The 144,179-nt window shown below is 48.1% G+C and overlaps 2 protein-coding genes across 2 annotated transcripts; both read right to left on the bottom strand.

Annotated features, from left to right (window-relative positions):
• Positions 1-50,403: 50,403 nt before the first annotated feature.
• WNT7A (Wnt family member 7A) lies at positions 50,404-96,195 on the bottom strand. Its single transcript, XM_084765245.1, has 4 exons — positions 95,885-96,195; positions 93,532-93,758; positions 77,783-78,054; positions 50,404-52,794 (listed from the first exon to the last, which is right to left on the bottom strand). Exons 1-4 carry the CDS (start codon positions 95,953-95,955, stop codon positions 52,315-52,317), a joined length of 1,050 nt encoding a protein of 349 aa, XP_084621371.1. The 5' UTR covers positions 95,956-96,195; the 3' UTR covers positions 50,404-52,314.
• Positions 96,196-126,007: 29,812 nt separating this feature from the next.
• Positions 126,008-129,891, bottom strand: LOC311588152 (vomeronasal type-1 receptor 54-like; the record flags this gene model as incomplete). The annotated part of the gene is made up of 2 exons (XM_084765635.1): positions 129,039-129,891; positions 126,008-126,012 (listed from the first exon to the last, which is right to left on the bottom strand). The coding sequence occupies exons 1-2, from the start codon at positions 129,826-129,828 to the stop codon at positions 126,008-126,010; spliced, it is 795 nt and encodes a 264-aa protein (XP_084621761.1). The 5' UTR covers positions 129,829-129,891.
• Positions 129,892-144,179: the final 14,288 nt, after the last annotated feature.

Raw genomic sequence — 144,179 nt, 5'->3', positions numbered from 1 at the left:
AGTGATAGCACCCAGGATAGAGTGTGGCTGCTGCTGCCAGCCTGCCCTGGTGTCTCTTGGGCCTGAGATCAAGTCTTGCTCTTCCTCATTTAGGGATCTTCCTTCTTTAGGAGGAGCTAAGCACCCCAGGAAGCAGTGCTGGGGAAAAGACCATGGGGGCTAAGAAGATTTGGGGAGGGGACAACCATCTCTCCTCACAGCCCCACTGCCAGCACGGCTGCTCGTCACATCACTACACCCAAATCTCACCCCGTCTGACGACGTTTAACCTGCCCAGAAGTTTTGGGGCATTGCATACTCTGATTTCCTCTCATTCTTAGCATGGTAAAAAGTGTTGTGACTTTCTAAAGTTTCTATCTTGCTTTAAGGCACTTGCGGAACACCCCACTGTCTCTCTCTGTTCAAGGCCTCGTGGCTCGCCACGCACAGACTTTCATAGACTGTTCTCTGTGCATTCCACCACCGGGTGGGGCTCCCTAGAGTTATGGGGTCTACTTGATTTACAGTCCTCCCCACCCCATTGATTTCCTTTTGATCTTCTGCCTGGTTGCTGTAGACATTACCGAAAGCAGGAAGTTGTGATTTACAGTTGTTTTGGTTCGGTTGCCTACTCTCACCTTCAAGTCAGCCAGGTTTTCTGTCATGTAGTTGGGGTTCAGTTAGGTGTACACGCACTTATAGTTTTTGGGTCATTCTGATGAACTGACCCTCCCCCACCTTTTATTTATAACCTCTACGTATATATTTTTGTTTTTACGTTTTGTATCTTATATTTTTTTAAAACTGTGTATATCCATAGTGTCTGTGTCTGTGTCTGTGTGTGTGTGTGTGTGTGTGTGTGTGTGTGTGTGTGTGTGTGTGTGTGTACACATGAATCTGGTGCCTATGGAGGCCAAAGGTGTGGGTGAGATTCCACTGTGGAGCCACAGGCAGTGGTATTCTAGAGAACAGGCTTCTAGGTTCTAGCCTTGCCTGGCTTCTGGCTCAAGTCTTGCTCTCTGTTTCCTGATTTGCCACAGGTAATTTGTTTGGTCCCTCAGTTTGTAAGCCTTGTCTTTTTCGCCTTGCCTCACTGCCCTGGGTAGACTTGCAGTATTGTATGGAAGAGCAAGGTAAGCCCACTCCGCTCTTGTTCCTGCTGTGGGAGGAAACACTTGCAGGTTTGCCTCACGATGACAGTTGTGGGTTCATCTTGCTTTCCCCTTGCTATGCTGAGCCTGGATCCACCTACATCCACTCTGCTCAGGGCCTTTATACCACAGAGGGATGCCAAATGCGCCAAACGCTCTTCCTATGGTTGTTGAGATGATCAAATGATTTTTGTCATTCCCTCCCGTTAGGATGACACGTTATGTTGAAACCTTTTTATTTCTCCCTGTGAAGAAACCTGTGGTGATCCTCTGGATGATCACCAAGTTTGATCCATTAGGATTCAGTTGGGAATTTCTGTGTCTTTGCTCACCAGGGATACTGATCTATTTTTTTTTTTATTGTACCCTCTGGTTTGGGTAGGAGAGTTAATTGTCTTTACACAATGGGTCTTGAAAAGGTTTCCTCCCTTTCCATTCTGTAGAATATGCTGAGAAGCATCACATTAGGTCTTTAAAGCTTTGTTGTGGGACTTAATGGTTCTGTCAGCAAAGCACTCACTCTGCGAGTACAAGGACCTCAGTTTGAACTCCTAGCACCCACACAAGAAACACCTGTAATCCCAGTGTGAGGAAGCAGAGACAACAGTTCCCTGGAGCTCACTGGCTGGATGGATTAGCCAAGTGGTGAGTTCTAGGCTCAGTGAGGGACTCTGTCTCCAAAAGTAAGATGGTGAGTGACTAATGAGGACCTCTGGCCTCTCCTAACCCTACACACGAGTTTGCTAAAATCCACTAGAGAAGCCATCCAGCTCTTGGCTTCTTTGAGTTGGGGAGACCTTCTTATTGTTCAATTTTATTGTTATTCATCTTTTCAGCTTAAGAAAAAACTTATTTCAGTTTTAGGAGATCATTTGTGTTCATAAATTTGTGCCTTTATTTTAGGTAATCCAACATTTTAGAATATAGTTTTTATAACAAATCTTTAATCACTCCTTTAATTCTTTGGTGTCTGTTGTAATGTCTCCTTTTTCATCTGCATTTTTATCTGAACTTTCTCTCTTCTTCCAGGTTAGTCTAGGTTAAACTTGTTAATTTTATCTTTTCAAAGAACTGTTTTTGTTTTATTATCCTGTTTGGTTGTTAGTCTTTCACTTAATTCTGCCCCATGTTACCTATGGGTTTAACTTGTTCCTGATTTTCTAAGGGCTTGAGCTGTAACTTTGAGTTATTTATTTGATTTTTAAAATCCGAGCACCATTGCTATACGCCTTTTAGCACCTCTTGTGCTGTATCCCACAGGTTTTGGCATATTCCCATTTTCATTCCCATTAGGAAAACCTGAATGTCCTCAGTGGTCCCCAGTGCTCTTCCAGTGCATGCTGGTGATCTCCATGCAGCTGTGGGGTTTTAAAGTTCATTTTTGTTACTGATTCCTGTTCTCCTTTCACTGGGATCGACAAGACACAGGATATGATATCTCCTTCCCCCCTTTTTTCCTTCAATGCTGGCATTGAAACCAGGACCCTCACAGTTGGTAGGCAAGTGCTCTACCACTGAGCTACACTCCTGGGTCCCAATGCTAATTTTTTGAGTTAGATAATGTGTCCATGTGCTGACGAAAAGAAGACGTGTTCCGTAGTTGTAGGGTGAGAAACTCCGCAAACATTTGTTGAGTTCATGATGCTGCTCTGTTGAGTTTCTATCTGCATGGTGGGACTGGGTGCTGACAGTAATGAGGATACTATTATACTGATGCCTGTGTCTTCCATCAGGTCTATTGGTATTCATACTGTGCATTGTTTATATAATGTTATGCATTCCAGCATGGAGTACTGACGCATGCAGGTTACGTTCTCTTGATGAGTTAATCCCATGCTCATAGAAAGTCCTTCTTTGACTCAGAATAGTTTTGATAAAATAAGTATATTTTATCATATATAAGCATGGTTCTTCCTGCTTGCTTTTGGACTCCATTTCCCCAGTGTCTTTTGTATTCTTTTAGTTTCAGTCTCTATTGGTGATGTAGGCAACATGAATACTTGTATACACACACACACACACACACACACACACACACACACACACACACACACACACACACTATATGGATGCATTTAGCCAGTCTGCCTTTGAACTAGAGAGTTCATTTACATCCAAGGTTACTATTTAAAGGTTTAGGGCATGCCACCTCAGGTGTGTTCTTGTTCTTCTAGCTTTGAGTTCTCGCTGGTCTTTCATTTCTTGTTAATCTTTGTGGCCTGATGACTTACTGTGCTGTTAACACAGTAACCATCTGCCTCTGTTTCAGTATCTGTTCTTCTAGTGAGACTAACTGATGATGTTTATGTATCTTTCACTTCTGGGTGGGTTTTTAAAATTTCTTTTTAATTTCTGAAGACTATTATGCTGGGTTATATTGGGTTTGTTGCAAAAGGAATTAAAGTTTTTGATAGTGAATTTTCAATCATTATAACTGGTGACGGTTATAACATGGTGCAGCATTTGATGTTTCTCATGGATTTGCAGAGCACATGTTCCAAATCTAATGGCTCTGGATTGAGAAAGATGCCTCAGGACCAGACTAGCAAGAGAGTCTTTGACATGGGCATCATCAGAAGTAGTGAGGGGCATAAAGGATCTAATTACTTCATGAGGAGAGGAGATGGCAAGACCCAGAGTACCCTACTGGGACACACTCAGGCTTGTCTACAGTGTGGGGTAGGACAAGTGAATGGGCCTGGGGAACTGCCTTTGGCACAGTGTTGTTAGGGTATTTTCTCTGCTTTACTGTGGTCATGACTACCCATAAGTGGAAACTGAGGCCCCAGCCTTGGGTACTTGCAACCCACTTCGAATTTAGTAGTATTACTATTATGAATTATTATTTTAGTGTGTGAGGGGCCCAAGGTTGATGCAGGAGTCTTGTTCAACATCTCCCTCTTATTCTCTGAGGTATGTTCTCTCAACTTAACCCAGAGCTGGCTGATGCAAAGAGTCTAGCTTGCCAGCTTGCTCTGAGGCTCTCCTGCCTCTGCCTTCTGAACTCTGATGTTACAGGTGGGTTCACATGTCCACCTTGTACTTATGTTAACTCTGTGTATTTGAACTCCAGTCTTCATGCTATGGGCAAGAGTTTATCAGCTGAGTATCAGGTCTCAGGCTTGTGCAGTGAGCTCTTCACTGATTGGTCCATTCATCGACTCTTGAGTTGATTATTATAATCATGTTTGTGGTTGTGGAATTGAACCCAGGGCCTTATAGTAGTCAGGAACTTTACTGTTAAGCTATACCCGGGGCCTACTTTGTGTTGAATTTTGTGTAAGATGTGCAATTAGGGATATTTGTTGGGAGGGCTATGTATCTGCATTTTCCTCAAAGATCAGTTGCCCACAAGAAGACCAAAAGAGCCAACTATCCAGAGCCCAGAGGGGCCTGTGGATTCTGAAGCACCAACCAAGGACCATGCTTGGACTGGACCTAGGTCCTCTACATAGAAATAGCAGATGGGCAGCTCAGGCTTCACGTGGGTCCACTAGGAAAGGGAGCAGGTGCTGTCTCTGAAATGGACTCTGTTGCCTGCTATTTTGATCACTTCCTCCTGATGGGACTGTCTTGCCAGGCCTCAGGGGAAGAGGATAAACTCTGTCCTGATGTGACTGGATGAGCTGGGGTGGGTGGGTCGGGCACCTCCCCTTTTCTGAGGAATAGGGGAGGGGCATGACGAGGAGGGTGGGACTAGGAGGAGAGGAGGGAAGGGATTATGGCCGGCATGTAAATTGAATAAATAAATAAATACATTTTAAAAAATGATCACTTTCCCACAATCAGGGATATTTTGGAGTTTTCTATTCTGTTTCTTTGTTCTGAATGCTTGTGTGTCACCTGTGCACCATAGTCTTGGTTAGGATAGTGTTGCAGTTAAGTAGTTTACTTGATACTTTCTTTCCATTAATGTTTGTGTGCTGGACATTCCTCATTCTCATTAAGCCAACCTGTACTGTTACTGTTCTGTTGTGTTTGCAACCACTGTGCGAATCTATCTTTTAATTTACATCTAATCTGATTTGGTGGAGCATGTCTTTAATTTCAGAGCTCAGGGAGGCATAGGCAGGCTGATTGGTGTGAGTTCGAGGCCAGCCTGGCATACAACGTAAGTTCAGGACAGCCAAGGCTGCACAGAGAAACCCTGTTTCAAAAACCCAAAAAAATGTTTACCATTTTTGCTGGTTTTTTTATTTTTATTGCTTCTTGGGGGGTCTTAGTAACTCATAGAGTCATTTCCTTTTAGCCCGAAAGACTCTGCACAGAACTTTTAAGACAAAGCAGTCAGCAATGAGCTGAGTTTTTGTCTACCTGGAAATGTTTCTGTTTGACTTAGAATTTGGAGGATAGTTTTTCTGGTTATAGAAGTGTTGGCTATGGCATTTCGTTTTCATCATTTGGATGTGGCTCCTCTCACTCTTGGCCTCCTGTTTCTGGGGAGAAGCCAAGCATACTATGGAACAGGACTTTTCTCCTCCCCTCGTCTTGCATTAGATTTTCTTTTTCCTTTAGGTCACAAGAGTTTGATGATGTTTCTCTGCACGAGTCTTTTTGGATGTTTCCAGTGGGATGTTGAGTTCTTTGACTATATGGTATATTTGTATTTGGGATGTTTTGGCCATTTGGCCCCCATTTTCTGTACTGCCTCTTCTGTCTGTACTGTTTGGAACTCGTTATATACCCACTGGCCTTTGAGGTGCTGTTCATTTCTCTTCAGTCTTTACGTGTTCAGTTCTTCAACTTGGGTGCTTTTTTTTGTCCTCTCTCCATGATTGCTGATTCTTTTATTTGTGGTCTCAAATCAGCTGTCAAACTAATGCAGTAATTTTTGTCTCATTTCAGTAACTGGATTCTCCAACTTAAGAACATCATTTTAGTTCTTTTAAAAAGTAATTCGTATCTCTAATCAATATCTATGTCTATTTATTCACTATTGACATACCTTTCTTTAATTCTTTAAATATACTTTATATGAATATATTTTTAATATTCACTTTGAAGTTTTATATTTTTTCCAGCTAAGCTAATATGAGGGACACCCATCAATTTCTATTGAGTTGCTTTTTCCTGAATGTGGGTCATACTTTATCATGTCTTTCATGCCCTATTTGCTGAATATTTTAGATAATATCATCACTCTGTGTAGCTATTCATCTTGGATCACCATAGCAGATACCTGAGCACATCACCTTACAATGAAGGAAGTTATTTGGCTCACAGATTTGGAAGCTTTACAAGTTGCAGCCTTGGCCACCAGCCCCTTATTTTCAGTAGCACATCACAGTGGGGCCCATGGTTGGAAAAGCTGCTCACTTCATGCCATGGTAGCATCATCCTTGTGTCTGATTGGCTTAAAAAAATCATCCAGTGGGCTGGAGAGATGGCTCAGCAGTTAAGAGCACTGACTGCTCTTCCAGAGGTCATGAGTTCAATTCCCAGCAACCACATGGTGGCTCACAACCATCCACGATGAGATTTGGTGCCCTCTTCTGGCATGCAGTACACACAGGCAGAATACTATATACATAATAAATAAATAAATATTAAAAAAAAAATCATCCAGCAAAGCTAAGCATGGTGGTTCAGGCCTATTATCGCAGCATGTGGGAGGATGAGACAGGAGAGTAATGAGCATGAGGCCAACCAATGCTAGAAAGCAAGACTCTGTCTCAAAAATAAATGAGTAAGTAGAAAATAAAGCCTTGTGCCCAGTTATCGGGTAGGTTTTCCTGGAGCACTGGGCATTGTATTCTGCTATCGCTGTTGGTGGCTTCAGAGAGTGCACTTGGGTCAGGAAGCTTCAGGTTGGCCTCAGCATTTACTTCCTTCTAATATTCATTTTCTTGTCTCTTACACATTGCACTTAGACTTGAGGAGTTGGTCAAGATGCATGGCTGTCTCAGGCCATCACCCTTCTCTTTTCCAAAGACACAGCTAAGGCAGTGGTGTTCTAGGAGCAGAGGCGGTGTTGTGTGACACCAGGAAGTCAGAGGTAGCGCTGTGTGACACTCTTAGGGCAGGGGCAGGGCTGTGTGGCATTCAGCGGACAGTGCTATCACCCTGGAAGAAAGCCAAGGCTCAGGAGGCATGGTGGGTGAATCCTAAGGGGCAGTTTTCAGTTTTATGTGACAAAAGGCTAATTCTTCTGGGACTGCCCAGGGGAGAAATCTGCAGGAGGAGACATAAGGCAAGGAAGGGAGTCTTTGAACAGAAGGCACAACATAAGGAGCTTGACTTGGCTCCCATCAGCCCCTGCCACTTCCATGCTCAGCTCTTCACATGTTGGTCTCGCTTGGCGCCTTACATCTGTTCAGCCTCAGAGCTTTGGTATGTGGTCCTTTCCCCTGGGATGCTTTTCTACTGGTCCTTCACAGTCCTGCATCAGTTAGCTTTCCGTTAGTATAAAAAAAACCTGAATCAATCAATTAAAAAAGATAAAAGGCTTCTTTTGGCTGGAAATTTTAGAGTTTCCAGTTTCTGGTCAGTTGGTCCAGTTGCTTTGGGGCCTGTGGTCTAACAGTGTGATGACAGGGCATAGTGGGGAAAGCCTACTTTTCTAATGGTGAGGACGTAGAACAAGGAGAAGAAAATACCAGGGTCTGACAGCTCCCCTCAAAGCCACATCCTATGACCTCATCTTCTCTGACTAGGCTCCACCTCTCACAGGACTCACCACCTTCCAATGGTGCCATGCTGGGGATGAAGCCTTCAACAGTAGGGCCTCTGTGGACACTGTAGATGCAAACAAACCGCAGCCGGTCCTGCCCCAACTGCTGCCTGCTAGGGGTATCTTCTCCACCACCTCCACCACCCCATCAAAGAGGGGGTTTGCCCTGGCTCTGTATCATAGCTACCTTTGGGTTTTGTTGCTGTTGTTTTACTCTCTGTGAAAGGAAAGCTGCCAGTGTAGGAACAGCATGTTCTTCCTGTCACATGGGACATGCAGGGCAGGTACCATGATGCCAGGCACAGCATAGATGGAGCCATGAGTGAGTGAACGTGAATGCCTGCCACCTTCATATAATGCCTTTATGGAAGCCAAAGGACCAGGATGTGACAGATAGGGACATCATATGGACAGACTCAGATCCATCTAACTCCCTATTCTGTGTTTTTGTTTTTTGTTTTTTTGTTTTTGTTTTTTTTTTAGCCAGGAGTGAGCAAAAATGACTGAATTCCTTGCTGTTTTGGATAATCACAGATATACTATGGAATATCATAGAATATTCTATACAACCCAAAAGGTCCTTTCAGGGAGGGACAGCACAGGGGCAGGCCGAAAGCTCTGGAGAGGCAGGGTGAGAGGTAGGAGCAGCAGCTGCTACATAATGGTGTGTCTTCTGAGGCAATTATGTACAAATACAGCAAGAATATAACATGCTGCGCATCATATTCATTTGATCTAATAATATAGAAATAGCATCATGCTTCATTTTTTTAAAGATTTGTTTTATTTAATAATTTAAAAGGTTTTTAAAAATGTGTATGAGTGCTTTGTTTGCATGTGTGTAACTCCACTATGTGCACGCCTGCTCTCTGCAGAGGTCAGGAGACGGGGTTAGAGCCCTGGATCTGGGGTTACAGACAGGTGAGAGCCACCTGTAGGTGTTGAGAATTGAATCTGGGTCCTCTGTAAGAACAGCAAATGCTCTCAACTGCTGAGCCATCTCTCCATTCCTTACTTTTAGTTTTTATTTATGTGCATGTATCTCTCTGTCTCTTCTTGTGTCTCTGTCTCTGTGTATGTGTGTGTGTGTGTGTGTGTGTGTGTGTGTGTGTGTGTGTTACCCAGTGAGGACTCGAACTCAGGTCCTCTGGAAGAGCAACAGTGCTCTTAGCTGCTGAGCACCCTCTCCGCTTCCCTACTACATTTTTACTACATAGTCATTCCTCACCGTCTGTGAAATGTTGGCTTCTGTATCCTCTGTGGATTCCAAACCCCACAGCTGCTAAAGTCCCTTATATAATGTAAGGCATTTGCATAGGAGCTCCAAATGTCATCCCACAGGCTCATAGATAGAGGGCTTGGAACATGCATTGTGAGACAAAGGACTTGCAGATTGGGGCTCTGCTGTATTGTTCAGGAAATGCTGACGAGAAGTCCAGACACGCTCAGTGCAGATACCAGCTTTTAAAACACTATTTCATCTGCAGTAACGTGAGTTGCAGATGCAGATCCTGGGCTGCAGGGCATTATGTAGCTTAGCATGCATGTAGCGTGCATGATGTGCCACTGGGTGACAACCTATGAGTATAGCCTGTGATTACAGGCGTGAAGGGGTATAGCAGCTACCTGCAGCAAGCTGTGACATATACCCAACGCACCTCACTCGTATGATCTTCCAACCTCCTGCAGCTAGCTGAGCGCCAGCTTCCTGTGCGATGAGAGGCGTCTTTGACCCCTGAGACTAAGATCAAGCTTATTGGTGGCTTCAGTCCTGAGACCATCATTGTGTCCCTAGGACTCAGCTCTTCATCTGCCCAAAAGAAAGGCAACTTGTGGGTGACTTCACGCAAACAACTGAGGAAGTGACAGTTGATGAATACCTTTTGGGCACCACTGGCTTTTTTACCACCACACCATGAGGCCCACTTACTACCTTACAATTTCTGAGAAACAGGGTACTTCTTTGCTTGTGACTCATGCAACCCTTTGTTGTACACGTACACGCTAGACTTCTTACAATGCCACTGCGGTAGACACACTAGGGGGAAATGCTGCTCCCTGTATTGTGTAGTGATAATGACATGGAGAAACGCTGCTAAATAGCTGTTCCGCTGCATTGTGTTGATAATGACAAGGAGAAAGGTCTGCGCGTGCTCGGTGCAGGTGCAGTCTCTCGCAGGCTTATTTTCCATCCATGGCTGCTCAGGGAGCCCTGGGGTATGTGGGGTAACCTATGCTCAAAGTTCCAGAGTTGGTGCAGCCACTCCAATCCAGCCCCACACCTCTCTCCTAGCAGTAGCTCTGTCTGTCACTCATGCTTTGGGGGGGGGTGTGGAGCTGGGGGGAGGGAGGCTGGAATCTCGCCAGGGTATTTCTGGACTTCGTAGAGGAGGCTATTCAAAATGGAACAGAGATGCCACTGGTCTCTACAGGGAGAGGCACTACTTCTGGTCCTTGTTCCACACTGTGTTCTGGTGCATCTGTGCAGCAAGGGGTGGCTCACGCTGAGGTCAGCTGCTGTCTGCATCCAGGTGTGGAGCCAGCACTTACTCTTTCTCTAACACACCCTCCTCCAGTCTTGTTTGTATGCTGTGGTTTTTCCTGAACAAACAGGTTCATTTGTTTTTAGAAATCGGTGTATCCTCAAGGAATGAAAAAGTGGAGTGCGTGGGATGGCTCGTATGTGGTCATTCTGAGAGTGTGAGTACAGCAAGTCAGAGACGGCTGTAGGCTCAGCCCCACTGGTGTGAATATACTTCGGGCTTGTTTTCGGAAATCATTACTTCCTGCAGCTCATCTCAGGCTGACCTCTGTCAGGAAATGTCGAAATGGCGCCTTGAGCGTGTCCTGTGAGCATCTGCACCTCCCTGGCCCAGTGGGACCTCTCAGGGAAGGCTGCCATTATTTATGGAGCAGTCCCTGTGACAGGGGAGCGTCTGCCCAGGAAGCATTGGTGGTGTCACATCCCTAACCCGACTGACATCGCAATGCCTCAGGGAGCTTTTCTTCAGGAGAGGATGGGGTCAGGAGCCCCCATGGAGACATCTCAAAGCCATAATAAAGATATCAGGAGGGCGATCTGTCAGGTGGACGTGGCTAGGCCATTGAGGGGGCGGGCAGATGGTGCCGAGAAGGCCGGGCCAAGAACCAGATGTTGCGTTTCCTGAGAATAGACATGTCAGGTCTTCAGGGCTGTCAGGTGCCCCCTTATTAGTCCATCAGCCTTATGGAGCCACAGCACACTGACATCTCACTCAGCATGACACCTGGCAGGGACCCAGGCCCACAACCCTCCAGTGTGGCCAGTTCTTCCCTCTTTGTAGAGGAGGGGACCTACAGGGGACATGACAAGCCTCAGTGGCAGAGACCGGAGCAAGTGCCAGCCCAGGGAATATCACGAAGCTTCAAGCTGTGGAGATCACCTGGGTGTCACCACCCATGAGTCCCTGGCCTGCGCTGCCCTTCCTTACTTTGGAATCAACTTTTTTTCTAAGCACATCTGCTTCTTAGCACACGGACACACACAGGCAGGCATGCAGATGTCCATCAACCTGTACAGTGAGCGAGAGGTGGCACTAACACATCTCAGGGTATTTAGGCTGTGATATTTGCTAGCCGGGCCTCACCTCTGTCTTCTTGGTGAGTAGACAGCAGGGCCAATATGGAGAACACTAGAGATAGACAAATGCCAAAGGGGAATTTTCTTTGTAGTGCTCAGGACAGAAGAAAGGATTATCTGTTGTGTCAAAAATATTTAAATCCAAGCCTTGTCCCATGAGTACCTGGGCACAAAGACACCACCTGCTCAACACTCACACACACACACACACACACACACACACACACACACACACACACACAGTGGTGGTGGTGACTCTTGGATAAGCAGCGTTTCTCTTTTCCATGTGGGTTATAAGAGTCTCACGTCTATCATGAGTGGAAGGCTCAGTGGACACTCAGCACGTGGGCCCACCTACATTTCTAAAGAGGGTCTCTGTGCTGTAAAAAGAGCCATGCACTAATGTTTTTTCAGCACCAGCTCACAGTGGGTGGATAGATGTTTCATTGTGCCTGCCTCCAGAATACCCATTTAGCCCAGAGAAATTGAGGCTAAACACGTACGTCATCCACTCAAGCACCAAGATATGCTTGGGACAGCCAATAAGGTGGTGGCTTTTCGCTGGCACTAGGTGCCACTTGGACCAGACTTGCCTTGGAACCTGGGAACAGAAGCCTGGCAAGGACAACCCACACCCAGAGTCACTCAACTTTCCCTCCATATCAGATGCAGGGAGCCGAATCCAGTCCTGGAGAAAGCAAAGCCTGCCCTTCGACCCCTGGGAGAGACTGAGTAAGGCTCCCAGGCCCCGCTGGACGCCTCTGTGGAAGAGCAGGAGGGAGGCGGACATGAGCGCTCACTACACAGGCCGAGGTTGTTCCTCTTGCAGGGTGCTCCTCAGCCTAGACGCTGTAATTATGCTGGGTAATAACAGGTCCTGTATCTCCTGCGCTTGTCAGGGGAAGAATCCATCTTATCACTAATTGCAGGGTTGGCGGGCTCTGAATGTCTCTTTCCGCTAGCCTGGGCCTTTCCTGGGGTGAGGTGGGGGGAGCAGTGGCAGTGCTTTCTGAGTTAACACTGCCTGGGCCTGGGTGCAGAGAAGGCTAGGGAAGACTGAGGCAAGCCCATAGGAGTATCCTAAGAGGTGAGGCAAGAGCCTCCCTTGTCCTGGTGGGAGCCTGCAGCTCTGCCTGAGCTTCTGACACACCAACCTCATCCATCTTTCCTGCTTTATCCCTTCTTATAGTCGGAAAGCATGCACCTGAACTGGAAGCATGCTCCCTCCTTTGTTTTGGATCCCCACTGCTCCCACCGTCCTGAGAGACAAGACAAAGCACTCCTACAGGCCAGCATCATCAGCTTTGAACTGTAAGCCTCCCCGCTGTCTCTGGAGTACCCAAGGCCAGCTACATTCTCACCCAAGGCCTTTCTGTGAGCGCTGTTCCCCCTGGCTGTGTCTCCAGATGGATCCCCTCCACATCCTGGCATCCTGAGTCCTGATGTGGACGCTCCCTTCTTGGGAATGCACTCCAAAGCCCTCAGCATTCGCTGCCCACCTGCCCTGCTTTGTCTTGTTTTGCTTGTTAGTGCATCATTTCTAAACCACCATATATTTTGCTAATTACTGTCTCCCCCACCCCACAAGGCTGTTTGTTGGCGGGGGGGGGGGGGTTTCACGGCTGCACCCCTAGTGCCTCAAACAGTGCCCTTCACGCAGAGGATGCGCACTGGTGTCTCGGCTGGCTCGCCTCACGGCTTGCTGGTTCCCTGTTTCCACTGAAGTTGTTGTTGTCAAGGAGGCTCTTGCAGAGGCCCTCCCCTGCAGGAAGGCTGTCTGGACTCCACTGCAACTGCCAGGCTCTGTTGGAGACAGTTTCTTTCTCTGGTCACTTTCCCGTGTCTGAATCTATCGCCAGGGATTCCTCTGGGTCTCTAAGGACTGCCTGAGGCTTGATGACGTGGTAGGAATGAGAAGTGAACGGCTAGGTGTGTTGAGGAACAATACAGGAAGACAATAAATAATAGGATCTGCGTTTAATCCAGAGCACTTTGTGACCGGGCCACGTGCTGAGCTCCCACCTGTACCCAGCAGCCTCATCTGCAACGACCCACAAGGCAGCCCAGGAGGCAGTGTTTTCACCTTTCCCACCGTACCCGCATGCAGTAGTTCCTTTAACCAGTGATGTCCAAAATTTGGTAGCAGAGCATGATTTGAATATAATCTGTCTCTTTGAAGTCATGTGTAAGAGGGTTGAGAGGTGGCGGGGCCCTGAAAGGTGGTGGATTAGGAGGGATTTATGATGTTCTCACGGGACTATGCTAGTGACTGCAGTAGTGGATTGTTTTCAAAGGAGGCTACCCATTGGGCTTTGTCCCTTTCGGTTTGTTCCCTTGTTTTTTTGTTTGTTTGTTTGGTTTTTGTTTTGTTTTGTTTTGTTTTTCTTCTTTTTGCTTCACCACCAGGTGCAGCCACATACTCTCGGACTTGCAGCTTCGGCAGCTGTGAGCTCCTTTACGAACACAGTTTCCAGTGTTCTGTCATTGTAACAGAAGATGGGCTAAGCCTTTATACGTCCTTAGGCGGGGAAAAGTTCTAAAACCTACTTCTCGTAATCTCTTTATTGATAAAGCATCTACTAGTTTTAGTTCATGTTTGTGGAATGTGCTTGTATTTACATTTTAAGTAGTAAATACTGACCACTTCTCGTTGGAGGGCGTATGGAATGTACAGAGAAGAGGACAGAGACGTCCATACATGATGTTCTTTCACGCAGTGGCTCCTCCTCAGCCTCTAGGACGGTGGCCGTCCTGAGGCCAGTGCCCAGAGAGCTCGTGTTCCAGACGCTGAGAGAGCAGCAGGAGCTGTGGATCTCAGCACCCAGGCTGCTCGGGTGTCATCTTCACTGTGTGCCCTTGGGGAAGTTGCTCATCTCTCTGAGCTGCAGCTTTCTCAGCTGTGAAGTGTGGGTGAAGGCATTAGCCCTTCGCTGGAAGGAATGTGTATTCACAGGGCTGAGTGTGCAGACAGGAGATCCGGTCTCAGAACCCGCCTGAGGGTTTGGAGATATACATGTCTCTGGCACAGGAAAAGCAGACTGGCAGTTAAGAAGGCATCAGGGGTCGGCCTGTAATCAAATGTCACGGCTGTGATGGTGGCAGTCTACATTACTGAGGTGTTATCAGCACCTCTAAAGTGTGTGAAGGAACTTTTCTTTTTCCCTTTCCCTTTTCTCTCCTTTCTTGGGGTGCTGGGGACTGATCAGAGGTCCTCATGCATGCCAGGCACATGTTTCCCCACCGGGCTGTACCCTGAGTGTTCAGGTCACTGCAGAAGGACCAATGAGAGCGCAGCCTGGTGCCTTCATTGTTGCTTCTTCCCCAAAGTAAGGCTGAAGTGGCCAGTAAGAGAGTTAGGCCAGCAAGCTTGTCCCCAGGCAGGCTCCTGTGCCACCTGCTAAGAGCTGAGGCCCCACTGGGTGACAGTATGAGGAAAGTGATCAGACTGATTCCTGTACCCAAAGTCCTCCCCACAGCGCGCGCGCGCGTGTATGTGTGTGTGTGTGTGTGTGTGTGTGTGTGTGTGGTGAGGGTGGTGGGATGTCAAGGTCTGCAAGCTGAGATCTAGCCCTAGCCGAGGTCTGTCTGGCAGCATGGTTGTCCTCCGTCTTCAGCACCATTCTGGGTGCTGGTGGTTCAAGTCAGAAAGGGAAGATTTGCCTCACCAGATCAGAGAAAAGTGACACCGAGTGGCTTGCTAAATATGTGTCAAAGGGTCTTGAAGTGAAGCGGAGTGGCTTCTGCCTTCACATGGCTCTGGTGTCAGAGCCTAGAGCCACCTGGATGGCTGGGCATTGAAAAAAAAATGAGTCCACAAACAGCCAAAGGCCACGAAGCTGTACAGCAGAGCCCCTCGGCCACAAGGCTCTTCACACATTCAGCTTATCGGCCTCGACCATTGGATATCTGTAGGTCACTGGCCGGAGCAAAACCGGGTTTTAAACATTCTGGGAGGTCCATTGGGCCGTCAGAGTGAATGTGACTGGGGAAAAGTGCAAACCTTGTGTTCTCTCACAGATGCCTCCATCACAGTGAGCACTGTGCAAAGCTCCCTGGAAATCAATGCTAGATCCTGCATCCCAGGGCCCCAAGATGACAGACAGAATCTGATGATTCAAGAGCCTCCTGTGATGTCATCAGAGCCCATCAAAATTTGGCCAGGTGTGTCTGAGAAGTAGATATGAATTCAAACACCATGCCCCTCACTTCCTCATGGGGGCAAAGGTTGCACCCTTAAGGGCAAGTCCTTAACTCCGGCAGAACCCCAATGCCCCTTTTATCTGGGTGCCTGTCCCATGGCTGTTGGTACCTACTGGATCTCCTTTAATAATTCTGATAGTTCGTTAATGTTGTGGATTTAGCATGTTAGAGAAATGCAGATTCCCAGCTCCGCATCTTAAAGATATCCAGGTGCTCCCCTCTTCTTGAACGGTCCCCCAGAAAAGACACTGTCCAGGTGTCTGTGAGAACCTTTGAAGCAATACTTCTCTGCAGAAACTCATATGGGGAATCCAAGACACAGGGGGCTCAGTGAGCATCTCCCTGAAAGCCCTCTGCAGAGAGCCTAAGGACCACACTCTGAGAGACAGCTCTGGGACCAGCTAGCTCCGGCCTATTTCCTGGCATGTTGGGTGTCCTTAGACTGTTAAATGTCTGGAGGGAAGGGCTTTAATATCACTGAGCCTCTGACAGAATGATTTATCACCCTGTAGGTCAGGGGATGGAGAGACCTGCAAACATCTAAGGAATGTCACCGGTGGTGTTTTCAAGGGGGCCCCTCACTAACTGAGTAGATAGACACCGTAGCATTGGTAGCAGCATCAAGCTGCAAGGAGCCAGGTGGTGCCCCATTTTGGGACTAGATTGAGAGAGGCATGTTGGCAGCTGGCAAGTCAAACCTGGCTTCTCTTCTGGCATGTCTTGCCTCTTGGCTTTCATTCATTCATAGATAGTTTGTATCCTTTTCCCTGTGTGTTTTTTTAAAATTATGATTCATTCCACATTCCAGCCAACTTACTTTAAATTGTACAGTTCCGTTTTTTGTTGCGATCACTGCCGTAGCCAGAGAACTTTCTCTCTGGAAGTAACCCTGCTATTAGCAGCATCCCTCGTTGCCACTAGCAACCACTGATACATTGTGTGGGTTGATAAATATGTCTGTTGCCAACATTTCATGCACATGAAAACATATACACACATATATACAGACACGTGGCCTTCGTGCCAGGCTTTGGCATAGCTTAGTGTTTTCGAGGTTCTTTGTTTCGGCATGTGCCATCCTTAATGCCTTTTTATGTCTGCGTTATATTTCATTGCATGACTCAACCATTAATCAGCGGATGGATAGTTGACTTGTTCATACATTTTGGGTCCTGAGGACAGTGATGTGCCAAATGCATATGTATAGGCTTTTGTGTGAACCTGGGTCTTCAATTCTCTTGAATGAGCAGCAAGAAATGGAATTGCTGGGTCCTGTGGAAACTTTAACTTCTAAGTTTTGAGGACCTGCCTGACTTTTCATGGGGGGCTGCACCACTTCATGTTGCTACAAGGAGCATGTGGGGTTCTAGCTCCTGTATTCTTACCAGCACGTGCTGCTGTTTGTCTGGTGATGACAGTCATCCCTGTGCTGTGTCCCATTGTGTCCCATAATGGTTCTCTTATGGTTGTACATTTTGTGTTTATTGTTGGTGGGTTTATCTTTTTTTGGAGAAGTTTCTATTTAAATTGTTCTTACATTTTATTTTTGGTTGTTTTTATTTTTATTTTTTCCTCCCTGTGGACTTGTGAGAGTTCTCTGATTTTTTTTTTTATCTCCACAGGTAAATGCTCGAGTTATGGCTCAAATCTCCTTTGAGGCTCAAGTCTGTAATTTTGATTAAGTCTAATTCATCGGCATTTTCCTTAGGTAACCTGTGCTGAAGGATCTATTGCCTAAGCCAAGATTACAACCCTTTTCTTGAATGTTCTTCTTAGCACTCTTGTTTAACTTGCACATTCATGGCCTTGACCCATTCTGAGTTAATTTTCATATGTGATGTGACGCTGGATCCACATCCATCCATTTGCAGTGTGGATGGCAGTTGCTCTAAAAAACATCTGCTGGTACGCACGCTCCTTTGTCATCAGACTGTGTTGGTGTCCCTGACGGTGACTGATACAGGGCCTTGCTATTCTGCCCTGCAATGCTGAGCCGGCTTCACTTGTGCCTATCTCTGAGAACACGTCTTCAAGCTTCCCAGAATGGTTCCTTTTCAGGACCATGCTAGGCATTCTGGGTTCCCTGCATTCCCCAATGAATTGTAGAATCAGCTTGTCAATTGGCGCAATATATTTTTTTATCTGGATTGCATTGAATAGATGGAGAGAGCCGCTGGCTTAGTTGCCATGGTGACAGTACCATTTTTCCCCCCCTCTCTTTTAGTATTATGGCCACGGGCTGTCTTTCCTAGTCCTGTTTGATAGTGGTTTGATAGCGTGTAAGCTTCAACACCTACTGCTTGTGGCATCCCAGTGTGGCTTATTCTTTTCATGGCTTACTCCTTGTGAATCTTTTTGTGAGTAGAATTGTCTCTGGAGTTGTTGTATTTTGGAAGGGGAGTGGAAAGTTTGGGGCCAGAACCCGGCCCTGGCGTGTCCTCGGGAAGTGCGGTGTTCTGTGCTGGAGCCCCAGTGCCTCCTCTTCCACCTTGCTGCTCGCTGCTGTGTAAGAAGAGCACAGCTGGGCTCTGCATGCTGATCTTGCTTTCTTTCTTTTTTTCTTTTTCCCTTATTAACTATTTTCTTAATTATATTAGCTCCAATTTTCTTTTCTTTTTTTTAACCAAATACAATTAATCTGTCAGAATCACCAGGTACATTTTGGGGGGATTTTGTTTCGAATTGTATTTAGGGTTGAATGTACACCTCTGCAACATTAAATATCCCTCCCCATGACCATGAACCATTTCCACGTCAGGCCACTGTTAACTTTTCTGGTATCTTGCAGTGCACTTAGCTCTCTGACATCTTCTGTGAATTCCTAGGTAATCTATATTTGCGTATTTTCTTGATATTATGAAGATCTTAGAAGATAATTTTTCGGCATGTTTTTGTTCACATATAACATGTAATGCTATTGTCTATACTGGGCGTATTGTCAGTAACTTATCTCTTGTGCTGAGTTTAGTGTTGTATCTGTAGATTACTTATTTTATTTGTATCCCCCTTCCCCCCCAGCCCCCCACCCAGTAGATACAACCAAGGGTTAAAGTTAAAATTCTTCTGATTCTGTGCAGCTGAAAGCAAGAGAAGGAAGAGGCCAAAGGAAATAGCAGTTAAGTAAGATGCATGCTTGCTTGTAGGATCACCCTAGACCCTGGTCACTGGGGGCTCTGCTGTGACCTGCAGTACCCTCTTCTGTGTCGGCTGTCCTCCACCAACAGGATGGAGTTTAGTGGCTACCAAAACGTGTCTTTGCTGGAGTGAGGCGGGGCTGTGGCGTGATGCAGCAGGAGTCATGCTCCAAGACCCTAATTTCTCCAAGTAACAGTTATGGGGGACAGTTACTGGGGTGGGCCGGCACCATGCACTGTGTGTGTACGTATGTGGGGGACTTTATGTTTGCATGTGAGCTAGAGACTCGTCCTTGAAGATTTTGAACCCCTCTGCCTCGATGCAGAGATTTCAGGGGCTGCAGACCTACTGGCATGGTGACTGAGTGGGAGACATAACCTTCTAGCCTTCTAGACAAGAGCCTGAACTCCCAATCAGGAGCTAGGGCCTGGCAAGAGGAAGGTGGGGCTATGCCTTGCAGAATTTCTGGTCCTCCACTCAACTCCACTGCTATCAATTTTTTTTTTCAGACAAGGTTTCTCTGTGTAGCTTTGACTATGCTGGACTAGCTTTGTAGACCAGGCTGGCCTCGAACTCACAGTGATCTGCCTGCCTCTGCCTCCCGAGTGCTGGGATTAAAGGCGTGCGCCACCACCGCCTGCCTAACCCTATCATTCTTATACCACCCCAGGGCTCATTCCATCCTATCTACCGTGGTCTTTATGTTCTCACTGTAGTCCCGTTGGGTGCTTAGGAGTCTGAAGCTCCAAGAGACGAATGAGCCATTCTGTCACCCAGCAGCCGGTGGCAGAACAGGGGCAGATCCCAGAATCCAAGCCCAACTAAGTGGCTCTGCTCCATGCAACTTTCCAGAAACAGAGGAAGTCCCAAGAGAGAGAAAGAAAGAGGAGAAGTATTCTGCTTGCATCCCCTCTAAATTTCCAGGTCCTGGCTTCTTCTAGCTTCTCAGCCCTTCTCGATTCTTTCAATAAATCACTTTCAATTATATTCGTTTGACCCAGTCTCAGGCCAAGGAGTTGCTAATACCTAGACAGAGGTGTGATCTGTATCTGCTTAAAGGCAGAGGGAGCTTTCTCTCTGCCCTCATAGCCGTGGCACAGGACTTAGTGCATGGATGAGGCTGAGAACCTTTAGTAGAAGCAAAATCCACCTGATGCCTACTATCCTGCACGAAAGAGTGCCTGTGTTTAAAACGCCACAAACAGACAGCCTCACCATGATCCTTTGTGCAGCGTGCTTCTGGGGCTCTCATCCCAGAGACCAGGTGCTGAGGGGTAAAGACTCTGTCTCCTTGTTTCAGGTCACAGCACAGGCAGTGGGCAGCTCAGCCAGAACTGAACTGGATTGTATACTCCAAGGCCTGGCCTCTCTACCTCTGTGTGTGGGCACGTGTGTGTCGTGGGCTCTCTTGCTTCCCTCTTCATCTTCATCTTCATCTCAGATGGTCCTCAGCTTGGGAATCTGCACTGGGGAGGAGCCTAGCACAGCACTGGCTGCCTCGAGGTGGCTCACTCTGAGGCTACCAGGGCTCATTCTCTGTTTCTGAGACCTGCTGCTCTTTGTATAGAACATTCTCCACTGTCCAGCCTTCTCCACTATGCTGTCTGAAGCAGGGTCTGGCCTCTCCGAGGGCCACTGCTGCAAGTTACCTTCCAAGGCAACTTTCTCTTCCCTAGCTCTCTCTCTTAACCTTGCTGGGTCCTTAGGATGACTTCTGCCTCCTGGTGGGACTCTTGCCCTTGGTGATTTAGAGTTGCCAACTGTGGGTTCAAGGTGCCAGTCCCCACCCACCCCATCCTGGGGTCACCTGCCAGGTGCCCCAGCTGTGCAGGCACGGCCCATTGAGTTATGCCTAGGCAGCATGGCTGGGCTCCATGGAGCTAATTCTCTTGAAAACGAGCTGACTGCTGAAGTTCAGAGCTGATAAGAAAAATGCCTCAAGGTCAGTGACACAATGTGAGGAAGGGGGGGGTTCTTTTTTTCTTTTAAATGCATTTAGAATGTTAACAGTAGATAGATTCTATTTTGTCTTTCCTATTTAAAGAATTCAGACTCATCAGTGTGACAGTGTGGTGTTTAATTCAGGAGATAGGTTCAGATTGGGCTTGGCTAATCTGAGTAGCCTCGCTCCCTTTGACCAGGCCTGACTATGAGAAGGATGTGTGACTTTTTTTTTCCAACAGGATTTAAAGGAAAGACTGCTTGGGGTGGGGGAGGGTGCCTGGGAACAGTTCTCTCCAGAAAGGGATATGGGTAGAGCAAGGCCTTCCTACTCTCCTTGCTTTACTGTTAGTTACCATGGCTGAGTGTGATATTAGAGTGAGGGCAGCTGTCTGTGACCATGGCAGGAGAGGTTATGACATATAAAGAGTGACATCTTTGAGCCCTTGAACCAGCTTGAAGTACCTCCCCCATGACCTTGGAACTCCTTGTTCTGTTACAAGTTAGCTTTGGTTGCCAATGTGACACAAGCTAGAGTCATTGGAGAGGGGAGACTCAATTGAGGGTTTGCCTCAATCAGATTGGCCTGTGGGCATGTCTGTTGCAAATTTGTTTGATTGGTGTTAATGGGTGTGTGAGAGGCCAGTCCACTGTGGGTGGCACCATTCCCTAGGCAGATATAAAAAATCTAGCTAAGTATGAGTCTGGAGTGGTCCAACATCAACATTCCTCCATGATTTCTGCTTCAAGCTCCTGTGTGGTCTCCTGACCTTACACTGAAATAAACCCTCTCCTCTCCCAGTTCATGTTAGAGTGCTTTATCGTGGCAACGGAGGTGAAACTAGAGCAGGCAGCCACCCTAATGTTTTAGGTGAAACCTCCTATCTGCCACTGAAATCCAGGTCCCAGGTCCTGAGCGTGGCTCAGGCAGCTGGAAGGGTCGGAAGGGTCAGGTGGCTGCCTCCCTGGTACTTAACCTCTGCTTCCCTCAGCACCTTCTGTTTCCCACAGGATCCAACTCCACTCTCATCTCTGTACACCATGGAGGGGCGAGTAAAGGCCAGGGTGTTGCCTGAGACCCTGCAAGCCCGTGCCTTCCTGTGGACAGTCTTCTGTCTTCAGTGGTCTACCTTCCACAGGCGTCAGCATTTCCCCGGACTCCTCTGCCTGCTTGCTCTGTGTGTGTCAGCCTCTGTGTCTAAATGTCCTGTCTGCTAGCTCATTCCTTTCTGGCAAACACCTTCTCACCATGAAGCCACAGTGTGAGACCAAATATCTCTGCAGTGAACTGGCAGCAGACCTCTGTGCATTTCTGCTCCTGCCCACGTCTCATCCTGTTGTCTAGCTGTTTGTCTTGCCATCCATGAGATTCTTTAACCAGGGCCTGTGGTCTCATTTCTATGTGTGACCCCTGTTCCTAATTCTGGAGCAGAAGAAGCTGAAAGCAAGATAGTGAAACGAGATAGGGCAGTGAGTGAGTGAGTGGATGAAAAGATGCTCTCACATGCCGGACCCAGGGCAGAGGCAGGAGGGCTCTCTCTGTGTAGAGTATGGTCCTGCTGGTGCTGGTACGGTGGCTGCTGCAGGGACAGGACTGACTGCAGGGTTGGGCTTCAGCTTGCTCCTGGAAGGGCAGGTGGAGGCCTGCCCACTGGCCTCCTGCCTCCTCTAATCTCCTCTCCCTGCATCTGGGCTGCTGCAGGCCGGCCCGCCCTCCCTTCTTCTCCTCTGCCTCTGCCAGCTGAGTTATCCCTTCTGCCATCTCCTTCTCCAGATGCTTGGGGGCTGGGGCGGGACTCACGAGGGAGACAGGTGATGGCCCCACCGCTTTGGGAAATTAATTAGCTTGGTTCTGCAAATCACTTTGAAGATTAAAAAAAAAAAGCAGTGGTTGTGAGAGGGGAAGTAAGAAAAAAAATGTTCACTTGTCCTTTATTGGGAAGGTCACTACCCGAGGCTTCATTTCTCTCAGTATCAGGGCTTGATCTATACCCATTCTGCCTCATGTTTGTTCTCTAAAAAAAAAACCCAACTTCTGGAAGCCAGGCCCTCCTATGCTCTGTTCGGGAAAAGGGTATTTGTGTCCTCTCTGTTGGCCTCCTGCTGACAAGAGACTCCTCTTGTGCTGGCCTTGGGCCTCCGACCTACCTGAGGATCTGACTAGAAACCCTTAGTTATGGCCTACTCACTCAGCATGCATCTCAGCAGTGTGTATGAATTAGCATGGGAGAGGTTCTCTGCAGGCGAAGCTCACAGCCTATCCTCCCACCGTGGACAGGGTAGACAGAGTCCTCACAGCTCAGGTGGAGGCAGGCCTGCAGTCTGGGCCTGGGAATCCAGCTGCCTCCTTAGGGACCACCCAATCAGGCTGCCTGCTGCTTCAGGGCAAACTCCTGCTCAGAGCCAAAAAACAGCTGAGAGCCCTGGGTGGGGTGCATGCCAACTTCCTGAAACCTAGGAAAATCCTTGTGCTTAACACCAGGTCCCAGGGAGGCCACATGGTAGCCCAGAGGCGTCTCCTCAGACTCCTGGGCTATCCTTTGAGATGCCCCGGTTTGTCTCCCTGCCTTTGCTTAAGGTAGAAACTGAGGCTGCAGAGGCTAGCTTTGGCTTAGACTTAGCTGAGTTTTCTGCTTCAGGCCCAGCTGGGCAGGAGGAGGGCGGCTGACTGGCATGCAGGTGAGGTTTGGCAGAGCAATGGTCTGGAAGCTTTCATAGGGCTTCAAAAGTTTGGCATAGGCACATCAGGAGGGATGATGCTTCCTTTTTGGGGACCCCACCCCCACAGGTCTTGGCATACATGCTAGGCAACAGGTGGGGCTCAGAACCATCTTGTTTATGGCTCCAGGTGAGCACTCATGGGCCCCCCACTGAGGGGGCAGGGGGAGGAGGCTGGGCTTCAGCCAGGATGCTCCATCTCTACTGCTCCTCAGCTGCAGCATCCTAGGAAACCAGAGCTCTCTTTTATTCTATTTTGGGCCCTGTACTCTCCACTTGGGTCTCTTTTGCATAGGAAGATGAATTCCAAGTGTCTAGCAGTGCCAGGCCTTGAGGGACCCTGTAGGGTCCTTTGACAGAATGGCCGTGCTAGAGCTTGGTTCAAGCAAGGTTCTTGCCTCTGGGAAATAGAAGCAGTCACCAGGATTGCTGAGGAGGTAAGAGGACAGGCAGAAGCAGCCATGGTGTGGCTCTGTCATGGGGTCTCTCATGACCCTGTGCAAGCCCCTGGAGCAAGGTGGCGAGGGGCTATGAATCTGTCCTCTACAGGGAGCCTAAATGGTTGCCTGCTTACTCCTTTGGTCCACAGACTGGAGGCATCTGTTTGGCAGGCATGATCCAAGCTGTCTATACTCTTGAGGAGGTGTGAAGTTAATAAGGGACATTAAAACACGCTGGCAGGGGCTGGGGGGTGGGGGGTGGGGGAAGCTCCCATGTGCTGAGCACTTGCTGTATTTCAGACACTTGACAGTTAACCCAGATGATGCTTTTAACCGCCCGAAGCAATCTTTTATGACCAAGTTCAGTTTTAGGATGGGCCTGAGCATACATGTACAGCTGGCATGATTCAGAGCTGGGTCTGTACCTGGGCTGGTGGGCTCCGGAGCCCTTGTTCACAGCTACTGAACCACGCTACCTTTCAGAGAAGGCTGAGGGTTCCCAGGCAGCAAAGACATGTCCTCCTGTCATAAAGGGAAGCGAGGGAGGACTGCAGATACCCCAGTGTCATTCCCGGACCACACCCCACTGCTCTCACCAGCAGTGGTGCCTCCGTGCCTGAGGACAGCTGAGGCTCTGGGCTCCTAGCCTTGCCCCCTTTGCAGAAGCTCCTATGTCACACAGCTCTCTCTGCCCACAAACCCAACTCCCTCCTCTGGTCACCATCCCAGCTCTCGGGCAGCCTCCACTCACCAGGGAGTTCCAAGAGGTGCCAGGTTTGAAAATGGGGGATGTGGAATCTCTTTTTGACTTCTCCTCTTTAAAGTTTTAGGTGTGTGGTACATACATGCATACACGTATGGGCTGGACAGCCAAAGGACATTGCATGGTTCCACCCCTCCCCACTATGTAGACCTGTTCATAAATGAGGGTGCCCATAATATCAATAATCCCTCCCCCATTTCCTCCCTTCTTTTTCTTAGTAGCATGGAGTTTTCAAAGTATTTGTTTATGTTTCTGCAAGCAAATGAGGACTCCAGTTTCTAGTTTCAGGGTTTATCCCTTACAAGAGCTCAGTAAGTTCTCCCTGCGTCTATCATAAATCCCTATTTTGTTTTGGGGTTCACCACAGGCCATGCCCTTCAAAGTCACAGATCTCTTGAGCAACTGCCTCCCTGGGGTAGAGAACAGGTTCTTTCCTGGCATCTTCTCAGAAGACTGGGCTCTGGATGCCTCATAAAATAAGGGCTAGGGGATGCTAAGCTCCCCCTTCACTGAATTGGAAATGCCTGCTAGTAGGGAAAGGTGGCTTTGTCTGGTCCACTGCTTCCTATCCATAGCCCCAGTAGTGCGGGTGCAAACAGGTGCTCTGTACATGTTTGTTGAGTGACCGAGTGAGTATGTTAAGTGGGAGAAAGGAGGGGCTAGGCTGTGTATAGGATGAAGGTAGGGAGTAGGGGGGGCTCAGATTGGGGCAGGGTGCGTGGAAGAGGAGTTCCTAGTGGGGTCAGAAGGCTCCTCCCTGCAGCCTTACTTGCATGGCCAAGGGAAGTGGAAGGTGCCCAATAAGACGCCCGAGCGCAGGATTTCTATGGAGCTATCCATCACCTGCAGCTATCTGAGCAACGTGGAGAGAGAGGCTCAAGCCAGAGGGTGATAAGGAAGCACAGGCGGCAGAAGGCAGCAAGCCCTTCTCTGTAGTAGAGAATCCAGAGCTTGGCACTGGGCTGTGACCTGTGAGTCCCCTCCTTCCTTCCCTCCCTCCCTCCATTGCTTCCCGCTCATCTCTTGCTGGCCTGGAATTCCCTGTGCAGCCTAGATTGACCTTCGACTACTGTGATCCTTCTGTCTTGGCGTCTTAGGTGCTGGGATTCCTGGCATGTGCCACCATGTCCAGTGTCCATTGGTTGACTTTCAGTTTGAGGGCACCACCATGTGCCCTGTGGCAGATGGGCTATGGCTGGATGCACTACTGTTGTCCCCAAAGTCACAACCCAGGTGAATAGCAAAAATGAGGCCATATACCCAACAGTCTAGAATAAAGGTCTACACAGTGACAATACATACTTTCCTTAAAACCTAAGCCAGGGTGTCAGCACCTTCTAAAAGGAAGAGGCAGAGTTTCTCCAATGGCCGCAGAGCTGACTGGCCAGTGTGTCTCTGGCCTCCTGCCCTCTTGGTCATGGTGCCTCAGCTGCTGACTCAGGCTGTTCCCTCTGTCTGGGTTACTCACCCCTAGTTGGCTGTTTGAGTTTCTTCCTTGTCTTTAGACCCTACTCAGAAGTCACCTACTCTGGGGCCTTTCCCTGACTGACCCCTCTCATATGAGAAACACCCACTTCTCATTGCTCCCAACCTGCTCTGCTCTAAGGTAGTCACCAGTCACGTGTGCCTCCTGAACACTTGATGGTGGCTCAACAGGATCCAGACCTGCTGTGAGTGGGAAACAGGCATGGCTTTGAAGATCCGGATGCCAGCCAGAGTGTGACAGCTCAGGGGCCATCTTGTCTGTGGAGTGAGGTCAACACAGTGGCATTTGACGTGACATGATACCTCATGCTTTCATCTGTCCCACTTTGCTTCTGTCTCACTGAACCATCGTCCCTGTGGTCCTGACTTTCAGTCATGGCCACATCCAGATGTCCCTGTTTATCTGTTTTGATGTCTGTCCTCCCAGAGATGCTGGCTCCCCAGAATGGGTTTGTGACTCATCAGCTCTCTGCTGTAGCCCGAGAAAACCTACCCCAGAGGGGCTTTAAGATGGCACAAAAGTGCCATGTGGTCTGCAGAAACGGTATTTGGAATTCTGAATTTGGGTCATTTCCAGGCTGTCAGTGCTGGGCAGGCAGTGGGTGCAGCTTGCATCCAAGGGCTGGGGACCCGATCCTTTGGCATGCGCAACTGCTCATCCAGACCTGGAATGCTCTGCCCTTAGACAGAGCCCCTCTGAAATCCCGGAGAGCCACAGCTGTAACTCCAACGCCATAAGAGCCATCCTGGTCTACAGATGGAGTTCCAGGATAGCCAGGACCACACAGAGAAACCCTGTCTCAAAAAAGCGAAATAATAAGTAAGTAGATAAATAAATAAATAAGAGAAAGGGCTTTGGATTCCAATGAAATGAGAGGAATGGTGAAGGAAAAGGTGGAGGAGGGGTCTGACAGCTGTGGGGGTTCAGAGGAAGGCTTGGCTATGCAGGTTATCAAAGACCAATTTCCAGAGAAAGGGCCCAGAAGTGGCCAGTTGCCTTTAGGAAAGGGAATGCTTGTGGGAGAGAGTTGGCACAGGTGCAGAGGAGTCCAAAGTGGCTGAGAAGGCACTAGGCTGTAGCACTGGTGCCTGGGCAGTGGTGGCAGCTGGCACAAGCCTTGTTGGGAATCTGGGTATGTCCAGAAGGACTTGGCGTGCTGTGTCTGGGATAGAGGAGGGGGCCATTGCTGGAGATCTGTCCAGAAGGGACCAACTATCTAGCAGATTATGAGGCATGGAGGATTCAAGTGTCTCTGCTGACAGGGCACAGCTAGCCATAACTCGCCTGGTGCCCTGAGAGTGGCTGGCCTGCTGCAGTTGACAGGAGGCTCAGCATGAGGACAGATGTACATCCCAGCCTTCCTCTAAGGAGCCTGGGCTTATGTGAATGCTGAAGGTGGTTTCCTGTGACCTCCCTGACTGCTCCAGGCCTCTGCTCTGCCTTCAGGGACTCAGTTAAGAATGATTGTCGCCTACAATTCTGAAAAATTACTATTAACAAGACAACATGTAAAAGTTCTAGACTATATCACAAGTCTAATGGGGGAACTATTTAAGCACTGGGAACTATTCAAAGTTTTTATGCAGCATCAAGATGAAAATGTTGAATCATTGGTTCTCCAGGACTGTAGTTTAGAAAGAGGCAGATGTGACTAATGCTATTTTTTTTTTTAAAAAGAAAGGTCATTTTTAACTAGGTGGCACCTAGATCAAATACAGGTAAGCCCAGAATGGGGTCAGGAAACATTTTGCCACAATGGGTGAAAGCAAAGTTCCAACGAAGACCTTGTGTGTGCATTTACCATTTTATTTGTTATCACATCTCATTCAGACAGTCAAAGCAAAGATTTCAGTTTGTCTTCATCTACTCAGTATAAACCTCTGTAAACCCTGTCCTATGAGAGATTGATACTGAATAATAAAAATGTCACAGCTTTTAAAAAATCCCTATTTCCTTGAACAAGATCCCATGAATTTTCCTTGAACAAGATCCCATGAATTAAGCCACCTGGTTGCTCCCCACAGCCCGACTCTGTCCTGGTTGCCTCCTCTGTTGATCCCTGCCTATCTCTGTCCTTCACATCAGGAAATGCAGAGAGGGACAAAGGCTTGCCCTGAAGACCAGAGGGAGGAGTGACCTTGGACCATCTCTGGGCATGTGACACCCTTGTATTCAGCCTCAGTGTCCTGCTCCAGGAAGAAGTTTGAATCACTTAGGCATTTCCTTCTATGGGCCATGAGGACTGCCCTGCCCATGATGCCTGAGTGTCCAGCTGCCCTTGGCTTGTTGGATGTGTGTCCTTCTGTCTGGGGAGCAGAATCTGAGTGTAGGCCGATCAGAGAGGCAGAAGGATGGGCATGTCTGGATTGTTATGAAGATCAGGGGCAACTAGTCTAGAATGATCCTCCCATCTGTCTCTCTGCCTTTGTTTCTCTCTGTATGTCTCTGTGTATCTCTGTCTATCTGTCCATCTGTCTGTCTGTCTGTCTCTGTCTCTCTGTTTCTGTTTCTCTCTGTGTATCTCTGTTTCTGTCTGTCTGTCTCTATCTCTGTTTTTGTCTCTGTCTCACTATGTCTCTGTTTCTGTCTGTCTCTGTCCCTCTGTCTCTCTCTGTTTCTATCTCTCTGTCTCTGTCTCTCCCTGTCTCTCTGTATCTGTCTCTCTCTGTCTATGTTTCTCTGTCTCTGTCTCTGTTAAGATTGGGGCAGGAGTAAGCCAGGGGCCATTAGCACCTGCATGTAATTAGTGATCACTTCCTGGGAGTTATTTTTATCTTAGTCTTTTATTGGGTTCCAAATACATGGAGCCAGACCAGGAAGGCCTGGAAATGTGGGGAGTTGGGGGCTCTGGCTCTTACTGCCACCCTGTCAGGGCACCTGGCATCAGAGTTTCCCCAATCCAGCTGCTCAATAGGTCTCACAGATCCCTGGGAAGGCAATGGCAACCTGGATATCCCCAGGAGGAAGGGAGGGAGAGAGGGAGGGAGGGAGGAAGGGGGTGGGGAGAGTGATTTTGAAAGTTGCAGATCTGCAGAGTGCTTAGGGCCTTGGCCAGGCAGCCAGGTGGTCTGTGAGTGGAGTTCAGCAGGGCAGATAGGCACTGATTGGGTCTTGGAGGAGGTTTGCTCAGCCTCTGGGCAGTATGTTCTGGGAGGGGCTGGTCTACTGGTGTAGTGTGTGAGGTGCTGGATTGTGAAGTCTGTCTGCACGAGGCAGGTATCGGGGAGGTGAAAGAGGTTGCTGCTGGGGCAAAGAGGTTGAGTAAGGGTGTGTGTGTCCCATGGGGGCTTAGGAATGCAGTAAGGTGCTGAGTCAGCAGGCATAGGAGTGGGCAGCTGTGTGCCTGCAGGGCCATAGGGTGTGGGCTGTCTATGCATGACTGAGTGTGAGAACATGTGTGTCTGATGTGAGCTGGGAGTATGTCTGCATGTGTGACATGCGGGTGATGTCTTGATGGCTGTGTGAGTCTGTGGAGTTTTACAAGAGGCTGGGCAGGTAGCTTAGTGAATTAAATACAAAACTGAGTGCCTAACAAGGGCAGATTGGGAATCTAACCTGAGCCAGTATGTGAGCTCAGAACCCCTTGAGTGGAGATGACAACACCTGGTAAGACACACCACACCCACACCTGCTATCCCTGACTCCTGATATCCTAACTTGAGGTTGGCATGAAAGGCATTCAAGTCTGCCGGAAGCCATACATTGATGTGACCTTGTTCTGTGTGTCCCACTCTGTCACTTTCAGGATGTATTTCATGCATTGTATGAGGTATTCCCCACCTGACAGTATGAGTGCTTTGTCTTAGGCACATCTGATCTGGGATAGGCTATAAACTCAAGGCCCGCTCCTCCCAGAGACCCAGTGTTTCAGCATGTCCCCATCCGCCAATGGCTGTACAATCTCTCAAGCTGCTCCATCCCCCCAGAACCTGTGAGACATCTCTTACCCAAACCATAATATTCTGCCCTGTCCCCCATAGGCTCATGATCATCCCAATGGAAAATTCATCCTAACTTCAAAAGTCCCTGTGACTTTATACTATTCCAGCACTACTGAAGAACCCACAGTCTCTTCTGAGACTCAAGGCAATCCAAGCTCTTCATTGTGAGCCCATGTAGACTTCGTGTTTTAAGTTACACACTTCTGAAATGAAATGCATGGAGTAGACATTTTCATTTCAATATGGAGGAGTGAGGCCACAAAGGAAAGATCAGACCATGGCAGGACTGAAACCCAGCAGGGAGGACACCAAACTCTGAAGTTTTACATCTGACATCTGGGACAGAAACATCTGAGCCCTGGTGGACTTGGATAGCTTTTCCCCTACAGCCGTTTTGCCTGTGGCACATGTGACTTCTCTTTCTTGTCAAATGTTCCTGGAATATTCAATGTCCTGAGGCCTGGGCTGTAGTTTGGGCTTTACCTTCACAACCTCACTCATAGTCCATGCCGGGGCTCCATGTAGAGAACCCAGCCCTGGTGCACATTGCCTGGCCTCGTCAGCTTTCCGAAACCTCAGTGTCAACCCCATTAACTCTTGTGTCCTGAAAGACCAGCACCTCTCAGATGACACTTCTATGACCAGCTCAAACTGAAGTCCACACCTTTTGGACCATAGCCACATGGCCTTTGTATGCCTTCATAGCGAAGCCTAGAAAATAGTTCCCTACGAGGCTTTGCTTGAACAGGGTGCCCCAGAGCCTCTTCACTCTCAGGTGCTTACCTGCCTTTCAGTTGAATTTGCACAGTTACAGGCCGGAGCCCTTGATGGGTGCAGGTCTTTCCCTTGAGGCACGTTTCCCGTTGTCCCAGTGTTCCTATGTAATGGTGCTCATCTCTGTCAGGAGTACTTTCTGTGTTTGCCTTGCCTGCCACTCTAAATTCACTTATATTTCCTTTTTGTGCCTCCTGGAGAAGGCTGGTCACTGGGAGCAGAGCTGGCAGACCCTGGCTCAGTCTGTGTAAAAGTATTGTTCTGCCCACTGTGGGGCCTCATGGCCATGCCTTTCTGCACTGTGATGGCGTGTATTCCTTTAAACCCCGAACCTCCATAAAATCTTTCCTTCCTAATGTTGCTTCTGTCAGCTACAAAGATGGAGAACACAGCTGTATTGGGAACCAGGCAAATGGCGATCTGGGTTACATCCTACCAAAGCATCTGTCTGTATTCTACATGCCTAAAACGTAGAAGGAGGCTGGAGTTTAAAGTGAGAGACATGCCAAGACACCACAGTGTCAGGCTGTGACTTGGTTGGTGCGCATCTCTGCTAGGCAGCTTTACAGCGAGAAAGAGAGTCATCAGGTGGACCACAAAGTTTTGAAAAACCTGTAACCCCAGCTAGACATCCAAGCATACAGGCCTATGGGTCATAGGGCAAATAGCATCACATGGCTGACTGTAGAAGCAGCTGCAGGATTAATGCAACATTTTCTTACAGGGGAATCCTTGCATGCAAACAGTTCCTAGCCTAATGATGTCCCAACTTACCATTTCCCCAACTTTACAACTGTGCCCAAATCAGTATATATTCCATAGAAATTGTACCTCTAATTTGGACTTTCTGTTTTTCTTTTCCAGCGTGGCAATGTACAGTATGACAGTCTTCTGAACACTGGGCGGAGCAGCAGGTGTCAGTCAAGTGGTCACTTGGGTGGACGGCTGATGAGCTGTGAGGAAGGGTGGGTTGTATGCATTTAATTTGCCTCCACCTTAGGGTATTTTCAAGTTGTGGGGTGTCAGGGCGGGGGGTTGGCTCAATGCTCATTTTAAGTAGAGAAGCAATTGTCCGTTATTCCATTACCTTTTATTGTCCCTTTTGTTTCCAGCCTACCAAATCTGACAGGAGAAGCGAACACCTTGCTATTCATACTGCAGACACTAAGGGGGCATGTGACACAGGGGAGATGAGCTGGCATGGGACAGGTCTCATTCCCTGAGGGGCGTGTGCTTGGTGTGGCCTCCGTGTCGAGGAGCAATCACATTAGGTTGGGTGCAATCCGGTGTCCTGGCTATTCAGAAGTGTGGCTGAAGCAGATGGGTGGGATGAGGCTGGGCAAAGTATGGCTGAGCCGGTTGTCTGCTCGCCTAGGCATGGCAGCAAGGTGGCAGCTAGGTGTCCCAGGATTTTCTTTCTCCTGTTGGTCTCTTGATTGGGTTTCCAGGAAGCAGTGCTCATGTAAGAAACAGAAGCAAGGTGTGCACGAGAGCTTGTGTGGCAGGACCAGGTACCATAATAGCTCGAGTGGGCAGGAACACCTCTGCTGAGCTCTGCTGGGGTTCTCATGTCCTCACGGTCTTTGCTCCTGTCCCGGGTGGTCTTGGGCACACCCTTCTGTTTCACTTTGCCAGCTGCTCCCCTAAATGATCATAGCTGGAAGACGTCCCAAGATCTGCATGGGTCATGATTTACTTAGTAGCACATCTTCCAATTTATAGACGTTTGGGCTGGTTCTGAGGCTTTGCTACTGGGAGTCGCAGCCCACGATAGCAGAGACCATCATCCAGAACGCAACAGATCCTCAAGCTAGAGGCAGCCAGGGTGCTGATAAGCGGCCCACAGGGCCTCTGTCTGCATGAGGGTGGGCTGAGAAAGGGCATCAGAGTCAGGGGGAGGAGCAGATCTTATAGCTTTGTCATTAATACCTTAGAACCCAATTCATAAAAGCATCTAATTACAGGGAGCCGGCATTTCATTGTCGTTTTGGTAATGACCTGCAACTTCATACAAATTACAGGCTATGCCCCTCGGTGGTGCTCATTTTCCTACAATGTGCAACTTTCCAGCTAGCGTCTGAGGCTCGGGTGAGGCCGGGGCAGAGTACACTCCTCTCTAGGCCGCTCATAAGTCTATATAACAAGACAAATGGCATGAAGCTGGGGCACACGCACTGCCTCCTGACCCCCATGAAGTACGGTGTTCCCAAGCCTCCAGGCTGGACTGCATCAAGAAGGACCTAGGGAACGCAGGCTGAGCCTGTCCAGCTGGGGTCAAAGATCCCAGAGGCAGGGTCATGGATAATCTGACTGCTTCTCGTGTCCTTGCGGGGGTGTTTTGTCAGTGTCTGTCCCTTCACCAAGCTCTTAAAAAAACCACAATGGAAGCCCTAGGGCAGGCTGTATACTTTCTCCCCTCTCTGCTTCGTTGTCTTATGCCACCTTGTTCTGTTTCACCTCATCACTGCCTGCCTGTGGTCTGATTTACCAGCATGGTCTAGAGGCAGAGTTTCTGGTTAGAGGGCAGGGCAGGGCTGTGGAGCGGGACAGCCCTGTGGATGTCTACAGTCTGACTTCGCCCTGATGTGAGCAAGGAATCCCTCCTATGCCCATCTCCTGTGGGTGCATGAGAGAAGATGCCCAGGTTGGGGTACCCAGGCAAGAGGCCTGTAGTGCAGACTGCAAGTCTCAGTCGAGCAGCCTCCTGGGGTATCCTGCCTTTGTATCTGCTGGGATATCTTCTTACATAGTAATGGAGTGCTCCCCCTCAGAGGACTGGGCAAGGAGCCTGTGGAGGGATATTAAATATGAAAAATAAGATGCCAGACAATAGATATGGTATGGAGTTTATTGTAGAAACATGGGGAGAGAAGGAAGGGGGCACCTAGGGGGACAGAGAAAGAAAAGGGAGGCGGGGGGAGAAGGGAGGGAGAGAGAGCGAGAGCAGGAGAGAGAGAGAGAGAGAGGGAGTGCAAGAGAAAGGGTGTGAGTTTGCCAGGTTTTTGTATCCTGGGCAGGGACACAACTAGTGGCAGCGGGCAGATGAAGCAGTCATAGGTTGCTAGGTGACTGGGGGGCAGGTATGCTAATGAGGCAGGTCACAGGAGTGCCTACAGGAGGTACTCAGTGCCAGAGGTGAGCCATGGGCACAGAGTTTCAGAATGGAAGTCAGGGAAAAGTCATTTGGAGCTGACTGCGGCCCCTAAAGAGCCTTGCCTAGAACTGCCAGAGGCTCAGGCCCCATCCTTAGCACTGTGCAGACATGCACCTTCCAAGTGCAGCTTTTTACTGAACGGGCGTGACTTCGCATGACTGCAAAGTCAAGAATCAAATTGAGCCATCACAAGCTGGGGACATACAGCGGTAATAAGCACATAGGGCACAAAGCCAGGCTTTTCTCCTCAGCCCCTTGAGTTACCCAGAAGCAGCCGCCTTCGTTCCTTGTCTTTCACTGTGGCTTTTCTGTGGGTTCACACGCAGCATGCCATCCTCTGTGAATGACCCCCTGATACGCCTATCCACAGCTGTCCTGCTAATTTGCTGGTAGCCTTGGACACCCTGACACTTCTAATGTCACACTAGGCCTTCATTTGGGGCTGTGTGGGTTCTGAGGTGTGGATGGTGTGTTTAGCTCCCCACCCCCATCTGGGGACATGTGGGGTGGTTCTAAATTCTTGAATATGAGCTCCCTTGTTCCCGTGTGCCTGCGTATATGTGTGTCTAGGGTGTCTTGAGGAGCCCCTGATAAAGCATGCATTTATGGCAGCACACCATCACTGGGAAACCTGGTTCTCAGCCGATTTCAGACTTTGGCTCCTCCCTGTGGACCAGGATCTCCAGGCAGAGCCAAAGTGTGGGTGCTGGCTGTACCCCAACATTCATGACTTGGTTCCCCAGTGATACTATGGTGAGATATGTTGAGGTCACTGGGGCGTGTACTTGAAGGGCGTATGGCATTCTGACCTCTTCTCACTGTTTTCTCTGCTCTCCAGTGGGAGTGGAGCAGTTGTTCTTTGACGTCTGTCACTTCCATGGTAAGCTGCCCAACACCAGTCTTGCCCTGTGTATCACCCCCCTGCCCCCCCTCCCCACCACTTCCAAAAAACGCTGACCCAAAGAAAACTTTTCTCATTATAAGTAGGCTCCTCCCAGGTATTTTGCTTTTGTGCCTGAGAGCAAACAGAGGTGCCTCTGGGATGGGCATTTATCCCCGTTCACCCACCACAAAGCAACAGTGCACTGTCCTGCTCTACATAATTTTTTCCTATAAATGTGACATTTCTGCTTTTCAGAACGAAACCCAAAGCACGTGTGTCCCTAACCCCACCGCGTAGTGGACGGACGGCACTGAGATGCAGGGGGTGGGGGCTGTATACCCTCACTTGAGGGCTATGGGGAACTGGCTCAGGCCAGAGGGCAGTGGCCTACACTGGCCTTCTGAGGCTGCCCCCACCAGGGGCCTTCAGCCGCCCTTGGCCTAATCCCGTTTTCTGCCCAGCTGAGCAGTGGGAAGGCTTAGTTCTCACCCATTTTAATGCAAAGGAGGCTGCCTAGCCAGCTTGTTCTGAGCATGGTGACAGTGGCCATGAATGGGGACCCCAGTAACGGTGACAAAAATGTGACAGGGCCCTCCATCATGGTATTGTACGACAATTGGGACATTATAGTTGGTCCTGGAACCCACTCAGGAGGGGGCGGGGCCTTCAGCTCATATGCTAAGCAGGGCCAAGCCCGCCTCAACCACCTTTTTCGGCCTGGCCAGTGACCCCATTGTGTGAGGCTCCTTCCCTTCCCTCCACCACTGTTTGGACTCAGTCTGGGCAAAGGTGCTGGTCCTACTGCCCTGCTGTGTGTCCTGGACTGGTGCTTTCCTCTTGGGACCTTGACTGGCAGCAATAAGAGTGAATCCGTGACCACATGGGTGGAGGGTTCCTGGGTGTTTGCCTTCAGCTGTATTTTTTTTTTTTGTGCAGCCCCTGGGGAAGGGAATTGCTTGCTCAGGCTTTCAGATAAGGTCACTAGCTCTGGCAGCTGAGAAGCCACGCACGTGGTGTGTAGGTGTGCACGTATACATGCAGGAAGCCACTTCAGTCAAATCCCTTGCCTCTGTATCCTAGTGTGTACACAGCATGACCATGATCCTCGAAGCAAAGCAGGCGTCCTCTCTGGACAGGGGTGAAGGGGACAGGCAGGGAGGGGCTCCTTCCTCTCTTCTGCTATGCTGTCCTGCCCAGACCAGACCAGACTCCATTGATCAAAGAAGTCTCCTTGCCCCTAAACCATAGCCAACGTGCTCTGCCAACCCTCAGCTCCTTTCCATTTACAGCTGGACAGCTTCCAGGGCCGGAGTTGGGACAGGCAGTAATGGACCACAGACTGAGTTACGGAGTCATGGAGACAACCACAGAGGCAGTGGACACTGGGCCCCAGTGCACCTGAGCTGTGGGACACCCGTCTTCCTGCTCCCTGGGCTCATCTTCTCTCTCTCTCTCTCTCTCTCTCTCTCTCTCTCTCTCTCTCTCTCTCTCTTTAGCTGAGCAGTTCATTGGCTTTCTAAACTTTGCAGAGTTAGTGACTGATGCTCAAAGGACAAAGATGCAGTCACATAAGTGAACTCTGGAGACTCAGGCCTTATTTCCCAAAACCAATCTTGGGAGCCCTCTCAGCAGCCCGAGGCTTGGCTTCATCCATGGGTTCCCTACTGTGCCCTTTCTCTGACCCAGGACCAAGTCTGGTGTATTAGGAGGCTAGCACTGTGTGTGTGTGTGTGTGTGTGTGTGTGTGTGTGTGTGTGTGTGTGTGTTTGTGTATGTGTGTCTTTGAACCTGTGGCTTTTTAGGTCAGAAGTTCCTTCTCTGCCTCTTACTAAAAGCCCATGAGATAGATGTTCAGAGGACAGGACAGTAGAGAGGGGGTGGAGTGATCTAAGGCTCAGGTCTCATTAAGTGAGGTCTGTGCCTACAACGAGGGCGGTAGTTTTATGGCTTGTACTGTCCAGATGATTCCTGAATCTTGTCCCTGGGGCTGGTGGAGAGGAGCCCACTAGAGCTGGGAGGAGTTTGCAGCTGTCACCTGGTAAATGGGGGATAATGTCCTCCCCATCCGTAGAGCAATGGCTCATGGCAGTTTCTGAAGGCTTCCTTGGGGCAGGAGGAGGTGGGGTTGTGGCCCAGAAGATAGGACTGGGCCCCAGTGTGCAGTGCCCAGAGAAGCAGGCTCCAGAATGGTGAAAGGATGCTGTCTTCCCAGCATGCACCTCAGGACCAAGCAGGCTGAATGGTGAGGCAGAGCTCAGGCACAGCTATAGAAGCTGGGGGTGGGACCCTGGAGAAGGGATGCAAAGGGCCTCAGGCTTGAGTGGGAGCTCAGTTCTGGGACCCACAGGGCCCTTCCCTCCCAGCATGCTCTAGCAGGAGCCCCCCCTCCCTCCTGCTGATTACAAATTGCTCTGTGATTTTCTCCCATTACCATGGTGACGGCAGGCCTAGCATCTTAAGCAGCAGTAGGATGCAGCTGGATCATTTAAGTCCCGGGCTCTTCAGGCTCCCTCTCCTCCTTTGTCTTCCCTGTCTTCTTTCCTCCACTTATTCTCCACTCATTCATTACTTCTTCCAACCCATTCATTCATTCATTCATTCCCTCACTCATTTCATTTTTTCTTCACACATCCTCTGTTCATTCATTCATTTGTTCATCAACCCCCCTTTCTCTATCATCCTCTCACTTCACAGCTCCTGGCAGCCCTCAGACTGCTAATGATGGCCAGTGACTCACCAAAGATTCAGAATGTCCGATGTGTCCCTTGGTGTGACAACCAAGCTTTTCCCCCTCAGCCACATGGCCTCAAAATTCCAACTTTGCTTCATCCTTGGTGGCTGTAAGAAGCAGGTCTCCCAACCCCCCCCCCCTCACCCCCCCCTCCTCCCTGCTGTTCTACTGTGATTGCCCAGAGGCAACTAGGTCCTCCATACCCAGCTTCCTGGTAGCCGAGTGCTATGTAGACCCTGGCCTTTGATGGCTACTGTCCCAACATCTCAAAAGCCACAAGTTCCCGGGAGGGAGCCTCATAGCCTCAGCCCACTCTAGTGTGGAGCTGCCTTGATGTAAATGGCTTTTCAGAGCTGTTCACTTGTGCCCTGGCACAGCTGGTTTTCACAGCCTCTCCCTCCCACCCTGCCCTCTGTCCCTTGCTCTGTACCCAGGAGACTGCCACTCATGAGCACTGGGGCTTCTCCCTAGGTAGAGGCAGCAGGGAGAGGAGCGGACTCCTTTTTCACCTCCCTATTCTATCTGGAGTCACTGCCTTTGCCCCAAGTCCCTTTGCCTGCCTCCAGATTTGAGCTCTGTGACCCCTCTCTGTTCTGTCCCTGTTGCCCAGTGTGGCAATGGCTGTACTCAGCTGTTTCTCAGTTCTGTGGGCTCCCTGCTCTCACACCTTTCCCTGCTTCTTAGTCCAGGCTTCGTTAGTCTCCTGCCCGCCCCAGGCCTGAGCCTGGTCTTGTTCTGGTGAGGCGGAAGTCGGCTTTGTTTATTTGTTTGTTTGTTTTACCAGTTTTCCCAGTGGATCCCAGAGGTAGGAATTCTGCAGCTAGATGACTGGGCTCTCTTCCCCCCTCCAGCAGACCCCAGTCCTCCCTCTCTAAGCTACGTCGCCTTGGGAAATTGTTTTGCCTCTCTGTGGCCCACATGTGGTAACTATAACGCCAGCCACAGGGGCTGCTGTGAGGACTCAGTCCCTTAGCACCACTGAGCACACGAAACCAGCTAGTACTCATAGGCAGTAAGTGTCAAATAGGTACTCATTGCTTCACCCTGCTGCCCTTGCCACGTTCTCATGAGGCGTTCTCACCGTGGAGACCGGCAAGCCTTTCATCTGAGAGCTCTGGTTGCTAACACAAGGCTGAAGGTCCCTCCATCCTTTGCTTTCTCACTGCCTCATCCTCCTCCCTCATCTCATCACCCTCTTTCTGGGCAGGGAGGCACAGGCAACTTTTGACACGGTGTGACTTCACGCACAGGACCCTGTGACTTGCACACTGCTCACTTCTCCACTCCCTGCTGCCTGCCATGGCTGTGCTAGAAGGCTGCAGGCTCCCTTGCCCATCCGGCCTGTAACCGGAGCTGTGGCGGTGTGGCCGATTCCTGGTGGCCAGATCGCACAGGTATCAGTGACTGCCAGTGCCCCGTTTTCCTTCACACAGGGACACAGTTAACAATGGCTGACAGTCCTCACAAGGGCCGGGCTCCCCCAGGGAGAGGCCCTCCGGCATGCTATCAGGCCTCACAATCTCACCCTTTAAAAGGCCTACCCTCCCTGCTGACATATCACACAAATGGGGCCTTCAGCCATTGCCAGGGACCGTCTGCTGCTCTGGGAATGTGGGCCGGAACCTGGGCCCCCGTGCCAGCTAGTCCTGCGCAGCTCGCCCTTTCCCTCCGTGTGAACCTGCCTCTCAGAACACCTGACCATTTTCCCCCTCTCAGCCTGGATTACACCCCGTGAAAGCCCTTTGTTCCCAGGATGCCCAGCTTCTGCCAAAGTAGCCATTTGCCCATGGGTAATTGCTCAGACTCTGGGCCACTCTCAGAGACACTCTCAGTGCTGGTCCAGGAGTTAGGGGACATAGTGGCTGAAGGGATGGGCATGCCATTGTCATGCTGGTAATCCTGACAGTTGCCTTTTGTCTCTGAATGCTGGGCCGTCTTGTTCTAGAAATTTCTCTGAAAAGGCTTTGTTAGCATATGGCTGGAGACGGGGACATTTTCCCTTGCTGATGCTCTTCCTCATCTGTAGGATGATGGCAACACCAGCCTCAGCCACATAGTAGCCCCCATGAATGCTGATCATAGTGGCGGAAGGCCTGGCAGAGCTGGATAGTGAGGCAGGGATGGGACAGAGGTTCGAAACTTGGCGTTGAGACCATTACACATACGTCTAAGGAAAGGGACAGATGGGAGAGGCCAACAAGGTCCCACTTCAGGTGGGGAATCTGGGAGGCTAGAGAGATGATTCTGGGCTAAACACTTATTTTAGTTAGGGGTTCAATGTGATGAAACATCATGACCAAAAAGCAAGTTGGAGAGGAAAGAGTTTATTTGGCTTACGCTTCCATATTTCTGTTTATCACTGAAGGAAGTCCAGGCAGGAACTCAAACAGGCTAGAAACCTGGAGGCAGGAAGTGATGCAGAGGACATGGAGGAATGCTGCTTATTGGCTTGCTTATGGGTTCAGAGGTTTAGTCTGTTATCAGCATTCCCCATGACTGGAAGCATGGCAACACGCAGGTAGACATGGCGCTGGAGAAGCGGCTGAGAGGTCTACAGCCGAGTCAGCAGCAGCAGCAGGTAGAGAGAGTGACACCGGGCCTGGCTCGAGCTTCTGAAATCTAAGAGGCCACTCCCTGTGACACACTTCTCCCAACAAGGTCACAGCTACTCCAACAAGGCCACTCCCTGTGAGCCTACACATGTGCCATTTTCACTCAAGCCACCACACTGCTGAGACAAGGCCTCCATCTGTGAGATCTTGGATATTAACTGTGTTTTATTTAACTTAATATTATTTTTTTAAAGGTTTTTTTTTTTTTTTTTTTTTGGTTTTTTGAGACAGGGTTTCTCTGTGTAGCCTTGCCTGTCCTGGACTCGCTTTGTAGACCAGGCTGGCCTCGAACTCACAGCCATCCGGCTGCCTCTGCCTCCCGAGTGCTGGGATTAAAGGCGTGAGCCACCACGCCCGGCTTTAAAGGTTTTTTTTGAGACAGGGTTTCTTTGTGTAACAGTCTTGGCTGTCCTGGACTTGCTTTTGTAGACCAGGCTGGCCTTGACCTCACAGTGATCCACCTGCTTCTGCCTCCTAAGTGCTGAGATTAAAGATGTGTGCCACCACACCCGGATTTAATTTTATTTTTAAAAAAAGAAGTTAAAAGAGACTCTCTCTCAGTTTGCACAAGCCACCTTTCATTTTTAGCTTCTTAATTTTTTTTAAAGGAACATCTAGGTTGCTTCTAGTTTCTAGAATATTATTATGAATAGAGAAGCAATGAACGTGGTTGAACAAGTGTCCTTGTGGTAGGATGGAGCCGCCTTTGTGTATATGCCTAGCAGAGGAATAGCTGATTCTTGAGATAGATCAATTCCCAATTTTCTGAGGAAATGCTACATTGATTTCCATAGTGGCTATCCAAGTTTGCACTCCTACCAGTACTGGAGGAGTGTTCCCCTTGCTCCACATCCTCACAAGCCGGAGTTGTCACTTGTGTTGTTGACCTTAGCCATTGTAACATGTGTAAGATGGAACATCAGAGTCGTTTTGTTTAGCGTTTTCCTGATGACTAAGGGCATTGAGCAGTTCAAGTGCTTCTCCGCTATTTGAGTTTCCTCTTTTAAGAATTCCGTTTAGCTCTGTATCCCATTTAAAAATTGGGTTATTTTGTTTTTTGATATCTGATTTCTTGAGTTTTTTAAAATATATTTTGTATGTTAGTCCTCTATTTGATGTAGCTTTGGTAAAAAAAATTTTCCCATTTTGTAGGCTGCCACTTTATCCAAATGATGCTGTCTTTTGCCTCATGAGAACTTTTCATTTTCATGAGGTCCCATTTGTTAATTGCCAATCTTAGTGCTTACAATATTGGTTTTCTGTTCAACCTGACACAAGCTACAGTCATCTGCAAGGAAGGACCCTTTCAGTTGAGAAAACACCTCCATCAGATCTGGTTGTAGAGCGTTTTCTTAATTAGTGATCAATAGGGTGGGCTGGTGGCCCTGGGTTCTATAAGAAAGCAGGCTGAACAAGTCACGGGGAGCAAGCCAGTAAGAAGCATTCCTCCATGGCCTCTGACTCAAGGTTCCTGCCTGCTTGAGTTCCTGTGCTGACTTCCTTCAATAATGAACAGTGATTTGGGGGTGTAAGCTGAATAAATTTTTTTTCCTCAAGTTCCTGAGTCATGGCGTTTCAGCACAGTAAGAATAACCCTAACTAGGAGAGAGAAAGAAAAAGAGGAGGGAAGGAGAAAGAAAACAGGCTAATTGTTTTTATAGTTTTAGAGGCTAGACAACCAAGACCAGAGAGCTCTGTCAGCTCAGCCTCTGCTCTGGGCATCTGGTGGATACCCACAGAATGGTGAGAGATTGTACTTCAACAGAGAAGGCCAAAGGGACTTGAGGCCAGATGTGCCTTTTTGTCATAACACCCTGGGGAGTTAACTAAAACTCCAGGAAAACTACCTTAAGCTCTTCCAAGGGCAATTCCCGGGTGACCTATCTACTTCCCTCCAGAGGCTTCCCGGCCACCGCCACCCGAGTGACTTAACCACCTCTCCCCAGAGACCTAACCACTTCCCTCAACATTCCGTCCCTCTACTCACCACAGAGAGGACCAAGCCTCCAGTACATGAACCTTAGAGGGGTATCACTCAGCCCTCCCACAAACGATAACAGCAGCTTAGCTGTGCAGTGCCACTTCAGAAAGTTCCTGAGAGCCTGGTGGGGATTAGCTGTGTGGCATCTGCAGTGTGCCCTGGCTGCAGTGTTCAAGGACATGGCAGCCACACTCTGATTCTGCCACTTGCTCTTCGCAAGCACCTGTATGAGCTATGACTATGAGTCAGTGCTGGAGGGATGTGGGGCTTTCCCCTCAGCTCAAGACAACAGCAAAGCATTGTACACAGCACAGCACAACAATCATGGGTCTTTGAAGGCTTAGTGAAGAAAACAAACCCCTGTCGGGACATGGAGGCTCACATCTCTTCACCTGGAAATGTGCAAGGTAGGACAGGAAAAAATTCCAGGTCTTCAAGGTGTGATCTCAGAGTGGTGAACCAGGGTTTTCGGTGGGTGGACATGGACTCACATGCTGGGTGAGTAGCCCACCCAGTGTGTCCATGTCCTGGCTGCTGGCCAATGGATTAATAGCCTGCCTGGTATGTCCATGCCCTGACCACTGCCACCTGCAATTATGCTGCTTTAAGAGACAAAAGGGTCTTTAGCTATGTGAATAGGGAACCTACAACAGTGGCAGTTAACAACAAATGCTCATGAAGTTATGGGAAAAAGGGAGGGCTATTCACTGCTGATTGGAATGTGAACCAGCCCAGACAGTATAAAAGTCAGTATGTTCTACCCTATGTCCCAGGTGTGCCACCATGAGTATTCATCTGAAGGACAGACTCCTAGTCAGTACCTCAGAGCTGCTGTATTAAAGTTATTTTTATAAAATTGTGTTTGTTTCTAAGTTTCTCTCTTAACCCAGCTATTGCACAAATAATTGAGACTCCTCTATATTTGTTTAATTATAGTTTCATGACACAATAACTGAGCAGTTATTACTCTATTCTTAACCTTCTAAGCTAATCTGGTTTCCTCCCAGCACACATCCTAGAGATACTTGCACTTTGTAGCTTTTCTTGTTTCAGCTCTCTCTCCTGATGTCTCTTGGACCTTTCCCATGGCTGGGCATCCCCTCATTCCTCCTCTAACTCCTCCTTCCCTGGGCTGGCAGGAAGTCCAGCCCTATTGTCTCCCCTGCCCAGTGACTGGCTGTAAGCTGCTTTCTTGGCATATCAGAGGACAATGGGGGGAGCAGTGTTTACACAGAATTAAGACCAGAGATTCTTAAAACAAGGATTGCAGATATGGGGGAGGGGAGGCACAGAAATCAGCATTTAAATTGCACAATAACTTTATGCCTACAACACAGAGCAGTCGTGCTCATTACATGGGTCACAGCCTGCAGCAGAGGTACAGATAGGGAAAATGTGGGCATATGCCCACAACACAGTTCCTTCTTAGCCTAGTGAAGAATGGAATTACGTCATTTGCAGGAACATAGACGCAAATGGGGCTAACCACAGCGTGTGAACTAAGCCAGTCTCAGGAAAACAGACAGCATGTTTTCTTTCATTTGCAGTTCCTGAATGTATAGACACATAAAAAACATGAAAACAAGCCAGCTGACCTGGGTTGTTCATGTGAACCAACGCATCATGGCGGCCCTTGCTGAGGGACCCAAGAGGCCAGCCAGAGTCAGAAGCTGGAGTAATGTACTCAGCAGCTGGAGCGAAGGACCACCAGCCTAGGGGTGCAGGTGGCTTCTGGGAGCCAAAGAGAAAGGGTTTCCTCTCTCAGAGGCTCTGGAAGGAGTCAGCCCTGCCCTCAACCACATTTCAGTGTAGGGGGTCTGATTATAGACTTCTGACCACCAGGCAAGCAGCTGTGTGCTGTGCCAAGCCACCGAGTTGGTCAATTTGTTTCTGCAGCAAGAGGAAACTTATACATTAGCAAAGATGCTAAAATAATGGTTTGGGCACTGGATAGTAGTATCTTTTCCCAACTATTCAACTTTGGACAAGCGGCCTCATTTCTCTTCGCTTCCTTTGACTTATCTGAACATTGAGGCTAATGGAGCTGGAGTGCAGTTTAGGTGGAAGAGGGCTAGCATAAGCCTCATCTGTTTGTGACCCTAGGTTTCATCTCTAGCACTAAAAGAAAACACTCTACCTTCCAGGGTCACAAAGAGACTCAGGGGGAACTGCTGGGCTTAGGTATTCTGCAGATGGCACGAAGAATTGTGCTGGGCCTCCTGGGAGCACTTTGCCAACTCTGGCTATGACTAAGTTTTATTTCTGCGGCCCTTTCCTAATACCACACACAGACAACAAGGCCTGCAGCTCAGTGCGGGCGGGCCATCGGCCATGGGTGGGGGTAGGGGAGTGGTTCCCAGCAGTGCCCTCAGAAGCAGCTGGGAGGCTAGGGCACAAGATGAGGTCTCAGCAGGCACAGGCCTGGATCTACCTCTCCCATTTCTCCACCCACACTCTCCAACAAGCTGTCCAAACACAGGCCAGGCGCCTGAGGAGGTCTCTCAAGAATGGGCCCTGGGAAAGGTTGGCGACAGCAGCATGCAGCAGGAGGAAGCAGCATGTTTGCTTTCTTGCAGCCCGGGAGCTTCCTGCCCTTGGTGTGTTTGCTTTGCTTTCGAGCTGCTGCCTGCTGCGGAGGGTTGGCCACCTGGTGGCCCTGTGCCCTGGAGCCCTGGGTGGTTCTGGATCCCGACCTGAAGAAGCGTCTGGGACATCTCAATGCCAAAATCTGCTCTTGGACACACCAGTGCTGAAGGCAAGGGCAGAGCCACCAAAACCACCATGCATGGTGGCTCATGGCATGCCAGGCCCCTTCTGAGAGTCCATGCAGCTCTGTTCCTTGAATCACATCACTCAAGACCACGGTGCTAGCCCCATATGCCACTCTGGAAATGGAGGCATAGAACATGCTGTCCCTGGTCCATTTTTTCCCCAAGGGAACAGTCTGATTCTACAACAGCCCAAACTGGCAGCGTCCCTGATGAACATCTCAAAGCAGAGATGTGAGGGCCAGCAGCAGATGATTGAGTCTAACTTGCATTATAGGTGATTGCAAACAAACCCTGCCTCTCTGGTCTAACTCTCATCTCAAGTCTGTATCAGAAGAGACTCATGGTTTACAGACCCCTTCACCTGTGCTCCCATTTCTCCATGGCCTTCAGCTCTAGGCTTGTCACCTTGATGCCCCAGTGTGATGGTGCTGCTGTATCCTGGTTGGAACTATCCCCTGCAGCTGGTTCTGGTGGCCCTTCATTTTTTGATCTCTCATGTGTCTCTGCCTTCCTGCTAGCTTGTACACATTAGCACCTTGGCCTCTGATTTTTAGTGCCAAACGGGTGGCACTGATTCTCAAAAGGCACACTTGGGGGAATGTTACTGCAGTCCCTGGGCAGGATAGGGCCATCTGTCTGGTTACTGATTATTTGGAGAATTCAGTGAAGAGCTGTGAAGGCAACTCATGAAGATCGGAGCCGGGCTGCCCTGCCTGAAGGCTTGTATTGAAGCAAGATCTGCTAGTGGGGACAGGCTAAAGAGGTGACAGGACAACCCAGAACTGGAAAAGGGAACCTATCGTGGTACCCTGGTGGATGACATCTGCAACTTCCTCCAGAGACAAGCTCACTCTCCAAGGGTCCTGCAGGGCTATGCATCCCCCGTCTGGCCTCCTATTAGGCCGAGGGTTAGTGTGGGAATTAGCCAAAAATGTCTAGCAACACTTAGCTACAAATCCTCACTTCCGAGACCCAGTCATAGCGCTGTGCTGAACTTCATGCTTGCACAGAAAGACAACACTTAGGGTGTCTTCAGGAGGTGAACGTACAGATGACTCTCACCAGCAGTCACTTAGAGCCCACCGAACCCCATTGGTTGTCTTCACAGCATGAACCACTGTGTGCAACAGGAGATTGAGGTGCCATGCTTGCCAAGGAGAGCAGGACACAGCCTACCTGGGCCACATTCATGTCATCTGCAACATGGTTTCCATTTCCACTGTCAAGTCTGGCAACAGTAGCCATCTCTGGGCATAAGAGTCACAGAGGAATTGTATGTATTTTCTGGGCATGTGCCACTAACAAGTATTAAAGATGCGTACTCCTCCATGTCCCTGAGAGCACAGGGAGGGGAAGCTGCTGTAACCTGCCCTCTGTCCCTTCCTTCCCTGAGATGCTGGCTTAACATTAGCTGCCTCTGGACCCTCCTTCTTCTGTTAGTGAGATGGCTGTGTCTCTGTTTTAGTTGATCATCTCAGTTGCTTGGCTAGCTAAAGCTTGGTTCTTGGTGGCTTGGTACCATCGGCTCCTTGCACTTCAGCACTCAGTGAGGAGCTGAGTGAGGGACCCCCAGGGCCCTGCAGACCCAGGCTTCTGCCACCTGGTATCTCTCTCTCTAAGTGGCTGCTGGAGAGATATAGGTGTTTGCTTCTCATCTGGGCAGGGCATAGATATGACAGGTTTCTGCTCCTACCCAGAATTCCTTGTGGGAGAAGCTCCTGTTGAATCATCTCCATAGGGAAAGGGTGCTAGGGCCCATAGAAAATGGCTTTTGTCTTAAAAAAAAAAAGCATAGTTTCTTTGCCCTCTGCCTGTACAACTCATTTTATATCTTCTCTCGTGCTTGTGAGCAGCCAGTAGGGCTCTGGAAAGAAGTGAGGTGAACTTTAAGAAATGCTAGGGTGCACCAGAGTTAACCACCTTGGAATTTCTTCTAGGAAGGGTTGGGAAGGCGACACATGGTCTCTGCTCTCTCTTCTGGCATCCCATCTGGGTGTTTGGCAATGATCAGCTTCCCCACCTCTAAAAGCTAGTCAACAAGCAGGAACAATCTGCCAATCAGCTTGGTAAGGGCCAGGGAGACAGATGGAACTGGACAGGAAGTGGGGTAGTATGTGGGGGTGGGTAGTGAGCTGGCATTTCAAGTAGTGATGCTGGTGGATGCCTGCTTGGAAAAGCGGAAGGGAAGGTGAGACCGAGTCAAGTTGAATCAAGAAGCTCATATAACCTAAGTAAGGTCCTACTTATGCTAAGCATGGCCACGCCCCCTGAGAGCCTCTGGTCCCTGGAAGAGTCAGAAAACAGTTAAATCCCGTCATGTAAACCAGTGCAGTGGGCAGCTTTGTTCCACCTTTTGCTCTAGCATATGTGTGCTCCTGCCACTTGGTCCATGACGTACTCCATCACGTGCTCTCCTATGTGCTCCCGTCCACATCCTCCCACCATGTGCCCCTACATATGCTCCACCACAGGTTTCACCATACGATCCACCACCTGCTCCCATCACATGCTCCCATGGCGAGGCATTGCCTCACCAAAGGCCCAAAGCAGAGAGGCCACCACCAAATGGCACCTGCCTCCTTTCAAGTCGTGATCTTGGCTGTTGTGTCACAGAGGTGGAGAGAGAGCTGACTCACACCCCAACCTTTCCAGGCCAAGCCCAGCTGTGAGCGCGGGATCTGGGGAAGACAGATGCCAAGCTTCAGAAAGCACTCTTGGCCCTGCCTATCACCTGGGTGTGGCCTCCCGAGGCAGGGAGCTCTGGCTCTCTCTAACTTCACATGAGGACCCTCACATAACCATGTGCACACAATTGAACACTGAGTCTAAGCAGGTACCAGAGACCACAGGGTAGAGGAGAGTCGAAGGCATGGCTCCCAAGGACAGGCGTGCAGTGTTCATCATGTCATGTTTGTGGCCTGTGTCTGGGTGTGCGCATCTGGTTCCCTTGTGAATATGAGTATGGCCTCCTCTGCTTTTAGAGAGAGGAGCTCGTCACCTTCCTGCTGTGGCTTCCCAAATGCTGGGTTTCTGAGCCTCTGCCACCTTGGCAGGCACCCAAGCCTGGCTGAGTTGGTCAGTGTGTGTGTGTGTGTGTGTGTGTGTGTGTGTGTGTGTGTGTGTGTATGTGTGTCTTGTAGCTGCTTGTGAAGGTCTGCCTGGAGCCACACAGTTCTTGAGTGTCTGTCCTCTCCCTTGGCTGTGGGGGCTCTCTGGATCTCTAATTCAGTGAGTGTCTTTGTGTGATTGTACGTGCGCATATGTTGCAGATTCTTTCTCTGATGTCTCCGGGGCGCTGAGCTGGGGTGGCTGCTGAGCTTTCCTGTTGTCTTCAGTTCATTCTTCTGGGTCTAGGAGTGTTGCTGTGGTAACCAGTGCTGCCTGTCAGTCGAGAAGCTGTGGCTGTGGCTGTATCCATTGGCACCAGCCAGCTCCAGTATGCTGCAACCTTCAAACAAGCCATCTTCTCTTCCAGGTCCTCACCTCTGGTGGCCTCCTGAGCCCTCTAGGTCTGACCAGGCATTCATCCTTAGTCACTAAATACTTAGCATCCTAACTATGTGCTGGGCACTGCAGACCAAACAGCATCCTCTCATATCCCTGCTCCATAAGCTTCCTTTCCAGCCTCACAGTAGCCTGAATGTGTTAGTTCTCTGGGTCCCTGTCATCCTGTTGCAGCTTCTGCTTGACCAATAGAGAAAGAAGGGCACAGAGACGTTAAGTGGGCTGCTTTAGAACACACAGCCAGTTTTGCACTTAGGAAAATCAGCTCCATGGTCTATGCTCTCATTTTATTTCCTTATTTCCTTCCTTCCTTATATCTTTCCTTCCTTCTTTATTTCCTGATTCCCTTCATCTATCATCTATCTATCTATCTATATATCTATCTATCTATCTATCATCTCTCTATTTTTTAAGACAAGGTCTCATGTCTCTTAGGCTGGTTTTGAACTCACAGTGAAGCCAAGGATAACCTTAAACCCTTAATCCTCCTGTCTCCACCTCCCAAGTGCTGTGTGTGCTACCACCCCTGGTGACTATTTTTTTTAACAGCACCTAAGATGTAGGAATTATCATTTTAGCTTGTGGTAACTGTCACAAAGGAACAAAAAATAACCAATGAAGGGCATGGGAAATCAGGGCAGAGACATTGCAGTGTTGGTGTGTGAGTTGATTCAAGTTAGGAGGGAGCCGCCTGAAGACTGGAGGAACGGTATACTTGGAAGCCTGGGGCAGGGTGGAGGTGAGCTTACCAAAGGCTAGAAGAGGGCAGGCCGTGGTGGGTGATGCCTAGTGGACCTTGCCAATTCTATGGGAGTTGCAGGTTTCTTCCTGTGTGCTTTTCTAGGTGGCCATTTAGGGACTCTGCAAACTGTGGACTCGTTGGCCTTGGGTAGGAAGCAGTTGGGCTAGCCTACTGCAAGGCGAGTCTGAGAGGAGCTGCTTACCTGATGTGTTCCCACTGTCCTTGGCCATCTGGCTGATGTTTTTGATGGAATTATGACTTAAACTCCAGTCTTTTCAAGTATTAGTTTTGCTGGAAAGCCACTTTGGGGTACAACAGATGGGACAGGGTGTTGCTTTGCCAGCACAGAACCTTAAGCTGGCCTAGAAGACTCCATAATCAACGGACATCCTGATTGTGAGTGACAGGAACATCCTCTGGCCTTCATGTGTTGGTTTGCCACTCTGAATGCCACTTGGTCACTCCTGGGGGGATCCTCCAGTAGTCAGAGAGGACGATGTTAGTTGCCTGATTTTACAGATGGAGAAACTGAGGCCCAGAGCACAGTCACGCTGGGCTTCCTCCAAAGAGAAGATAGGCTCCAAGGTTGGATGCCTGCAGTGCATTCTGGGATCAGCTGTTGTTCTGACAGGGCCAGCTGCCCTCACGCAGGCCCTCCGCTCATTTGGATAATGGAGCAGGGCTTCATCTGTGTCATGTATATGTTCCTAATGTTAAATAGTCACCTGAGGAGGCTAGTTGGAAGCTTCCCCATTTCTAGGTATGAGAGAGACTGGCCGCTGGGAAAGACCATGTTCAGTGGAGATCCTGTACATGTGTGGAGAGAGAGGATGTGACATAGGAATTTGAGAAATGATGGTAAGTTTTCTCATTACTAAATACATACTTATCTACTCATAATTACGTAGGTGTCCATCCATCCATCCATCATTCATCTATCCATCCATCCATCCATTCATCATCCATCCATCCATCCATCCATCTATCCATCCATTTATCCATCCATCCATCCTACTCACCATTCACTTTCACATCTGTCAAAGCTCACTTACTATCTGTCATCTGTCTGTCTGTCCATCTGTCGCCTGCCTATCCACGCCCCCATCCACAGCCACTCTTCTAGTAGCCCACACATCCGTTCATCCCCTCCCTCCTTCCAGTTACATGCCCATACACTCAAACACCTAAGTAAAAGAAAGAAAGATACATTCAAGGGAAGAAATCAGCCATCCAGCCATGTTTATTTGTCATGCTGTAGCCCAGATGGGGAACTGGACATGACCTAGGCACTGCTGGGCTCCCAGCACACAGGCCAGGGCGCTCAGGGCTGTGGTCGCACAGGCATTTGAGTTTCAGCAGCAGCTGTGGAGACACAGTTGAGTTGCAGTCTCTTTGTGGCTCGACACAATCAAAATGGTTCCCTGCTGTCTACCCAGAACCCTGCCCACAAATACAGATACCTGGTAATTGCCCCCTGCTCCCCCCGGGACAAATGCTCAGGCATACAGCTCCATACACATGATCTGATCTCCCAGGCACATAGAGATACATGCAAGCACATGTACATGTGAGCACACTGGAGGTACTTCAAAGTGCCGGCACAGGAGTGTGTGCATGTGCTTACATGTGCTTACATGCACACAGGTGGAAATGCATGTGGACACACATTAAAAAAAAACCCTTCTGGAAGGGTTCCCTGGTTCTGAGACACAGGTGTAGCTGGCTCTACTGCAGAGGGGCCACACCCACCACTTTCACTGTGGTTGGCCAACAATTCTTGGCTTGCCCCTTCTCCCTCCTCTCAGACTCCCTTCTCTTAGGACTACACCTCACCTGCAGGCACACAGGCAGTGGCTGGTCTGTTCTGCTGAGATATCAGCATCCCTGAGCTGGCCTCTGCCTGATGGTGAATGTCAGGTCGCACTGATGACGATAAAATGTGCAGGACACTGGACTCATCCACCGCTGCAGCTCATCCTGAGGCCGCCTCCCAAGATTACCAGCCAGTGACCTCATCCTAAGACCTGAGCTCATCAGGCTAATGCTGGGGAATGATTCCTTCTCCTTTAACACAGAGGATAGCCCAGCCCAGGCATCTGGGAACTGCTGTGGCCCTCTTGGCAAACGGAACTCCAGAACCCAACTGTGTGAGGGTCCCTAGGGGACCTGCCTACACACACCTGGCCTTGTCCTCCTGCCCCTGAGTGAGTACCAGTGTTAAGAAAAAGCAATGGGCCATGGGGCAACACAGGTGGACTCCACATAAATAAAGTATTCATAGAAAAATAGTCTCTTAGAAACCCTCTTATCCAGTGGTTCACTTTCCAGGAGATGGAAACTTCTGGGAATTTATGATTCATGTCCCCTCACACACGCTATTCCCAGTGGAACTTTTCTAATGGTGAGCTTTGAACTGTGGAGGGCAAAAAAAAAAAAAAAAAAAAAAAAAAAGAGGGTGTGTCCTGCAGACAAAGAACTCCAGATCTGGACCAGCTTAGATTCTGGATAGGTAGCAGCAAACAGCAAAAACAAAACGAAAAAGTACAAATGTGTGTGCATATATATCTATATGTGTATAAAGACCATTTTCTCTTTGTACTTAACACCTAGCACTGCAGAAGGGTACTTGAAAAATCAACTAGTAGAAACAGCTGCATAAAGAATGACTATGTACAGTTGTTCTCCGCTCCCGGTCCTCGCGGCAGTCTTCCCACCAGGACCTCAGGCAGTCCACTTTGATTGCAGAAAACGGATCCCGACGAAGTGGAAGAATTCTCTTTAATTAAATAAATTAATATTATTTCTTATCAGAATAAATTGTTAAATATTGCTATGACGAGGCCCGAGGATCCAGGGCTCCTGCTGAAGAAAACTTTGTTCCAGCCGTGGAACAGCTCGGGCAGTATCTGGGGGAGGGAGGCCCAGCAGCATCCGTGTGAGATAGGAGGGGCGAAGCCTCTGAGAGATGCTTCCCACAGGAGTCTGCAGGAAAGCCAGAATGCCCATCCCCCTCAGCAGAAAAGACAAGGACAGTGCTTCTGTGGTTCCCCGTGTGAGTACCCAGGCAGTGGCCTACAGGGAGGTTGTGTCCTGCCTGTGGTCTGACTTGTGACCTCTGTTCACTTGCATGTGTACATCTCCGTGCGCTCGCTGCACGTGTTGCACTTGACATAGCAGCACCAATGGAATTTGCAGTTGCACTGCCATACTCGGGCATACTGGTGCGTGTTGTAGCCACGGCCGCAGCACATGAGGTCACAGCCACTAGCCTGAGGGGCTGTTTTATTGCAAGCACGGCCCTGCGTACCCACGCTGCCTGTCACTGGGTCCTCTTCACAGTAGTTGGGTGACTTCTCGATGTACACCAGGTCAGTGTCCATGGGCTTACGGTAGGACAGGGGCTTCTTGATCTTCAGGAAGGTGGGCCGCTTGTTTCGGCTGGCTCGCACAGGTTCCACGTGGACGGCCTCATTGTATTTGTCCTTGAGCACGTAGCCTAGCTCTCGGAATTGTGGCAGTGTGGTCCAGCACGTCTTAGTGGTACAGGAGCCGGACACACCATGGCACTTACACTCTAGTTTCATGTTCTCCTCCAGGATCTGCAGGGAAGCAGGAAAAAAGAAAAAGAAAAAGAAAAAAAAGAAGAAGAAGAAGAAGAAGAAGAAGAAGAAGAAGAGGAAGAAGAAGAAGAAGAAGAAAGAAAGAAAGAAAGAAAGAAAAGAAAAGAAAAGAAAAAGCACAGAACCCGTCACTGTGGCTCATGGCTAAGTGCAGACCCAGCCCAACCATCCAGGCCCTCTTGACCCATTATGGTTTTCATTCTCTTCTTTGGTACAGGCAGCGTGGCCCTGGACTCCAGTCTCTCTGCCTCCACAGCCTTGATGTAGTGCCCTGCCTGCATGTGTGTGCCCTCTTGACTCTCAGCTCTCCCCATTTGGTGAGAGCAGCCCCGCTGGGTCCAAATACACATTGGTTCTCCTAGGTTTGGTTGGAGTGGGTCTAAGATCAGTTTTAACCCATGCTTACAACACAGGAGGGCTCAGTTTAGAAGATGGGCTTTTTGGATTCCTTGCCAAACCTATGGCATCCGTCAACACTTGGATGAGGACCAAAGACCCGCTGGGCTGGTGTAGAAGCTGGCCCAATGTTGACAAAGCTCTCTATGGTGTCCTGGAGCAACTGTGACTTAGACACTGCCCAGAGTCCTGTGGCAGCGGGTCCCTGAGCTGAAGGCTGGGTCCCAAAGCTCTAGGAGTATAGTGGCCACCCGCCGCCTCATGCAACCTGCCTCTCCCATCAGGGCCTCTCCCCTTCCTCTGCAGTCACTGTTGGGCTGGGGCTGTGGTGACCTTGAATGGGCCCTTTATCAGGTGACAGCCAGCCTAGCTCTGCTAACTGTGCACTCTGCAAGTCTCAGAGATCTCACTGTATTCAGCATAGTCACAACTGTCCTGGCCAGGGCTGGCCACCCATCGGGCAGCCAGCAGCACCGCCCCCCCCCCCCGCCCCACCTCAGGCACAGACAGCAGCAGAGGAAACACAGTCTTTTATCCTAGCTCCCATCCCTCAAGGCCAGACTAGATCCTGGCTTCTGAGCTGCCAGGATTCCTAGGCTTCATGCTTCAGGTCAGACAGTGGAGGTTTTGAAGCCCCTGTGGTGACAGCCACCAGCACCTTTCAAGGTCTAGTCCCCAGCAGGTACTTGGACAATGCCCAGAGGGAGTTCACCAGAGGGACATCTGAACTACTCCCTACCAGGTCACACCTCTGGGTCCCAGGTAAAGGAGGGTTGTACGGGTACACTTGGGTCTGCCACTCTTCCCACCAACCCTTCACAAGGCCAAAGGGAAACCCAGGAGGGAAGAAAGACACATCTGAGTCTGGCCTCAGCAGGCTGGCCCCTGGAAAACGCTAAAGAGTTTTTGTTCCTGCCAGATTCCCACTGGACCCCATGGGAGGTTGTGTCCCCACCATCAAAAGTCGCAGTTCCTGATGGACCCCCTGTCTAGATTCCAGCAGGCCTCCAGTCCCAGGCAAGTGGGCCACCTTTTAGACCCACTAATTTTATTGTATGGATTAAGAAACCTCTTTGAGTGGTTCCACTCTGATACAGCTCATATGCCAAGATATAAAGTAAAATAATGTTGCTTGTTCTAGGAAGTTTCCCCTGATTAACAAAGTAGGGTCCTTCTACCTGTTACTCTCCTGGGCAGTGTGTTGAGCCATCCATATATCAGCGTTCTCCATTAAGGCAGAATTCTTTGGGACATAGGGGAGCTCGGCCCTAGTGGCCTGTCTCAGGGAACTTAGAGACATCCTGGCCACTCCAACTGAGGCAGTGACACACACACACACACACACACACACACACACACACACACACACACACACACGCACGCACCTCAGGGCTTAGTTTCCATCTGTTTCCTGCAGAGCTCAGATCTGAACCTTGCCCAGCCTCCTTTCCCCAAGAACCCCGACTGGGGCAGTCATCAATCCATGACAACTGGCCTGGTGTAGCAACAGTGTTCACTTCTGTTGCTAAGGAGAACGGAGGGCTGTTTGGCCCCAGTGCATTCCATCATTCACTTGTTCATTTTGCAAAGGATATTTGCTCTGTGCTGCTGGTATCACCTGTGCTACGGGCAGGGGCAGGGGTAGGGGCAGGGGCAGGGGCAGGGGCAGGGGCAGGGGCAGGGGGCTTCTTCTGGGAGGCCTGGCAACAGCAGGCCTTTGCCTGCTCTGAGGTGCACCCTCTTCTGTATCTGAGCTTATGGTTCAAGACCCAAGGTGTCCATGGAACTCACAGAAACTGGTGGGCACTGTGGATTGAAGGAGTAGTGGAGGACACTTGGGAAAGGGTTGGGGGTGGGCTCCAGGAAGGCAAGAGCTGTGCAGGATCCAGGGAATAAGGAGGGCTGACTAGAATAGCATTTCCCGTGCCTGTGTGGGTGGGATGCAGGTCCTGGGAGGAAGTCGAAGTAGGCCCTGTGGATGGATGGGTAGACGCTCAGGGTGGCAGAGCCGAGGAGCCAGCAGGAGGGCAGAGAAGCATCTGGGCAGCCACGAGCTCATTCTGGATAAAGTAGAGATGAGGAAGGAGGAGAGAGTGGCAGAAGAGAAGCCTGAGGGACACTGTCCTCGGTGTCCAGGCCAGAGATGACGTAGCTCTAATGCAGGCAGCAGCCATGAGAGGAGAGAAGAAGTGAGATGCAGTGACTGTGAGTGAGGCAGCCATGGGGGCTGGGGGGAAGGGCAGGAATCTGCACCAAGTCAAGAGGCTGGAAGTTGGGTTTGAGGAAAAGTACGTGTACAGAACACAGGGGGCACATTGAGGATGAGGCACTGGCCAGGATGCAGGGCATCTGCAGAGCAGGAGGTCGTTTGGTACAGCTTCCACCACCTGGCATGCCTCGTGTGGGTCGTGTGGAGTCCCAGGAAGAATTCAGCCCCTTCTGCAGACTAACACACCTGTGAGTGCAGCCAGAAGAGAGGCAAACACTCAAGAATTTTTATGTTAAAATCGGCTGCAAACGTACAGAATGGGAGAGACTGAGAAAGACTGAATGCTTTGATGACCACAAACCCAGGATTTGCTATAAAACTGCTAGAAAACCAGCAGTCTGAGGTCACTCTGATGGATGCCTAATGTACACACACACACACACACACACACACACACACACACGAGAGAGAGAGAGAGAGAGAGAGAGAGAGAGAGAGAGAGAGAGAGAGAGAGAGAGAGAGAGAGAGAGACAGACACAGAGACACAGACACAGACCGAGACAGAAAGCAAAGTCTTGTACTGCATTTGGGGAGCTGGGCTAAGAGAACTGCAACATAGTGAGGTCCTATCTGCCAAAGGAAAGGTGAATCAGATGTGACAGAACTAGAAGAGAGGCCAGCATAGCTCAGCCTAGCGAAAGCAACATCCATGGTCCTTGAGCCTGGATCCACGGGCTCTGCATTCTTGTTTGGGATGGGGTACGCAGGAAGGACAGTGTGACTAGATTGGATCCTGGTAGGAGGGGGTCTTCCTTGGCAGCAGAGCCCCGCTCCTTGAGAGGCTAGCCTTCTCTACCAAGCTCACTCTTGCTGGGAGGGGGCTCTTGTGAAGGGGTAAGCTCTCTGTCTTGGAGTATATACAATCAGCAACTGACTCTTTGGAGAGGCTTCCTGCACCCAGTGGGTGTGGTTGCAGCTGAGATGCTTTTGGGTCTCCCAGCAGTGCCCCAAACCTGTCTAAAGCAGCAGGAAGGATTTTCCGCACCGCCGGGAGGGAGGGACATCAATCTCTTTCTGACAAGTCCTCCAGGAAGTGCCGACAATGTACCAGGTGCTGCCCAGAGCCCAGAACTCCTCAGGGTGGGGTGCTCAGGTCTGAGAAGGCCTGGGGAGAAACTTGGCTCCAGAAAATACCTTGACTCATACATAATGCCAAGAAGATACTATCAGAGCCTGCCCGCTGAGGATCTGGAAGACAGGAGGAGTTTTGAGAGGAGAGAGGTTGGACGTCACCTCTTGCTCCCGCTCAGTCTGTGCTCAGGGCACTGGTCACCAAAGCGTGGGCCACGCAATACAGCGTCCAAAGCATCCAAAGGGCCATCCCACCCTACATGCTATTTCCCTGTGTGGAACATCATTGTTTCTGTCCACGACCCCCAGCCTGGAGCTACACTGAAACTATCTGAGCTTCTCAACACAGTCGGGGGACTTCCTGATTCCTGAGAGAGATCACCTCTGCTGAGCCCTCCTCAGGAATGTGCCTCAGTCTAGGAATGTGCCCCCCTCCAGGATCTTGGGTCCCTATTCATCTCCTGCACAGGTCTGGCCTACCCCAGCGGGACGCTCTTTTTTTTTTTTTTTTTTTTTAAATCAAGGCTGATATGGCTGACACTGGGTCCTCAATGAGACTTTCCCTAGTTACCATAATGGAAGTCACCCCACTGGTCACTGATTCCAGCTGCCAACAACCATCTCTCCAGTTCCCCATCAGCCACTTCCCTTTTCCAGTTCCCACCTGTCATTGCATCTGGTTCCCATAGTCACCTCTTGAGTTCTCACTGGTTATCTCCCCAGTTCCCACCAGTCACCTCCCCAGCTCCCACAGTCACCTTCCCACTTCACACCAGTTAGTATTCCCAGTTCCACCCATCACTTCTCCAAGTTCACACTAATCATTGGTAAGGGCTCATGGCTTGACCCAGTCACAGCCAATCAGAGAAAGTCTTGGGAATTAGGTGTGAACTGAAGACATGTTGCTTATTTCTCACCTAAGATGAACAAATGGGACAGCGAAGCCCATAGCTATGGACAAACATCTTGTCAGTTTGGGAAACTGAGTCCAATACCGACTAAGAAAGCGAGCTGGGAAGTAGGGATGTGAGCAGCTGGTTCCTGGGAATATTGTTTATCCCCGGGGTCAAGCTAGGCCTCAATTCACTGCCACGGGACCCTTCAGTTTCAGGAACCAGTGAGTTCTCTGTCCTTGAGCCAGCCTAAGTCATATTAATACATTGTAAAGTATCTAGACTGCTGCAGAAATCCATCCATCTGTGCTGGAGGGGGTTTTGTTGTTGTTGTTGTTGTTGTTGTTGTTGTTGGTGGTAGTGGTGTGTGTGTGTGTGTGTGTCTGTGTGTGTGTGTGTCTGTGTGTGTGTGTCTGTGTGTAAAATAGCCCCCAGCACCATGGTGGCCTGGGTTGCTGAGGACTGGTTTGCATATTAAAAAGGACTTAGGGACAGGTGGGGGAGATGCCAGTGGGTAAAGCCCTTGCTGTAGGATTGGAGGACAAGTTTGGATTCCCAGAATCCACTGGGCACAATCACATGTGCATCTGACTCTGGGTGCTCTTTAGCAAGGTAGGAGGTGGAGACAGGAGGCCCCCCAGCAGCTAGAAGGCCAGATATCCTGGTGTATGTCACAATGAAGAACAAAGAGATCCTGTCTCAAAGACGGTGGAAGGTGAGGAGTGACATCTGAGGTTGTCCTCCACACAAATGCCCCATGGCACATGTGCACCTATAAACACACATACATCAAGCACACATATACACAACACACGCACCACCATCACCGCCACTGCCGCTGCCATTGCCACTGCCACCGCCACCACCACCACCACCACCACCCTAACCTATAAATTCAAAGGGCAAGGGGAGGCCAGGACCTGGGAGCTGATAGCTGAGAATCTGAGTCAGCTGACATTGCTGCTTCCTTCCCTGGTCCCCTCTGAGGCATCAATCCTGGGTCATTTGTACCTCAGGTGGTGAGCAGAGATCCAGGTGTTCAGAGTCTCTGTGATAGCATGCTGTAACAAAACATCCAAAGGCAGGGAGCATTTGCTCCTCCCCACTGCTCCTCTTCCTGCTGCTCCTCCTCCAGCTGCTCCTCCTCCAGCTGCTCCTCCTTCTCCTGCTGCTCCTCTACTTGTTGCTCCTCCCCATTGCTCCTCCTTCCACTGCTCCTCCTCCTCCCACTGCTCCTCCTCTCCTCCTGCTCCTCCTCCCCCCACTGCTCCTCCTGCTGCTCCTCCCCCACTGCTCCTCCTCCTCCCACTGCTCCTCCCCCACTGCTCCTCCTCCTGCTGCTCCTCCACTTGTTGCTCCACCTCCACTGCTCCTCCTGATCCCCATCCTTCACTGATCCTTTTCACCTAACTCCTCCCCTTCTGCTCCCCTCCCCTATCTCTGGACCCATCCATCATGAGCCAAAAGCTTCCTTGCACTTAACTGCAGCTGTATTCCTCTGGGCAACTCAGACAAAAGAGGGAAATAAGTTTTTCTGTAAATACTTGGTGTATTTTCTCTTTGGTTGCATTCTTTAAGCCATATTGAGTGCACTCACTTCAAGCCAGTGTCCCTATCTGGCGCAGGTGGGTGCAGGCACAGCTGCATTCCACAGGCTGGGGCCACTGCAGCCCTTGTGCTGCAGACCCAAGCACAGAAGACATGCCCTGGAAAAGGGGCTTTGGGCACAGTCAGAGAGGCTTTTTTGTATAGACTAGAGGCCTCTGGAAATCATTGTCTATTGGGTCAGAGAGGCTCGGCCTCTATTTGTGACTCTCTGCTGTCCTTGAGTTATGGACTTGTCTGGAACCTGTCCTCTAACACTGGGGTCTTCTAGGAACTTGCACTTCATAAGTGGTCCATCTTGTCTCCTTGGGTACACCAGCACGCCTGGCACTGTTCTGTTGTGGTCAAACAGCAGAAGTAATGCCTTCCCTCCAGTGGAGGAACCCACACAGCTCCACAGGTACACACCCTTGCACTCATTACCACGCAAGCGGTGCCAAGTCTCATCTGCATACACATTGGAACCCTCCCTCAAAATCACACATGCTCACACACCTCCACACAGCACACACAAGACACACTTATGTATCTCTTGGTTTTTTGAGACAGGGTTACTCATGGAGATCTGGCTGTCCTGGAACTTGCTCTGTAGGTCAGGTTGGCCTCAAACTCACAGAGATCCTCCTGTCTCTGGAATTAAAGGCATGCACCCCACCCCCTGCCATACTTGTATACTTTTACATTTATATAATGACATACCTACACTATATCCCCCACTCACACCACACACACACACACACACACATACACACACACACACACACACACACACACACACACACACACACACACACACACACCCCAATCTAGAAGAATGAGGTGGTAGCAGCCTTAGGCCATGGCTCACCTCACTCAGGCTGGGGTTGGGTTCTCAAAAGTCTTTTACTATCACAAAGGGATTATGGGTAGAACAACTGATTTCTCCTCAGCTCTTCAATTGAGGGAGGTGGGGACAAATGCAAAAAAAAAAAAAAAAAAAGATAGCTAGTGTTCATGCCACCCACCAACCTGATGCTCTGACCAGCCCTTGGAGATCTAGGATATGGCTGGCCTATGCAGCCCACTCTAAGACCTGACGTCTGTCAGTCCCTCCTCCTCTTTTGGTCCTAGACTTATGCACTTTTGGAGACAGCTCCAAGGTGGCAGTGCCTAGGCAAATGGACAGCACAGAGGTCAGACCAGAAGGACAAGGTGACATGTGCTCTTTGCAGCAACAACCGTGGTAGTTCAAATGCAACAACTCCCAAAGCCCTCACCAGACAAATAGGGTTTGATAAGTTCCTGCAAATAGAGGCATCTTGTCATATTCCACTAACACACAGTCAAAGGGCCATAAGAAATGAGGTGGGGGGTGACTCCACCAGTCCTTAGGGCCATTTTTACTCAGCAACTAACCACAGAATAGCCACTGTTGACCTGAAAACTAGCTTTACATAGGTAATGCTACCGAGCAACAGTCACAGCTTCTACCAGCGCTCAGGGTGCCATCAGACCTCACCTCAAAACAAGCTATGTAGATCTCTCTCTCCTAAAGTTCCCAACTTCCCTTTGTTTTTCCCCAAACCAGAGTTCTCTAAGGGATGTCTGTATGTGTTTCACATTGCATTCCTATTCTTGGTTAATTTCCCCTAATACAACCTGAACTGGAGATTTAACTCTGCATTTTGTTAGGGTGGTTTTTTTTTCTTTCTTTCCCCATATTACGGAATAGTCTTCTTCCATGAAAAGGAAAGAAATGCTGTTATTCAGATTTATGTCACTGTAACAAAATTCCTGAGATCACTGATGCACAGGGGGGAAAGGCTTAATTTAACCTGTGTTTTTCAGGATCTCTTTCCATACTTGCTTGGCCCTGCTGCTTTGGAGCTGTGATGTCACAGTGCATCATGGTGAGGCACTCAGAGGCAAGCTGCCCTGCAGAGTCAGTGGGGGCTGGATATCCAGAAGCCTGGCCCAGGGTCTCATAGGTTCTGACTTGGTCTCAGCTGTGGACAGGCATGGAAGAGCATTCAAAGCTCTTCTAATGCTGTTAATCAGGGGACATAACCCTTGTCTGTCCTTCTGGTTGAGTGTCTGGTCTTGATCTCATGGAAGTTTCCAGTTGAGTACAATGGACCTCCTCCACCCAGGCACAGAATGGGCATGGCTGAGAGGACTCTGGCTTCCTGGTGCTGCTCTAAGCTCCAGGGTCTGTTTCAGGAGCTGGGACCCAGGGCTTCCCAGGACTTGTGCTGTCTCAACCCTACCAACCAAAGGGCCTTCCTCGTCACAACAGATGTTCCTTTGGCTTCATGGTCCACGTAACCCTGGCATATCTGTAGAAATAATGGGCAGAAGTTCCCCCTGAAGCCCTGTCACGCTAAAAGACATACTCTCTTACTGCAGTGGAGAAAGAGTTTCAATATTTTTGCTTCAAGTCCCAGCTCTGTCACCTCCGGGCTGGGCCACTCTGAGGACACTGCTTAGACTCTCTGAAACTAGTTCTTTGACCACAAAATTGGGGACTGGTAAGAGAAGCCCCCTCAGGGTTATAATGATCCAAATGAGGTAGAGAACAGACCTGCTAGCCCACCAGGGAGGGGAAGGGGCTGCAGGGACCTAGTGCAGCCTCCTTGTTTCTCCAGGAATTGGCCTTGGCAGAAATCTACAGCTGCCTCAGGGACCCAGGGAATGAAGCTGCATTTCTTCAGGCAGTCCTAAGTCAGATTCGGAGCTTATAGGGGGTACAGTGGGCATCCTGGAAGCATGTGACAGTTCTGGATTTAAATGTACCACGAGTATAACACTAGATCGAAGACAATTATTATGGAAAAGTAGCACCCAAGGCCTTAGTATTCATATACTGGTTACATATTGAATGGTAACAGTACATTAGATTAAATAAAATACATTATTCCATTAACAGCATCTTTTTTTTTCTCCTTCAGTGCTGGGGATCAAACCCAGGGCATTATACATGCTAGAGAAATGCTCTCTACCCAAGCCACATCCCCAGGCCTCTAAGACTTCTATTGGATGCTATGGGACCAGATGCCTGCTGCCAAGCTGTAGTCTCAAAGCCAATGTCCCAGCCTGTTTTCTGTGCCTATAATGGAATAATAGAGAGTAGGGAACTTCTAAAGAATACAGAATTATTCAGCTTATATCTGGAGGCTGAAATCCTAAACGCATTGATGCCACTCATATCTGGGAGGACCTTGTGCTGTGACACAACATGGCAGAGGGTGTCACACACGGGAGACAGAACAGTGTTGGGGCTCAGGCCTCTCCTCATCTTCTTATGAAGCCACTGATGCCACCGTGAGGGCTGGCCTCAACGTTATCAATCTATCTATCCCTAAGCACCACCCAAAGGCCTTAACTGCAGATCTCTATTTGGTTGGGAGGGTTAAGTTTCCAGCACCCAAACTTTGGGGACACACAATCCAGCCACAGCACTCAGCAGCAGGGGTACCTGGCGAGGCTGCTGGAGATGCAGAGCCTGAGGCCCTGCCCATACCTGCCATGGAGTCAGAGGGCATTTCCACTCTCCAGGCGGTTTACAGGCAGCAGGCGAAGTCTGGGAGCCTACAGGGTTCTGGGACCTTGGGTCAGCGGAGGCAGAGCCTCAGACAGACTGGGAGCCCACGCCTGTAGATACACTTGATTCGTGGTGGCCTCTGACAGAAAGCACACATCCTATCAGAGCAGAGAAGCAGGGCACTGGATAGCTATGACCCCATGTCCGTGGACAACAGTGATTTCGGGATGGCTGGGGAATCTTGTCTCAGAGGATGACTTTTACAAAAAATGGTTCAATGCACTTAAAATCTCATACTTAACCCCACCCTCACATTCGGCTTTCTTTTTTCTTTCTGAAAACTTGGCCAACAGCACCCAGGGGCACTAAATATAGAAATGGTGAGGGAGTAAATCTCTGAAGTGCCACATGTTGCCCAGGGCCTGTTTCATGGTTGGGCTGCAAACCATTGAGGACTGGGAGCTGTAATTAAAATGCTGATGGCCTCCCAGCTGGGATGCCTTCCAAAGGAGCAGGGAGGGGAACCTCTAAAGCAAACTAGCGCGGGTTCCCTGGTCTCCACTGGCTTCCAGGGCAGCCAGACACAACTGCCCTTGAAAGCCTTCATAGCCAAGAGGCAAGTTGCTCCTCTCTCAGATGTGCCTGCTCCAAGCAGATGCCCTCACCACCCCCTAGTGCAACCCTGCGCCCCACACTGCTATCTGTGACCTTGTTACCCCCTTTCTCACTGCTCACTTGGTGGGGCCACACTGGCCTCTGGGCTATCCAATCCTCTGACTCGCCATCTGTTGGCACCTCACCCCCTCAGGAAGGTCTCTTCCACCTACCCCCAGTAACGTCCCCTTCCTGTCATCTCTACTCTCTCCCTCCGCTTTATTTTTCTGCCATAGCATTCATTACTCTTTGACAATGGGTCTCTCTCCATCTGACTATTTGTTGTCTGACTTCCCCCTGGAATGCCAGCTCTAGAAAGGCAAGTGCCACACCTAATCCCACAGCATAACACAGCACCGGACACACAAATAGGTGCTTTACTGGCATTTGATGAGTGAATGAATGTGTGGATTTGCAACCCTTTCTTTCAGCTGGTCTGGTGATCTCACTGGGAAAGTGTCCAACTTCCCAGCAATGAGCTCAGCTTTTTACTCATTCATTCAGTCAACTAACTATCCTTCCAAATAACTCTCCATCCATCCACCCATCCATGCATCCAGCCATCCTTTCAAATCTTACTTGTCCACATTTCAAATATTCATATATACACATAGCCACATACCTATACATCTATCCACGTAATGTCATACCCATTCATTTGCCCAACTTCCCACTCATTCATTTACATATTTATTCATCCATTCACCCTTCCATCCATCCTCCCATCTACCCACCCTCCCTCCTATCCCTCCCTCCCTCCCTCCCTCCATCCATCCATCCTTTCCAAAATCCTTCTTTTCTATCCACAGTAAATTATCCCTATATCTACCCATTCACCCATCTTTTTATCCACCCACTCACTGATCCATCCACCCATTCCTCTATCTACTCAGCCACCGTCACTCACATACCCATCTTTCCACCCTTCTGTTCCCTTACCCAATCATCTACCCACATACCCTAGCAGTCACACTACCACTTAGCCATCTGCTCCTTTCAACCAACCCCCAAGCAGGGACCTCCTCTTCTGGGTTCCCACAATGCCCTATGGTTCCTCTGTGTCAGACTCAGTTTCTGCTGTCAGGTCTCCAATAATTCACTTTCCCCCTATATTGTCACGGTGGGTGTGCTGTCCTCAAAACCAGCAGCCATGCTTCATCTCTGATGTCCAGGGCTGACACATTGCAGGTGTCAGCACATGTTTACCAAACGGGAACATTTCCCTGTCTGTGTCTTGACTCATTCAATATTTCCTGCTGGACTGTGAGCTCCTTGATGAAGGGCACCATTTTTTTTTTGGTCATCTATTTTTATGTCCATCTCCAAAATTTGTAGTTAACATGAAGTGGACACATATTTAACAAATGAAGGTGTGGGCAGGTATAAAAGACGTGAGCATAGCGAACATAGGCCCTGTGGTCCCTGGATACATGCCCTAGCTCTTTATTTATTAGCTGTGGGATCTTGGGCAAGCCCCTGAACTTGCACCTCACTTTCTCTGTTTATAAAAGAAAATCGTAAGAGTGGTTGCCTCACGGGTTCTTATGAGACGACATGTACAAAGAACTTAGGAGAACGCCTGCCATATGATGCCACTGAACCCTTTTCACTGGTTCAGTGGGACAAGGCGTGGAGGGCACAGACTCTTGTATGTGGTGGGGGGGAAGCTCCAGGCTCGAGCCCTCCCCCAGGAGGCCTTCCACAGCAAGTGCTCTGACTTTTCCCAGTCACGTTGGGATCTCTGGCAAACTCCCAATATTATGTCAGGTGGTCAGAAGTGCTATGTGGGAAAACAAAACATGGGCGGGAACAGGAAGTGGCGAGACAGATGGGAGCAGTTTCCAGCGGGTGGTCAGGAAAACCCTCCTTAGGTGATATTTGAGCAAAGACTTGAGGATGGGAGGTGGGGTGAGTGTTGGGGGTGCAGCAGTCTAGAGAAATTGGCAAGAAATTGGCAAGTGCAAAGGGCCTGCGGCAGGGGACTACCCAGCATATTTGAGACCAGTGAGGAAAGTGGCAGAGGAGGAAGGGAAGAGGCAAGAGGGAAGCAGGGAGTAGGGTCAGAAAAGATGAGGGCCGAGGTCATGGCAAGTCTTGGTGGATATTTTGAAGACTTTGCAAGTCACATTTGGAAAGACTGCAGCCTCAAGCCTAGGGCTGGGCAGGGCCAGATCCTGTTTGCAGAAGATTTAAACTCAGGGTCTGGTGAGTGCCGGGTAGCTGTAGTAGGGCAGAAGTGGGGCGGTAGGTGAAGTCCCACCTGTGGGGTGTGAAAGGAAGCGCCTAGCCAGAGGCAAGGCCAAGGCTCTGTCCTTGGGTGGCACTGAATCCTGAAGCAGGGCAGAGAAGTGAAGCAGGAGGGGACGTTGCAGGCCACCAGCCAGCCTGCAGCCAGGAGGACAGCTGCTGGATGCGGTAGGCAGAGGCATGGACAGGAGGAGGTCTGGGTGTAGACAGGGCTTTGTGGACAAGTTAGCAGGCCCCGGAACATGAGGTGTATGGGAACAGGGCCAGCGGGAGAGGACAAGGGTTCGCCACTCAGATGCTGCTCAAGTATTGACCTAGAGACCCATCCAGGACCTTCACGATGTCACATGATGGCTTGGTCCCCCTATGGCTCTCCCTGTTCAGAAGTGACAAATCTCAATGGCTTCCAGACAGCTTCTTCTCCCCAGATCTTTCCAATATGCTGTATGCACAGGGCTTCAAAGAAGGTGGCTCTCAGAGCTAGCAAGAGGCTCAGACGTAGAACATAGAGTCTTGCCAAGTGTAGGAGTACTTGAGACCTTCACTGCCAGCCCTCGGGGGATACCGCAGGTGGATCTGTATGAGTCCCAGGTCAGCCAGTGAGACCCTTGACTCACTTAGCACCTAGAAAACACTCTGGCTTTCGTGTTGCTTCTGTAGCCCCTGCTGCTAAGTCCCAGGAAGTCCCGGAGCAGCTACTCAGGGCTCCCAGGGTTCCACAGTGGTAGGTTGGCCATCCAGGGCTTTGCAGGCATTCAACTTGCACAGTGGACCCAAGAAGTCTTTTATTGGTGCCTTCCCTGCTTGGGGTGGGGGTGGGGGTGGGGGGACATGGAGGCTCAGAGACAGGCTGTACGTCACAACTACATAGCAAATAAGCAGCATAGTCAGGTCTGGGAGGAAGCTCTTCCCACACCCAGGCTATTTCTACTGCCAGAGCCGAACAAAAGCCCAACTGGAAGTCTTAGGAGTTAGACCAGGGTGTGGCCAGCAACTCTACCTGCCCCAGCCCCCAGCAACGCAACCCTCGTGGTGCACAGAGACCCACCAGTGCCTCAGTAGCCATGCTTACCACAGGGGCCCAGTGACACTGTTCACTCACACAGAGTTACAAGGCTTGGTGGGGGAAATGGTGGTGTAAACAGTGAAGGCCTTGCAGGAATGAGGTAGGTGCAACTTGTTAGTCATTGTGACTTCAACGTTATCAGACCCGCCATCTAAACACCATACATACACACACACAGATGAGGGCTAAGAAGCAGGTATACAGCGGATGGGTGGGCAAGAGGGTAGCTTGCCAATGTGGGTGACTGGGCTACCTCAAGTTTGCTACTCAGCCATTCAGTGCCTCAGTTTCCTCCTGTGGCAGGAGTAACAGCAGGCCCTCTCTTGTGATGTGAGAATAACTGTGAGGCACATGTGGATTGGGACAAGCACACATGCAGTATTTGTAGTCTTGAGAGGGACATTTGGTACCATGTAGCCAGTAACTGAGGTTGGCATTGCCCACAACTAGTGCCCGGGTCATACTGTCCTGGAGGCACTGGTATCGGGAGAACACCCCCTCCCCCGCCCCAGGGGCCTGCTATGCTCCTTTAGCTGCTGCCTGGACCTCGCTGACCATCCATGCAGTGGGCAGGTGACATATCATCCCATGGGGAACAGGGAAAGCCTTCCGACACCATGGCAGACCCTCCCACCCTGAGCTACCTCCCTTGGTTCAGATGCAAACTGAAGGCAGAAAGTCCTCTTTACCGACATGACCACACCTGAATTTTTCTGCAAAGGACACGTGTCCAGGATCAGGGAGAGGTGACAGCTGGGCTCCTAGGAGCCAGGGCCACTTTCCCTCCTGGACCATGCCATGCCTCTCAGGCCCTCGAATCCCCTTCTGCTGCCCACCTTCACTTATTTGACAACACCCTGAGTACCAGTCCCCTTCCTGAGGACACAGAAGGCCATTGTGTGCCCAGTGAGCACATTTTGACTTGGTCTCACTGTGGCGTAACTGAGCCCTGCCTTTGCCTCACCTTGCTGCCCTTCCCCTCTTCTGGTTACTTTCCAGTAAGCTCCTGCCAGGACCAAGGCACATAGGGGATTCTTTACGGAGGAAATCACATGGCTCGTCATGGAGGTCAGGAAGGTGGGCCGCTACCAAGGCCTTCCCAAGTTTCCCTAACAGTGTTAAGTTCTGAGTGCCCTGTGCCCATCAGCTGTATAGGGGACTTCCTGTACCATGGAAGTCATATGTCAACCATGCGCCACATGCAGCCACCAAGCACTAGAAACTGAATTTTCATCACACTTAGTAGCAGTTTGTTCACATAGCCACGTGTGGCTTCTGGAGACTGTTCAACGGTACGACCATAAACACTTCCGGTTCACTTGATCATTTCATTAGCGTTACTCTGTGAGGCAAGCCCTGGCTTCACAGATGGAAAGAGTCCGGCAGAGAGAAGCAGGAGGAGAACCTCAAGGGTACCCAGGATACCCAGGCCAGAAACAAGCAAGGCCAGGTACAGCTGAGTGTGCCGCAGCACACTGTGGACAGCGGTGAGACTGGCACTCCCAACCCCACAGCCCGCACTAGTCCTTGGATTGGGCCACCCCACGACATCGAGAATATGCCAGGCTGGGCTGTGGGAGATGTTGAGTTGAAGTTCATGCTTGCTTAGATGAGCAAGAAGGACTCTGCAGGTTGGGGTTCAGGGCTCCCAGCCTGCCCTCTGCCCAGCACAAGCCCTGGGCTGTGAAGCAACAGAACTCTTCTCCCCAAGTGGCCTGTTCCAGGTGGAAGACCATATCCAGGACCCCATGACTGGATCAAGACAGGACACAGTGTCTGAATGACTCTCGGTGCCCAGGTGAGTAGAGAGTGGGGTTTCGGGGGCTGAGGACCAAGGCTTCTAAGATGCTTCAGAAGGTTCCAGAACTCTTGGATAAGATCGTGGAACCACTTGTGGCATGTCAGGGTTGAGCAAGGACATCCCCAGACACTGCTCAGCCTGGAGCCAGCTTGAGTTCGCGGTCTAGGGCAACCTGTGAGCTGTGTGGCCTCGGGCCACTACACCTCCATTCTCCCATGTGTAAAGTGGGAAAGGCAGACTCATGACCAGGCGGGAGGTTAGCAGCTGTGGGGATTAAACTGGGGTTGTACAGTAGATGCTGGTATTAGACTTGCCTGTGTGCCATCGCCCCCTCCGCCGCAGAGAACAGCATCTGCCTGTATCAACCCTGACAAAGGCCTTGTGACTTCTTCACCTGAACTTCAACCTGTGGGCCTGAGGGACAGTGACAGCTCACTAACGTCACCTTCTTCCTAGAGGAGTGGCCCAAGTTCCTCTGAGCCACTGATGTCCAACCATCCTCTGGGCCAAGCCTAGGCTGTTATGTCTGCCTAGGATTAAAGTGGGAAGTGATCTTGGCAGCCCAGAGCAAAGTGATAGCTGGGGACCCACAGGCCTTGCCAATCGCTTCAGGAAGAGCTGCCGTGTCCTTTCACCGCTTTCCACTCCTCTCTTATCTTATTCCTCTTTCCCTGGACACTGGTCATGGTTATCATTATGGCATCAATGACAGGAGCTGGCTGGGCCCAGTTCCAGCTGTGTCACTGAATGAAGGGGAAACACCCTAGCTCTCATGGGTACCCTCCACCCTGACCTGGCCAGTTCCCTTCTGACCTGGTCTCTCAGTGGCTTCTTTAGACCATTTCTATCTCCCTCAGTATCACCAGCCTGGTTCTGTTCCTGGATGCTCAACTCCATCAGGGTACCAGCCTCTTGCCCCAGTTTCTCATATAGCCTGTTTTACCACAGGGCAGGGGCGGGGTCTAAGCTGGGCCTGGGTGCCAATCCTGCCCTGCTTCTCCACTCATGGGCCCTCAGAAGAAGAGTCCCTAGATCCAGAATAGCCTACAATTCCTTCTCCTGGTCCAACACAGAGGCTGTGCTCCTTGCCTGAGCACCAGGGCTGGGCAGAGGAACCAACTGAGTCACTGTGAAAACCAGGCTGAAATAGGGATGTTGACACACAAGTCACACCTACAGCACGACGGCCTGTAAGACACGAGGCCAGTTCAAGCAAGACACAGAAGAAAAAACACCTCAATCCAGCTTATGCGAAGTCACCAGAATGGTCAAACTTATAGAAGCAGAGAGGAAAATTATGTCACTTGGTTGGGAGAGGAAGTGGGGAGTCTATGTTGTGGTTTGTAGCTTCAGTGGGAGGGAGGGAGGGGATGACTGAAGGCTTGGGCTGTGGTGTTGGGGCAGAGGCCCTGGCACAGGGGTAGGGATGGAGGCCCTGGCACAGGGGTAGTGATGGAGGCCCTGGCACAGGGGTAGTGATGGAGGCCCTGGCACAGGGGTAGAGATGGAGGCCCTGACACAGGGGTAGGGATGGAGGCCCTGGCACAGGGGTAGGGATGGAGGCCCTGGCACAGGGGTAGTGATGGAGGCCCTGGCACAGGGGTAGTGATGGAGGCCCTGACACAGGGGTAGGGATGGAGGCCCTGACACAGGGGTAGTGATGGAGGCCCTGACACAGGGGTAGTGATGGAGGCTCTGACACAGGGGTAGGGATGGAGGCCCTGGCATAGGGGTAGTGATGGAGGCCCTGGCATAGGGGTAGAGATGGAGGCCCTGGCACAGGGGTAGGGATGGAGGCCCTGGCACAGGGGTAGTGATGGAGGCCCTGGCATAGGGGTAGTGACGGAGGCCCTGGCATAGGGGTAGGGATGGAGGCCCTGGCACAGGGGTAGTGATGGAGGCCCTGGCACAGGGGTAGAGATGGAGGCCCTGACACAGGGGTAGTGATAGAGGCCCTGGCATGGGAGTAGTGACGGAGGCCCTGGCACAGGGGTAGTGATGGAGGCCCTGGCACAAGTGTGATGATGTCTCCTGTACAGGTGTGATGGAAGTGGGGAAAAATACGATGGAGACTGTGCACAGATGTGGTCATGTTTCAAGGTGCTAATGGACCTTAAGCCACTTAATCATCAACATGAGCACAGTTCAAGTGGAAAGCTTTATATCTTGTGCTTTTAAGATAAATTAAAACTTTAATCAATTATAAAAACAACTTGTTGCCTTAAAACAACTAGTTATAAAATGAATCATGGGTTTAAATGTCTAATTTTCTTTTTCTTTGAGTCAGGGCTTCCCTGTATACGTCAGGCTGACCTCAAGCTCACAACCTCCCTACCTAGCCCTCTGAAGCCAGGGCTTACGAGCACAAGCCATCACACCAGGGATTTAAACGTGAAACTTTTAGAAATAAAGCACCCGAGGACCCAGGGTAGCAAAGCGTTCTTAGCTAACCCTGAAAGCACTTTCCTCCCACAGGTTCAAGGCCAGCTGAGCTATAGTGACACCATAACAGCAGCAATAAATAGGCCCGCCTTTGCTAGGCGAAAGCCCCTGATGAGGATAACAGACCAGCTGTAGAGTAGAGAAAGACTCATAAGCCTGACAAAAGCACCTGAATAGAAGAATAAAAAACGTCCAACTCCAACAGCAGAAAAGTAAGCAGTCCAAAATGTGAGCCAGAGGATGGACAGGCACATTCCCACTGTACCCACTGGGGTATACAGATGGCAGAGACACAGAGAGATGCTCGCCTTATTAGCCACTAGAGGTGTGGCTAGAACCCCAGTGAGACACGGCACACTCCCATCACAAGGGCAGAAATAAGAACCTGTGTTATCAGCGAGTGTGGCCATGGATATGGAGAAGCCAGGTCACTCACAGATTGCTTATGGGAGTGGAAAAAGGTGACGCCAATGCTGTAGTTCAACCTGGGATGTCCCCAGAAGACCCACGTAGTGAAGGGATGGTTCCCAAGTGACAGTGGAATCGTTAGGAAGTGAGGCTGAAGGGGACGGCGGGGGGGGGGGGTTCAAGTCATTGAAGGTGCCCTCAAAGGGGAAGGTGGGAAATGCTCCATCCCATCCCTGCCTGTCATCGTCCAGACATGCTTTGCTCCGTCATCCATCCTGTTGTGGGACCAACCCACTGTGCGATGAACCCCCGAAACCATGAGCCAAAGCAGCCCTTTCCCCTTACGGTCCAGTGGGCTCAGCAGGTGCCATCTAGCGATGCGAAGCTGACATCCCCTCTGTAGGATGGTTTGGTGCCTTATCATAAAGCTAAAATATCAGCAACAGTAGGCTGGCACTCCTGGTACTTAATGTGGAGAAGTAGACATTTGCATTCATAGAAAAATCTATACACACACATTCGCTGTAGCTTTATTTACGACGGCCCAAACCTGCCAACAACCCAGACGTCCTTCAGCAGGAGAATAGCTAAACCAAGGGTGCTGCCTCTGAGCCGTGGACGATCAGGTGGCCGCCAAGGGGGAAAGAATCATTGTGGCACACAGCGACTTGAATGAGTCTAAGAGATTATATCCAGCAAGAGGAGACTCTATAGGCTGCACATTTTACCACTCCGTTTATACGCACGACACAATTATAAACATAGGGAGTGGATTAGTGGTGTGTGGCCGCTGGACATCCTGAGGAAGGGAAGGCGGCACGTGGTCCTCATGCTCTGAATCTCTATGGTGTCGGTGTCAGTGTCCTGGGGCGACAGCATCCTACAGTTCTACCGGCTGTCACTATGAGGGAGCTAGACAACAGGTCCTCAGAGTCTCTCTGTTCTTTCAACTGCGTGCGAGCCCATAGCACAGCATAGGCTTTATTCAGAATACAAGAAAGAGTTAAATTTGAATTTGATACAGAGAGAGAAAGCGTTTAAGTGTGTGTCTCATAAGACATTTGGGACACACATAAATAGAATTGATTTCTTAGTTATCGCGAAGCCAAACATAAGTGGGAATCTTAAATTACATCTGGCACCCTACTCCCAAGACACTCCCAGGACAGAGTACCACTTGCCATTCACTCATGCTCTCTACAAACCTTCCTTGAACGCTACTGTGTGCCAGGTGCCATTATAGGGATAGGGGATTCAGCAGTCCTGAACCTCCTGATGCTGACTTTGTGCTGGGAGGTCAGGGCAGTAGACAGGAAGGGCTGTGCAAAGACAGTAAGTTCAAATGGTGGGGGTTGCCCTGAAAAAATACAAGCAGAGCAGTGTGCTGAGACTAGGTGGACACGGGAGAGACGTCTTCCTGAGAATGGATCGAGATGAGCAGCATGTGCAAAAGCGCAGGGTGGGAGCAATATGATTGGCCCAGAAGTTCAGAACTAGAGGGTAGCAAGCAGGAGAAGAAATGGTCCTTGGGAGATTTGTGTCTCCTCCTATCCTCACATGTCAGACCTAGAAAAGCCTGTGAGGCCCAGGTCCTGCCCCCCTGCTCCCCCCCACCCCGCTGATCCAGATCCTTTGAGCCCAGATGCAAGCCTTTCCTGCAGTTTGAAGGTGAGATCCTACATCCACTGTAATTGTGGGGCAGGACTTGCCAGCACAGTAGCCTGAGGACTGCCAGCTGGCTTCCGGGGAGGTGGGGCCTGGCCTCTCGGGGGCCCTTGACATGCCACACTGTCCACTCTCTCTAGTCAAGTATGCAAGTGGCTCCCAGAAGCAACAAAGTGGAGCAAGTCTTATCTGGGCCTCGCCCTCGCTGCCAGGGGCTGGGTCTCTGTTGTTCCCCATACCCTGGCCTCCCTGAAGCCATGCCCAGAGTAGAAAAGCCAGCCCCCTGGGGGAGCACCCAGACCAGACAGGGCAGGGCAGGAAGGGACAAGAGCAACACCCCTTGTGAGCAAGAGGTGACTCCACGCTCAGGTGGAATTCCATCCCTCTTAGCTCACCTCCCTGGAGCAAAGGCACATTCCAGTAGGGCTGGCATGCCCCGGTGGGGGGGCCCTGCCCTCCAGCTGCCTGTCCAGTCTGGTCTCACTCCTCACTGTAGACAGGGGCTGCTGACAGCACGTCCTTCCCCGGGACCCTCCAGAGTGCCCCAGCCCACTTCATCCTAAGGGTACAGCAAGGCCTCCACGGCCAGCAGGAAGGTACAATGTCATCGTGGGTACTTGGTTGAGGGATAGCAGAAGCCACTGTAACATTCAGACCAGGGGAATGTTTCCTGTGCAGTCCAGCGTGGGGGGGTGGTGGATGGGGGTGGGTCACAGATTGTCCCTGTTCTTTCTGGTCACCTCCTTGCCAGTCCCTCCCTCCCCAGAGCCCTCCTGCCCTCTGTTTAACTCCGCCTTCCCTGCACCTCTCAGAGGCCTGGTGTCCTTAGCAGTTCCTGTTGCTCCGTGCCTCAGTGGTTCCCGGGCCTGCTGCACACAGGCATCTCCAGAGGCAGTCAGGTGCCACAGTCCTAGTTGTCACCACCCCTACATCTAGGAGCACCCTGCTGTGCTCCCTAAGACCTGTCTCCTCTGTATAACCCAGGCAGGGGCACACCCCCAAACAGCTCAAAGGCTGTTCCCCCAAACTCCCGGATGTCCACATCCACTACCTCTGGGGTCTCTCATTCCTTTCCACTCTGTGCCAGGGAAGGGCGGGGACCTACACGAAGCTCGCCCTGTCAAGCTCCTCCTGGCCATTTCTGACACCGCGGAAGGCCTGTATTTGTCTCTAGCCCCCTCAGCAACCTCACCACCTGTTACCCAGCCTCAGACCAAGGAGCCCCTACTGCTGTTTTAAGATTTAATAAAAGGCACATGCTCATTTTTTTTAATGCTGGATGCTGAGTGCAGGGCATGGTGAATGCGGACACTCCACCACTAAGCCATGCCTGCTCCTGCTAACTGCCCTCCTCCTTGAAAGCTTCTGCTTATTCCCTCTTCCTGCCCCCACCCCCGATCCCATCCCATGGCCCCCCAACCCTATCCTCTGCCCCCCACCCCCCCATCCCTGACCCCCATGCTGAGGCCTGGCTAAAGATTCCTTTTTTCTCTCAGCCACCTCCTGTAGGAAACTGCACTGGCGCTGTGTCTGAGCTCTGCTTTCTCCTACACTGTCAAAAGTTTGGCTCCTCCATCTGACTGACACTAACTGGAGTATCTTGAGGACATGAACCACGGGGCAGTTAGTTCTCCCGTGGCCACCCAAGGGACAGGAAAGAGATCAGTCAGAGACACTAAGATTGGTGTGAGGATTTCAGGACCACACTGCAGCCGTGTCTCCTTCTGCAGTGTCCTGTCATTGGAGCCACCAACAAGAACAAGCGAGTCTAGCACCCTACTAGCCTCCTCGATGGCCTGTGACATCAGTCTAGGGATAATGTAGCCCCAAAAGGCCAACGAGAGAGACTTCAGTTCCCAGCCACCTTCTCCAGAGGCATCTGCAGTCTCCGACCTGCTGTTTTTTTGTGTCCACCCCCATCACGGCAGAGACTAGAAAGCACATCAGCCTGCCATGCCCTGGCCACCATAGCCTGGTCCTGGAGTCTGCTGAGGACAGAAGTCTCACACTTGTCCTTCTCCTTTGTGGGGTACATAGTGGGTACACCTGTAGCAGTGGCCTCTCAGGGGGTACAGAAGGCATGTGTGGCCTTTCTCCTGGCTCTTCTGCCCCTCTTTTCTCTCACAGCAGCTGCTGACAAGCTTGTAGCCTGGCTGAATCTTGTCTCCATAAAGCAGTGAGTGATCAACGAGACGTAATGATCAATAATGCTCCTTCCCAAGCCCCTCTGCCATCTCTGCCCAACTGCTCTGGGCCTTTCCCTGCCAGCCACATGGAGTCCACTGTAGCCTGATACATGCTGGGGAGACCTGGGTGTGGGGGTGTGTGTGCTTTACAATCAGCAATATCCTCTGGGATCCAGACATAAGCCAGGATCCCCAACTAACCTTTGTATTCGGGATAGTAACTGCTTTTGTGGGACAAGGGTCCTGTGGTGGTTTGAGTGGAGCCCCACAGGTTCACATAATTGAATGCTTAATCACTAGGAAGTAGCACTCTTTGAAAGGATTAGAAGGATTGGGAGGGGTGGCCTTGTTGGAGTCATTAGGGGTGGACACTGAAGTTTCAAAAGCCCATGCCAGGCCCTCTCTCTGTCTCTGTCTCTCTCTGTCTCCCTTTCTTTTCTTCTTCTCCTTCTTCTTCTCCTCCTTTCCCCACTCTCTGCCTACAGATCTCAGCTACTGGTCCAGTGTCATGCTTGCCGCCATGCTCTCTGCCATGATGATAGTGGACTAATCCTCTGAAACTGTAAGCAGCTCTCTATTAAATGCTTTCTTTCATAAGAGTTGCCTTGGTCCTGGTGTCTCTTCCCAGCAATAGAACAATGGCTAAGGCAGTGGGGAAAAAATCCCTCCCTCCTGTGCTCCATCCATACCCAAAGGTCTAGCTGGACTTTGCTGTCTCCACAGCTTGTTTCCAGAGCATCTGCCCCTCTCACGTGCCTCCACCTAGCTTCCAAAGGGCCCAGTCAGTGCGTCCGTGCCTCCGTACGTCCGTGCACAGTATGCCCATCTTCAGATGTAAGAGATACCCTTACAGTGAGCTCCATAGTGAGAAAGCTATGGAACAAAGCCACACCCAAGAAGAGGTGAGGAAGGAAGAAGAAGAAAGTTTCTTTGAGAGGGGAGATCACAACTAAGACTTGGACAAGGAGAAGCCACATCAGGACATCCTGTCAGATTTGGGGACTCCCCCTAGGAACCCACAGACCAGCCAGACTGCACTGTGCAACAGCTGCAGGTCTCATCCTTCTGGGCCTTCATGTTGACTAGAACAGTGGAGAGGAAGGAACAGCTGGGATGCCCACGGATGACCTGTCTGGAAGCACGGTCCCCGAGGCCACCCGATTTGCCTGAATGTCATTCTGGCGCAGATCAGGGCTCTTCCACTCACCAGGGCTCCTCAGAGGCTATGACAGACAGCATATAGCCAGGGGCCTATGGTGGGGGAGGGACACGAGAAAGGCGATACCCCGCCTCCTCCTTCTGGAAACAAGCCTGTCTATGCTCTCACAGTATGTAAGCCCCCAGACGCAGTCCTGACTGGCTCCCACTGGGTGCTGCAAATGTGTGCAACACGGACTCATGCCTACCCTGGCTGAACACCGAGGATGGCGGGTCAGGTCCTAGGTGGGCTGCCTTCCTTCCTCACCTTAGCCCTGGCAGTTCAGGAATGAGTGACCGAGCCAGGCTGAGCTCAGGTGATCCTGCTAACCATCTCAGCCACCATGGCAGCCATGTACACATCTGTGCAGAGAACGTGAACACTGGGGCTCCAGACATGCCTGGCTCCACCTGCCTGTGCCTCAGTTTCTTCCCCTATAAAGGCAGGTTCCAATGGCACCACCTCATGGAGATACTGTGAGCTGAACCATCCAGGCCAGAAGACACGTGACCCGGGGCAGGGCCTGCTCCACCAGAACAACACATTGCTTTGCCACTGTCACCAGGCCAAACCGTAGACTCTCGTATCTGAGCCCTTCTGGAAACTGTCTTTTAGTCTTTGCTTCTCCCATGTCAAGAGCAGTTCTACAGATGAAATGATGGCACAGAAAACCAGAGACTTACACTTAGGGTCTGGCTATCTTGCTCCCAGCGTCCACCCAGCTGTCAGGCCTGAGGATGGGCCCCGATCCTCACTTCACCACAGCTCTGTCCGTGTCGTCCCTATCCACCCTCACTGATACCTCACAGAGAAGAGCGCAAACTCGCTCCTATTTCTAATCCTTCACAGACCTTCTGGGACCCATCCCAGCCTCAGGCGTCAACCAGTGACTCAGCTAGCATTGACCTAGGTGTCCCTCGGTGCCCGGTCGGGCTGCCGACGCATGACTACTTCTAGACGGGGTTCCCAGCCTGTACTGGTGCCTTTGTGCATTTCAACAACCATGGCTGGTCCTTACACTGACAGGATCTGCCTCCCTATGCAGCCTCCAGCTCCTGGTTCTTGGTTTGTCTTATGGACTGTCACTCTCTTCAGCTTCTCCTCAGGAACTGGATTGGACCGTCCAATCCAGTTCCCTACCCTTCCCAGTCAGGCTGCTGCACACAGGAGAACTCCTGCCCTACTCTTCTAAGGTACACTTAGATCTTGGTTGAGGAGACAGGAAACGGTAGCTTCTCTTAGAGCTGGTCCATGCAGATGCCTCCGGCAACTGGCAACTGCCTCAGTCCTTCCTTCCTCAGAGTCGGTTTACACAGCTGATGCTGGAGCCCTAAAGAATGCCTCCCAAGCCGCCCGCTTCCCTCCTTGAATGATAAACGCCCGTTTTGTGTTGGTGACGATTCAGCATTCAGCCAAGTAAGCGTCATATCGTACACCCCGTGACACCAGAGTGGAGCAGAAGGGAAACTAAGTGCAGAGCTGGGCTTTCCCAGACCCCGTCCCTGTCACCAAAGAACCTCACTGCAGCGTCCTCCCTGCTGCCTACCTTCCGGCCCGCCTCGTTATTGTGCAAGTTCATTAGGGTCCGGGCATTCTGCTTGATCTCCCGGGCATCCACGAAGACCTTGGCGAAGCCGATGCCGTAGCGGATGTCGGCAGAGCAGCCACCCCACTTCCAGCCCTCGTCCCGGTGGTACTGGCCTTGCTTCTCCTTGTCGCAGCCGCAGTCGCTCAGGTTGCCCTGGGTGCAGGCAGCTGTGATGGCATGGGCCACACCCGCAGCAATAATTGCGTAGGTGAAGGCAGCCTCCCGGCTCCCTGGGGGGCAGAAGAGCGGAGAGAGCTTTGTAAGAGCTGATCTGGGGACACCCTCCTGGTAAGGGCAGCTAGGGACGAGGTGGGGTCTGGCTCAGGTGAGAGGCTGTGCCACAGTGCGGAGGCTTCTCCAAATATCAACCAGTGCAGAGAGCTCCTTAGGGTGATGACAATGCCTGGGACCCCAGTCAAGTACACTCTCGCTCTCTTGCAATCCCTGACCCTCAGGGAAGCTGGATTGGGGTTCGGGGTGGGCTCCTATCCCATTTCTGCCTACCGCCTCTCTCCCAGCACATTTGACAGGGTCATGGCACTTGTACTTGTTTGCATTACGGAAAAGCAACATTTATGAAACACATGTGGGCCGCCTGTCTGAAAGCTGAAGCTGCGGCCGGTAATCCCTGTCCCTGTGACTTGACCAGAGGCAGCCCCTGTCCCGGGCCTTGGTCTCCTCAGCTGTGGCAGTGACTAGAAGGGTTAAGAGTTTGCCTTCAAAGCTCTAGCCAGTGGCCAGGAAGTAGTAGTACCTATGGAAACAGTATCAGTGGCTCTCATGGTCACTGTTGATAGATACTACTGTGTGCCACACTGTTCTTATACATCTGTCCTCTGCGCTCTCCATAGGCTGCTTGTTCCACTGCAAGGAGTAGAGAGGTCTGAGCACCAGGATGCACTCAATAGAATTGCTGAGTAGGTGCAAGTGTCATGTTACTGCTTAGCTTCTCTGGGCCTCAGTCTCCCCTCTGACAGCTAGGTTAAAGAGATGTGTGTGCCAGCCAGACACTGGGCGGAGCACAGGGAGCCTTGTGGAAGAGTGAAAGGAAGCATAGAAAGACCTGGAAGGAACGGGGACACCCCAACAGAGACAACTAACCTGGGTGCACGGGGGCTTGCAGAGACTGAAGCTTCAACCAAGGGCCGTGCATGGACTGGACCTAGGCCCCCTGCACACATGTACCTGATGGGCAGCTTGGTCTTCATGTGGGTCCCCTAGTAAGGGGAACAAGGGCTATCTCTGACAAGGACTCTGTTGCATGCTTTTCTATCACTCTCCCTTGGCAGGACCGCCTTGCCAGGCCACTGAGGGAGAGGGAGAGAGTGTGTCCTGATATGACTTGATGTGCTGGGGTGGGCTGATGAGGGAGGGCTCCTCTACTCTGAAAGGTAGGTGAAGGGGGATGAGGGAAGAAGGAGGGAGAGTGGGACCATGAGGAGAGGAGGGAGGGAGCTACTATTGAGATGCGAAGTGAATAAATAAATAAATAAATAAATAAATTTAAAGAAAAGATGCGTGTGCACTGCAGGTCAAGGAGAACAGGACTTGCCTGTGATGATCACCAAATGAGCACCGGGCTCACAGCTCTTACAGCCTGGGGCACTGAAGAAGAAGCTGGAGCAGATGTATGGGTGGGGACACATACCTCAGAGGGGCGTGTTCTGGGAGCTGAGACAGAGATGGCAAGGGGCTGCTGGGGAGACTGAGGAAGCAGTGAGAAACCTGCAAGCAACCCAGACCTTTTGCCCAAGCATCTTGGCCTCCACCTGGGTCTCCCTCCAGCCTGCTTCGAATACCACCTGTCCTGCCCTCAACTGCGGTCTGGTGCTCATCTTGGCTGGACAGAGCCAGTATCACTCCGGTTTGCATGAAGCCCACCCCTCAGCATCCCTATTAAGACATGCTTATGTCTGGTTTCACGTCTGCCACTTGCTGACTGTTGTGGGATAGTCCTTCTTCTCCAAGACTCTGCTGGTCTCTTTAGCTGTGAGCCTGGGACAATCCCACTGCCTACCTAGGAGGGAATGGAAGGGCCATGCAGACCCAGAGCCTGGTCTAACAAATGTCCAAAATTTGGGTCTTCAGAGTGGAGCCCCTGTCCTTCCTCAAAAGTGTATCTCTACACTGTGGCTTGCTCAAGATGCTTTAAGTACTTATTGAGTTCCCCAGGACCATAGAGAAGCAAGAGGAAAGCCTTGCTACCTAGGCTCACTCCAGAAAAACCAAACACACAAGAAACAAATCCCTAGGAGAGATATTGACATCAATGTCAAGCCCTCAAGGGCTTTGGAGAAAGAGGCAATCAGAGGCAGCTGTGTTCCACTGCTTTCCAGCTGTGTGACCCCTGGTGAGGCAGCTGTCTCTCTGTGCCCAACTTCCCCACTGTTAATGGGGTTGTCACAGCACCTGCTTCCCTATGGAGGCTATGAGGAAGAGAAAAAACTGCCAGCATTGAAGCAGGAGAAAGCATCCCAAACATTAACCATTACAGCATTTCTGCAGACAGTGCTAGCTGGAACTCACAGAACTGAAGGGGAGGGGGTGGCTTTTCCTTTACTTTCACTTACATTTAATGAGGCTGGCAGAACAGTGTGGCACACCAGGGCACCCAGAGTGGAGCTTCCACACTTTCCCTGGGTTGCCGCATATGAAAGAGAGCTGTCCTGGGACTAAATCACTTCAGAACATAGTGATGGCCATTGCTGTCAGACTCCATTACAATATGCAAACTGAGGGTAGACCAGGAGCCCCAGCCCTTCAGCCTCACTCTCCTCAAGCCTTCTCTTTGTGCAGTGGGGGCTCTGTGAGCCCTGGGTATCCTGTGGTGACTTGGCGTGACTTCCTGCCGCCCTGCATGTGATCCTTTCTATTTCTCTTTAGTCTCCTGAGCCACAGAGTGATGTAGGTGATGAGTGACAGTCAGCTACCAGACAGTGGGTATGCCGATGGCCATGCTTCTGCTCACACAGTCCCTGGGACGAGGGAAGGAAGGGCAGCCATGTTTCTAGTTCGAGATGTGCCTTGCCATGGTGGAGTCTGATCCTGGGCCATGCATGGCCTTGACCTCCCTGGCAAGTCAGCTTTTAGCACCCACTGCTCTGAGAAGCAAGGAGGAACAGCTACCCTTGCTTAGCACTGGAGCGCTCAGGGCTGAGTGCTCTGTACCCAGGCCCAGCCGGCTGGGGTTGCTGGGAGCTACTGTTGACAGAATGAGACAGATCCAAGGGCTCCCTCAGCCTCCCTCAAGAAAGTCACTTAAGCCTTGCTGCGGCTTGTCCAGTCCCTTCTCTGTAAATACCTCAAACCGAACCCCAAAAGGGAATGAGGAGTAAGCATCATGTAGGCTATAGCACGCACATCAATAAAGGATCAAGAGCAGCTCAAGATTGTAATTGATGAAATCACAGGCTCTTAGGAAGGTGCCAACACCCTCTCCCCAGCTCTCACCCTAATTTCCTCATAGCCCTTCTCTCATCCCCACTGTCCCTAGAGAATATAATTCCCTTCAGTGTAACACTCTATCACAAATGTCTGCCTGGTGACAGAGGAATGGAGACCAGCTACAACAGCTGCAGCAGCCTCGGGGTGTACAGGATGCTCCTCAGTCACAGAACTTGGGAAGAGGATACCTGCCCGTCCTCAAAACCAGGCTCATCTGGAGAGCTGGGAGTGCTTGTTAAGAAGAGTCAAGAGTGCTTGCTGCTCTTGCAGAGGACCTGGGTCCTGGGTTCAGTTCCCAACACTTGCAACCACTTGTACCTCCAATTCTAGGGGATCTGATGACCTCCACAGGCTAGTGACAGTGCCCCCAGTCTGCAGATGAAGAGACTGAGGTGGAAATGTCTGACCAGGGGTGGATGGAGCCTGTGGTGAACAGGTTGCCTGCTTCTCATCCCAGTCTGTCTACCACAACCAGGGAGCCAGCAGTCAGCCCCAGGCTCTGCACACTCAGAGGGACGAAGGTGGACAAGCAGTAACATTTGTTGTGTACCTAACTGGGTGCCAGACTCACACTTGGGACCCTAGGCCATACTGTTCAACAGCCCCCGATGTAAGACAACGTCCAATTTTACTGACCAAGGTCTCCCACCTAGATAGACTAGGGCCAGAGCTGGGAGTCAAGGCCTTTGTTGGGTAGCATTGTTCCGTAACCGTGCCTCGACATCTGCCTATCACCGCGTCTAAAACTTGTGGTTAGAGAGGGAGGTATCAGCTCTTCACAGAATGCGTTATTTCTGTCAAGAGATGACATCTAGCCATCAGTAAAATAGTTGTCCATGAGTATTTGGTCTGGCCCTGGTGCCCTGAGAAGGAAGTAGGATGACAGCACATCCAGTACAGAAGGGCCCTGGATCCCTACGTCCCACTCTCAAGAATCCACCCAATGCTCTACCCACCCTCGGCCTCTTCTCCTTCCCTAGACTGAGCGTGGGAGACAGAAAAAATACAAATGTCACAGGCACAGGCAGAAGCCAATTGAGAAGTCACATGGTGTCCCCATCTGTGACCTGGGCCATTCCTGAATCCTGATGGTCCACACTCTTCCCAGCACGGTCAGGAGAAGCCGTCGCTGGGACACTCACTGAGAGCATCTCCTTGTGTCTGCAGGATATATCTGCAGAGAAGTTCTGAGTGGTTCTTCAGCTTCCAAAACAAGGGTAGACGGGGCCGGATGGCAGCACATTCATACAGATTGTGCCAAGTCTTCAGAAATGAGCTGCTGGCTAGGTGGGGTCCTGAACACCTTGCTGTGATTGACAAATCGGTCAACCAATCTGTCAGGGGCAGGCTGACCTTGGTCACCCCTGCACAGAGGCAGATTACAAGACCCAAACACAAGACCTCACAGCTGGGCTCCAGAGTATGACCCAGTCTCCTGTAGCTCATGGCTCCTTACTCCAGGCCATCAGTGGATGCCAGCTCGGTTGAAGCTGGCTTTGCCCCTATGATGATGAGACATCTACCCTGAACTACAAGGGGCAGAAGAAGGAGCCTCATCCAAATCTTGGCCCCTGTCACCTGGGCTGAGAATGTGGCCAGTCCTGACCCTTAGTGGACATTTCCTGAGAACCTACTGTGTGGTAGGCACTGTGCAGTAGGCTGGACGAACTAAGATATGGGATTCAGGTGTGGCCCTGAATTGTAGGGAGACAGACAGAAGATTACGTCACTGTGTTAGCTGAGGACCCCAAAGAAACAAAACAGCACAGTGATGGGAGCTGGGGGTGTCAGAGTTTGAAAGATCTGTGGGAAAAGGAGTCTCTAGGACAGGGGCACCCAGATCAATGTCCCTGGCTGGTGTGGGGCAGGTAAGACAGGGATGAGAAGTGGGGACTTAGTAGGGGGACACAGGGGCCTGCTGAGAATCTATCTTGGGCATAGCCTTCTGTCCCTAGAGTCAGAGATGAGATCTCCAGGACCACAGACAGAAGGAAGGCCTGTCTGAGGTCACCAGTGACTCCAGAAACTAGACTTGAACAGTCCCCAGACCCCCAGGGAGGAATCTCCTCCCTCCCCTCCACCTTCCCCTCAAATCTCACTAGCCACATATCAGGGGTTTTGACACAGAAGACTGGGGAACCAACCCCAGGTGTCTTCAGCTCAGGCAGAGTGGCAGGGCACTTGCCACCCATTCCTACTCTGCCTCACTCAGCTGGGTGACAGCCCACACTCCGAGTCCCTGAGCCCTCAGTATTCCCATCTGCAAACAGGAGGCCACCCCAGGCTGCCCTGAAGACTAGTGTGGCTTCTCAGGAGCCTCTAGGGGAATGTCAATAACGGGGTGGGGGTAAGTTAGTGCTGAGGTGAAGCCAGAGCCTGGTTGACGCCCTCTGTGTTCGGCTCCATAGCAGTCCCATGGGGACAGAGGAAATGAGCCCTTGTCCAAGCTGGCCCCAAAGATTCCATCCTCCGCCCTTTGCGAACGCTGCCCGTGGTTTGCACCGGAATATTATCTGGGTGTATTTACGGTATCTGACTGGAAACCACAGAGTGCATTGTAGTTTTTTTTTCTCTTTTGCTATTTAAAGCCAATGGGTCAGAGAATGAGCGGTCTACAGTGACACCAGCAGAACTATCTGATGATTTGGAAAACAGACAGATGGAAAAAGGTTGCTCTCGCCAGGCTGGCGTGGTAGCTCTTCACAGCCCAGTACTCTGCCACACAGGAGGGAGTAAGGAGATGCTCTGTGCATAGCCAGGGGATTTAAGGGTTAGGAATCATGTGGGTGGGGGGCAGGGGCAGGGGTTGAGCCAGCTGAGGAGATAGGACACAGAAATGGGGAAAGACATGTGCCATTCACCCGACTGTAACCTGCTGCTCCAATCCCCAATCTAGGGAAGAGGTCTCAACTCTGTCTGTGGGTCCCTAGTGCCACAGATCCAGGCAAAAGCACACCGCTAAAAGTCCTCCAATAGCCACCATCCATTCATTTTGACTCTTCCCTAAACTTAGGGATGCCCTTTCAAAGCAGAACCCAGAGGCTGGGTAACCTGCGGGTCACAGCCTGGCTCTGCTTCCCAGCATGACAAGATCCCGGGCAAGTTAACATGCCTCTTGGGCTACAAAATCTTCATTTCTAAACTAGGAATCATGAACAATCTTCCTGGAAGGGTTTCCTTTCTGGAAAGGAGGCCTGACCCACACCTGGCAGAGATCAGCAAATAGCCCCTCTAAGCAGAGGCATTGGTGGTTAGCCTGGTATCTACCACGATGTGGCTGCCATGTCCCTACTTCTGAGGCCCTTCATGATATTCCTCTCCCTCCATCTGTGGCCAGCACCTTATACATTTGTTTGTTTGTTTGTTTGTTTGTTTTTCTTTCTTTCTTTCTTTCTTTTTTTTTTTTTTTACTGACTTGAGTTTTCTTTCTCTCCCTTTGAGGTTGTGGGAACCTAGAATATTGACCTATAAGTCTCTGGGTTGAATGAATGACTGTGTGGAAATGATTGCATGTGCACGTGTGTGTGTGTGTGCGCGTGTGTGTGCGCGTGTGTGTGTGTGTGTGTGTGTGTATGTTTGTGCATGCACGCATTGGAGTGTCTACCATGGGTAAGCTGGAAAGACCATGTAACAAAAAGCTCATCTCAAAGAATAGTGTCAGGAGAGCGAAAATCCAGGATGAACTGAGGCTTGCAAAAAAAAAAAAATGCAAACGAGACAAAAAGCCCTTTGTTGGCTGTATTCTAAGCGAGAATGGGGAAAGAAAAGGGCTTTTGCTTGGGCAAGATGGCTTATTGTTAAGAAAGGCAAAGAGAAAGTGGAGCTGGCCGCCCCTCGCTCTATCTCCCTCCCTGGAAAGGACTTCCCATCCATCCTGCCAAGCAGCCAAACACTGCCCCACTTTCACAGGCTGTGGGTAAAAAGACAGGGCATTTTGGGGAGCTGTAGGAGTTCTCAGGCAAGGGATGTGGACCCAGATAGTCCCCTCGAGTAAAGGACGACACGCCTCAAACCACTGCCCTGGGGAGAAAGGATGACACACTTGGTAGCAATGCATCTGAGTTTCCCAGGCGCTGGACAGAGGCGGGTGGACCTAAAGCTGAATCCTAGGTCATGTGTGCCCATCCCTGGAAAAATTCTGCAGGAGGATACTAAACCGGAGGCCGTGAGCATTTGGAAAGGAATGTGGCAACCCCTGAGCACATGATGGGAAATCACCATTTCTTTGTTGATAATGCTGGCGACGTAGCAAATTTCTGTGTGCGCAAAGAAGGTGATTACCACCCAGCATGGTGATCGAATCTCTCGGGCGGCTCCCTGACTGAGCAAAACCTCTGGATGTGATATGCAAAACCTTTCCATAGGAAGTCTGGGAATGACGGAGCATGCCTGTAACCCTAGCCCCGGGGAGCGGGGAGAAGTTTAATGCCATCCTCGGCTACATAGTGTGTTTGAGAACCACTTGGGATTGCTCGTTCTCCCTTTCTTTCTGAAGTCTCCCCGCCATCCCTGTCCATCACCCCAGCATCCTGCTGGCCCATACTCTCTAGAGTCCGGGATCCTGTACAAGTCACAATACCACTGCTGAGCCATCCCTGCTACCTCTTTACATCCTGTCCGTCCTATGGACTAGCCCCTCCTTCAGGTGGTCCTGCACGCAGCCTTGTGTTACAGTCCACGTGGCCCTCCACTTACAGTGCACTTCAACCCCGGCTTTATCTGTTCCCATCAGATGGTGAGAGTGCTGGGGCAGAGTCTGTGGCTGACTAGTGTGTTGCTCACCAGCTCTTATTGCACAGAGATCCTGTCTGTGGGACAGGTGAGTGAGTATGGGGGCAAGCAAATAGGTATGAGGGGATCTTAGCCATAAATTTACCCAAACACTTCTCAGAAGCTGTAAAATGTCCTGGACTTAGGCTTTGGGTCTGAGCTCTTCATCCTGTATGTCATTCTTGCCTGTATGTCAGACATGTCTCTGTGTTTTCACTGCCCTGGTGTGGAAAGTCTGGCATCTGAGTTTCCTGGGTGCCTTCCGGGAATTGCTGGGGAACGCTGGCTGAAACAGATGTCATCAGTCCCGACCACATCAGATGCTAGGAAGTCCCCTGTTCTGGACCCACAGAAAGGATTGTGGGCTCGAGACCGTGTGACATGACAGTGGCCCCAAACCGTGTTCTGAGCTCACTTGCTTATAGCCAATTGCAGAGTAGCCATCCCCACTCTGTGAGTCTCTGCAGCTCTGTATCATGGATACAGCTGAGACATCTATGTGGAGGCTGCTGAAGTTGTTTCTAGTGCTTTTAGTATACTAGTGGACACACTGGCCCTCTCAGAGCAGAGTATTGCATGTTGAGTCTCTGCCCCCACCTGCCACCCATCACCAACCATGAAACCAAACCCCTACTCCAGGGTAGCTGACAGAGAGGGGCCAGGACCAGGCAGTGTCGGTTGGGGACAAGTCTGCTGAACAGAACTGGGGCACAGCTGCTCTTGAATGAGGCTAGAATGGTCTTTTTTGGCTCTCCACCTAGTCAACAGTCACCCCACTGGAAGGCAATGCAAAGGGAAGGGAGAGATCACAAAAGAGTGAGTGCATCGGACAGCTAGTCAAAAGAGCTTGCCTAGGGGCCACAAGGCCCTGGGTCCTCTACTTGACACTGTAAAAACAGAACGGCTGCCATGAGTAGTGCCATGGCTTCTAGGGACCCAGGTAGATAGATATATGTGGCAAGCAATGTTCAGTCTTATTTGGGCTGGAAATGAAATGTGTTACCTTCCCAACAAAGAAAATAGGGCACTTACAAACTATGTGTGGGGCTCCCGGACATGGTGTCAAGAGGATTAAAGGGGCTAGCCTGCCCTCCAGGGCTCTAAGACACTGGGAGCGCAGGGTGGAAAAAAGTGGTCTTCGGGTACTCCATAAAAATCTACTGTATGCCAGGCCTGGAGGTCCTGGGAGAAGAAGACTGTTTGGGAGACCCAAGTTCCATCGAACCTGGGGCTGGACAGGAAGTCTAACTGGAGATGCATTCTTACAAAAGTGAGGAAAGACACATTGACAAGTTGGTCAGTGCCAGAAATATAACAGTGCACAGTGGGTAAGGGTCAATTGTCTCAGAAAGGAGAGCTTCCCGGAGGAGGTGCCTCTTGAGCAGAAATATGCATAATACCAGCAGGGCAGGTTACAACAGCTCAGCTGTTTCTCCCTGTGTGTGCTCTAGGCACATTCCCTGCTCCAGTAGTCTGGGGTGCCCCTATGCCTACTGAGCTCATAGTGGTCACTGGGCCTTCCATGTGCTGGGCCTAAGGCCTCTGCTCCCTACAGAGATCTGGCTGGAGAGGTAGAAATGATCTCAGCAAAAAAGCGGGGGAGGACACTCACAGGCCTCATCCATCCTCTAGCCACCTGGGAGACAGGCACCCTTATCACTGTGGTCAGGGTCCACAGCTAGGATGGAGCAGGCAGCCTTGGGCCTAAGGCAAATCACCTGAGCTGTCTTGAGTAGCGATGATGTCAAGGAAGATGCGGGAAGGGAAAATGTGGATAGGGATGCAGTCTGCACTGCAGTGGGGGTGATGAGGCGTCTCCAAGGGAGTGGAGGAGTGGGGATAAGACAAGCAGATATCTGAGGAGTGGCATGTGGCCAGATGGGGCAGCAGACTGTGGGGACACAGGACTTGGGCAAAAGCAGGGGCCATGTCTTCTGAGAGAAACAGGAAGCACAATAGGGTCTTACATGGGGGCATCCTTCTTAGAGTGACACTGATGGCTACATGGACTGAAGATCCAACCAGGGTGGGAGGTCTCAGGAAAGTGACGCCCAGGCAGTGCCTGTGTGAAGACGGCTTGAACCAGGAGGTGAAATCAATATAAAGAACTCAGATCAGTAACCTGACCAACAAATTCTGCCACGCAAAGAATAGGACTTGGGATATGAGCCACTGACTCCCTCTTAGAATGGCACACAGGCTCCTTGAAGATGGAGAGGAGATTCTCTGAGATCTAAGTCACCAGGTGCCAGGGTCTTACATCCTGTATCATGTACTACTGCTGCCACCTGGCATGGTGGGCCACGCCAGATGGGCACAGAGAGAGGGGAAAGGTCACATGCCCTCCCAAAGCCATCGGCAATGTAAGGGCAGGGCAGAATGGAAACCCGGATGCGTGATTCCATTCCACCGGCACATCCAGCTGCCCGCGCAGCGGAGCAACAAAAAGTTTTAAAATACACAGCTTGACACCGAGATTCTCAAGTCTGACTCATGTGCACAGGCAAATCCCTCCAGTGACGAAAAACCCACGACTGACTCTCAGCCCTGCCACAAAAGCAGCCGCAGGATGCAGGTGACCCTTGCCTCGCTGTGACTGGAAGGGCAGGGCAAGAGAAAGGGCTGTCTCAGTTCCGGGCCATGCTTGAGCCTCGGTGAAGATAGCAGAGAGTGAAGCTTCCCACCTGGGTCCTGCTAAGGCAACCCTTATGTCAGTACGACCAAGCCATCCCAGCCCAATGGGAGAGCCTATAAGACCACAGGGAAAATGGGCAAAATACATAACAGGCAGCTCACAGATGGGTAAAAACAACCTCCTCTCTTTGGTGGGAAACACATATCACAACGGCAGGAGGTGGCAGGGAGCTTATATGTGGCGCCCACTCAACCTGGAAGGAACGTCCAGGACTTGGGAAGTCCTGTTGGGGAGGCAGTGAGTGGCACTATAGATTGACAGAGGTAGAATCTGTCGCAGTCGCTATTAAGCACAACTGAAATGAAATCATTTCATGGGGGAGGTCCATCTGGTTTGATGGATAAAATATTAGCCAGCAGGGACATGGAAACCTCCCCACCCTCTGCTGCATTCACAACAGAGAAAGCTTGGTATGGGAGGGGGAGGGGGCAGGTCGGGAAGGAAGCTCCCATGATGAAGGAAGGGCCATCACTCTTCTATTGGATTTGAGGAAGGGACACAATGTAAGAAAACTAGGGAGCTGGGTGTGGTGGCACACACCTGCAATCCCAATCCCAGCACTCAGAGAGACAGAGGCAGACAGATCTCTGTGAGTTCGAGGCCAGCCTGGTCTACGAAGCAAGTCCAGGACAGCCAAGGATATACAGAGAAACCCTGTCTCTGGGGGGCTGGAAAGAAGAAAGAAAATTGGGGGCATGGGTGGAGGTGCAGCTTAGTGGCAGAACACTTGCCTAGAGTGGTTAAAGCTCTGAGTTCAACCCCTAGCACAGAAGAAAGAGGTGGGGATGGGGTGAGCTGAAGGCCTTCTTAGACCTACAGAGGGTCTTCCTGGGCCGGGTCTCAGCTAACTAAACATATCACGTCATATACCACATAGAAAGAGTCTGCGGCCCTGTCAGGAGAGACTCACTAGCTGGAGCCCAGTTTTACTTGAGCCCTCTCCCTGTCTCCTAGGACTTTATTCTCAGTTCCCTGGGTTTTCTCAATGTCTATGATCCCAGCAAGTGACCAGTGAGTCCCATCCCTTGCTCTTAGACTCAGACCACTCTTCCCATCTTGGGTATACCACCTCTGAGACCTTTCCATCCCTCCAGCACCTCTATCCAGTCATGGACCACGCCACTGCTTGCTGCTATAGGCTCAGTCATGTCCCCCATGACTCACACAGAAGATCTGACCCTAACACGCACCCCCAGAATGTGACCGCAATTAGAGATAAGATCTTTAAAGAGGTGGTTAGGTTAAGACAAGGTCACTGGTGGGCTAAATCCCAGGAGACTGGTATCATTTTAAAAGAACCACAAGGGTTTGCATGAGGAAAAGGAATGACGAAGTGAGGACACATCAACAAAGCAGCTTTAGAGCCAGTGGTAGGTGATCCCTAGAAAGTGCAAAGCCCTGAGTTGGATCCCCAGCATGGGTAGTGGGGGTAGGGAAGCTTGTGGGAGTCCAGGTGAGAGGTCTCAGGAGAGACAACCCTGCCAGAGCTTGATCTTGAACCCCAGCCTCTCATCGGAATAAATGCCAGCTGTTTAAGCCCCCATCCTTGGCATTTTGCTTCTTTTCCATGAGGGATGGATAGAGTGGAGCTCTCATGCTGGCCAGCAAAGCATCTTGCTCTTGAAACGGACACATGACCAGAAGTCCAGCCTCATTAAACTGTAATCAGAGGAGGCAGTGGGGCTTTTACAGTTTGGCTGGAGATAGGCCAAGGCTCTTTCCCCGAAATCTTGAACCTGTTGTGGTCCTGAGGCTACAGTGGCCATCTGTCTCTCCCCCTAGTGTTGCTGGAAAACAATGCAACCTCTGGTCCAGCTGTTCTGAAGCCAGCACCGTCCCTAGCTTTCCAGTTCCTTAGGCATTTCAACAGTCCCCCTTTCACCTGGGTGTGTTGGACTTAGTTTCAATTTCAACTCCAAGAGGCCCTTGTCTGGACATGCTCACAGCTTTCTCAGACACTCAGAAGGAAAGGCAGGGAGAGGAAACTCAGGCAGAGCAGACGACCACAGCTGAGATGAGTGGGATCAGGTGGAGAAAGGAAGTCTTCGGCCTTCAGCGTAGGGAAGTAGAAACTAGCTACCCTACCTCACAATCTACGTGCGCATTTGTAACATCCTGTGCTGATGGCATGACTGCTCTCCATGCATGTCTGCTGATTTTTTTGGAGCTTCACTTGCAGCTAGGTGAAGCCATGTGGCTAAGTTCTAGCCAGTGAGATCTATGAAGATGTGCAGGATGGAGCTTCTGAGAAGTCCCTACAAAGGCAACACCTGTGCCCTGCGGCTCAGAGTACCAGAGAAGCTCCATACGTCAGAGACTTCACCCCTGATCCTCACCCCACGAGCTGGCTCCTCTAATCAGCTGAGGCAATCCTGGAGGTGGGGCTTAGTTGAGGAGCCCACCCCCCAAAATCCTAAACTTAAGAGATAACAGGATACTTGTTAATGTAAGAGAAAGGCTTGACTCATATAAAGTTGCCATGCTTTGTGGGTCAATAACCATTGAATAGTGACAATGTTTAAGACTCAGCCCACACTTTGGTATTCATGGCTATGGTCAGAATCTTCCAACAGATACCAAGCCCTAGAAATTCAACCTCCTTAGACTGGGTTACTTTATCTCCCTGCTCTGCCTCCCTACTTCCTCCCAGGGTACCCCAGCATCACCATGTCATGTGTTCCCTCATAGTTACCTTTACCTGTCTCAACTGGCATGCCTCTAACCCAATCCTTTGTTGCTTCCCAGGATACTGGTGGCATCCCTCCTCTTTAGACTGTTAGGGCTACTCCCACAGTATGTAGCCAGGTGTGTGTGTGTGTGTGTGTGTGTGTGTGTGTGTGTGTGTGTGTGTGTGTGTGTGCTGTGATCTAGGAGTTCCTCCATCCTTGTCCCTTCAGCCACAACCCAATGGGTATCATCACAGTGTGACCATAGGCTGGCTAAACCAATTCTGAAACAGCAAGCTGTACGAGATGAACTTTGTCCTGGGAGACCCTGTTACTCACTTTTGCCAAATCCCTTCTGAGCCACAGTTTACTCATCTGTAGCAAGTTTACTCATCATGTCCCAGGAAGGCCATTAGGTTTAAAACAATGTCAGAGCCCCATCCTGGGTATCAGGAATTGAAAGGGGGATAGGACATTTGAGAAGGACAAAGCTGAAAGGAGGCAAGCAGAAGGCTCGGGAGACTGGGATGTCAGAGGCCTCACCTACAGTCTTGAAGCTGACACCATCCTCTCTCACACACAAGAAAACCAACTCTGAAGTTGAGAAGAAGGAGATGTCGGGAGAGGAGGACTCCGTGTAGCTGAGATCCAGACAGGGAGTGCTGGGAAAGGGCTGTACAGGAGGGGACCTGCCTGTTTCTGTCATACTGACCACAGGGCCCAGCTCTGTAGTCAGTACGGTCTGGTAACCAAAGTAGCCCTTCAGCAAGACTGCCTGGAGGTAGGCAGGGAAGGGTGCAGTCACTGTGATCTGGCCGGGAGCCCCTGCCATCCTGGACTGGGCAGAACCGCACTGAGATGGTGTCAGATGTTGGCTGATGCAGAGTCAAAGGAGCAGGTAATTGGGGGAGGGGCGGTCTCAAGAGACTTGAGAGGGAGCAGAGGATTCTTACTGTGGTACTGATCTCTAGAGAAGCACCAAGGCCTTTAAGAGGAGCCAATAAGGTGTGTTTAGAAAAGAAGATGAGGCTAGGTGGTCATGAAGAGGCCAAGGTCTCAACATCAGGTGAAAAATGATTTCTTGCTGGCTGGAATGAGTGGCCCTTTAAGGGGCCTTTCACAGAATAACACGCGCTCTGGTTTCTACCTTAAAATTGTTCTTGTTCCTTCCTGCTGGGCACAGCAGGGAGGTATGGCAGCCTGGGAGCCCAGAAGGCAGCAGGGAGGCTGGGGAAGCAACCAGAATGTGGAGGATGCTGGACTGGACTGGGGATTTTGAGCATCCCTCTGGAGAGCTAGTGCTAGGGCTAAGGAGAGCATTCAAAGAGGCCTTTGAAGCTGAGCTGTGTGGGTGAACCCAGCCCAGAGAGCCATGTTATTGCCCTGTGCCTTGGGGAAGGTCACGGTGCAGACATGAGTCTGTTACCATCTTGGACCCCGCCCCCTCCAAGTCTGGACACACACAAGAAGGCATCTCCACGCCCTCCCCAAAAGTCCGGCACCTCCTGAAGGTCAGTGACAGTCTCTACTCCCTTCCCTTCACAAGCTTATCATGATTGCTTTGCAAGTGGAATACATGTGTGCACGTGCTCAGGCATACACACATGTCCACACATGCCACTCCCCTGTCCCAAAGCACTGCTGTAGGAATAAGGCGGATTCTGTCACAGGACTGCACATGCTGGACCACAGCGGGGAGTGGTGTGGATTGTGGCAGAGAATGGGTCACCCATACCCTACCCTCAGGAGGTTGTATTCTGAGCTCTATCATAGTGATGCCAGCGTACACTAAGTGACCAATAGATCTGCCCATTTCCCAAGAGGCTGCAGCTCCCTACTGTGGGCAAAACACCCCGCATTTAAGTTTGGGCCTCATACTGAAAACATGTTAGATCTGCCGGAGAGCCTTTGGACCATCAGTTGGTGCGTAGCTCTCCCTGTAACCAGCAAAGGTGGCATGGCTTCCAACTGTGGTCCTGGACTTCAGTGGGAGATCCTAATCCAAGCCATACATGCACAAGATAGTCAGCAAGGGTGTTAGAGCATAGTGCAGGTAAAGGCATCACAGAGGGCTCCTGACTCTCTTCATAGCCCAGAAGGTCCTGCTCAGGGTGTCTCTGACGATTACATACCCACTTTGAGCTCCTTTCCGAAGACAGTGCGCTCTCCCAGCGCGGAGCAGTTCCAGCGGCCATTGCGGAACTGAAACTGACACTCGTCCAGGCCCATTTGGGAGCCTTCTCCTATGACGATGATGGCGTCCGGCCGGCTCTGGCAGATTGCCCGCTGTCTGGGAGCCAGGCCTGGGATCTTGTTACAGATGATGCTCGCACCCAGAGCTACCACCGAGGAGAAGCCACTGGAGGGGACACAGAGACAGAGGGTGAGATCTGGAGGAAGGCTCTGGATGGCAGGTGCTGAAGGGGGCGCCTCTCAGCTACTACAGAGGACCTCCCACAGAGCCACAGTGGGCGGGGCGGGGGTCTGAGGTGGAGCAGGGCAGAAGGATTTTGACTACAAGTCTTCTAAACACCTAGCTGACCACTAGGAAATGTCTGTTTCTGCAGAATAATGACACCATGGGTCCTAATTTCAGAGAGGCAATTTTCTAGTGCCCCAAGGGGGCGGGGCCCTTTTCCATCAACGCCTTCCTGGAGAAAGTTCACGCCCACTCTGTGTAGCTCAGCGCTTGCCTTGCTTAAACAAGAGCTTCTGATAGTCAGTTTACGCCCTGGAAAACCTCTAAGAAGCACATATTGAGCTGCCATTTCCAATATTTTTTGCAACTAATGGCTCCCAGGACTAGGAGTTATTTGAACAACCCAGGTAAAATCAAAATGCCACAACTGTGCCATACACAGTGGGTGACACAGGAACCGGTCTTACCTACCACACTGGGAAACCTCCAGGGACTTGGGGGCCCTTACCCTCAGACCCAGGAGCCAGCAGAGCGGTTCAAAGTCACTGCAACTCATAACTGGGACCTCCCTCCAACTATCCCAGAGAGAAGGCCACGCCCTCATGACCTCCACCTACCCCCACCTGATAGCTGGGTCCCTAGGAGCCTGGAGAGACCAGAGAGGTTTATTCTCTGCTGTTTTTCTGTTCTCCATTCTTGAGTGTCTCCGCTCCCCCTCAGCCCCCCCCCCCCGCGCCGCCTCCGTTTCTAATTAAAAAAGAAGACAATACCTAACGCGGCCAGAGCCAATAAGCTCGACCTCGGCTTCCTGGATGCTGGATGAGTGAGTGGATGAGCGCAGGGCGGTAGTGCGCGGGCCAACACGAAGATTAAAGCAAGTGCGGAAAAAAAAGAAAAGCCATCCAGACGCGGGCGAATCAATAACACTTAAAACACACCCGCAGGCAGGCAGCGCGCGAGCCCAGAAGCCGCCTCTAGATCCGCGGTCGGGCTGGAAGCCGCCTAGTCCACTCAGCGCACACTTGGTTTCGAAATCCCGGTCCAGAGAGGTGGGGTTGGGGAAGTGAGAGGCCTGAGAGTGGCAGTGGAGAAACACAAAGGGTCTGCCACACACTCTCCCCTCTGGCCTTGGGTCCAGTTCTCCTCAAAGCAGCGACAGGAGGTTCACAGGTAGTGGGAGGTGTTTAGAGAGGCAGGTATAAAGCCTAACAAAGGTGGCCCTTTGGCACCAGCACCTCCGTCCGTGACTAAAGCTCCCCCACCGAACCCCACCCCGTCCCCCAACCGCGCTACACACAAGTCACTTCCTAAGTACAAAGGGAGACTGTGTAAGGCAGCACAAGCAGTATATAGAGCCACCTGCTTCCACTTTCCCGTAGAGTGTCGCGTGCCCCACCTCCTGACACGCCTGACCTCCTTGGCGCCCACCCCAGGGACCCCAGCATCAGGCTGTCTGGATTCCCTTTGGTGGTGGCTAGAGAGCATCTCTCTCTGGTGTCTCCGACCATCCATTGACTGTTTCTGGTCTTACTGTTTGGTTCTGACTGCTGAAGGTGCTGTTTTCTTAGCTTGGGAAGGGGGTCTGAGGGTTGCAGGAAATGATGCAGTGCCAGGGCTCTGAGAGGTGGCTTATGCTTTGCCAGGGACCGTGCCCGCTCCTGGGTCCTAGTTTGCTATCTCAGGAGCCTTGCCTGCAACAGGGCTGCTGCCGGGAATTCTGAGATCTCTTAGGGGTGGCTGTGGTCCTGACCGACCTGCTGTGCTTGTGGCTTGTAAGGGGGTGGGTGTCCTTGAGGACCCAATGGAGCAGCTATTCTCCTCCAGAGTCAACGAGATTTCTGTTTCTGGGGGTTCCCGGACTCTGTGATTCTTGAGATGGCCAATCCCCTGCTCTGGTTTGTGGAACCCGGGGTGGGGGGTGGGGGTAATCGGCTCGCGGGGAGCCTTTGTGCCCTCAGGGCTCCAGCACAGCCTCTCTGAGCTAAGTTGGGCAGCACACCTCTTTCCCGGGGCCCAGCCAACTTTGCCTCAGCGGCACCCGCAGAGACGACGCACGCGTCGCTTACCCGATCCGGAGGTAGACTATGCCCAGGCTGAGAAAGAGGTGGCCGAGGCAGCGCCGCGCTTTCCGGGTCATAGTCCCCGCTGGTGGCGGGTGCCGCGGACCGGGCTGTGCTGATCCCGCCGGCCGGGCCCGGCGGGGCAATCCACATAGCCTGCGCAGGGGGCGCGGGCCGAGGCTCCCTAGGCAGTCCGTCGGTGCGTCGGTCCGCGCTGGGCGCTGGAGACTGTCCCAGAGCGCGGGAGCTTCAGAGCAGAAGGAGGGAGGGACCAGCGCTCAATGCTGGGCGACGCTGCGCGCCAGCGATCGCGGCAAGTGTTTGAGGCGCGGGGACTGCGGGGCGCTGTTGCCGCCCGCCCCCGCCCCTCCCTCTCTGCCCTTCCCCCGCCCGCCTCCCGGAGCGCCCGCCCCGCGCCCGAGCGCCCGCGGGTCGAGGACGTCTGCCCCGAGCGCGCTCCCGAGGCACTCCTCCGAGCTCGCGGCGATGGGAGGCGGGGGCTAGGAGCGGAGCGGAGTTGGGGTAGGGGGTGGGGGTGGGGGCGGAGGAATCCCGCTCGCCTGGCATCCTTAGCAAACTCGCAGGTTGAGACCAGCAGGTGCCCAAGGGCCATGCTCTGGGTGAGAGGATTTAGGCTCATTCCAGAACCCTCGCGCCTCGTTAAAGCTCTGTCACAGCGGCCAGAACTTGGGAGGCGACTTCCGCAGAACTACTACCCCTCAAATTCTTTCTTCACCCTCCTCAATGCGGGGGGCTGACTGTACCGAGAGAGAGACTAGGCAGGATACTCCGGAATCTCACTGTCAGTGGATACTTGGAATTGGACTCAAGCCCAAAGACTGGTAGCAGAACCTGAGAGCGAGCACAGGTGAAAAGCTCAGGGCGCTCTCGCGGCGACACCTGCTGGGTGCGGCAGGCGGTGCATTCTGACCCTGGGTCTTTCGGATCAGAGAGGTACTGATCCTTCCTTTGATAAAACATCCCGATCCAGAGAGTTGGGGGCGCGGGGGCTGGGGGTGGGGTGGGGTGGGGCTGGCGGGATAAGACACAAGAAGTTTCCGCTGGAGAATCTGAGCCTCGTGGAGGTGACGCCAAAGTTAGACTCAGCGTCACCAGCTGGTGAATAGTCAAATTGGAACAAGGTAGCCCCGACTCTGGTGAACTCTCTCTCCACTCTACTTTTCTCCACTCCAGGCCTGCGTACCCTCAGAACTGCAGTTTTTCATGCCCACACTCATGTACAGGCTTCTTCCGTGGAAGACCCCTTTATGTATGCATCCATGGCGTACAGACTCCAGCCAGGCACCTTGGTGAGCACGATGGATTCAAGGAACACGGAAGACCTTAGTGAGCATGTGCAGAGCTTCAGATGGCACAGGCTGGTGGGAAGGTCCACAAGACAGGGTTCTAGGTGCTGTAACGTTCATTTTTAGCGCTGAGGAGATCCCTAGCAGGTCATGGGATTTGAGCACCCATTACAGTAGAAGCAGGGAGGTGGGTCAGGGTGGAGTTGGGATTAAGAGAAAGAAAGACGGTGATGTGGGAGAGAGAGAGGGCGCTGCAGACCTGGAAGGCTTAGAGTCCAGGGGTAGACGCTGGAGAATAAAGCAGGTGGCTCCTTTGGTGTGTGTATTCCAAAGTGTTCCCTGGGTGTCCCATGGAGACACTGATGGGATCAGCACTTTCCCAACTGAGCGATAATCCTCAGCCTGTGGGGGAGGTTTCAGAACATGGCCACTACATTGTTCAACCATTGTGCTATTGCAAGGGGTTCTCTGTGTCCTCCTGGCTTGGCTCTGGGCAGGCCTGTGATGGCTTCAATGAGAGGGAAAAGGTAACGGTGCAGGTGGTGGTAAAAGGATGCGTGCAGGAGCCCTGAACCACCCTGCCGGCTGTTGTGCTGAGAGGAAGTCAGGGATATGTAGAGCAGCCCACAGTACCAATTGTGTGCCTGGCTGGAGTCATCCGTCCTGATGGCTATACAGGTAATTGAATGCCCTCCAGATGCCAGCAGCCATCTACTCGGTCTTCCTGGCTCCAGGTTTGCCCTGTTGAGGCATTATGGATAGTGACCCATGTGTCACACTGTGTGCCCTACTACACCCATAGCACATGTGTTTGTATTTCTCCTCTGTCTAGTCATCTTCAGACAAAGCATCAGACCCTTTGTGGTCTCTCTTCCAGAACATCTCTCTGGCGTGTCATTTCCAATATGCACCATTGTCATCTTAGAGCAAAGAGTCATTCATGTCACAGATGTTGGGACACTCATGACCTGGAAGAGTGTGGTAGCTGTAGTGACAGAGCAGGTCAGGCAAATGCCGAGGGCACCTGCTAGGAAAAGGGGGGAAGAGAAGGAAGAGGAAGACTAGATTGGAGAGCATGCCAAGACAGGGGAGTGGGTGGAAAGAACCCAGTCTCTGCCCTTCTGCAGCAAGTAGCCTGGGAATGCAGTGATCAAGCCCAGAGGCAGCACTGCCCAGTGCCTGCACTGCCCTTGGAGCTGCAGCATGTTAACTCAGAGCCCACTGACAGTGCTGTGAGCCCCTGCTCTGATCATCGCACCACTGTGTGTATAAGGGGTGTAATTATGGAGGATTAAATATCCCCATAGTCTCACAGGCAATAGCACATGGGAGAGCTAAGATCTGAACTTGGAGCACTGGCTCCAGCCATAGCTCCTATGCTACCCCTTTATTCTCGTGTGTGTGTGTGTGTGTGTGTGTGTGTGTGTGTGTGTGTGTGTGTGTAAAAGAGCAGGGTCTCGCGTAGTCTAAGCTGGTCTGATCTTATTGTGTAGTTAAAGATGTCTTTGGACTGATCCTCCTGCCTCTACTTCCCAAGCACTAGGACAGTATTTATACTTCCATGGTGGCATTAACTTACAGAGGAAGGAAGACCAAGGCCACCACAGAAGAGACTTTGCTGAGAAATAAGATGGTCGTGTTAGCTTTCTGGCACTGCGGTAAAATACCTGAGCCAAAAATGTTTTGTTTAGCTCACAGTTTCCAATGTCTCAACCCACGGCCACTTGGCTTTACTACCTTTGGACTTGTGGTAGCTGTGTACATCATGAGGGGCCCATTCAGCAAAAGGGCCGGCATTACGGTAGCTGGGAAGCAGAGATGCAGAGAGAGCCAGGAAGAGACTGTGCATCTCCCCTGATAACTTAATTCCCTCCCATTATATGCTATTTCTTAAAGGCTCTGCTACTTTCCAGCACTTGGGAGGCAGAGGTATGTATTTTCCATGAGTTCAAGGCCAGCCTAACCAAATAGTGAGATCCTGTCTGGAAAAAAAAAAAACCACCACAACAGACAGAAACGTTTCTACAACTCCTCAGCGGTGTCACAGGCATTAGTCATTGGGGCATTTACATTTCCCAACTGTGGCATAAGAGTTGGGATGTCAAGAGCAACTGAGGTCTCTATGGCCAAGAGTGGGCCATCAATCAAATCAGAATACGGGTAGGACACTTCAGACCTAAGATCAAGGGGGGGGGGACATGTTGCCCAGAGCCTCAACACCTCAGTCTGATTGACAAACAACTGGGGAAGGAAGCCAGAAAAAGTGGAGAGTTCTGAGGGAGAAACTGAGTGTAATCCATCCAAAAACCAGAGCCACAAGATCAGTTGTCTGGGACCGACTACAGAAGTTCTTCTTCTTCTTCTTCTTCTTCTTCTTCTTCTTCTTCTTCTTCTTCTTCTTCTTCTTCTTCTTCTTCTTCTTCTTCTTCTTTCTGATTCCTGTTAGCCTCGGGTCTCTCTTCCCATCTGCACACCCAACAAACAAACAAATGAAAAATTGTTGTGAATCATAAGTTTACCAAGTAGAAGACCTGGGACCAAACCCAAGCTTAGTGACCCCAAAATGTCTGATTTCTTCTGCAAGCCCTGGTCCTGGTTTGACAAAAGCCACGTGCAGTTGTGTAGTCAGAGTCAAAGGACCTTTGGCATGAGGTCTCTATGCTCTAATGAGAGGCAGATAGTGTGAGCCCAGACATCGTTTAGGATGCGGAAGGGATCTGCCAAGACCAGCACAGGGGCAATGGAAACCCAAGGAAGGATTACAAGAAAATACGCTGTCTTCAGATACAGACCTGATCTTATGTAGGGATGTGTATCTGACTCAAAGATCAGCAGAGAATATATGGCCCTCTATATCCCTAACTGCCACTGACCCAGCACACTCAGCGAGTGAATATTTGACAAAGGGATGAAGAAAAAGCCAAGAACTATGGACAGAAGCCAGGTGGGCCAAGGCAGGCTTTTCAGGCGAGTGGAGACATGGTGGGCCTTGGGAGATGGATTGCAAATTTACCAGGTGGAAAGAGAGCTAAAGGCACTTCAGCTACATGCAGAGGGAGGACAGAGTGCAGCTTGGAGTAAATGACAGCCGTACTCAATGTGCATCTAATACGACACACACACACACACACACACACACACACACACACACACACACACACAGAGTCTGGGGCTTTTGTCCTAGCTCTGCCACTTGTTAAGTTTATGGTACACGACAGTTCTTCATGTGTTTGCTTGTTGGATGTGCTCTGATGCTAGTAACTTCCAGGTCACTTACTCACTAGGGCTGGAGAGTTCTGAGGGAGAAACTGAATCTAATCCATCCCAAGAGCCTAGGACTGACTGCAGATGCTCTTTTTTTTTTCTTCAGATTTCCACTAGTGAGTCTCTCTCCCCATTTGCAACCTCTACTTGGATTATGGAAGGGACATCTCCCTTGACTCAGTGCCTGTTACATCTTCAGGCAAACCATGCATACCTGGGCAGGAGCACACTTGGCTTTGTGCTTTGTCGCCCCCTGCTGGATGCAGAAGTAGAGAGGAACAAAGTAGGACACCTCTTGCCTCTGTGGGCTCACACAAGTGCACAGACTAATATACACTCATGCACACACCACCCCCATAACACACACACACACACACACACACACACACACACACACACACACACACGAAAAGAAGAGAAATAAATTTAAAAAAATCATAGGCTGCGGAAAACCATTTATTAGATAGGGATGTAAAGTGAATATATAACTTAAAATAAATTAAAAATGAAGTAACTGGCCATTCCCCCAAAGCTTGTAACAACCAAGGACAGACAGGTGTGACCTCTATGTGCCAGGTCTCTGCTTGCATTGGGCCTCTGAGCAAGCACAGCATCTGTGAGCTACTCCCTGTTCCCCTTCATGCTCCATCTATTGGACCACACCCCTTTGTGCATTCCCAGAGGCCAGTGGCCCCCAAGGGACCACCAAGTAAGACCCCTCCACCCATAATTCCCAGCTTGCCCTGTCTTCCCAGAAAACCCAACAGTGAAGAACCCTGCCCAGCCTCCTGCTCACTGCATTCCTCACAGTGCAGCCCCCATCTCCAGAGGTCCTGGCCACCAGGGACAGACAGATGAGGTCTCTACTCACCAGACTCCTGACTGCAAGAGGCCTCTGGGCAAGCACTGCAGAAACAGCAGCAACAACAGCAGCAGCAGCAACGGTGGTGGCAGCGGCAGCAGCAGCAGCAGTAAGCTATGCATTACTTCCTGCCTGTTCTATCTCCCATATCACAGCCAAACTTACATCCCCAAAGTCCTGGGGCCATCAGGTATCATCAGGTAAAACTCACTCTAACCCCAGCCAGCCAGTTCCCCTAAAACATTCCCAACAGAGGTAAAGCACACCTTCTCCCCCAAACTCCATTTTCTGGCCCATATTTCAGCCTGCATTATCTGAGGCCTGCCAAGAGCAGAGACAACCAGATGTCCAAAGGCCAGTGGAAGAACATGAATAACAAGAGCCAGCGCTTTATGGCAACTCTAGAATTTAGTTATCATACTAGAAAGCCCAGGACATTTTTCAACAAAGTCACAGATGGAGAAAAAAGATATTTTAAGACAGAACCAAATTTAAACAACATCAATCCATAAATCCAACTCTATAGAAAATAATAGAAGGAAAAATACATCACATGGAGGAGAACTACAACCAAGAAAATACAGGAAATAAATAATTCCATACCAGCAACAACAAAAGAAAGGACACACACACACACACACACACACACACACACACACACACACACTGACACCACCAACAGCAAATAACAGGAAGTAACAGTCATTGGTCATTAATATTGCCCAACATCAATGGACTCAATTTTCATCAGTAAAGACAAAGGCTAACAGAATGGTTGTGAAAAAAAGGATCCATAATTCTTCTTCATACAAGAAACACACCTCATCCCACAAAGATAGGCATTACCTCAAAGTAAAAGGCTGAAAAAAGGTTTTCCAAGCAAACAGACACAGGTACCAAGCTGGAGTAGCCTTCCAATATCTAACAAAACAGACTTTCAACCAGAATTAATCAAAAGAGAGGGGGAAGAACACGTCATACTCTTCAAAGGAAAAATCCACCAAGATGGTCTCTCAATTCTGAACAATGCCAAATGTAAGGGCACCCACACTGGTAAAAGAAACATTATCAAAGCTAACTCATACATTGAACCCCACACATTAATAGTGGGGGATTTCAACATCCCTCTGTCCCCAATGGACAGACCATTGAGATAGAAACCAAAGAAATAATGAAACTAACCTAACCAACAGATATCTACAGAACATTCCATTCTGCATGCAGAAAAAGGCAAATAGATCCATATTTATCATCCTGAACAAAAATCTAGACCAAGTGGATCAAAAACACTCATCAATAAACCAGAAACACTAAATCTATCAGAAGAGAAAATGGGGAAGAGCCTTTAACTCATTGGCACAGGAGACAACTTCCTGAACAGAACACCAACAGCTCAGGCACTAAGATAAAGAATTAATAAATGGGGACCTCATGAAACTGAAAAGCTTCTGCTAGGCAAAGGAAACAGTCAGTAGAACAAAATGGCAGCCTACAGACTGGGGAAAAGATCTTCACCAACCCTACATATGACAGAAGTCTAATATACAAAATACATAAAGATCCCAAGAAATTAAACATCAACAAACCAAGTAGTCCAATTAAAAATGGGCACAGAGCGAAACAAAGAATTCTCAGTAGAAGAATCTTTAATGGCTGAGAAGCGCTTAAAGAAATGTTCAGAGAGAAAATGAGGTTGGACTCAGAGATGTTTCTCTTTTCCTTTATCTTTCTTCATTAGGTTTGGAGATAGGGGTTGAAAAGAAAGAAGGGGAAAAATAGAAATATATAAGGATGATAGGACAAAAAGTAGGTCATTGAATCTACTCCTCAACTTAAGGCCTTGATTGTTACTAACAAGGTTATTTTTAATTCATTGACACATATTTTTGTATATTGATGCAAAATAAGTTTAATTTTTATACATTCGTATAGAATTCAAATTTAAGATTATCCTACACACACACACACACACACACACACACACACACACACACACACATATACATACATACTTTTTTTTTTTACTGTAATATGAGGTATTTTACCCATACAACTCAAGTAGAACACAAGGTTTACCTCCAATACTTTGAAAGTGCTGTTGCAGGCTGTTTAGGATAAATAAGTTATACAAGTTAATTGTTAGCTGATCAAATTAGGGTCATGTCAATTACTAGTCTATTTTTATTACAAGAATATACACCCTAAGTTTAACTATAGACATGGTTCTATAGATTCTATAGATATATAAGGTAAAATAGTTATATAAGGTCTCAAAAAATGTCAGAGACCTACAGAATGTGGCATTTAAAGACGTTTTTACTATATTAAAGATACTTTGACAATAACACAGGTTAACTCTTGGCAACACCCAGCCTACCTCAAAAAAGAAGATGAGCATCAAAGACCCTCCTTATGGAGATGGATTCAAATGTGGCAAACAAGCCACTGGGAAAAATGTCCTTGTTTCAGCCACAGACAGAATTCTGCCCCAAAATGGACAAATTTGGATGCAGGCAGAGTTGATTGCCAAATTCTGCAAAGACAGGGTAAGCAAGTCCTCAAAAGTTCCTGCCTCCCAAATATGTATGTCAGATATACTGAGTCAGAAGGCTGAAGATGATGCTCCAACATTATAGAGAGCTTTGGGTGACTGTTCAGGCATCAAACTGTCTCTGTCATTCTTTTGTTTTGGAAGTTGCTAACCTGTACTTCTCATTTATCCAGGTAATTAATTTTATTCCTTCTCAAGTCTCTGATGGGGTTGAAGACAAGATAGCTTAGTTGTTTAGTGATTATGATGTTTTTAGGTCTAGACAGATGTTTTAAGTTAGTAGAGATGAGATATGATAGATATTGATTTACATTCAGAATTTTAGACTCACCAAGATAGGAAATGGTTTTTCAAGCTTGCCAAATACAAATAGCCAAAACACTATGAATGTAACATTAATATAATTCTTGATTTTTCATGATTCTTCTTTCTGTATGTAGTTTATTTTATATATGTATAATAATATAAATCTGTATATAAAATGTAAAACTTACTAAAATAGAAGAAGTGTTCAATGTTCTTGGTCACCAAGGAAATGCAAATCAAAAGCTCTGAGATTCCACCTTACACCCTCTAGATTGACTAGGATCAAAAACCCAAATTACAGAACATGCTGGCAAGGACATGGAGAAAGGGGAACACTCCTACAGTGCTGGTGGAGTGCAAATTTGTACAACCACTTTGGAATTCAATCTGGAAGTTTCTCAGAAACCTGGGAATAGATCTACCTTAAGTCCCAGCTATACCACTCCTGGGCATATACCCTAAAGGTGCTCTACCTTGCTCAACTATGCTCATAGACGCTTTATTCATAATAGCCAGAAAATGAAACAACCTGGATGTCCCTCAACAAAAGAATGGATTGAAAAAAAATGCAGTACATTCACACAATGGAATATTAATCAGCTACTAAAAACAAGAAAATAGTGTAATTGGCAGGCAAATGGATGGAATTAGGAAAGATCATCCTTAGTGAGGTTCCTAGGCCCAGAAGGACAGTCATGGTATGTACTCACTTATAAGTGTACATTAATCATAATGTACAGGATAAACATGCTACAATCCACTGACCCAAAGAGGCCAAAGGAAGATGCTTGAATTTCTCTCAGAAGAGGAAATAAAATAGACATCTGAATTAAATGGATGGAGAGAGCTGTGTGGGAGAGGGGGTGAGAAGGGTAGCGGGGGTGGAGATCAGGTGTGCGGAGAGCCTGGGAGGGGAGAACAGAGGGAAGGACCAGGATAGAGAATGGGAAATCCAGTGGAAAAGCATCTCTGGGACAGGGGAGGGCCCCAGGAGTCTCTGGTTCCTAATATCCGGGGATATGGGTCCTGAAATTGTCACCTCCTGTAGTCAGGTCTGACTTCCAATGAAGGGAAGGGGACACCAACCCACCTATAAAATCATCCACCCAAAATATGTCCTGCCTACAGGAAATGTAGGGATAAAGATGGAGCAGAGATTGAGGGAATGGCAAACCAATGACTTGTCCAACTTGAGACCTACCTCATGGGTGGGAGCCAAACCCTGACACCATTAATGATACTCTGCTATGCAGGCAGATAGGAGCCTAGCATTTCTATCTTCTAAGAGGCTTCATCCAGCAGCTGATGGAAACAGATGCAGAGTTACACAGCCAAACAATAGGTGGGAGCTTGGGGAGTTCTGTGGAAGGGTGGGAGGAAGGATTGAAAGAGCCAGAGGGGGTAAAGGACACCACAAAATGACCTACATAGTAATGTAACTTGGGCCCATCAGGGCTCACAAGACTGAACCACCAACCAAAGAGCTTGCATCGGCTGGACCTAGACCCCCTACATATATGTAACAGATGTGCAGCATGGTCATCGTGTGGGTCCCCTAACAATGGGGAGTAAGGGCTATCTCTGACTCCGTTGCCGGCCTTTGGGTCCCTCCTCCATAGCTGGGCTGCCTTGTCTGGCCTCAGTGGGAAAGGATATGCATTGTACTCCTGTGACTTGAGGTGCCAGAGTGGGTTGACTCCTTAGGGGACTCCATTATCTGAGAAGGAGTGGAGTAGGGAAGGGGGAAGAGGCATGAGAGTGGGACCAGGAGAGAGGGAGGAAGGGCCTGGGATCAGGCTGTAAAGTGGTTAAATTAAAAAAAAAATCAAAAAGGAAGTAACTGGACCTCCTGGGGTGTGAGGCAGACCACTGTGAAAGAATGAATGAAAGAGGATGGTGCTCATAGGAAAAGCACACAGACGTGACAGAGTGGCTTGTGGAGAACTTCAAGTAGCCACAAACAAGGTCTCTGACAAGGAGTTTGTGCTGGCACAGGGTGATGAAAAGTACACACAGCCCACCCTGAAAACCCCCACCAGGACAGTGGCTGTTGTGTTGCCCTGACTTGGCCTGCATGCTGGCCTGTTGCCTGGCCCAACACAAACATCTACCAAAGAGATGGATATGTCACCCAGGTGATGCTCTCAAGAGCCTTAGCATCCAGCCCATGGGGGAGTGACAGTCAGAAAGAAGCAGTCAGAAGGAAGTGGCAGCAGCCAATCTGGGCTCCATTGCGAGGTGCTGAGGGCTTCCTCCTTCAGAGGACACCCAAGGGTTCTGAGCAGGACTGTGGCCCTTCATGATATGGGACTGTGTAAGTGAGGTGAGTCTCTGCAGTGTGTGGCTATCCTTCACGCCACTGCCTTGTGACCACCTCTGTGTAAACAGCCCTGTTTTGTATCTGGTAGGAGGACACTGGGCCTCTCTCACAAGAGCTTCTGGCTCTCATGCCCTGGAGCTCTTGTCTTACTGTCCTGTCTCCCAGTTTGGGAGCAGGTGGGACAAGATGATGAGGATGGAAGACCCCATTTCCACATCTAGAGAACAGCAGAAATCCAGAAACCCATCACAATCAGCTGCCAGTCACTGTGACACATTATCCCCAGGCCTCTAACTTATAGGAGGAAGGCTTTATTTTGAGGTTTTGGTCCATGGCTACTTAGCCCTGTTGCAAGGCAGCTCGTCATGGCAGGAGGCTGTTGGGAAAAACGTGCTCAACTCATGACATCCAGGAAACAAGAGAGGGACTTGAAGAAGCTGAGGTTCTCATCTTCAAGGCCTTGCCCCAGTGACTTAACATCTTTCCAGTATTCCTTACATCGTGAAGGTCCATTTAACCTCCTAGCAGTTGGGGACCAAGCCCTTCCATGGGCCTTTGCTGACAGCTAAATTCCATCTGGTTAAGGGAGTAAATAGCTCCCCCTTGTACTCTGTGAAACCATGACAGTTGTCAGGGAGAGCAGCCTGCTGCAGTCCATGGTGAACTTCTTGCACAGGGGACACAAGTGGTGTGGGCAGTTTCTCCTCCTATAGGTGACATGAGAAGATGAAAGGAGAGCAGATCCTCAGTTCCCTATTGGTCTTCATCTCCTCAACACAGAAACCCAGCCTGGCATGAGTCTAATCCTCCAGAAAGTGCTGCGTTTTGGAAAAGAAATGCTCAAGTCCCCAAGAGTGAGACATTAAAGCATTCTTGTTTTCAGATGGACACAAGCCAACACACCCTCCAATGCTTCCATGCGTGAGTCTGTGTTTGTACCAGTGGTTGCGAGCTAAGCCAGCTTCATAGTCTGCAGTTCTTGGGAACAAAGCAGACTGACAGGCTGTAACTTACACACTGTCACCCATGCTGTGGAGGAGTCAGGCAAGTGGAGAGGTGGTTCCCATTAGCACACGGGGCTGTACAGGACCAGGAATGAGCTGCCTTTGTCAGAGTAGGTCAACATCGCCATTTGTCAGTATCTGCCAGGTCAAAGCTGAGTTTTGTAGCGCTGATCGTATTTTCTTCTGTTGTTTTGAGAGTAGCACAAGATATCATAATGGCTAATTTTCATTGTCATCTTGCCTGCACCTAGAACCAACAAAAATGAAAGACCTTAGGAATGAGAATAAAGCAAAAATACCCTCCAGTGAAGGAATTTCTCTTGAAGACTCACCCTAAATGTGCGTGGCACCTTCTGGTGGCAGATCAGATAAAGGGCATGGAAGAAGGGGACAACTTTGCCTGCTTGCCTTTAGTCTTACTGACAAGTCCATCCATCCCGTTGCTGCAGTACTTCTCCACTGATATTAGAGCCAAGTTCTCTGAGGTTATACTATAGAGTGAGGACAAGCAGCTATTCAGGAATCCTCCAGAATTCCCATGTCAGATAGGGACTGAGGAGACATCCAGCCTTGTGAACTGAGCAACTGCCAGATTCCTGGCCTTTCATTCTTGAGGCAGCCATTGTTGGACTACCAGGGCCATTTCCTGTAAGTCAGTCTAATAAATCTCCATATACATCAGTTTCGTTCCCTTAGAGAACCCTGACTAAAGCAGCCACATATATGTACTTAACTAGTGATTCCCTGAAAGTGGGTTAAAGCACTACTGGGTGTGACAGGGATTGGTCAAAGCCATTTTCCCATGACAAAGAACATGCTTGGTCTTCTGGTCTGAGAAAGAAGTCCATGTTGACTGCCAAGGACCATAGCACCTGTGCAGTGTAGGAGCCCAACAGTGGGCCACCCAGTGAATAGGGTTTTCTATTGAAAGCATTCTATGACCATTTTATGTTAATTAAGTAGTGTGGGGCTGAGGCTATAGCTTAGTTTGTAGAATGCTGGCTAGCATGTATGAGGCCTTGGGTTTAGTCCCTAGCACCACATAAACCAGGTGTGGTGGCACACACCTGTAATGGAGGCAGGAGGGCCAAGAGTTCAGGATCAGCCCTGGCTATATAGCCTAATGTGGACCTGCTATGTGACTTCAGGCAGGTGAGTGTACTCCTCTGTGTCTTAGCCTTCTGACTTCAACACAGAGGAAGACAGCTCCGTCTCCAGTAGTTGTGAGGGTAAACTACAATGCGGGCACACTGACAGCTGAAACCCATGGCGAGAAGAACTCAGACAATGGATTCTGTAAAGCTTGGCCACAGGGTGTAAACACTACTGTGGTGTACTTACTAATGTCCAGAGCTTTAGAGTGGGTAGGCACAGGTGCAATGACTCCTGTTACCTAATAGTGGAGCCAGGAACAGATCTGTAGCCCGTCAGAGACCCCATTACTCATCTGTCAGATGGGGGGGCGGTGCATACTTCCCAGGGTGTCCTGGGAGTGAGGAAGTAGTAGGTAGGATGTGGTTTTTGCACAGTGAGTGTTCTCTAAGTAGGCCAGTGGAGGTATCTCTTTGTGTATCTGACCAGGGGACACCCTGCGGGAAACTATGTTCCTGGACTATGGCACATTTTAAACTGATGTCTCTAAGTGAATGAGTGTGGCTGTTGTCATTGAAGACAAAGCTGCGATAAGCAGTATGGGTTACTGTGATGACAGAATTGCTCCCTGGCTTTTGACTGAGCATAAAAACTACATTCCCCATTATTGTTTAGATGTTAACATAGCCAAAAGGTTCTTAACTGTGAAGATTCTGTGGGAGACACCAGTTTTGGGTTACCCTCTTTCCCCTGCTCTTTTGAGCATTATTAGTAAGATTACTAGATGGAAATTGAATTGTGGTCCATGATAGCCTAGTAAGCGCCATGGCAGTCTACATTGCTCACGGTGGGATTTATTTTTCCAGGGGAAAGGAAAATCTCTCAGCTTTGGTCTGTTTGTTTCCTAGTGAAAGGACACCAAGCATTGACATCTGATTCTTAGTACTTGGTCTCTGGAAATATTTAAACCCAGAACACCAGCAGCCTGTCTCACTAATTCCTTCCTTAGATCCCTGAGGCTGAGATAGAGACACCACACCTGCCCAGCCTTTTCCTGAGCCGTGTCCAGCATGCTCTGGCCTCCTCAGGAGGCTCACATGCAGAGAATCTCTTCTCTAGGTACCTACCAAATGCCTAAGTCTGGGACCCTGGGATTTTAGGGCTCTCCTGAGCACTGTCTTTAGATCAAGAAAATGCTTCTCAGAATCTCCAAGATGCTCCGACTTGCTAAGGGCAGCAGGACACGGAGCAGAAATTGCATTTCTCATCAATAAAGCTGAGGTGTGCAACTGAGAGATCCAATCAGAGCTCCAATGAGGAAGAGTCAAGGTCAGGATAGTGACAGTGCCTTCAAATATACCAGGACCAAGATAACACCCCCATGGGAAGTATGCCAGAACTCAGCAATGAACCACAGTCCAACAGCAGCATGTTAGGCTTGAATAGACTGTGAGGGACTGGATTTCCACATCTTTCTGAACACAGAGGGTAAGTGCTAAGATCCATCAGAGCATGAAACTTAAGAAACTTAAGAAGAAAGATGACAGTTTCTTAGTGTCCATCATTTTGAGATCTTGTGACAGGTGTGCATTTGGATAAAAATCCCTGTGTAAGTTAGTAACTATTCCAACACACTCAAGTTTGTTTGTCTTGTCTTGGACTCTCGTGAGAATAAGTGCCAGACATTTAACTTAAAAACCAGAACACTCACCGTGATCTCTGAGTGCTATTTTTCTTTTTCTTCCTCCCTTACACCTACCTTTCTTGCCCCCTCCTAGCCTGACTCTCCTTTCGTCCTCATCACCTCTTCATTCCATATTTATGTCTATAGACATATCTAGAGTAATGTTTTCCAATTTCAGGCACGAGGCATTAGGTTTTAAAATAGTTTCCCTTCACTCCCTCAATTTTCCAGTAATCTTGAATTATTTTTTAATCTATTGTTTTTACTTATTGCATCTTATTAGTTTTCTCATATTTAATCGGTTCTTTGAGGTTTTCATATAGTTTGTTTTGATCACATTCATTACTTCTCCAACTCCTCATGATATGCACCCCACACTCCACACACCCTACTTCGTGCTTTCTTCTTCTGTTTTTAAGTCCATCAAGTATAATCAAGTGATACCCATAAATCCTTGGGTGGATACCCTTTTACTAGGGCATGATTGACCTACCAGGGCCCATACTTTTAAAGGAAATTTACTTTCCTTCTTCTAACAGCTACCAGTAGCCAGTATATCCCTAGTTAGAGGTGGGAATCCATGCCATCTTCCCGGGATTTTATCTGACTTGTGTTTGCATATGTTTTGTGCATGCTATCACAACTGGTATGAGTTCATATGTGCAACTGCCTTTCTGTGCCCAGAAACTTGTGCTCTTCTGCTGCCTCTGGATCTTGCAGTCCTTCTGCACCCTCTACCATAATGATCCCTAAACATTAGCAGGAGAGAGTGTGATATAGATACCCCACTTAGGGCTGAGCATTCACCACTTTCTAATGCTCTGTGTCTTTGCCGTTGTGGGTCTCTGAGTTAACCTCTGTCTACTGAGAAAGGAATGAAAGTTTAGAGCTGTGCTTATCTATGAGCATAGTGAGGAGGCTTTAATAACCGGTTTAATACTATGCCTCTTTAGAAAAGTAATAGTAGGTTCTCCCCTAAAGCATATGATATATCTGGGCCACAGATTCTTGTTCCTGACAATGGTACCAGGAATAGTTTTCAACTTGTTGAGTGGGTCTTAAATCTAATCAAAAGGGGTTGGTTACTCCCATGACACTGTCACCACTGCACCAGTAGGCGTGTCTTGCCAGGCCTGAGATTGTTGTACTTTGCAGGATTCACATTTGAGTAAGATTAGTGGCTATTTTTCTCTTCCAAAAAACGTACACAGCTCTTTCTAGTACCATGAAAGCTAGCCAGTAGTAAGGAAGCTCCCAGGTTAGTGTTACATTGGTTTTTCCACATTCTATGACTAAATTATGTGGTGTCCTCAGCAAGAGGGTCTTACCACAAAGTTTAGTCGGGTAACCAAGAGCATTGGCAACAGCCAGTAATGTTTGAGTCTACGGTAGCCCACTTCCCAGTAACTCCAAGAGAGAAAAATCTATTCCTGAGACAGGGTGTTTTTATTCATTACACTGTGGTATCTATTAGGGTTATGGCTGCCTTGTTATAGTAAAACTCCATTTAAGGTGTGTGTGTGTGTGTGTGTGTGTGTGTGTGTGTGTGTGTGTGTGTGTGTGTACAAGTACGCACATGCACAAACATGTGTTAAGAAACTTCTACAATAGTGGGTTTCCATATGTCTGTTTCAAAATGCTTTTTAATATTAGTTATCCCTCCCCATCTTCTCTCATCTACCCTACCCTCCCATCCTCCATTCCACTTAACCTTTCCTGTTATATTTTTCCCCTTTAACCTTTCATACTCCTGAATTCTTTCTACCTCTTCTTGGAATTCCTCCATGTCTCCATTCTCTATGAATATTCCAAGTGGAACACACATATATAAAGATTTAGAGCAAACATCCATATATGAAATAAACCGCATGATATTTGTCTTTTTGTGTCTGGGTAACCTCATTCAAAATGGTTATTTCCAGCTCTATTCCATTCATTGAAATTTTTACAATTTTGTTTTTCTTAGCAGATAATATTCCATTGTGTAAATATGCCATATTTTCATTATTCATTAATCAGTTTAGTGTCATCTAGGCTGTTTCCATGAATAGAGGTAATGCATGGATGTGGATGAGAAAGTATCGTTACAGTGAGATAGTGTGATTTAGTGTCCTTTGTGTATATGCCAAGAAATATATAGTTACATGATGTAGTAGATCTATATCTAGGTGTTTTTGAGACAGGGTTCCTGGATGGACTGAAACTTACTACACAGCCTCAAACTCATAGAGATATGAACCCAGAGTGCTAGGATTAAGCGTGTATGCCACCTTGACCAACTATTTCTAGCTTCTTGAGAAGCCCCTATATTGATTTTCATAGTGATTGTACCAGTTTACACTCCATCATCAGTGAATAAGCGTTCCCCTCGACCCACATCCACAGTTTTCCTCACCAGTAATGATAGACGTCACCTAGGAGTAAAAAAAAAAAAAAAGGATATAAGAAGTTATTCCAAGAAAACGGAACTAATAAACCAACAGGTATAGCTGTACTAATACCTGAAAAAAAATAGGTTTAAAACCAAAATTAGCCAGAAAATATGAGGAAAGAAGATTTCATTGTCATTAAAGGAAAAAGATTACCAATAGAACATTGAAATACTAAAAATGATATATGCACCAAATGTGGGGCAATCAGTTTTATAAAAGGAATACAAGTAGGTCTACAATCACAGACTGATCTCAAGACAGTGACAGCGATCACGTCAATACCGCACTCTTACAAATAGCAAAGAAGAGAAGCTTTGGTGTTAAGTGACACCATACACCAAAGGACCCAAAAGACATTCCACTCAAACACTAAAGGATTCACGTTCTTCCCAGCAGCTCATACAGCGTTCTTCAAATCTGACCATGTAGGAGACAAAGCAAGTCTCTACAGATGTAAAAAAAAAAAAAATGGAAACCACATTCTGAATTTTTCTAACCACAGTTTAATAAACAGGAAATTAGAAACTACAGAAAGTTCAGAAACACACAAAAACTAAACACACTACTGAATGATAATTGGGTCATGGAAAAAATCAAGAAGGAAAAAATTAAATTCCTAAAATTGAATTGAAATGAAAGCACAGCATACCAAAATGTATGGGACAAAATGGAGGTGATGGAAAGAAGAAAGTGACTTTTAGGTGCCTACTTTAGAAATAAAACATTTGAGAGATCTTGAATTAATAACTTAATAGTGCACCTGAAGACCTTGGAAAAAACAACAAGCAAGCATCCTAGGTAAGCCTTCCTACTCAGGTGGGAAGGTGTCCAGAAGGCCAATAACTCCAAAGCCTGGGAAGGTATCCCAGTGGAAGAACATCCTGAGATAAGGAGGGCTGAGGAATCCCATAGCTCTGAGGCGGGACAGTGTCCTAATAGAAGGGCATCCTGAACCTCGGAAGTCCAGGAACCATATAGGTCTGAAGTAGGACAATATTCCTGTGGAAGTATATCCTGAGACAGGGAAGCCCAGGAACCACTCAGCTCTGGGGTGGGACAATATGCCTATATGAGGGTATCCCAACACACGGAAGCCCAGGAACCACTCAGCTCTGAGGTGGGACAGTGTCCCAAGGGTAGAGTATCCTGAGACGTGGGAGTCCAGGGACCACACAGCTCTGAAGGGAGGCGTCCTCATTAGAGGTGTTGTAGCTCCTAAGGGAGGGTTTCCACAGCCCTCCCTGAACTGTGGGGGTTAGAAACCCCAGCTGACCTGAGGAGCTCAGGAGACTCAGTCCCACTCATTTTCCAGCCATTGCAGCTCCCAAGGGAGGCTTTCTCCAACCCCAGATGAACTGAGAAGCTCACATGCTTCATCCTCACTCTTTCTTTGCTTCTTGTCTCCTATGTTTCTTGGCTTTGTTTGGTAAGAGGGTCACACCAGACAGCAAGTCTCTTAAAATACATTTATTGGAGGGACAAATCTAGACGAGGAGGCATGAATCCAGCAGTGGCTGACTCTGATCCAAGGAGAAGACAGCAGGGAACTGAGCAGACACAGCCTTTAGGATTTCTTAGTGGCTTCAGCTTTTTAGGGCAGAGATGTTCAGGGTAAGGATGGATATGGCTTCAATCCTGAGCTTGGGAAACATAGGGTTTGGTAGGTTTTCCAGTTCAGGGATTGGTTGGTTCCTCTGCTCAAGGAGTGGTGCGTTTTTGTGGGAAGTTGAGGGACAGGTGTGTTTGATTCCTCAGGGATGGTGAGTTTTGCTCAGAATTTATACCTAAAATTAGCATAATATGGGAAGTGTTCTACTGATGGACTGGAGAGGCCATTTGACAGTTAGAAAGGTGTGTGTGTGAGGGGCTTATTAACTCATACCTCAAGAGGTTTACACAGAATTGAACTCTAATCTAAACAAAACAACTTTCCTTAACTAAACTATAAACTAAGGGGTTAGATTCCTGGTCCTGGTCCCTGGCTGGCAATGCCAGACCATGTAAAGCTCCCTGTTTCAGAAAAATGATTAGTTTATACATTGCTGCCAGAGACAGTGACAGAGCTCACAGACTAGTACCAGCTGGACATGCCTCCTTCCCCCTGAGTTCCCTGTAAGCAGCAGCCATAGCTGATGTCTCAGGTGCTGCAGTTTTCTCTGCAAATTCAGCTTTCACTTCTCCACATATCTGACCTCAGATCCCAGGACTGTGAAGATTTAGCCCCAGCCACTATAGAGTCCTGAGGTATTGCTGTCCAGAGGTATGGAGAGACCAGCAGCACAGCCTGAAGATCTGAGCACCCCTTTAAAGGATCTCAAGGGGTGACACCCAGGAAAGATGAAGAGCTGAAGAGGGGGCACCCATGCAAAGATTTAGGGGGATCCCAGAGTCAGAACTTGAAGAGGCCCAGTCTGGCTGCTGAAGAGCCTCAGGAAGAGGACTGAAAATGTTTCTGCAAAGTATACAAGGTGCACACCTTTAATCCCAGCACTTGGGAAGCAGAGCTAGATGGGTCTCTGTGAGTTTGAGGCCAGCCTGGTCTACAAAGAAAGTCCAAACGAGCCAAGGCTACAGAGAAACCCAAGGATATGGAAAAACCAAACCAAACAAAAACAAACAAACAAAACCAAAGTATACAACATCTACAAAAGCAGTCCATGGCAGGAAGGCTTTCCCCGTGTCTTGGGTCAGCATGTACAGCAAGCATCCTTCATCCCCCAATATGTAGACAGGAAGAGATAATGAAAATCTGAGCTGCACAACAAAAGCAGCACAAAGAGTCAGTCAAAGAGTTGGTTCTTAGTAAAGATGAACAAGATTGAGAAACAGCCAAATTGACCAAAAGAAAGAGGGAACAAGAGAGATGGCTTAACAGTTAAATCATGAGCTGCTTTTCCATCAGAAGGGAGTTTGCTTCCCAGTACCCACGTGTTGGCTCACAACTGTCTATGACTCCATTTCCATCCTCTCCTGGCCTGAGCAGGTACCTGGCATGCACACACTCATCATACATACATGCAGGCAAGATAGCCATACACACTAAATAATGTTTTATTTAAAATAATTTTAAAAGTTGTATTTCACCAAATTGAAAAATCTAAAAGAAATGAATGTCTAGATCTATCAGGCCTCCCAAAGCCAAACCAAGATGAAACATATAATTTAAATAGGCTCACAACATCTAGTGAAATAGAAGCAGTATCTAAAAGTCTCCTGGTTAAACAAAGCTTAGGGCCAGGGGAATTTGGTGTAGATTTCTACTAGGTCTTTAAAAAACTCACACCAATACACTTCAAATTATTCCAAATATATAAAACAAAGGAACATTTCCAAAATCCTTTTACAAAGCCAGCAATACTACCCTGAACCCCAAACCAGATAAAGGTCCAACAAAAAATTGTAGACTGGTATCTATCATGAACATGGGCACATTTCTCAAAAAATGCTTGCAAACTCAAGTAATCAAGAAATCAAGAAAATATAAATAAAAAAGATTATCCACCATGACCAAGCAAGTCAACTTCATCTCAGAGGCACAGGGTGGCTCAACATATGTAAATCAATAATGATAATCCACTGTGTAATTTGACTCAAGGAGAGAAACCACATTATTATCTCATAAATGCAAAAGGCCTTTGACAGAATTCAACATCCCTTCATGAGAAAAGTCCTGAAGCCTCTAGGGATACAGGGGACACATTTCACAGACCACATCATGCTAAATAGAGAAAAACTTAAACATTTCCACTAAAATCATGAACAAGACAAGAATGCCCACTCTGTCCCCTCCCATTCAAGACTTGAAGTCTTCACTAAAGCAATAAGATAAAGGAAAGAAATCAAGGGGATACAAATATGAAAGGATGATATCAAAATATCCTAATTTGAAGATATTATCCTATATACATAACTTGAATTATTTCTAATTGCATTTGTCATATTTATAAAATAATTCAACAACATTTCCAGAACTTCTGTAATATCCACTTAGTAGGAAGGGAACACTGAATTGCTGGACCAGACAAGCGCCTGGCACAGCATGGCATGCACTGTAGGCAAGCGCCTGGCACAGCATGGCATGCACTGTAGGCAGGTGCCTGGCACAGCATGGCATGCACTGTAGACAAGCGCCTGGCACAGCACGGCACGCACTGTAGACAGGCGCCTGGCACAGCACGGCACGTACTGTAGACAGGCGCCTGGCACAGCACGGCACGCACTGTAGACAGGCGCCTGGCACAGCACGGCACGCACTGTAGACAGGCGCCTGGCACAGCACGGCATGCACTGTAGACAGGCGCCTGGAACAGCATGGCATGCACTATCCTGAGGCAGCCTGGGATTCTGTTCTGCTGAGCACATGCTGTTCCTTTTATCTGCAGTGCCCTCTCCTCCTTGCTTTCCACGTTTCTGCTCCTTTTAGATCTGGCTCAATGTGAAGCATTTCCTGACCTCCACACCAGGCCAATCAGACCTTCTCTGGAGACTGAGAAGCTGAGCAGTGACAATAGGACAGCAGATGGCTTAGTGTTCACTTGCAGGAGGCAGTGTCCTGGGAGAACTGTTAGGCAAGGGGTTGGTACCAAGTCCACGTGGTGCAGTACAGCATCTGCTTATTGACCTTGGCCCTCGGGCTTCTCTACCTCAGGACTCAGGTCAGTTCCTGTGCTTGCTTCAGTACCCACCTGCTGCACTGACCCCCCAGTGTTGAGTCTGTGCTGCAAGAGGATTGCTGGATGGATTGAGATTACCCGAAGATCATTGTGAGAAGCCAGCACTGTCAGCAGGTGAATTTTGCATATGGACAGATTAGTCAGAGCTGAGAGGGTGACCCCAAGTTTTAATGTGGGAGCCCAGGATTTCCCAGAGCCCAGGTTCTCTCAGGCACGGGAAATCCCATGACACCTGCACCTTGTCTTCTTTCTGGACAGCTGAAGAGGAGACAGAAAAGTCCTGGCTGAGGTGAGCTGTGCTTGATATGAATCTACTTGGGCTCAGCAACACTGTGCAAGGAGGCAAATAAGAGATTCCAAAATGGATACTCTGCAAGATGAGTGAGTAGTCAGAGCCACTGACAGGAAGCTAAGTGAAAGAGGTGAGGCAGAGCCCTGTCAGGTGATGAGCTAAAGGGATGGGGATGAAGTACCTGAGGTCATTTAAAGTGAGGAGTTATGGGATAAGTGATGCTGAAGTGCTGACTGAAATGATGGGAGGCACAGGAAGAAGGAATATGCAGAGATGAAGGATGGGCAAGCTTGAGGGAAAAGAGGGGCTAAGAAGTGAGGGAGAAGGGATTCACAGAGTAGAAGAGGAGAGAAGAGAAAAGAATGGGGTGAGAGAAGGATCAGAAGGGCCAGGCGAGCAAGCTAAAGATGGGTGGGTCCTCTTGGGTGAAGTAATGAAATGGGCAGAGCTGAAGGAGTGACTAGAGATGAGGGGAAAAGTTGGAGGCTGAAGGGTGGGAAGGGTGAAGGAGCTGGAAGGGCCGCTGACACTGTCAGAATGTGAGTAGAGTGGGCCAAGGAGAAAAAGGTACAGGGCACTGAGAGGTCCAAGCTACTAAGTCACTTGGGGGAGCAGCTAGGACAGGTGGTTTTGGTGACCTAAAGGAGTAATTGTGATCACTGGTCATGCTGACATCATACGGGAACAGCTGAGATGGAAGGTGCTTTGAGGTAACATGGAGTCCTGAGAAAAGTGAAAGGAGCTGATGATGTCATAGTGTCACCACTGCCAGAGGAGGTAGCTGGATAATGGCTGCCTTGACATCACAACTTTCCCATCCACAGCCTCAGCAGTGAGGAGCTTGTCTTCTCCATGGCTGAGTGTCAGCGCATAACCATCAATGTAAAGGTGGAGGATGACATTAGCTCCTCACCCCAGGCCAATGTTGCCATAGAGATCTGGATCGAAGGCACAGTGTCTGGGTGAATACCTTGAGATGCTAGATTGAAGCACAAAGAGGAGGTGGAGCCTCATCTAACCCAAGAATCCCAGAGTGACAAGGGGTGGATCTCAGACACCAATCAGAAGTCATCACAGTGGCTGTTCCCACAGCAGAGCTATTCCATAAGTTATCTCTTACCTGCCACCTCACTACCAGTCATGCATGGATACTCCAACAGGAGTCGGCCTCCCCCAGTTCCCTATTGTTGGCCTTCCTGCTCAGACAAAAGGGTGTTCTGGGATGCAGGAGCCTAGGGACCACACATCTCTGAGGGGAGAAATTATCCTAATGAGGGGCATCATGAGACACAGGAACCCAGGAGCCACAGAACTCTGAGGTAGGATGGTGCCCCTATGGAAGGACACGCCAAGACATAGGAACCAAGGCACCCCACAGCTCTGAGAGGAAGCCTCCTCAGCAGAGGATCTCTCAGGGGAGAGTATCCCCAGCTGAGCTAAGGAGCTCAAATGCCTCAGCCCCACTCCACTTCTTCACTTCTTTTCATTACTGTAGTCCCTGAGCGGAACAACCAAAGCAGGACACCTCCTCCACCCACACCCACACCCAAGAGCTGTCAGTGTGGCATACTTCAAAGCCTTTAAACCTGTGGGACACCAGAACTGTCAGAGGCCATCCTTGAGCTGCTACAAAGACAGTTAAAATGGCCTGTCCTGTCAGAGCAGCTATGCCTACTCTGTGAGAGCTGTCCATGGTGACCATTCCTACCTCAATCTACTGACGCCAGAGGAGCTGTCCATGGTGGGGACCTTTCCTGGTGAACCTACTGCTCTCATGGGAGCTGTCCACAATGATGACACCTTTTCTGCTTCAGCCTACTGCCATCATGACCATGATGCCCAGGATGGTGGCACCCCCCTCTTCAGTGTCTGTTGGCCAGTCATGCTTCAGGGAAAGGTTTCACTGCTGTGGACTCACTTTGTAAACTTTGTAAACCCTCAAGGTGTGGAAGTGGCCAGATCCCTGCCTGAGGGTCTCCAGCAGGCTGACGCCCTGCCCCAGTCCTCTCTGTCATAATAGTGCTTACAGCTTCTGTAACTGTCACGAGAGTAATCTCCAGCTCCTCAATAGGACTCATCTTAGATTATGCTAATTTTAGGTGAAATGTCTGAGCAAATCCCACCAGTTCCTGAGAAGGAAAGCCCACCATTCTCTGAACAGGAAAGCCCACCAATCTCTGAGATCCTCAAATTCAGGACTTGAAATCTCACCAATCCTCAATCTGGAAATCTCTGCTCTCTAAGAAATCCTGTATAAAGACTGTGTCTATTCAGTTTCCCGCTGCTTTCTCCCAGAAGCAGAGGCAGCCATTCCTGAATTTGTCCCTCTACTCGAGATTAGTCCCTCCTGTCCTGGATTCATCCCTCCAAAAAATCTCTTTTAAGATAGTTACTGCCAATAATCTTCACATTCCAGATCCACCATCCATCCATAAGTATCTATTCTATTTCCACTTCTTAATGAGATCTATCTGTTCCCTCTAGTCCTTTACTGTATACCTACCCTCTGTGGTTGTATGGTTATAGGTTGGTTATCACTGACTTAACAACTAATATCCACATATAAGTGAATACATAGGATTTTTCCAAGATGGCAGTACCAATCGCACACTGCATATGACTAGCAGGAAATACAGAACTTCACAGCAGCCTAAAGACCAAACAAAGAACTACAAAACACCAGTGATTCTGATTCTCAGGTGAGAGACATCCAAATTGTGTGAAGCATGGGAGGGTCTGACCCTTGACCACCCAGCTAACCCACGGAAAAAGCCCTAGGAACAGCCCACATTAGCCGCCATCTTAGGAAGGACTGTGGGAAATTCCTGCAGCATCAGGCCCTCACTGCTGGCTACCACTTGCGGCTGGATCTGGGATAGGGAGCGAACAGGCAGAGCTTAGTCCCAGCATAGGACACAATACACATTAACTCTCTCCCCAAAAAAGAGTGCGGGGCACCCAAGTACCTTTAAGCCCTGAGCTATCTTAGACTCCCAGCTGCTTACCTGTCTAGACTGGCTGGGTCATGGAGCAGATAAATATACCCCTGCCATCCCAAGAGGGCCTGTGGAACTTAGGAACAGCTTGGAGACCTGATCTCTTACAACACCCCCTACTAGCTGGGAACAAACCTTGTGGCTGGTGGAGCTGAACTCAGGCTCCAGCCACAATCCACATTAGCCACCATCCTATGAGCAACTTCAGGCCTTGGTCTGTATACACACACCCGCCTGAAGCACACCACTCAGGTACAGCTAAGACACAAGGCAAGGCCACTGAGCAGAAACAAGCTTGGGCCACATTACTCAGTAACTGCAATCCTTCTAGCAGCATCTGGCACTGATCTCACCCCACCCACCTACAGCCTATTGGCCAGATCAACCTAAGTCACAGACCAGAGATTTGTGCAACCCATACCCCACATTCACTGCTGTTTCATAAAAAGCTTGGATCTCTAATCTCTCTCTGTTGGCCTTACCCAAATGGAGCACAGAGAACATCTGTAACCCAGCAGATAGACAGAGCTCTGGCATCTTGAAAAGGACTGTAGGGTTCCTGAGCAACTTTGGGCTTAGAAATATATCAACTCAATCCTCCCCTGCACGATCCAACTGGAATACAGTCATGGAACTCAGATGAGCTGAGCTGGGTGCAGGCTCTAACACCCAATGCCCAACATCTTAAGGAGGCCTCTGGGGAGCACTAGCAAACAACCTTTGGCATGGAGTTCTCTTTACTTGTTCTCAATCTGCCTGGCCAACCTGGGACACAGATAGTGACCTCATTGGAGGAACCCCTATGCCTGCTAACACCAGAGACAACCAGATGACTAAAGGACAGTGCAAGAAGACTAGCAAACAAACAAACAAACAAAACCAAAAACAAACACTGAGAGCTGTATAACAACACAGGAAACCAGTGGTCCTAACACAACAAGCCCTGGAAGATATGAACATCCAGGAAATGCAAACAGAAGACTTTAAATCTGAAGTGATGAAAATGATAGAAGCTTTGAAAGAGGAAAATAAATCACTCAAAGAAACACAGGAAAATACACTCAATCAGATGAAGGAATTTAATAAATCCTATAAAGAACCAGGAAAATACATCCAAAGAGGTCAAAGAGATGAAGAAATTGAATAAATCCTATAAAGAATTACAGGAAAATACACCCAAAAAGACAAAGGAATCGAATAAATCCTATAAAGAATTACAGGAAAATACATCCAAAGAGATGAAGGAATTGAATAAATCCTACAAAGAATTATAGGAAAATTCAATCAAAATGGGCGAAATAAATGAATAAGACTATTCAAGACCTAATAAGAAAATTAGAAACAACAAAGAAAGCACAAGCTGAGGCAATCTTAGAGTTGGAAAACATCGGGAAGAAAACAGCAATGACAGACACAAGCCATGCCAACCGAATACAAGAAATGGATGAGAGAATCTCAAGTGTGGAAGATATGATTGAAGTTATCGATACATCAGTCAAAGAAAATGTTAAAACTAAAAAGTTCCTGACACAAAACACCCAAGAAATCTGAGACACCATAAAAAGGCCAAATCTAAGAATAATAGGAATAGAAGAAGGAGAAGACTCCAAGCTCCAAGGCCCAGAAAATATTTTCAACAAAGTCAGAGAAGAAAACGTCTGCAACCTAAAGAAAGAAAAGCCCATTAGCATACAAGAAGCCTACAGAACTCCAAATAGACTTGACCAGAAAAGAAAATCCTCCTGCCACATAATAATAAAAACATTAAATGTACTGAACAAAGAAAGAATATTAAAAGCTGCAAGAGAAAAAGGTCAAGTCACATATAAAGGCAAACTCATCAGAATTATATCTGACTTCTCTACAGAGACTACGAAAGCTAGAAGGACCTGGATGGAAGTCATGCAAAAATTAAGAGACCACAGATACCAACCCAGACTACTATACCCAACAAAACTTTAAATCACCATAGATGGTAAAAACAAGATATTCCACAACAAAACCAAGTTTAATCAGTACTTAATGACAAATCCAGCCCTATAGAAGGTACTAGAATGAAAACTCCAACACAAGAAGGCTAACTACACCCAGAAAATAAATAACTCCATATCCACAAATCCAAAACACAGAAACACACACACTCTACCACTAGTAGCACAGTCTCCTTGTGGATCCCACATCTGGAGATTAGGGACTACTTCAGGCATGCACTCTGGCCACCAAATTTAGATCAATTCCCCCTGGCAAGAAGGCCATGCCAGCCTACAGAGGAAGAGACTTGATAGGCTGAGGTCAGATATTAGAGGAAGAGGGCTCCCCTGTCTGAGTACTAAGGGAGGGTAGGAAAGGGGATGAGGGAGGGGGATCAGGAGGAAATGAGGGAGAGGGATATAATCAAGATGTAAAGGATTTAAACTGAAGAACAAGCAGGTAACTTATATTGCTAATCCCACCATATGGGACTAGCTCTGAGACTGGCTGAAACATGAATGTCTAGGCATAGGCAATGCTTCTTGTTGACTACAGAACCCCTATGAATTACTATTAGATGCCATTCTTTATATGGCATGAATGAAGATTTACAGATGTCTTCTTTTCCTGCTCATACAAAGAGCAGAAATTCAGCCTTAATTGCTCCATCCATCATGTACACCTTTTACACATTTATAATTTTAGGACTGTGTAAAGCTTGTGAGAAATTACATGCTTTCAGAACAAAAGAACCAGACACTGACATTGGATCAGACCTGACAGGATTAATTCCTTGCAGCATGCTGGACATTGACATCCTGTTTGGAGAAAGTGGTTGAAAAGAAAGAAGGGGGGGGGATATAGAAATGTACAGGTAAGATAGAACAAAAAGTAGATTAGTGAATCTACTCCTCAATTTAATTCCTCAATTGTCACTCATAAGACATTTTTAATTCACTGATACAGAATTTTGTATATAGATGCAAAATAACTTCTAGAAACAGTGGTATAGAATTTAAATGTAAGATTATTTGTCACACATATTATATATACATATATTCTAATATGAGTAATTGTACCCACATAACTCAATTGTAATACAAAGTTTACTGCCAATGCTTTGAAAGTGCTATAGCAAGCTGTTTAAGGGAAATAAGTTATACAAATTAAATGTTAGTAGATTAAATCATGGTCATGTCAATTGCTGCCCTACTTTTATCACAAGAATATTTATCTTAGTTATAGCAAATATATATGACTATATAGAAAGACAAGGTCTTCAAAAACCCCAGAGATGTGCAAAATATGGCATTTTAAAATGTTTTTTAAAATTAATTTTAAATATTTATTGACAATGAGACAGGTTAATTCCTGCCAACACCCAGCCTACCTCAAAGAAGATGCTGAGCATAAAAAACATCCTTATGGAGATGGCTTCAAATGTGGCAAACTAGCCACTGAGCAAAAGGTCCTCATTTCTATCACAGACAGAATTCTACCTAAAAAAGGGCAAGCTTGGATGCAGGCAGAGTTGATGGCCAAACTCTGCCTAGACAGGGTAAGCAAGTCCTCAATAGTTCCTTCCTCACAAATGTGTCTTTCAGATATTTTGAGCCAGAAGGCTGAAGAAGATGCTTCAACATTATAGAGAGTTTTGGATGACTAGGTAGAAAACTGTCTCTGTCATTTTTTCATTTGGAAAGCTACTAACCTGCACTCCCACATACTCAGATAATCAAGTTTACTTCTCAAGTCTCTGATGGAGTTGAAGACCAGGTAGCTTAGTTTTACAATGAAGCTTAATTGTTTAGGGGTTAAGATTTTTTTTAGGACTAGATAGGTGTTCTAAGTTGATAATGAGAATATGTGATGGAGATTGATTTACATTCAGAAATTTATTTTTTTAAATGTATTTAATTAATTTATTCAAATTACATCTCACTTATTATTATACCATCCCTTGTAGCTTCCCATTTCTCCCTTCCTCCCTCCCACTTTTACCTTATTCCCTTCCCCTATGTCTGTGACCAAGGGGGGACTTTCTCCCCCACTATATGATCATAGGCTATCAAATCACATCTTGGTAGCCTGCTTATCCTGTCTCTGAATGCTACCAGGCCTCCCCACAAAGGGGAAGTGGTCAAATATGGGGCACCAGAGTTTGTCTCAGAGTCAGTCCTCACTCTCCACTCAACTGTGGAGAATGTCCTGTTCATTGTGTAGATCTGAGTAGGGGTTTGATGTTTACTGTATGAATTGTCCTTGGTTGGTCCAGTAGTTTGAGCAGGACCCCTGGGCCCAGATCCGCCAATCCTGATATTCTTCTTGTAGGTTTTTAGGATTCTCTGGATCCTTCTATTTCCCCATCCTCCCATACTTATCTCACCTAGAGTCCCATTAGGATGTTCTCACACTTATCCCAATCTCCTGGTAAGTGAAGACTTTCATGAGACATGGCTCTTATGCTAGTGCCCAATTATAAGTGGGTATATACCATGTGAATCTTTCTGCTTCTGGGTTAACTCACTCAGTATGATTTCTAGTTCCATCCATTTGTCAACAAATTTTGGGATTCCCTTGTTTTTAATATCTGAATAGTATTCCATAGTGTAAATGTACCACAGTTTCTTTATCCATTCTTGTACTGAGGGACAATTAGGTTGTTTCCAGGTTCTGGCTGTTATGAATAAGGCTGTTATGAACATAGTTGAGCATATGTCCTTGTGTGGTGCAACATTTTCTGGGTATATTCCAAGGAGTGGAATACCTGGGTCTTAAGTTTCTTAGTTCTTCCTGATCCAAGTAATCCACACATATTTCATTCTCATAGACTCTCATTTCAGCCATCATGGTAGCTTTATGCCCATCGACATGGGAAAACATGCAGCATCCCTGGCTCTGTTATTTATTTTTAAAATGTATTTACTTTTAATTTATTCACTTTATATCCCAATTGTAGGCCTCTCCCTCATCTCCTCCTAGTCCCATGCTCCATCCCTCCTGACATCTTTGATGAATAAAATTTCTTTTAACTCTCCTATGAATAAAGTCTTCTGTTCTTAATAAACTGGCTCTCATACACTACCTCTCCCTGCGCCTAGTTCTCATTACTGATGGTTCACACTCCTATGGTCATTCTTGTGTTCATAGCAACTTCAGTCAGTAGTAACCACCAGTAAATATCTGTGTGAGCCATCCCATCAGGGACTGGTTTGCCTTGTATGCCCTCTTTCCCTTCTCCCCTCCCCTAGTCATCAGAAATGGGGAGACCTCCTCTTCTACCTTCTTTCTGAACCCAACCTTTCAAGTCTCATCTGGACTGACTAAATCATCCTCCTATGTGGACTGGCAAGACCACCCACCAGGGGGTAATGATCAACCTGTGGGCAAGAGAGTTCATGTCAGAGTCAGTCCCTGCTCCCCATGTTGGGACCTACATGGAAACTATGCTGCCAATTGGCTTTATCTGATCATGGGGTCTAGGTCCTCCCTATGCATGGTCTTTTGTTGGTGAATCAGTCTCTGCAGGTCTCCCTGGCTTTGTTGGATCTATTGGTCTCCTTGCAGAGCTATTGACCCTTCCAGGTCCTTCTGTCCCTGACCTCTTCATAAGACTTCCTGTGCTCCACCTCAAAGATTGGCTGTGAGTCTCAGCATCTTCTTTTATCCCCTGCTGAGTGGAATCTTCCAGAGGACATCTATGGTAGACTCTCATCCTGTTTCCTATCTTCTACCACTTCCCATGTCTATTTTATTTGCCCTTCTGATTGAGAGTTAATCATCATCTTTTGGGTCCTCCTTGTTATTTTAGCTTCATTAGGTCTATGATTTGTAATATGTCTATCTGGTATTATATGACCAATATCTACTTACAAGTGAGTATATACCGTGTCTTCTGGCTCTGGATTACATGACTCAGGATAGTCTTTTCGAGTTCCATTCATTTGCCTGCAATTTCATGATTTCCTTGTTTTTAATAGCTAAGTAGTATTCCATTGCATATATGTACTAATTTTCTTTATCCATTCTTAGGTTGAAGGGCATCTAGGTTGTTTTCAGATTCTGGCTATTACAAATAAAACTGCTATGAATATTCTTTAGCAATTGCCCTTGTTTTATGTTGAGCATCATTCAGGTATATGCCCAGGAGTCTTGAGGTATCACGATTCCCAATTTTCTGAGAAAGTGCCAGATTGATTTCCAAAATGGTTGTACAAGTTGGCACTCCCACCAGCCATGGAGGAGTGTTCTCTCTTCTCCACATCCTCACCAACATGTGCTGTCACTTGCTGAATCCCCTTATCATTTAAAGCTGAGTGTCAGTCCACTGTAGAGAGGCTGCACTTTATTTTAAATCTATTGTGAGGACTGCTTTTTATACATAGACTCTATCTCTGTCTCTCTGTATGTATGTCTCTGTCCCTCCTCTCTTTTTCTCTCTGTGCATGTGTGTGCTTTATGTTTATATGGTGATTATAATAATAAATGTTTATATACCTAGTTTGACAAAACAATGATAGCTGAGGGAATTAAATGATATAAGCCATCAGATATTTTAAAGTATTTTTTAATTGCTGAATTTTATTTTAGTTTTTACATATACATTTATATTATCACACAGAATATATATATATATCTCAAGAAGAACCATGAAACAATCAGGAATTATATTAATGTACATTCATAGTGCTTTGGATGTTTGTATTTGGCAACCTTGAAGAAAACGTCTTTCCTGTCTTGATGAGTCTAAAATTCTGAATGTAAATCAATATCTATCATATCTCATCTCTATCAAATTGAGACCTCTATCTAGACCTAAAAACATCTTAACCCCTAAACAACTAGCTTAATTGTAAAACTAAATTTCTGGACTTCAACCCTATCAAAGACTTGAAAAGGAATAAAATTAGTTACCTGAGTAAACGGGAAGTGCAGGGGGGCAGCTTTCAAAGTAAAAAACAAAACAAAACAAAAACCAAAAAACAATGACAGAGATAGTTTGATGCCTAAACAGTCACCCAAAACTCTCTATAATGTTGGAGCATCATCTTCAGCCTTCTGGCCCAGTATATCTGACTGACATATTTGTGAGGAAGGAACTTTTGAGGACTTGCTTACCCTGTCTTGGAAGAGTTTGGCCGTTGACTCTGCCTATATCCAAGCTTTCCCATTTTAGGCAGAATTCTTTCTGTGACTGAAACAAAGGCATTTTGCCCAGTGGCTGGTTTGCCACATTTGAAGCCATCACCATAAGGAGGTTCACTGATGCTCATCATCTTATTTGAGGTAGGCTGGGTGTTGCCAGGAGGTAACCTGTCTTATTGTTAAAGAACCTTTAAAATAAATAAAATAATAAAATGCCATGTTCTGTATGTTTCTGAGGTTTTTGAAGACCTTAACTAACTATCTTCCCTTATCTATCTAGACTCATATCTGTATATTAAACCTATGATGTATATTCTTGTGATAAAAAAGACTAGTAATTGACATGACTATAATTTCATCAACTAACAATTAAGTTGTGTAACTTACTTATCCTAAACAGCCCGCAATACTTCCAAAGTATTGGAAAAAACCATGAATTCTATTTGAGTTGTATGGGTAAAATACCTCATATTAGAGTATATTTATATATATAATGTTTTTGAAGAATAATCTTAAATTTGAATTCTATTCCAATGTATCAAAATTATGCTTACACAAAATTCTATATCAATGAATTAAAAATAATCTTATACCAATCAATTAAGGCCTTAACTTGAAGAGTAGATTCGATAATCTACTTTTTTTCCTATCATCCCTATATATTTCTATATTCCCACTTCACTTTTCCAATTCCAGTCTCCAAATCAAAGGAAGAAATATAAAGGAAAGGCAAGACATCCCTCTGTCAAACCTCATTTTCACTGTTAATATGATCAGTAGTAACACGTAACCAACTCCCAATGAAAAATAAACATCTTTGCACCAAGAAAGCAACCAAAAACCTAACCAAACCCCCAATATTTTTAAATATTATGGGTAATCCAGGCATGATTTGTGAGGTCTGCTTCCCATTTCTCTCCTGAAGATGCATGGGAGAGTACCAAAGCATAGGTCTCTGGCATGTGCCTTTTGCTTTATCCCTGGGATCCACATAAATCACAATAAATAAGCTTAACAGCAAGAAAAAGAAGCACCTCCGGAATTTTATTTAAAATGAAGATTATGTGGTGCATACCTCTGAGTGCAACAGCCCATTTTAAAGGGACTTACCCATTCCCGAATAATCACATATTTACTCTCCTACCATAACATTTCAAAACAGGAATGACACGTGATTCAGTACTGAGAACCAAAAATGGACTGAGTGCGGCATAGCAATGGCCTATGGAAATTGATATAAAATCCAACATAAGATCATGACTTGGTGTTCTTAAAAAGTTGCTAAGGCTGTCCACCGTGTACATCACCACAAACAAACTCATGAGGCACAGAATGGTTTTCACGGCTCTTTGTTCTGGAGATGATTTATGGGAAAGGCTGCTGCTGTGGAGAAACTGGGACTGTTTCTTATGTCTCCATAGGAAAATCACCATGTACACACTGGAGAGGAACATGAAACATACAAAGATGGCATCTCTGAGGGTTAGTAGTATATAAAATGCATTCCTGACATAGTAACTCATGGACAGAAGACAACAAGATTGAGTGATGTGTATAAAATTAGGTGAAGTCAAATTAGGGGTGGCAGCTATATATGTTACAAGGGGACTGCTAATGAATGTATAAAAGATACTTAGAAAAAGAAGATAACCTAGCATATGGTATGGAGATTTACGTTTGAACTTTGCCAGATAGGAGCTTCTGGGACTGAGGGTGATGGCCTGGAGGATGCTGAGCATGCTGGTGGCACAAAGAGAGAGGGTCCTAAGGCACCTGTACAAGAAGAAAACAAGTTTGCACGTGGGGCTATCCCATCTCTTCCATGGCATAAAAATGTCTGTAGCCACTAAACTCATGACTAGCAGCATCAATATGTGGATTAGGGACAAGAGCCCAATGGGTGGATCCGTGAGTCTGGGCCTCTGGCCACGAATGAACATGAAGATGTGGAAGAGAAGAAGGAAGCTGTTGCCTAAGATCCCAATTGCAGCTTCAGAATAAAGAATGTTTCTTATTTTAGTGTAATGGGGCAGATCGCTGATTTTATTCATTTTAAGGCTGAAAGAAGCAGGTAGGAACTGTGGAGGGAGAACAGCAAGAAGGTTTCTTACCACAAATCTATCTTGCTCATCCACTTCAGATAATGAGAGATCTGCTACTCTCAGGATGATGTGTCCATGTTTCACAGTTCAGCATTACTCCATGTAAGCCATGCTCAATCTCTCTGCTGTTCCAAAGCTCATGTTCCCTATCAGACTATAAGCCTTCTTACATATTAAAGTTGTCATGTGTCATGAAAATATATTTCCTACTGTTTCATATGAGTTTTCTTAGGCACAGACAATGTCTTATTTGTTTTTGATTTGCATCACGTTGATAACCAGGCACAAAAGAGCTCTACAGGCTTTGGTGAAGTTCAATGAGCATTGCAAATAAGTAGAAATGAGACATTAAACAGTGTCCATGGCTTGTGTGGACTGAATCATTTTAGTGCAGTCTCTCTCTTTGTTCTGCTTATTTACTGCAGACTTAGTGCTCTTCATGTGGTTCTGTAGGGAGCACTGAGAAGTGGGAACTCTGAGTCCAGACTCTTCACAGACTATGCACGATCTGCCAATTCTTCTGTGTGTGACCATGAGCAGTCTAGGGCTGAGCTGCTGTCCCCTCTTCTAGAGCATATGACAGCCATGTGCCTGTGTCATGGAGACCCTAGTTGTATAAGAAGGTGAAGTCAACACACCAAGTATGGTAGTGTTTCCTGCACAGTGTTAAGTCTGTGGAAATATATGCTGGTGGCTTTATTCTCATGAGAGTCCTTTTTGTTTGTGAATTGGGAGAATTAATGCAGTTTTTAAAGCAACTGATCTGTTTTTCCTGGCATAGACTGAGAATATTAAATATGAAAGTGGTAGATTACCTGAGCATTTCCTTTCCCGAGCTATCTGGTAGCATTTCAGACATCTGTGAATCTATTTTGTAACTGCATCTGAGTTATGTGCTGATGTTATGGCAGAACAAGAGCTTCTTTGAGAAGTATCCAGTTATCAAAGACTTCCAGGAACATGATTGAAGATTTTTTCTCTTTTAGCATCTGAAAATTATTGAATTGAAATAGAATTATAATTGCAATAGATTTGGAGCCATTCCCATGGTAAGGTATTAATGAAAGAGGAATTTTCCAACCTATACAGAAAGATCTGCTGGACAGCCACCTAGGATTTTGTACCGCCTTGAGGAGGCAGTTATATGGTTCAGACTCAGGTGACCCAAGCTTCTCATGTACACCAGAACATTTGGTGAAGGGTCTTCTGGAAGATTCTTGGTCATTCAACACAAGAACTTATTTTAATACAAATATCATACTCCTGAATTATGTAATAATTTACAAATTATAGTCATGTAGTAAAAATTAAATATCACCTGAAATTCAAAGGTGTGTGTTGGTTTTATCTTGTATAGACCATGGACCTAGTAAGCTACAAGGGAAAAGCAGAAGTGCCCGAGCTCCAGAACATTCAGCACCAGCTAAGTGATCAGAGCAGGAGACCGGTGGGGAGAATTGGTGTGTGAATGCGGGTTTTACCACTGCAATTTACATTCTGAAAGGCAAGAGCCAATTCTGAGGACCCCAAGAGATGTGTTGTGCCATGGAAGCCTCTGCCTCCCCTATAAAATAAATGAAGTAAATCAGAGCTGAGGAAGATAGTCAGTTAGAACAATTAAAAATAGTATCTGGAGAGATAGCTTTATGTTTAAGAGCTCTTGCTGCTCATTCAGAGTACCCAGGATCCTTTTCACTGTCCAAATGGCATCCACAAATCACCAATTCCAAGGGATCCAAAACTGCTTCTGAGGTCTTCAAGTACCAGGCATATATGTGGTGAAAATTCATATATGCATGGAAATACTCATACATATAAAATTTAAAAAAATTATTTAAAAATTGAGATTTCAGAAATAAAAGTTTATAGCATCAGTAAACTTTTATAAGATTAATAGTAGTAATAATGTAAAAGTAATAGTTATAATAGAGTTTTACTGAAGGATTTTCCTCTAGTTACTAGTTTTTATGTACCATGTGTGCTTGGCTGAGCAATCTCACTCTCTGTAATCAAATGTCAGAAACTAAAACAAACATAATTTCTAGGAGACAGAGAGAGGGGGGGGGGAAGAGGAGAGATTCAAACCTTTCACAGCCCATTTCAAATCTGTGCATATGGTGCATTTTCACCATCTGTAACAAGGGTAGCAAACTCTATTATCTTCACTGTAGTTTTCAAGCTGCAGATGCTAACTGCTTTAGAAAAATGAGAAAGGGGAAAAAAAAAGAAAAATGAGACTGTCTCATAAAAAGATGACTTTAGTGGAGGAGGCATTGAAACCATTGGAATACCTTATTTTTCTGGAGGTGAACATCACAGAAGTTGTATTGATTCAGAAGACAGACCATGAATGTGGCATGCTCTCTTGCTATGCCTGGTCGGGAGAGGCAGAGGCAACATTTCTGCAGTCATAATCTTATCTTTTAATGTTTCACCACTCTTTTACCAATCAGAAGTAAATCAGACTTGTGTGGTGTAAAAGACTTTAAATTATATATGATGTGAAGAAATATGTACAAATCTCACTAGACGATATGAAGCATTCTGGTGAAGATGAATCCTTCATAAAAACTACAGGAATCCTCTGGATACACCCCTCCTTGGTGAGCCTTGTCAGCTCATACCAGCCTAGCCGACCATGGCCTCAGAGTCAAGGAAAGAAACTCTCCTCCCGCAGAAGTGTCATTTTAGACACACTCCTCAATCAGGGAACTTAAAAGTGATTTCCCAGTGAGTGTCCTAACATACCCTGTTGTATTGTGAACTCAGATCACCTTTTACTAAAAGAAAACACAGACTGTCTCAGGGACACATGACATTATGTACACACAGAAATAAATGAAAGAAAATGTGACATGAGTTTGGGAAGGTGGTCCCATATGAAGAATATGAAAAAATAAGTCATAGAGTACACACCAGGAATTTAGAATTCTCACGAGAGGATAAATGACTAAGAGAAACCTTAGTCTCCCTTGGTTAGAGCCAGCTGTATGGGTGTCCCATCAGAGAAAACAGAGTTTGCTTTCCCTGCACTGCAAAAGTAAAAAAGCCAGGACTATAGACACTGTGTCACCCTGCAGTAACTGCAATCAGGGAGAGCCTTTACATCACAATGGGCCTCCAACAACTGACAAGTGCTCAGGAGAGTGACCAGAATTTGTGACATGGAGAGAAGTAGAGAGAGGCATGGAGGAGACACCCCTGAGCAGATGCCATGTAGGATGGGAGCTTACTGTTCTCTGAGTGCACTGGTCCAGGAGAAAGTAGGTAGGAAGGACACATCTGTTTCCTCTTCCTCAACATGAAGTCGGCATGCCCATCTCCTGCTGTTGAGGAGATGTATAAAGCACATGGTGTATGTCATACTGAGTAGTACCTGTCCACTCTTACTTTCCTAAAGCAGGGTACTTGTGTTTTCTGTCACTAAAAGCTCCCTTTACCATGCTGTGATCAGTCTGACCCACTCTGTGAGTTCATGTGACCTGGACAGAGCACTTTGGAAGGGAAACTGGCTCTTCCCCCTGCAAGTGCAATTGTGATGAGATGAAACTAGTGTTCTCTCTTTCACAATTCTACCTGGAAAACTAGGGAAACTTGGTGAGGTGCTGGTGTATTCTGATGAAAGCCACCACCAAGAAGATGTCAGCACTGTGTCTAGAAAGTCCTTGAAGTACAAGAACTGTAGTAATGCAATGACAAGTGACTGGAGAACATTTGAGTTAGGAATTGATGGCTAATTCTGAAATCTGACACGTGTTTATACATCTCCCGGTCAGACTTAATGCTTTCATGCCAATCAAAATCTTACATGCACACTCACGTAACAGTAGGATAAAGTGCTTTTTTGACCCAGGTGTCAGGACAGGAGACCCACAGCCTGCATCACTCTCCACTCATCATTTCAAATGAGTGAGGAAACAGGAGAAACCCAGCTCTCTGCTGCACAGCCCTGACCCTCCATCCTTGTCCTAGTCACTATTGTTAGCAGTGAGAAAGACATGTGCTCATGTTTGTCTGTTTTGATGGGTTTATGAAAATATACAGGCTACAAAAATCAGAAAAACAAGCACAGAGCAGGACAGGATGAGCCTTGGTGGACACTTTGAACTCTCTGAAGAGAACACCAGAGAGACTGATGGACACAGACATTGTTCCTCTCAAGATCTTGGATTTTGGATCCTGATTCTTTAGACAGCAGGAGGGGAAATGACCACTGTGCTTACTGTGTTGTTTATGATATGGAGTGGTCCAGCTATCTACTCCCACAGGTTCCCTTAGAAGAAATGTCCGACTGTGTAGTGGATGGAGAGCAAGCCAAGAGCATCAGTGTGCAGCTTCTGATACTAAATGGGAATAAAATCACTTCAGCAGGAAATATTGGCAGGAACCTCAAAGGAACGTGAGGTCATGCTCTACTATATGATGTTGATACAAGGAAGGATATTTCCTTTTGAACACCATGAAAGCATTTTTAATTACTCAATTACAGGAGACACACCATAACTTCTGCAGCAATATGACAGAAGTAAAAGTAATGGTTTTTAAGGAAAATATGGAATGATTTCCTTTTCTACCAGGCGCATCTATAAGTAAGATTAAACCACTCAAACATACTGTGTATGAGGAACATTGGGTATAGTGATTCATTTTGAGTCATTGACTCTATTCAAACGTATAAATATGACACATTGATGTTTGCAATAAAAACCTAACTAATTTTAGGAGTTTCAGGAAAGATCCTAAGAAGAAAGTGTTCTTGTGCCCATGCAGAACAGAGTCCCTTGTGCTGAGGGGCTCTCAGAGCTCAGCAGATGCTGAAAACCTCCCTGCAGCCGAGTGTTCCTCCTCCCACAGCCTGCCTGGGACCCGACCACCTCCTGAATCTGCACTTGGGTGCAGAACACTTACCCAGATGGACGTGGCTGGGGAGGACTCTGCTCCTGAGGTCTTCATAGCCTAGTAAAGGGGTATTTAACACTTCACTTCCTTGCAGCATGTAATTTTCATGTCTGTAGAATTTGAGAAGTTCCCACTGTGGAGCTCAGAAATATGGTGTCCCAAGGGTGTAAGGTGCTTGTCTGTTGATCACACTCACCCTTTCCTGGATATCAGCCACGTGGGGAGGGCTCACCACAATCTCTGTGTTCTCTTTCCATACCTCAGACAGGGATCAGAAAGTTTATGACATGACGACAACCCTAACTTTTCTCACTCTACCACTTAGACTTAATTCAGAGCAATTTTATTCACTGTGATGCTTCTATTCTGGGATGAGGACTCTTGGGCCTCCATGATTTCCCATGGTTCTGAGTGTGCTTCCTCTATGCAGTGTGATAGGCAACGCTCCTCCTGAGGCAATTCCTCCCACAAAGTATGTGGTTTCCATTTAGTGTTGATTCTGTGCTCCATGATTTCTGAAATCTGTTTCAGAATTCAAAGTGTGAGTAAGTTTTAAAAGTGAGTCTAAAAAGAAGTGAAATGAAAAAAAAAAACATTAATAGAGGCAGAGTTCAGGGCTGAGGTGAAAACATCCAGGTACACGATAGCTGAAGGTGTGGCCACATCTGTCAGGACCCCAGTCTGTGAGGAGCACGAATGGTTACAATGACATCAGGAAGAGGCTGTGCTTTGTCTGAGTGGAAATCTATGCACTATCCCTTCAGTGTCTGATGCAGGCATGGTGCACACACATGCACCCAGGACTCAGGAGAGGGAGTCAGGAGCATACATAGTTCAGGAGAAGCCTGGGATACACACAGAGAGTTTGTCAAGAAATGCATTTAATTTAGGGAGACCCTCAAATAGTCAGCTATTAGAATTAGAAAACAAACTTTCATGCAATTAGTTTCTATTTCAAATTACACATATACAATGAGAAAAATTCAAACCTAGAAGAAACAAGATGAAATAGGAAGATCAAAGATTGTTACATTTGCCGTTTAAAATTGTCAATGGATATGCCTGGAGGGTATGGAAACTCTAGAAGAAAGCAACTGAGAATTCAAAAACAAGGTGACAAGTGACCATTATTAGGAAAGGAGAAATAAAAGGAGGCTTTTGAATATGAAGTGAGAGCAAGTCATTGGATAAGCCTTTCAACACATGCACTCATGTGGGGCTCATCCAGGGAGCAGGAAGCCACAGCCTGTTGTGACTGGGAAAACAGGGTCACCACAGTCAAACCTTATCCTGGACTCGGCCCTGACTCTGTGGCATGGTGTGTCACATTGACCACCCATCTACATCTGGTCCTTTGCCCCGACACAGAATCCCCGGGAAGCTGTGAAGATGGGCATGTATGGGTGAGAGGAGATGCTGTTAGGAGGAGGATGCTCTTTGGAGAAGCTGGAGAGATCTGAGCATACATGCCAATTCAGTTATGACTTTCTATGACTGCTGGCAGGAGAGGGCAACTCTCCAGGTCACCTCTTCAAATCTTCATCCCCCCTCTGTCTCCCTCCACCCCTTGTCCCCTTCTGTTTGTGTGCATTTAAGTGTGAGATGTAGGCAAGTGTGGTCTGAGCTCATATGTCTGAGGGCTTCCTCTTGTGTGTAGAGGCCTAGGTCATCTTTTCATGTCACCATTTTTTCTACCTTATTTGTTGAGACAAGGTGTCTCCCTGAGCCTGAGGGTCACTGTTTCCACTTGACTGGAGGAGCAGTGTTGTTTGTCCTTTCTGAGCATGGATTTCAGAGCGGTGCAGGCCTGTAGGCATAAATCTACATGTCTTAATTTAACTTGGATGTTGGGGATATGAACTTCAAACCTCATGCATGTACAACAATCATTTCATCCAGTGAGCCATCTATTAACTCCCCTCCTAATGTTAATACACAAAAATCATTTTATCTCCAAGAACAGTGATGATTAAGTAAGTTGGATGCACAGTCACTGGTGCCTGGACAGCCTTGTCATGTTCCTGATTTCCATGGAATTGATCTAAGTTTCTCTCCATTTAGTTTGATGTTGAATATAGGCTTGCTGTATATTGCCTTTACTATGTCTCAGTGTGTGTCTTGTATCCTCAATCACTCCAAGACTTTTTTTTTTTTTTACCACGAATGGGTCCTGGATTTGTCAGATGCTTTTTCAGCCTCTAAGGTGACTCAAGTTTTGTAATTGGTAGCTATTAAGGTAATTCTTCATTTCATCTTCATCTTCAAATTTTGTGGCATACGGGCTTTTGAAGTAAGACCTAGTGATTCTTTGGATTTTGTGTCTGCAGTTATATCTCCTTTTCCATTTCTAATTTTTTTACTAGAAGACTCCCTTCTGACTTTGAGTTAGTTTGGCTAAGGATTTGTCTACCATGTTGCTTTTCTCAAAGAACCAGCTCCTGGTTACATTGATTCTTTGAATTGTTCTCTTTGTTTCTCATTTATTGATTTCAACCCTGAGGTTGATGATTTCCAGCCATTTACTCTGCTTGGGTGTGTCTGCTCCTTTTTCTTGTTGAGCTTTCAGGTGTGCTGTGAAGTTGGCAGTATGTAATCTCTCCAGTTTCTTTATGAAGGCACTTAGTGATATAAACATTTCTCTTAGCACTGCTTTTATTTTGTCTCATAAGTTTTGGTACATTGTTCCTTCCTTTCCCCTGAATTCTATGTCGTCTTTAATTTCTTTGTTTATTTCATCTCTTACCCTGAGTTCATTGAGTTAAAGGTTCTTCAGTTTCCATGAGTTTGTAGGCTTTCTGTCACTTCTATTGTCATTGAGTTCCAGTCTTAATCCATAATGGTCTGATAGGATGCAAGGGAATATTTGAGTATTTTTGTATCTGTTGAGGTTTGCTTTGCAGCCAAGTACACGGTCATTTTTCGAGAAGGTTCTGTGAGGTGCTGAGAAGAAGGTATATTCTTTTGTGTATGGGTGAAATGTTCTGTCGATACATGTTACGTCTATTGGATTTGTGATGTCCTTTATTTCTCCATTTAGTTTCTATATTGATGACCTATGTATTGGTGAGAGTGGCATGTTGAAATCTCCCACTATTAATGTGTGGGGTGTGATGTATAATTTAAGCTTTAGTAATGTTTCTTTGGTGAATGTGAGTGTTCCTGCATTTGGGGCTTAGATGTCCAGGATTGAGATGTTCTCTTGGTGTATTTTTCCTTTGAAAAGTATGATGTATTCTTCCCCCTATCTCTTTTGATTAGTTTTGGTTGCAAGGTAATTTTATTAGATACTAGAATGACCACTCCAGCTTGGTATGTGTGCTTGGAGTACATTTTACCTGCACTTTACTCCAAGGTGTTGTCTACCTTTATTGCCGAGGTGTGTTTCTTGTATGAAACAGAATAAAGGGTCATGCACTCACATTCAATCTGGTCACCTGTATCTTTTTATTAGGGCAGTTGAGGCCATTGACTCTGAGAGATATTAATGACCAGTGGTTTTTGTTGGTGTTGTTAGTACATGTGTGTGTTTGTGTGCATTTCTTTTCTTTTGGTTTTGTGGATGTGTTTTCATTTACTTTCTGTGTTTTCCTGGGTGCAGTTAGCCTCCTTGGGATGGAGTTTTGCCTCTCAAATCTTCTGTAGTGCTTAATTTGTGGCTAGATAATCATTAAACTTGGTGTATAAAAATAAAAGCATGTACCACTATACACAGTTCATCACTTAAATGATAATGTTGTTTCCTTATCAAAATATGAAAATATGAAATCAAAGTATAATTATGGCTGTCACTAGGTCATAAAAATTAAGTGGTGTTTAGTTTGTAACATATCCTTGAGTGATCTAGTGAAATACTGAATGATGAAAAATTCTATCACTTATATGAGATATATGCTTGGTAGAATAGAATTGGATCTTGTCTTTGGTTTTGTAACTAAACTTATGTGATAATTGTGTTTCTGCCATGACATTGGCTGCTGTCACAGCTGGGTGACTTTCATGTCTAATTTAAACTGAGTTTCAGAGTTTAGCTTCATAAGAAACAGGATCACAAAAGCCACAGCAAAGGATCTAAGAGAAGATTGATAGCATTTTAAAATTAAATATTGTTGCTTTTGAGACAGGCTATCCTGTAGCCCAGGATGGCCTCAGCTTACTGTAGCTAAGGCTAGTAGGCCTCATGACCTTGCAAAGGCTGAGCACAGGTGGTGCTGCCTCCTGGATCTCAAGCAAGAGCTTCCCTATTGCTCTGAGGAGGTGAGACTAAGACAAGAACTGTGAGGCTATGCTCAGTGTTTGGAAAAATCTGTTGTCTTGAAATCCGAAAAAATGCATTTTGATAGTTGAAGAATTCTTTCACATTTTTATTTTGGTGAGAATATACTTAACTGCCAGCTTAAGATAAGTGAGTACATTTTTACTAAGATAAAGCATACACAACACAAGTATTTCCTATAGTAAGCATATTGCTTGGAGAGGTTTACATTTTTACCCACCATTTGCACCACTTCATCCTGCTAATCCAAAATATTCTCCCTTTACCCAGCAAGCTGTCCATGGCCTTCCCTCCCGAGTTGATAAAGACACTCTGCTTTGTTTCTACCCCTTTGAGTCTCTAAATTCTTCCTGATCCAAATATCCACACAGATTTCATTGTCGTAGACTTTCATATCAGTCAGCATAGTAGATTAGTGCCCATCTCTTTGAAAAAATGTGCAAAATACCCCTCTATTTTTTAGTTTTTAATTTTTTACTTGTTATTTATTCACTTTGTATCTCAATTGCATCCCTCTCCCTCATCTCTTCCCAGTCTCCTCCTCCATACCTACACACTTTCCTCTCTTCCCTAGTCATTAGAAAGGGGGAACTCTCTTCCCCTACCCTCTAACACCAGCCTGTGAAGTCTCATCTGTCAGACTACATCCTCTTTCTCTGTGGCATAACAAGGTTGTCCCACCAGGGGGAAGTGATCAACATGTGCGCAAGATGGTTCATGTCAGTGTCAGTCCATTCTCCCCATGGTATGGGACCTACATGGAAACTGTTCTGCCTATTGAGTTCTTCTGAGCAAGTGGCCTAGGCCCTCTCTATGTATGGTCCTTGGTTGTTGCATCAGTATCTACAGGCCCTCCTTGGTTTCGATTTGTTGTATCTATTGGTCTCCTTGTGGCGCTATTGACCTTTCTGGGTTCGTGTACACCCCAACCATTCCATAAGACTCCCTGTTGAGTAAATGTCCTTGTTGTATGTTGAGCAATTTTCAGGTATATGCCCAGGATCTTGAGGTATCACTATTCGCAATTTTCTGAGAAAGTGCCAGACTGATTTCCAAAGTGGTTGTACAGGTTGGCACTTACACAAGCAATGCAGGAGTGTTCCCCTTCCCCCAAATTCTTACCTACATGCACTGTAACTTTCCAAATCCCCTTTCTCATTTAAAACTGAGTACCAGGACAGTGTATAGAGGCTGCACTTTTTTCAATCCATATTGAGGACTCCTTTTTATACATAGACTCCTTGTCTGTCTGTCTGTCTGTCTGTCTGTCTCTGGACATGTGTGTATGTGTGTGTGTTTTATGTTTATATGGTGATTATAACATAAATGTTTACATACCTAGTGTGACAGAACAGAGATAGTTGAGGGAATTGAATGTTGAAGCCTATCATAAGCTTTAAGATATTTTTAAGTTAAGTATTTTAATTGCAGAATTTAAAATTTTTTACATATATATTTATATTATTGCACACACATATATGTGTACCTACATATGTATATATACACACATATAAACATATATATGTGTATATACACACACACACATATACACAGCAAGAAGGACCATGAAACAATTGAAAATTGTATAAATGTTACATTCACAGTTTTTTTTTTAGCTATTTGTATTTGGCTACCTTGAAATACATATCTTTCATATCTTTGTGAGTCTAAAACTCTGATTGTAAATGCATATCTATCATAACTCATTTCTACCAACTTAAAACAAATATCTAGAGCTAATGACATCTTAACCCCTAAACTTCTTTTTAAAAAATATTTTATTTATTTATTCATATTACATCTCAATTGTTATCCAATCCCTTGCATCCCCCCATTCCTTCCCCTTCCATTTTCTCATTGCTTCTCTCCCCTATGACTGTGATTGAGGGGGACCTCCTCCCCCTGTATATGTTCATAGGGTATCAACTCTCTTCTTGGTAGCCTGCCGTCCTTCCTCTGAGTGCCACCAGGCCTCCTCATCCAGGGGACGCGGTCAAATATGGGACACTAGAGTTCGTGTGAAAGTCAGTCCCCACTCTGCACTCAATTGTGGAGAATGTCCTGTCCATTGGCTAGATCTGGGTAGTCGTTCAAAGTTTACTGTTCATGTTGTCCTTGGCTGGTGTCATAGTTTGAGCGGGGCCCCTGGGCCCTGATGTGCCCATTGTAATGATGTACTTGTAGGATTCTAGGACCCTTTGCGTCCTTCTATTTCCCATTTGTCCCTTGATTCTCTCACCTAGAGTCCCAATGGGAAGTTTTCCCCTGTGTCCCAGGTTTCTGGTAGGGAAAGACTTTCTTGGGACATTCCCCTTGGGCTAGTGTCGAGATATAAGTGTGTATATACCATTTGACTCTTTCTGCTTCTGGGTTAACTCACTCATTATGATCATTTGTAGTCCAATCCATTTGTCCACAAATTTTGGGAATTCCTTATTGTTTAAAAGATGAGTAGTATTCCATATTGTAAATGCACCACAGTTTCTTTGGTGGCACACTTAGGCTGTTTCCATGTTCTGGCTATTATGAATAAGGCTGCTATGAACATGGTTGATCAAATGTTCTTGTTGTGTTCTGGAACATCTTCTGGGTATATTCCAAAAAGTGGAATAGCTGGGTCTTGAGGAAACCTTATTCTCAGTTTTCTGAGAAAGCACCAGATAGATTTCCACAGTAGTTGTACTAGTTTGCATTCCTCTATCAACGAAGGAGTATATCTCTCTCTCCACATCCTCGCCAGCATGTGGTGTCACTTGAATTTTTTATCTTAACCATTTTGATGGATGTAAGATGGAATCTCAGAGATGTTTTGATTTGCATTTCCCTGATGAGTAAGGACGTTGATCATTTCTTTAAGTGTTTCTCAGCCATTCGATATTCCTCTGTTAAGAATTCTCTGCTTAGTTCTAAGGCCCATTTCTCTCTCTCTCTCTTTTTTTTTTGTGTTTTGTAGTATATTTTATTGACTGGATAAATCATGTGAATACAATTTTTTATTAAAAATGCAAGTTAATTCCTAAGAAAAAGATGATGAAATATCACACTGGCATTTGGGAAGTTGTTTAACTGATTTTGACAACTTTATCATAGTCTTTATATACCTTAAATACCTCAGTTTATGTGCAAACTGCCATCTATTTTTCAACTAACCAGTAAAAAGAGACTATTCGTGTGTATGTGTGTGTGTGTGTGTGTGTGTGTGTGTGTGTGTGTGTGTGTGTGTGTGCGCGCGCGCGCGCGTTAAGGCCCATTTCTCAATTGGGTTATTTGGTTTGGTGGTGTTTAATTTCTTGAGTTCTTTATATATTTTGGATATGAGACCTTTGTCAGATGTAAGGTTGGTGAAGATCTTTTCCCAGTCTGCAGGCTGTCATTTTGTTCTCTTGACAGTGTCCCCTGCCTTACAGAAGCTTTTCAGCCTCGTGAGGTCCCATTTAGTAATTGTTGACCTTAAGGCCTGGGCTGTTGGCGTACTGTTCAGGAAGTTGTCTCCTGTGCCAGTGTGTCCCAGGCTCTTCCCCACTTTTTCTTCTAACTGATTTAGTGTTTCAGGTTTTATGTTGAATTCTTTAATCCACTTAGACTTGAGTTTTCTGCATGGTGATAAATACTGATCTAATTGCATTTTTCTACATGTAGGCATCCAGTTAGACCAGCACCATTTGCTATCCTTTTTCCACTGAATAGATTTGGCTTCTTTGTCCAAAATCAAGTGACCCTATCTGTAGACTCATTTCTGGGTCTTTGATTCAATTGCATTGATCAACCAGCCTACTGCTGTGCCAGTACCAGGCTGTTTAAATTACTGTAGCTCTATAGTACACCTTGAGATAGAGTATGGAAATTCTTTTTGAGGATCTTTTATTACATAGGATTGGTTTTGCTATTCTTGGTTTTTTTCCATATGAAGTTGAGAATTGATCTTTCAGTGTCTTTAAAATATTGTGTATGTATTTTGATAGGGATTGCATTGAATTTGTAAATAACCTTTGGTAAGAGGGCCATATTTACTATGTTACTTCTCCCGATCCACGAACAAGGGAGATCCTTCCATCTTCTGATATCATGTTAAATTTTTTTCTTCAGAGATTTAAAGTTTTTTTCCTCAAACAAGTCCTTCACTTGCTCGGTTAGAGTTACTCCTACATATTTTATATTTTTCATGGGTATTGTGAAGGGTGTTCTTTTCCTAATTTCTTCCTCTGCATGTTTGTCATTTGTATATAGGAAATCTACCTACTTTTTTGAGTTAATTTTGTATTTAGCCAATTTGATTAAGGTTTCTGTCAGCTGTAGGAGTTCGCTGGTGGAATTTTGGGGTTACTTATGTACACTATCATATCATCTGCAAATAGGGATAATTTGACTTCCTCCTTTCCCATTTGGATCCCCTTGATCTCCTTTTGATGTCTCTTTTCTCTGGCTAGAACTTCAAGAACTATATTGAAGAGATATGGAGAGAGTGGGCAGGCACGTCTGGTCCCTGGTTTTAGAGGAATTTCCTTGAGTATCTCTCCATTTAATTTGATATTGACTGTTGGCTTGCTGTATATAGCCTTTATTATATTTAGGTGTATGTCTTGTATTCCTGAATTCTCCAAAACTTTAAACATGAATGGGTGTTGGATTTTGTCAAATGCTTTTTCTGCATCTAAGGAGATGATCATGTGGATTTTTTCTTTCAGTTTGTTTATATGGTGTATTACATTGATGGATTTTCATATATTACACCATCTCTCCATGCCTGGAATGAAGCCTACCTGGTCATGGTGACTGATATCTTTCATATGTTCTTGTATTTGTTTTGCTAGTATTTTATTGAGCATTTTTGCGACAATGTTCTTAAGAGAAATTGGTCTGAAATTTTCTCTTTTTGTTGGGTCCTTGTGATGTTTAGGTATCAATGTTACCATGGTCTCATAGAATGAATTTGGCAGTGTTGCATCTGTTCTATCTTTTGGAGTACCTTGAAGCGTATTGGTATTAGGTCTTCTTTGAAGGTCTGGTAGAATTCTATGCTGAAACCATATGGCCCTGGGCATCTTTTGGTTGGGAGACTATCAATGATTGTTTCCACTTCTATAGGAGAAATGGGACAATTTAATTTGTTTATGTGATCCAGATTCAA

The sequence above is a fragment of the Acomys minous genome, assembly GCF_964271855.1.
Source record: "Acomys minous genome assembly, chromosome: 17".
In the NCBI taxonomy this organism is placed as follows: Eukaryota; Metazoa; Chordata; class Mammalia; order Rodentia; family Muridae; genus Acomys; species Acomys minous.
The sequence above is the reverse complement of the archived record's forward strand: the minus strand, read 5'-3'. Positions and strand labels throughout refer to the sequence as shown.

Coding starts and splice junctions, on each gene's coding strand:
- WNT7A (XM_084765245.1), bottom strand. CDS start 95,955: ATGACCCGGAAAGCGCGGCGCTGCCTCGGCCACCTCTTTCTCAGCCTG. Junction 78,055..93,531: donor CGGAAAGGAGCTCAAAGTGG/GTATGTAATCGT, acceptor TCTGCCCCCCAG/GGAGCCGGGAGGCTGCCTTC. Junction 52,795..77,782: donor ATAACGAGGCGGGCCGGAAG/GTAGGCAGCAGG, acceptor GCTTCCCTGCAG/ATCCTGGAGGAGAACATGAA.